The sequence below is a fragment of the Aristolochia californica genome, unplaced genomic scaffold (assembly GCF_029961685.1).
Source record: "Aristolochia californica isolate CCGP_79_NKW_82.1479 unplaced genomic scaffold, dmAriCali1.0.hap1 SCAF_2, whole genome shotgun sequence".
Lineage (NCBI taxonomy): Eukaryota > Viridiplantae > Streptophyta > Magnoliopsida > Piperales > Aristolochiaceae > Aristolochia > Aristolochia californica.
Genome location: NW_027181881.1, coordinates 44,889,520 through 45,006,733, shown reverse-complemented (window position 1 = coordinate 45,006,733; position 117,214 = coordinate 44,889,520). Strand labels below are relative to the sequence as shown.

Below are 117,214 nucleotides of genomic sequence, written 5' to 3'. Positions count from 1 at the left end.
TTAGAACTATGTTGAGTATTGTTGCCACTAAAAATCTCTATCTAGAGCAGTTGGATGTGAAAACTACATTTCTTCTCGGAGTCTTGGATGAGGAATTATATATGCATCAACCAGAAGGTTTCTCAGAAAAGGAGAAAGAAAATATGGTGTGCAAACTCAAAAAGAGCTTGTATGGTTTGAAACAAGCCCCAAGACAGTGGTACAGAAAGTTTTACAGTTTCATGCATAATGAAGGTTTCCAAAAATGCAATGCCGATCACTGTTGCTACTTTAAAAGGTACAAGTTTAGTTATATAATTTTGCTACTTTATGTCGATGATATGTTAGTAGCTGACTCAGATATGGATGAGATCATAAGCTTGAAGCGATAATTGTCAAAAGAATTTGACATGAAAGACTTGGGTACAACAAAGAAGATTCTCGAAATGCAAATCACAAGAGATAAGCAAAGAGGAGATTACCAGTTATCTCAAATAGAATACATCAATCGTGTCTTGCAGAGATTCAACATGAGCAATGCCAAGCTACTTGGCACACCCTTGGACAAACACTTATGCCTATCCAAGGATCAGTCCCCTCAGCCATTGGTAGTTTGATGTATGCAATGGTCTGTACGAGACCAGATATTGGCCATGCAGTGGGAGCTGTTAGTAGGTTTTTGTCAAACCCAGGAGAGACCCAATGGAAAACAATAAAGTGGATCTTGAGATATCTATGAGACACCATAAATAAGTGTTTTGTACTTTGGTAAAGGTGAATTGAAAGTACAAGGGTATGTAAATACAGATTTTGTAGGAGAAGTTGATCACCGGATAAGCACCACTGGTTATGTGTTTACCGTGGACACAACGGCTGTTAGTTGGATGTCGCAGATACAGAAGATTGTTGCTTTATCCACCACTGAGGCTGAATATATAGCAATAACAGAAGCCAGTAAAGAGATCATATGGCTTCAAAAGATTGTTAACCGAGTTGGAATTCAAACAAAAGAAGAATGCTTTGCAAAGTGAAAGTCAGAGTGCGATACATTTGGCAAAGAATTATGCATTTCATTCTAGAACCAAGCATATTGGACTATGTTATAATTTCACAGATCTCTGTTAGAGGATGAGGTGCTAATATTGAAGAAGATTCAAGGTAATAGGAATCATGTGGATATGCTAACAAAAACAGTGACTATTGATAAACTGAAGCTATATTCAGCTTCAGTTGGCCTGCAAGAATAACGAGACCAAGCAAAAGTTGTTGCATTGATATGTGTGAAGACAAATTGATATCAGTCTTTAAGTGGAATATTGTCAGAGAAGGCATGGGTGATGGTACACGGGTGACGTTTTTCTTTGGCGAGCACTGTACTCAAGTATATGTCTTCTTCCTCGGTGATTTTTTTTTTTTTTGCATAGCATAAGAGAAAGAAAGCGGCTGAAAAAGGGGGTCGGGATCATTCTTTGCAGTTCACCTTCCGGTTGGGATGACAAGTGGAGAGGGAGAAGGAAGAATAGCAGCTCACAGGGCTCAGTACCGTCGCTGACAGCAGCAGTGACAGTATTACAGCTGTAAGGTGAAGTTGTTCTTTGGCCATCTTTATTATTGGATCGAGTTATGGGTTATGATTTGAGAGTGTTTTAAACAACTTGTGTATTTTTCTCCCTATGATAAAATATTTGCAGCAGTCTGTGGATGTAGCCAAAGTTGAGCGAACCATGTTAAAATTGGTATCTTGTCATATTTGTTTCCTAGTAAATCTGGTTAGAATTTTTCTTAACACATTACTACATTCTTTTGGTGCTTTTCTTTGTCTCTCACTAATTCTGGTCCTGCTATTTTTGGAAAGGACTGGATGGAATTTTGGGCTCGTGATGTGAGAGAGTAGGACCCTTGGGTGGAATTCTTCTTCTTCTAGTCATGATTCTTGCTTTTTGTCACTTTTGTTCGGCTATGTATGTTTGAAACACAAAGAAAGGAAATATAGGTTTGATGGTGGTAAACACTATTGGGCGAGTGGGTCACTTGTGAAGAAGGGATGCCATCGTGGAATAAAGCCGACCTAAGAGAATGGATTCAGTGTGCAGAGAATCAGGTGCTAAATGTTTCAGAAGTTTTGGGAGTTGGAATTGACCGTAACGAGTTCCATGGATGCAAAAATATACCAAATAGATTAGCCCATGGGGATAACAAATGAGAGCACCAAGGTAATCTCTTTATTAAAAAGAAAAAAAAATCAAGTTAGAGCCTTCCAGGGGCTCAGTCAATTAATTGAGTTCTTTAGTTGTTTCATCAGGTATAGGGGAGAGATCATGGTTTCCCTAATAAATAAATTCATCTCTTCTTTAAAGTTAGTTTCTATGTATTACATTGTTAGATATCATATTTCTAAAATAAGGCCATACCCATTCAAATTAATTGACTAAATATGACCTCAATGTAAGTTTAATTTAATGAAAAACTTAAAAATAATATTATGCATGTTGTTTTAAAATTTTGAGCGATTTCTTCAAGGTATTCGAACCTTTCTCTTCTCTTTCTCCCTTCCTTCGTAAGAAGGGACCATGGACTTCCCTTCTATCGTTTCACATAAAGACAAATAAGGGAAGGTAAACCCCAAAGTCATAACGCTTGTGTCCCTCCCTTACGAAAAAAATGAATAAAAGGGTAATCTTTAAGTATAATTTTTCATGTTTTCAAATTAAGGTTATACAATTAAAATATTTATTACCTAATTATGATATTTTTATTAACAATAATTTAATATTTTTATCATGCCCCTTATTTTTAAAATTTGAGACTTTTTAAAATAAAAATAAAACTAGTTTTGGTGGGGGTGGGGGTGGGGATTGGTTATATTTGTCCCGTTCTCTTTTTTCCTCCTTTATTAAGTGGAGCCCATGGACTCCATCCATAAAAGAGATACTAATTAAGGATTATTTTATATATAACTTTCTTGGTGTTGGAACATGGGCTCAATCCCACACGACCAAGGAAGGGCCACACATCCAAGTGCGTGGAAGATGAACTCAAACCCACAAGACTAAAGAAGACCCATACATCCAAGAGAGGTGGAAGATGGGTTTAAGTTCATAGACTAAGGAGAAGGCCCATAGGCCCACACAGTGATGACATGATGGTAAAAAAAAAGTCATTTCATAAAGATGATATTTATATAATTAGTTTAAGTTTCATGAGTATTATTGTAATATTCTAATTTTATTCGTCTATAAATTGAACCTCAGGGGATGGTTAAGACACAAGTCCATAACTCTTTTCTTCCTTATGTTTTTTCTCCAATATGTCGTCTCTCTTTTTCTCCATGAGCTCAATCCATAGAGTCCTAAAAATCAATAATAATATTTCAAATAAAGTCATATAGTTAACATTTATTGGTTAAGTGTGATCTTAATTAACTTGACAAAAAAATACTATTACGCCATCAATTAAAGATTTGAGATTATAATAAAAAAAATATTTGAGGGGGATTTGAATAAAGTCCTATTTTTTCTATTTTTTTTAATACGACAATCCTCAACAAAAAAAAAAAAAAATTAAGAGGAAAGAAAGGAGGGAACATGAACTCACTCCCAAATTTCAACACTTCATGGCCCTTCTACAAAAGTGTAAGTCTATGTTAAAATTTATTAGATGTAATATTTCTAAATAAGATTATCTAATTGAAATTTATTTTTAAATATTATTATGATGTTAATTTAATTATTTAATTAAATAATAAAAATTATTATTAACCCAATAGCATAAAATTTTAGTTTTAGTCCAGTGGCTTGAAAGCATTGCAAACAAGGGTGAGGGGTCTAATGAAGGAAAGTTCTCATTGCATGTTCTTCCCAAGTGAGGCCACTGGGTGGTCCATGTGGACAATCCAAAGGGATTATTTGAGATCATGGCTCCTAAGATGGCCTGCTTTTGAGTGTCTTTCTGATGCAGCTACTATGACTTTTTTCCATCCAAGGGTTTATTACTTGATTGAAGAGGGTTATGTATGGATCCGACTATGCTGAATGTCAGACAATTAATGGAATGAAGAAAATTGTTCTATACGAGTAATTGTCTTATGGTAACAGATCCATTCAAAGACTGGCTACTTTTATATTCTTTCGTTTCAAAGTGTGAAGGAGGACCCTTCTGTTGTTAGGAATTTTTCTCGTCTTTCTCAAGGGTCGGACCAGGTCACACCGATGGAGAAGACTTTCAGTTCACACCAATGCCCAGACTACGTAGGCTGCATTCATGGAAAGATCAGGATGCATAAATTGACTATGGTACCAGAGTCAGCCTTGGCGCCTGCGGAGGTTAGTTGCGAAATCAATATTTAAATCCTCTCGCTTAGTCCCTTTTTTACTTTAAACTCAGCCGCCGCAAACTGCATCCATATTTAAATCCTCTCGCTTAGTCCAAGAGATCCAATGACCTCAGAGATTAATCAGCTTATCTATTTTAACTTTGCAGTTCTGACTGATTCTTTGCGGCCGGCAGTCCAGTCCTGGGGAGACCGGTGGAACAATTTCAAGTAGTTTGGAAATATCGTACGTAACTGCCCTCGGTTTCGTGAAGAAGACCAATGCCACATCTGCGTTGGAAATTTTGTGGCAGCAGCAGATTCTCCAGAGGCCTTGGACCCGGTTTTTACATAATACGAACAACTCGAATGTACACTGGAATTCTCTTTAAGTTTCTCCTTTGTCGTCGTTTCGTGCAACTATAAACCCGGTAGTCAGCATTTGTCGAGTACGTAAAGTGGGTTGCTGAGAATGGACAGAAGAGATGTTCACGAAGATAGCTACGACGCGGTGGTCGTTGGGTCGGGTTATGGGGGCTCCGTCGCAGCATGCAGGTTATCGATGGCGGGCATTAAGGTCTGTTTGATCGAGAAAGGCCGAAGATGGGAAGCCGAAGACTTCCCCACTAACAGTGTTCAGATGTTGTCCGCGGTTAGGATGGATATGAGAAATTGGGGACTGGATTTTGGCCGGAAAGACGCTCTGTTTCAGGTTGGGACTTCCTGCATTTCTTCTCCACTAAGTCCAGCCACTTCTGCTAGCGATGCAATATAAATCTAGCTGATTCAATGAATTCAATGATCCTGCAGGTACACATACAGGGTGATTCGTTAACAGGAGTGGTTTGTGGGCTCGGCGGAGGTTCTCTAGTGAATGCTGGAGTAATGGTATCAACTCCTGCTCGTACAAGGAAGAATCCAAAGTGGCCTAGGGAATGGGAGAAAGACTGGGAAGCCTGTGAATTATCTGCGCTGGAAATTTTGAAGCCCCAAAGTCTTCCTGTAGAATTCCCTAGTGCCGCTGTGATGAGAGAAATAGCTGAAGAGATCGAAGACATTAGGCCTGATTCGATCAAATTGACAGTGAATTTTGGTGGAAAAGATGACCAATCTTCAACAGGGCCTCAGTCCTTTGGGAGCTGCTTAGCATGTGGGAATTGTATGTCTGGCTGTCCATATAATGCTAAGAACTCCATTGATAAGAATTATTTGGCTCGGGCAATTCAGGTATCATTATTGTAGACATTCTTCCAATATTTGTCTTCGTATTTGTGTTTCAGTTCTTCGTATCTTTTGACATACTGAATTTGTGTTTCGATCGTAAGGATGGATGCATAGTGAAGACAGGATGTTCAGTTCGGTTTGTAGTGAAGAACCAAGATGCAGATTATGAAGAACTAGAGAAAATATATGAAAGAAAGAGAAGAAGGTGGCGGGTCTACTTCGATGAATTTGAATATGTTTGTGCAGATTTTGTGGTTCTTTCAGGTATGTTCTTACTGAAAGATCTATGCTCAACCATGATGAGTTTAATTCTTAGTGATTAAAGCGGCATGGAGTTGCAGCTGGTGTCTTGGGCACAACAGACATATTGTTTCAATCGCAAAGGAGAGGATTAAGGCTTTCAGAGAGACTTGGTTTTGGACTTAGCTGCAACGGCAACAATGTCTCTTATGTTGTTGGAAGTAGAGCACCATTGCATGCCTCTGGACTGAGCAAGGAGCAATTATCTCGTGTTCCTTTTCAAGATAGGCCTGGGCCAGCTATTTCTTCATCCTATACTTCTTCTCTGGGATTCACAATTCAGGTATTCACCTTCATAATCCTGGATCTCCAGTTTTTGAACCCATTTCAGCTTCTTTTCTACTGTCACATGCAGTTTTTTAGATATTTTGAAATGGCTATTCTTCTGCAGAATGGAGTGCTTCCAATTGCATATCCATCCTTAGTATTTAAGGGGATTTCCACCTACCCATCTGGTTACTGGTTCTTGCATGGGTTAATTGATAAGGTCAAACACATGATGGGCCTAAAAGCTACTCAATCCATGGTGCTCAATATGATGGGATATGATGAAGCCGATGGGCGAGTTACATTAGATGAAAACACCGAAAAGATCTGTTTCACTCCTCCAACAGACCCACTACTACCTCATAAGGTCCAAGTACTCCAAAGGCTTACAAAGAGATTGGGAGGGATTCTGTTCATGTCAAGGTTCAGGAGTTCTTCTGTTCATCTGTTAGGAAGCTGCAATGCAGCATCAAATCCTTCAAATGGAGTCTGCAACCCAGATGGTCAAGTTTTCGACGCAGAGGGTCCACCAGTCTCGGTGAACCATGGTCTATACGTTTGCGATGCGTCTCTCATTCCTTGCCCAGTGGGCATAAATCCATGTCTTACGATTGCAGCAGCAGCTGAGCATGTCAGCCGACACTTGGTACAAGAGGTCCACAGGTATAAGAACTTAATGACACCAAAGCTCCCTTTAGCACAACCTATGCCCTTTACAGGTCAACAGAATTCTGAAAGAATTGCCAGAGTAGTTAACATTAGCCCAAACAGTGGATTGAACGAGAAACTGGATTCTTTTGCTGACCCTGCCAACATTAGTACTAAAATGGTGACTATAAGAGAGACCCTTATGGGCTATGTGGGAGGCATGCCCTGTGCAGCTTATCTTACAATGAGAATGAATTGCAAAACCCTGGAGCATCATGAAGAAAGAGATTGGATCAAGGACTCGATTCTTAAAGGAGAGGTTAGAGGATATGTTGTCATACAAGGTGTGGAGAAAGATAAACTCTATATTATAGATGGGAAGGTATCTATGTGCAGTAGCAGCAGACGAACACCGTATACACAGTACATGTCCTACCATCTTCTCTTGGTTTCATCATCAGGTTCAAGGTAATGTATGAAATTAACTGAGACTTTGAAATGGGTGCACTTACTCTTCACTGTATGTGTTTGTAGATTCAGAATCTTACTGATAGTGTAGAAGTTCTTTGCAGATATTATCTTGAAGGGAAGAAGATTATGAATCCTTATCTTCTAGCTGCTTATGCTTGGAGAGAATCCACCACATTAAACATAAGGCTAAAGAAACTTGGTAGAAGAGATGATAATGAGATGAGAGAGTCCCTCCACCTAATGGAGACACTGACTGATCTTCAGGGAGAGCTTTGTTTGTCACCATTTCAGCTACTGAGGAGCTTGATAACTATGACAGGGACCAATAAATGGATGTTTATATTTGCTTTACTGAAAAGCCTATGCAGGACTTACGTTCTACAGATACCTTGATCACACCATGCAGACTTTTGTCTGAAGGATATGACCAACACAGATTACCCATTTAGTATCAGTCATGAGGTGAAATCAGGTATTATGAAAGATAAGACATCTAAGATATTCTCTGTTAAAGATAGAACTACTAAATTTCTCAGTTATTTGTTTTTCGGGTAGGTGATGGAGTTACCATTAGTTGTAGACAATGGAAATGTAATCAAAATCCATGGAAGTTTGAAGGGAAGATGAAACCATATCCTGTTCTTCTTATCAATGGGCATTCCCAAGAGAGTTTTTGTTTGCCAACTGAACCGACTGATCTTGTTAGAAGACTAATTGAAGAAGGTTATGAGACATGGCTCCTGCAACCAAGACTGCATCCGCTCCACCCGTCAAAGAACTTTACAATTGAAGATATTGGAAAGTTTGACATACCTGCAGGTACATATCACAATGCTGTATTACTCATTTCTAATTCTAGGTTTCATTTCGTTCTATTAATAAATGAATTGACAGTGGTTTTTCTATTTCTGAATACTGTCAATATAGTGGTTGGAAAGATTCTAGAGCTGCATGGGTCATCAGTGAAACTTCATGTGGTAGCACATTGTGTTGGTGGGCTGGCAATTCATATAGCTCTTATGGGGGGGCATATATCCTCAACTCAAATTGCTTCTTTGTCATGCACCAACTCTTCAATGTTCTTCAAGTTAACTACTTCTTCACTTTTAAAGATGAGGCTTCCTCTCATTCCTGTGAGTTCCTACGTTCTGCCATCTGCTCAAACAAGTAGAATAGGCCATGCATCATGGTGACCAGAGATTTGGAGCTAACAAGCTCAAATCAGTCGCAAAGATTTGTTAACTTCATATTTCTGTCTTAACCAATTTGCAGCTCTCCATGGCTATACTTGGAAAGGATACAATCTTGACCATGTTCCAAAATTCAGAGGATAGCTTTCGGCATCGAATTATCAAATACATAGCTCGACTGATCCCTCGCTATGAGAGATGCACTTGTGATGAATGCGAGATCTTCTCAGGCATCTTTGGTAACCCGTTTTGGCATAACAATATTAGTGACAAAATGCATTACTGGTTAAACAAACAGATCCTGCCAAGACTTCCCCTGTCAGCTTTCCCCCACATCAGAAGTATCTGCCTCTCGGGATTCATTGTTGACTCCAAAGGAAGAGACACATATCTGATGCACCCAGAAAGAATGGCAGTTCCCACGCTTTATATCTCAGGTGGAAGACCTCTCTTGGTCACTCCACAAACATCTTTACTGGCTCATCAGTACATGCGTCTTCACCAACCTGGATTTCATCATAAGAGACTGGTTTTGGAGGGTTTTGGGCATTCGGATCTTTTGATTGGAGAAGAGTCTCCTAAGAAAGTCTTCCCGCACATTTTATCTCACATTGAAATGGCGCAGCAAGGAAAGGGTGAATGCAATGATATGAAACAAAGAAATTGCAGGGAGGAATCCTTGTCTTGGTCGAACTCAAGAGAAGAATATGATGGACTTGAAGTCCTCTGTTGTTTGTTCCCTCTCTTTGTTCTCTTGCTTATGGGGTATCTATATATCCTCTTATCAATTTAAAGTTAATACTTGGTTTTGGGTTATGCTGATTGTATGGATGGTCTAGACCAAGAGAAGAATATGGACTAGGAGTCCTCTGTTGTTTGTTCCCTCTCTTTGCTCTCTTGCTTATGGGGTATCTATCTATATATCCTCTTATCATTTTAAAGTTGATACTTTGTTTTGGGTTATGTTGATTCTATGGATAGTATTTATGTTCATATTCTTTTAATAAATTTTAGTCATAAAAGTAACAAACAGGCTACTTCAAAATTAATTCAATTCCAGTTAAATAAGAAGTCTATAATACATGGGTGACATTTAAATAATAAAAACACTAGGAATATGACTTTCTGAAATGGCTGTATGCAGTCATACACCCTCGGTGGCTTTTCTTGTGTAAGTGTATCAATCACCTTTGGTAATGTAAGCAGCAGAACAAAGTATTAAAATAGTAACTCTTTGAAGGTCAATAAATTAAGCAATTCCAAACTCTAAAATAGTCAAAAAAATGATGAACTATAGCTATGAAAATGGTAATAATTTTCCATACATGCCAAACTGGATTAAGAGATGGATCTTCAATTCCTCTGAGAGTAATTTGCACAAAAGGATAATGCCGTCAAGTTGGTCTATTCAATTAGCATAAAATAACCATCTCATAGAGACACTTCACAGGGTAAGAGTTGAGCTTCGAAGACAAAAATAAAATAAAAAAATCCTTGACTGGAACATAATATTTTTAAGATTTACCAAAGGCTTTCGACAGTCTTCTTCTCTTTCAATGTTCGTGTCCCTATTCCCTGAACTCCGCTGGTGTATAAACACTTTTTCCCCAAACTTTTGAAGTAGGATCACTCGCAGGGAATGTTTGTCTTTTCATTTCAGGCCAAGTTTTACATGTCAAAACTCTGTGTTCTACTCATCAAATTCTTGCAATTTCAACAGATTTTCTCAACGCTGGAAGAAGGCTTCTCATGATCCTCTCTTCCCCTGGAGGCGCCTGCCCTTTTGAGGTTCCATTCCTGACCGCCCGGAACAAGGGGCCTGAATCCGCTGTAGCTGGAAAAACCAAACAGTCAATATATACGAGCACTTCACTCTTCCCATCTCCCACTGTCGAGAATCCCAACCTGACTCCTCCCTTCACTTTGTCTACCTGTCAGTTTTGATGTTACGAAAAATATGTTAAACATAAGCCAAGTTCTTTAAGAAGAAGCCTCTCGTATCCAAGATGAAGAACATAGATTTGTGAACGCTTAACACAAACCTTTAAGGGTACAGGAAGGGGTATGTTAGCTCCTTGGCATAAGCTGTTAGCCCACTGTCATACAACCGAAGGAAGCCGTAACGAACTTTCAAAAAAAAAGAAAAAAACAGAAAACAAAAAAGCTCAGGACCCCTAACAAGGTAGACGAGAGGAAGGTACCTGGAACAGTAATGTTTCGAATCGCCCAATGTCAATGTCGGTGGGCAATTTCATGGTTCCTAGAGAAATTCCGTCTTGTTCGTCAGCCAATCCGGCATTGCCATCACTATCCGGTGACGCCTTAGGTGTGGCAGTCAGAATCCGGCCACCAGAGAGTTCCCTCGGTCTATGCAACTGAACTTTGCTACAAACGAATACAATTGCAGGGGAAATGCAGTTATTGGGAAAGGAGCTGCAAGGCAGGTAGAGGGAGGGACGAAACCGATGGAAGCTATGCCTTGGAAGAATAGCAGCCGAAGGAGCTGCCATGATTCGTTTTGAGGCAATGAGAAAGAAGACGAAGAAAGAGAATTGTGGGAAGTCAGTGGGGGTAAACCTTTACAAGAATGATGCTGGGGATAGGATATTTATCATCAAATTTGAACCATACAATCTGAGGCAGAGGCTCTTTTGTTTATTTATTTAGGGGATTGGATTTGCTTTTGAAAGAGAATCATTCTTATATCTTAACTTCAATTTTCATTCTAAATCAATTACCGTACGAACGCAAGCAGTTCATTCCTCTCTGTGGATCACGATTTACGCTGCATAGACAAGCAATTTGGCAAGGTTATTTTGTGTAAATTCTCTACTGGCAAGATATCTGGCTTCGGGCATCGTGTCTCTGATCCAGTAACATTTTGTGCACAAGCTGGAAAAAGAACCAAGTCATAGTTATGACTCTGATTAACTCTGAACATGGAGGTAACTTCACCGAAGGATCAAATAAATGAAATTGTCTTTTGCAAGGGGATTTACGAATCTAAGAGACTTGTCTCCCATGTTAATCCATGTGATTTAAAGAGACTAGGCCTGATTTGAATAGATCCCAACTCATTTAAAGGAGCATCCCCACTTCCCTACTAGTCTATTCACCATCAGAACCAGAGGACAAGGCAATCTACCGTTACATTCAGAATGGTTACTGAAAATTTAGTTACATAGTGAAGATGATTTTTGGTACAAAAGCAGGGAGAGGCCCTGTGGCACCGCAAACCTGTCGACTAGTTGTATAACGTATTTTGCTTGAATTATGTGCGAGAGTAGTGGCAGGCTTCAAGCTTTGGGAGAATGCTTCGCCAAGCATTCGCGATGTCATTCGCGAGTTTTGCCTGTCCCTTTGCAAATAAATGGAAAGCAAGGCCCATGTCGGCAGTCTTTTGTTCTTGGAACCGAACTATTTCTTCACTCATTAAACGGGCAATGGTCTCAAATCTTATGGTGGCCTCCTCACTTGCAGCCTTCAACTGCATTGGATCAAGGAGATCAGTGAATAAATAGCAACTGATCATATCGGTACAGCAACTGGCCAATTCTTTCAGTACTGACCTCTTTGTATTCAATTTCAGCCTCTCCTACTTTCTCAGATCGCATCAACATCAACTTGTCCCTACCAACAAAAGAAAATCGTGAGAAGCACAACTATAGAGCAAGTATGAGAAAAAAACACCGAGTAAAATGAGAGCATACAGAACAGAAGACAAATAATGTGCATAGTACTGCTTCGAAACTCTCAAGAATAACAGAATTTCCACCGGACACCAAAACAACTCCACTTCAGGAATATAAAATTATAACAGATATACAAAAATAACCTAATACGTACAAGTTAATCTCCTTCAGCTTTGTTGTTTCAGCCAACTCACATTGCTGTTTGAAAGCATTGGCTCTATCAGTCATTGTAACCTGCTAATAATCAAGAATATTGCGAGCATCGATCAAGGGATTGCTTGGACCATTCAAAAATTGGAATTACTAATATCTATTCGCACTTTTGCATTAGTAATTGAAAGAAATTGACAAATTTCAGAATACATACATAGCTCTTGCACCATCCAAAATTTTGAGTTAGTGAATAGTAACACACTTGGGTTATCTATATAAGTTATGCTCCAGCTAAACAACCTAAAGGAAGATAAGTGAAGCTCTTTTTGCAAGATTAAGGTTCCATCAGTGATCATATAACAATTTTAAGATGGAGAAAGAAAAACCAACCTTTATAGATTGCACTACTCGGACATAATCCTTCAAAGATTCTTCAAAATTCATTAGCAGATTATGGGCCTGTGAAACACACACAGAAGATCAGAGGGTTTCACTACTGTTGCAAAGTAAAACATCAATAAGCACTACCTCCTCCTGTAGCTTCAATGATAACACTTCTGATTTTGACCCAAGCTCAGAAAATGCTTTCCCAAGAGAATCTTCTTCACAAGCACCCAAGAGCTTGACTGCCTTCCCAAAGTCCAATAGAGATTGTCCCATCTCTGAGAAAGTTTTCAAATAAGTCAGCCAAAAGAGACCATGCTTATCAAGTCCTTTTCTATTCAATTGAATACAACAAATAAGAGAATAATACATCTGTAAAATGCAAATTGAATGACAGAGCTATCACATGAAGGATTCACTACCTCTGTGTCTCTTTACCAGTCGAAAGGCTTGTTTTTGTGCCTCAGCTAAATGATCCTCAAGCTCAAATATATAGTGTTTCAGTTTTTCATATTCAGGATTGGACTCTTCAACAGGTTTTTCTTTTCCAAGAACTACGTCACTAACCTTAGATTGAACATCCTGTATAAAATTCACACAGTACTTATGTCACTAATTTGTAGTTTCACATTACTTCCAATATGCAACTTTCTTAGTGCGGCAATCAAGTAACAAAAAGTTCAACGAAATATGTATACAAGTTGGTGAATACACCATACAGCTTAGAAACAGGATGAGGCACCATACAACTTAAAATTGTGGTGTGTGTGGAGAGAGAGAGAGAGAGAGAGAGAGAGAGAGAGAGAGAGCAAAGTGTACCTTGAAAATCTGCATTAAATCAGATGGCTTCTTCTTAAAAATACCCAACTCTACAGATCTCGCTCTCTCCATTGTCTACAACAACCAACCAGCATAATTATTTAATGAGAACAGCATATAAGTAGGGATGAAGCATACAATTTAAAAATATAAAAGTTCACATATTAAACATGGTTCAGCTTCTTCCTTATGAAGGTCTTCACCTCCATGAATTGACACTAAAATTGAAAAGATCCCTTGATAAACAATATTAATGAGCAAAACAAATGGCTTCAATAAAATGACAAAAATGTCACTGTTCAACAGTCAAGTGCATCCAAATATTTGAACTTAACAAGTACTATATTCTAAGCAGGTGATCTTGTAAAATGCTTTATACACAGTTTACCTCTTCGTCTTCTTGTAAAAATATTCTCAAATCTTCACTCCGTTGGAGTTCAGGATGAGAAGCTATACGGTTTATAAATACATCCAAAGCTTGACACCTCATTTCAATGAACTCAGCACTGAAGCGAAATTTTTCTGGGTTGCAGAGAGAGGATAACACAGAGAATAACTTAAGATCCAGATAAAAGCACTAACTACATTTGATAAATCAACAGGAAAGACAAGATATTGTTGTTCTTCGTGACACAACAATTTCTCAGTTTTGGTGCTTGGTGTGAAAAAAAGTTGAAACTTCACCTACAGCACTCTTCTCTGGAAGTGGAGGAATAAATATCCCCTTGTACTTCTCACAAATACGATCACGTAACCACACAAAATCATTGTAGCGGCGAATGACGATCTTCTCTGGCCCTTGATACTGTGGTAAATTGGTCTGTCCATAACATGAATTTTTAGACTATTAAGAAGGTTGAAAGGTTATTTGCAATAGATAATTAATAATCTTCATTCATAATTCTTCATCAGTTAAACAGAAGATATGATTCTGAATAGAAAATAAGACAGACAAGGATGCTCCACATCAAAATTTGAATGATTATATTAGAGTTTTTTCTATGAAAATGTGGGGCTCAAGATAGCATGGACTGTGAGTGCTATATTGCCCTCAGCAATGTGTTTAATTTTTGTGAATATACAGTCTACCTCTGGGGCAGCCATAGGTTAAGGTTGTTCAGCAATATTCTATTATGCTATAGTTGATCAGCACCTGGTTGCAGCTCATTAATGTTATCGGTTGTCTTCAAAGAAAAGCCTGACACCATGTCAAACATCATAATTTCATTCTTTGTTTACCAGTGGAGAAATTCTTTAAGCTTAGTGATATCCACTTTTATTCAATATTTCATAGTCTACCAACTATACATTGTTTATTTTATCTAGAATCTCATTTCTGGTTTTATCCGGTGTTCCTTGCCTGCTGCCTCGGTTGTGAGGGTTGCAGTTTGTTTTCTTCTCTCTTTTAATAAAATTTCCATCTTATCCTTGCTAAGACAAAAAAATAAAAAACAAAAAAAAATAAAAAAAGAATTGTCAGTTTTCTATTCCCATTTACAAACCAAGCTGACATATTAGCATCTACCTCCAGGATATTAATCTATTTGCTCATAACAATGTCATGCTCCAATAACCTGGTCATTTTATAACATGGCAACCATCTATGGGCATACTAAAGTCGTATTGGTCCTTTCACACTATTTGCTACTTTAAGCTCCGATTCCACAGGGAATAAAAAACACCAAGTGGATGTGGCATGACAGCTGCACCTAAGGTTCTCTTAAACAATCATTTTTTTTTCAGACGAATTTCTCTTAAACTATCTTATCCATTCGAAAAATAACTGAAGGACAAGAATGCCTGTTGTAGACTTTACTCCTAACTTTAGGAATAGGCGCCATTTTTCAGTTCTTCCGTAACTTTTTTGAAAGGTTTTTAAACCAAATTACATGAAAATCCAGAAATTACTCATCCAGCCTTCTCATCCATCTCAATAGAAGATTACGTGATAGAATAAGCATCTATCAGAACATCAATTTCAACAGAAATGCAAAAAAATCGAGTAAAATGGAGTACCTTGATCATTAAAAGCAATAAAACAATAATTTCATATGAAATTAAAACAACTGAGGAAAATTAATTTTTTTCTTTCTCAAAAAAAAAAAAAAAAATCAACTGCGAGAAGGTAGACAGTTCAATCCAGTAAACTAAATGATCACACTCACAATTTAAACTGCTTCCCCAAAAACTGAACTGAAAATGTAATCATACTATAAGATCAATCATAAAAGCATCAAAGGGACAAATTTTCCAGAGGTACCTTAGTGATAACCCGGTAGGAGATGTAAGCCTGCACCCCATTTCCCAATTTGACAGGGTCAGTTACGGTGACAGATAAAAACGGCTGAGCTGAAGGCGATCTAGGGCTCTGAGAAGACCCTGAAAGGGTTCTCTGCTGCAAAAAAAATCGCAAACAAGCAAAGGGTCAAACCAGATTTCCATCTACAAAATCGCCGTGCGAGAACGAAATTAGCTCATAAATTCGTCCTTACCGAGGTAATCATGACTCCTGGCTTTTGAGCTCTGAGGAGCAGATGTCCGACTTCGATCCACGGAGAACGACCTCCCCGACATGCGAAAACGCGATGATTTTTAATACAGTTCCTTCCACTTATACTTGTTATGCCAAAATACGACGTAACAAGTATATGGGCCATATACTCTTTCGGGCCCACTTGTCGCTGACAGCGGATACAACTTACGTTTCTCGCACGAGGCAAGAATCACCACCATTGGAAGGGCTGTAGAAAGATTTAAGGGAGGTTTTAGTCTGAGAGTTCCCACCGCAAACTCCCGTTGGCCTCGAAGTGTCGATGTTTCGAAATCGAGCTTCTGCGCGGCGTGGGGCTCCTTGCTGGTGATATTTCACCGGCGGCAGGGAGCAGTTACAATTGTTGAAGATATGCCGTCTTTGAAGTTTTGAATTTGCTTTTGCGTGCATCCTCTTGCTACTGCCTGTAAGTTCTGTCACTTTGATGCCCTCTTCTACGATTATCATCGCAGTTTTCCAAATATAAGGTTCTAGGACCTATCTTTGAGAAACGCTTGTATGTGCGTGTAGAAAAACCCTTTTTTGCTTTATTTATTTTAAAGTTTCTTCTTTTGATTAACCCAAAAAGACTTTGATTAGTCTTGGATCAATTTAGATGCGTATTGCTAGTTAGGGTGCCGTTTTCTGTGCTATAAACATTGCTATTGCTATTCTATCTCTCTTGTTAAATAAATTTTAGTACCTGGTAAAATTATGCACGTGCTCGCCTAACGTATTGCTATCGCCGTTTGGCTGAAAATAGAAGTTGAAGAGGTTTTCCTGTGTAGGATGATGCCCGTGTTTGGGATCCCTCGGACCTGCGTATGGGTGGTATTGGCCAAAATGTGAGTGTCTTGTGCTTTACTTCTTCCTAACTTTTTTCTGTTTACCTGTCTTTTAAACATGTTGCTGTTTGGGCCATAATTTTCCATGTTTTGGATATTTTTCAAGCTAACTGAAAGAACTGTACGTCAATGAGCTAACGCTCCTTTACCAGGTTGCAGATCTACTAGCTGGTCCTGTAGCTCGTAAGATCTGCTTGTAGATTTACATTTGCCAATTTTTTGAATATGTAAACCAAATGCAGAAGGCCATAGCTGTCTGGGTGACTATAGATTTTTTTATTGCCTTAACTAGTTTTTTTTTTTTTTGATAAAGGCCTTAACTAGTTCTCACTCATTTATTGGGTGGAACCTTGTTTCTCTTTATTGTTTCATACATTTATGGTGCTTAACAAATCTACTTCACAGGACTCTAATTCAAATGCGGGCTTAAATTACCACTAAGCTGTAACTACTGATCCCTAGTGAGTAACCAAATAATTAAAATTGATATGGACGGTTCGTTTAATCTCTACGGTAGTTGTCATGTCACTTTTATGAGCCCATGTTTTCTTTGTTTTCTGCAATATGCTGTACTCACTCATGCAGAGATAAGCTAGGATTTACAAAAGGGGAATAAATTGTGGTTTATATGAAGGTTACACCAGTGGATTACATTGTTCCTTTATTTAGCAGTTCAGGTATCAGTATTTAAACTTAAAAGGGTAAAGCTCTTTTCTAAGAGTGGCAAATATACTTGCTTGAGGGAGGGGGAGGAGAAGACTTCCTACTTGAGGAGAGAGAGAGTAATAAGTGGTAGTATTTTTATTACTTTAACAAGTAAGACTATGAAACTTCAAACATTAGTCCACTTTTTGGTGAAACTGAATGCCTTCATTTGGATACTTTGAACTCAAAGCTTCTATTTGGTGGGGGTGGGGGGCGAGACCTTTTAATAGTACATAATAAAATAATCCTATCATGAATTCTTCATTTGGTCAAGCAAAAGATAGTTAAGTGGATAATTCTGCCTTTTGGAAAATCTAACTTGCATTATTTACTTCATAAGTTTTCTCTCCTCAAGACCATTACAATGATGGAATTATATGTCACACATATTTGGACTATAAACCTAATTTTTCTTTTTTTCTGAGAATTACAATGCACATCCTTTTCTAGAATGAATTCAAATTGGAGATCTGATATTTCAATAGAAAAAAGTACCAATTTTTATGTTATGATATACCCATATATACCTTCAATGACAAAACCTGTTCTGGAGCAGGTAAAACGGTTGCTTTCCTACCATGTTTTGTCACAAGACTTCTTCATATGAAATTTCAGAAATGGCATTTACTTTCCTCTCGCATATTCAGCGACACCTCTGTCTTGGCACACGTTATACAATCTTTTGGACAGGTGAGAGAGCTCCAAAAAGGGAAACAACTCCATGTGCAGTTAATCTGCACTGGGTACCTTCCATCCACATTCATCACCAATCATCTCCTCAACATGTATGCTAGATGTGGACAACTGGACTATTCCATTCATCTGTTCAATGAAGTGCCTCAGAGAAACCTCATCACTTGGACTGCTATGATCTCTGCCTTCTCTCAAAATAAGAAGTTTTTAAAAGCCTTGGAAGTATTCCTGCAAATGCGAGTTTGTGGGGAAAACCCAACCCAGTTTGCATTTTCAAGTGCTATCCAAGCTACCACCTCACTTGGGTGGCTTGAGTTTGGGAAGCAATTGCATTCATTGAGTGTAAAATCCGGTTTTGATTTCGAATTATACGTTGGTAGTAACTTGGGTGACATGTATTTTAAATGTGGAAATCTGGATGATGCTTGTCGAGTTTTCAAAGAACTGCAAAATAAAGATGAGGTGTCTTGGACTGCAATGATTGATGGTTATACCAAAAGTGGCAATCTGGTTGAAGCCTTGGAAGCATTTCAAAAGATGTGCAGAGAAGGAATGGGTGTTGATCAGTATGTTGTTTGCAGTGTTTTGGGTGCATACGCTGGATTAAAGGTTGTACAACATGGAAAGAGTTTTCATTCATGTATTGTAAAGATGGGTTTTGACTCAGATACTGTTGTGAGAAATGCACTCATTGATATGTACTCTAAAAGTGGTGACATGGAGAGTGCTTCAAATGTGTTTAGGATTGAATTGGGTTGTTTTAATGTCATTTCATGTAGTTCTTTGATTAATGGATATGTTGAAGCCAATAAACTGGAGGAGGCTTTGGAAACATTTTTGGAGTCTCGCAGACAAGGAATTGAACCTAATGAATTCACTTTTTCTAGTTTGATCAAAGGTTGTGCCAGCGAAGGGATGCTGGAACAAGGAGTTCAGTTTCATGCCCAAGTGATTAAAACTGGGTTTGATAAGGACCCATTCGTTTGCTCAGTCCTAATTGACATGTATGGCAAATCTGGGTTGGTTGATTCTTCAAATCACATATTTAAAGAGATATACCATCCAACTGATATCTTGTGGAATTCAATGGTAGGTGTCTACGCTCTGCATGGTTTTGGCAAGGAGGCCATGAAAATTTTCCATCAAATGGTTGAAAGAGGAGTAAAGCCTAATGAGATCATGTTTATTAATCTCTTGACAGCTTGTAGCCATGCAGGGTTGGTAGAGGAAGGTCTGGATTATTTTGCTTCCATGGAGAAAATTTATGGCATAGAACCAAGAGATGAGCATTATTCTTGTGTTATTGACTTGCTGGGCCGAGCTGGGAGACTGAAAGAAGCGGAGGAGTTCATAAATGAAATGCCAATCAAGCCAAATGCTTTTGGGTGGTGTTCTTTTCTAGGGGCTTGCAAGAACTATGGGGATAAGGACAGAGGTGAGAAAGCAGCAAAGAAGCTGATTGAACTGGAGCCTGGGAACAGTGGGGCTCATGTACTACTTTCTACCATCTATGCCTCAGCAGGCGCATGGGAAGGGGTGAAGAGCATGAGGAAATTGATGAGAGATAATAAGGTGAAGAAACTGCCTGGATATAGCTGGGTTGATGTTGGCAATAAGGCTCATGTGTTTGGTGCTGAGGATTGGTGTCATCCTGACAAGGTAAAAATCTATGAGAAGCTAGCGAGTCTGAGCAAGCAAATAAGGGAAGCAGGGTATGTTCCCAACACGAATTCTGTTGCATGCGACATGGAAGAAAGTTTGAAAGAGAAACACCTTCAGCACCACAGTGAGCGGATTGCATTAGCATTTGCCTTGATCAGTCTTCCGGTTGGGAAGCCCATAATTATTAAGAAAAACCTGAGAATTTGTGCTGATTGCCATTCTGCCTTCAAGGTAAGCTCAAAGGTTGTTGAGAGGAAGATAATAGTAAGAGATAATAGCCGATTTCATCATTTCTCGGATGGCCAGTGTTCTTGCAGGGATTACTGGTGATTAAAGACATTATTTCCCATTGTTTTCCGGTTTCAGCTGTATCTTACCAAAATAAAAATCTCCTTTGAGAAGTTTTGAACTGTTTCTTGGAAAGGCCCTAGGGTGCTATGTCCTACAATACTGGAGAGCAAAACAACATTTCTTCGGGGTCAGACATTTATCAAAACTTGACAACACTCCTATAAAGCTTAGACCAAACCAGTCGATTGAACAAGTTTCAATGAAGCCAATCCCTATTTTATTAGGAATTATAACATCTGAAATCATGACAAGATTTAATTGATCAAGTAGGATTACTGATTCAAGTAATGAACAGGATCAGTAGTTACCTCCCTTTTGTCTTACTCAGCAATATTAGAGGGAGGAGAGGAGCAGTAATGCCGCTCCCTCCTTAAAACTATGAGGGAGGGGTTCTCTTATCCACCCTGCCATTGTTGTGAGGATGGAGAGAGCAAATGATCTTTTGTCATGTAAAACTTCTATATGGTGGGAGATACATTGTGAGAGATCTTTTCTATTGGCGAAAGGAAGGAGAGTGAGGGCAGGCTCTTTTTCCTTGTAGATGAGGAGATAACTGATAAGATAAATAAATGTTAAATATAATGATACTATTATTTTAAGTTAATTAAGCGTTAAATTCAATTAACCTTAGATTCAACGGAATCTGGTCGACTTACTGATTGGATCAGTTTTTATAAGAGTGTTCGACACGAAGACAGGTTCAGGAACGGATTTAATGATAGAAGAGACGAAAGAGAAAAGAGGCAAAGAAGGTCGTTGCGCCCTATGGGCTCCTTGAACTCTCCTCCTGTCCTCCTCACTCTATTTCAGTGGGGACCACAAGAATGAATTTTACCGCCGCATCACGTCGACGCGTCAGCACTGGGAGTCCTGCTTCGGCCGGGACCGCCCTCTTCAGCTCCGCCTCGGGAATATAAAAATGTGAAAAAATGCCACCACTGAGCGCGCACACAGTCGCATCCTTTCGTTCTTCGGTGGCGCCCCTCCGTCTATATGAAATGTCCCTCGACCCTCCCTCTCGGCAGTAATCGAAAGGTTGTAATGGAGACCAACGCCGTTGCTGAATTCGTTCGGCACCGGAAATCCCCCTCCTCGGAGCGCTTTCTCGGCCTCTTCTCGCAATCTCCGCCCGAAGGTGTCCTCGATGGTGGTGACTTGGAGGAGCACGACATCTTCTGGGGCGGTCGGGATTTCTCTCAACCGGCCCGCCGTGATCCTCGTAGTTTGGCGGGTTCTAAGGGCTTTTCCCTGTCCAGTGGATTCCGTCGGACGGAGACGTTCGGGATCCTTGCGGCTCTGGCTGAGGATGGCAAGGAGCGAGGTCTAGGGCGTCGTGATACTCCTGTGTTGAGTAGGAAGGCCTCGATTCCGGCGATTCCGAAGCCTCTGGCCCCTGTCGAGTACTCTCAGTCAGTTCCAGTTGGAAAGTTTCACCAGTCGACGCCTCTGGATGTTCCGGCCGGTCAGAGAAGAAATGCAGCTGCTATCGATGGGGCCGATGATGGGGACAGCGACGAAGAGATGCTTCCGCCTCACGAGATTGTGGCGAGGGGGTCTGCGCGGTCTCCATGGACTACTTTCTCGGTTTTGGAAGGGAAAGGAAGGACTCTCAAGGGGAGAGATCTGCGTCAAGTCAGGAATGCTGTGTGGCGGAGGACAGGTTTCCTTGATTGAATAAGTAGATATCTACATTATATCATTTTACTGTCTTCTGAATGAGCTTACTTTTGGGTGCAAGGCTACACGCTTTCCGATTTTGCTCTAAGTTTATAGATCAATTTTAGGATCTTGGAAAGCTACCGTCTGTATAAACAAAATGATAACAATGACGTAGCACATTAAAAGGTTAATACTTGTGGATTCTCATTTTATTCATCCAAGTTTGATGAATTGATTGAGCTTCAGTGATATGGTTGGTTGGTATTTCTAGTTGACTCGATCATGGTTTTGAATTACTTTGTTGCTGTGTTGGACTTCATTTCGATTTTGACTCTAGAGTGGGTTTATAGCTCTTCACTGTAAATAACTTAGCATTTTGGGAATGTGATAGGATGCAGAGTTTGCGCCGATGATTCATTTGATAATGAACTTGGAGTTTGAGAATGTTTTGGCAGGATTAGTTACAATTTCTTTTGATGAAATGGGAGAAACTACAATTTTCAAAACCTGACATTCTCTGGAAGTATACTGAAAGTATTGAGATCCATTTTAAAATAGTATTCAACAAATAATTTATGAAAGTTAAAGAATCCAATAAACATGGTTAAATTATGTCCATTTGCAAAGGAGCTGTTGATGGATGCTTTTCTTTGTCATGAGGTACTTTGGATGGATACAGTGTGAATGTGGGAAAGGGGCTGCCAACTTTCTGGTGGACAAAAGCAGAGAGTAGCTATAGGTAGATTCTGCTATAATAGTGGTACAGTTAATGCATACTTTGCAGGAGATGTAGATTAGATCCACGGAAAGCTTGTCTCTTTTCACTATTTTCCTTTAGTTCGGTTGTATTTTATGATCGAGAGTCTTGAGGAGTTGAGGCTGATTTTGGAAAATATGTACGGTAATTCTCTGGAAGCTAAAATATCAAAAGTCAATTCAGTATGCAAATCTTATGTTAATGAGTAGCAGCAGAACTTTGTAAGTTTCGGCTGTGTTTAAAACTCTGACAAATGCTAACATGTCATTGAATTCTGCTTCACAGTTGAGATAGAACAGTCAGAGGTAAGGTTAGAGTGGAGCTATCAAAGTCAGAATTAAGATGTGACCTCTCCCATATAGTATTTCAGTAGCGATTTAGGACAGCCATATACTGCACAGGTCATATCAATGCTCCAAAATGTTGAAGTTATTATCATCATTTGGAACTTTCAACTCTCTATAAGCCTCTGTTCTCTACTGCGAAGAATGGAATGTGTGCTCAAGCTTGCAAATTTGCTAACTATGAACTCAAGAACTTGCCAATTTCCAAACTTGAGTTTGACATACAAGTTGGTGCACATTGCCTCTCCATTTTGGTGAGATTATGGAGCAACAGTGAAACTCAGTAGGTAAGTATTTTGTGTGAAAAAGAATACTGATACTACCAAATCATCTAGTTAAAAAACTACCTTGATGAAATTGTACCTTTCAAACTTGCCTGGTGGTCATGAAGCAGAGGGCAACTCATAGGCAAGTAGTTTCACTGTGAAAAAGAATGCTTATGCTACCAATTCATCTAATTAATAAACTACAGAGAAGAAATATTACCTTTAAAGCTTAAATCTTAACTGAACTATCTAAGAGGGGTAGCATGCATAGGGATCATTTGCATTTTTAGTCTATTTAGCCGTGTCACTGTCTTGGGGACTACATGTCTGATTCTTATAGTTAGGTTATTGACTTAAACATCCTACAAGGGAAACCAAGATAAATGTACATTTGGGCCATAAAATAATTTGGCACTGGCTAAGTTATGTCACTTTGAGGAGATTCCATCTGATAACTCCCCTCTATATCTAGAACCTCATATATATGCACACACATACGACACACATACATGCATGCATGTATCAAATTATGTTACCATGGAAGACCACTGGATGCCAAATCTAAAGACTGCAGAAATGTGATGTCTTAGAACTTCTTAAAATTTCTTAGATAGCTACAGGCTTTCTGCTTTTCTTTGAGACAGGAAAAGGACAAACAATCTTGGTTCTTTTGTAATGGTCCTTCCCACTCTTTTTTCTTCGGGTGCTCCTTTCAGCTGAAGATGCTTCCTCTGGTTGTACGACACTATTTTTATCTAATCTTGATGTTTTCATCAATTGCTTTTTTTCTCGAAGCAAGAAGAATTGCAGGTGGCTGTAACTTAAATTTTTTACTTACTGCTATAGATATTAAATTTTCGTTGTACTTACTGCTGAAGATATCAAATTTGAAGGGGTGGGGGTAGGAGGACAACTATGCTAGCTAAAGGATATATGGTTCATTTTCTTCATTGAAGGACCATAGAATACGTCATTAAATAGAAAGTCTTTAATTTTCTTTTCTGCAAAAGTTAAAGTTTCTGTTTAAATCATCTTTGACATCCTCCACAGATTATTATCATCAATAAATATCAATGGCACTGTAGTGAGTAGACTGTTACTATATGAATTCCTTGAAGACTCGGTTTTCTTCATTGCCACTGGAACTGTGGTGCTACAAATTTTGACCAAAAGTGCCGTTTGCCTGGTCAGAGCTTTTACTTCAACCGATGAACATACGGAATTTGCTAGTTTTCCATTATTGCTTCTGGGTCTTTGGTACCGATAAATATTTGGCAACAATCCACAATTAATTGCTGTTTACTGAGCCCATAAAACTAGAACCTGATGAAACTCCTTATTGTTGTCCTCCGGTTTATACGAGTAAAACAACATCATCTTAAGCTGGGTGATGAAGAAAAACAGTAATTAACAGCTGTCTGAAACTAATGGGAACTTTAGGTTAAACTTTGCAAGAAAGATACAGTGATGAACAGGGTGATACTGTTTCAAGGATAGCACAAGAATTTTGACAGCAAAACTTGACCTGATTTACTGTTGGTTTTAGGGTTACCTTTGGTCCTTTAGACCTGATCTTTCATGTGAATCTTGCCTTGACCATGTTGCTATAAACTTCGGTAAACACTAAATTGTTTCTGTTTGTTCAGTTACTGATTAACCCAGATCAGTCAAGTTGAATTTTTATATAGTTTTGGACATTTCTTGTTTGCCCCCTGTTTCATATTTCTTTTGCAGAATGTAATTCAAGAGCCACTAAGATTCTCTACTCTTTATCATAGAAGTGGACATTGCAATTTGCTGGTTGTTCTTCCTTCTAGTGATCCGTTACTAGTTGAAGATTGCAGGTAACAAAAATATGCAAACATACACAACGAGATATACATTATGCATATTAAAACTCTACAAAGCGACACAGCACATACAAGGAACATACATGTTCATTTACACATCTTACTCAAATGTCCTACATTCAAGAAGACTCACATGAAAATAAACCCACCATTATGCCTAAGATACCCCCTTCCAGCCACATGATTATACACCAGAGTCATAGCTTTCTTTTAAGTAAGACGACATATGTAGTAGTATCCACGTACACGATCACTTAGTTCTATTTCCTTTTCAAGCCAATATATACCGTCTGAATTTCCGTCATCAAGGTATGCCTATGATGGGTATGAAAGGGTTGATGTAGTAACTGGTGGGAGCAAGGCCCCATTCTGGTGGCACAGGGAGATCAACGGTCTTGGAGGATTTCAACCCTGGTGATGACACTTTGGAGGGAGAAGGACATGTAGAAAGGAAAGTGAGAGGGGTGGAGACTGTGTAGGAGTCTGAGTTTTTGGCCCTGACAATCTTGGAGACTAAGGATTTTTTATGTGCACATAGCTGCTTGGTCCCACCACGGAGCATAGCAAGACAGTTGAGGGGGGCAGAGGTGGGGGATGAGCTTAGGGGAAGTTTTGCTTGGAATAAGCCTTCCTCATCTGTGGTTGCATATGCCACCTTGTCCACTTTGCTGCATTTCACTGCAACTCGAACTCCTGAAAATGGAAAATGAGAGAGGCAAACTAATTAGTAGATGCAGAGATAAAGCTCAAGTCAATAACAATCTGTAAAACCTATGTGAAATCCTAAAGCTGCATTTCATGATTTTCGGGGAAACCGTGGAGTAAGTTCCGAGATCACTACAGAGTACCACTGCACTACACGAGAAAAGGAAAGACTGACCAGAGAGCAGCTGGGGAGAGCAGTCATGGCAAGACACTGAACCGCTTACAGTCTGGCACCAGGAAAGATGAAGGTGTGTGAGGGTCAATGTTAGGAGAAGGGCTGCAATCGCTGAATTGAGAGCCATGCTGCTGCGGTGGAAGAGGAAGATGTTTGGGAATTGTGAGATGCTAAAGTCACCAATTGAGGTCTATAAATATACGTGTTGAAGGGCATTCTGGCTCCACAATTGAGCAAATGCCAATGTAAGTCCTCAAGTTTGGCTGTGTCCTCTGAACCTCAAAATCCAAAGTAAAAGGAAACTGAATACACCGGGTAAGTTTAACTGAGGATTGACTTTAAAAATCTAATTTTTATCCAACTTATAACTTTTTACTTTTGAAAGCAAAAATTGTAATTTATCTACTTTTGAACTTTTTCTGCTTCTGAGTTAGTTGCTGTCAGAAAGCAACAAAGAGAGAGAATTCTGCCGGTCCAAGATTACAGGAGTTTGAGAGTAAGGTTGAAGAAAATGTTTACTTTGTTAAGTTATTAATGAATTCAGTGAGGGGTAGAGGATGCCAATAAATTTGTCGTACTGGAAGAGGAGAAAAAACAGAAAAAGTCTGGTGAACTGAGGTAATGCTACTACCTTGTTGCAGGCTTTTCTTCTTCTTCATGAATGATTTCAGTAGGGAGATTCAATGATCTGAATGAATTGCCTCCTTGTATGGACATTAGACATCAGTGTTTTAAGGATCCTTATCAGCAGCACATGTGAGATATTTAATATTTCACAAGAACTCGACAATGGAGGTTGGGGAGCATACCCATTTGGGAGGGATTTGTGTACTACAACGGAGAGGAAAAGTTGCACACATTGATTGAAGGACAGTTGATAATGACAGCATGAAAAAATGGGACATAGAGGTTAGCTTTTAAAGAAAGTGGCATAATGTGGTTGAGTGCTGCCCTTTCTGTTATTTATGTAGCTAAGTCATATTAAATTACAGTGAGCCTCAAACTGCAATGTTTACGACACAGCTCTAGTTAATGGGATGTTGGTTTCTGACTGGAAACTGTCTTGGCTTGTAGTCATATTAAATTACTGAATTTCTCATGAGTTTATGAGCAGCAGCCTCCGTTTGAGAGTCTGTAATCAGAGATGTTTCTCTCTAGATACTTTGGATGTTGAGTCATTCAAGCCAGTGGAACAGATCCAGTCTAAAGTTTGAAAGTGATACTATTTTGGAATACAAACAGCATAAACCCTGAAAAGGTGGTTGGGTATGGTTCAACTAGGGGTGGGCACTGGTTGGGTTGGGGTCGGGTTTTTTTAAACTCGAACCCCTATTCCAAAACCTAAACCTGAAAAAATCCGAAATGTTAAATCCTACCCTGACCTGATCACTGTCATTGCAGCCCTGTCTCCCTAAACCTGATTTAAAACCTATTGATTTTCAAGAGTCCATAGATTAACTCATGGATAAAGAAGAAGAATGACGCTTTGGGAGAAAACAGGAGGAAGGATGAGGTTATGGACGTGTGTCTAAACTCTCTCCTTGAAACTTAATTTATAGATGAATAAATTATAATATCTTATACTAATTATATCAATGTTATCTTTATGAGATTGATTTTTTATTTGCCATCATGCCACCACTTATGGGCATTCTCTTTGGTCTATGGACTTGAATCTATCTTTCACCTCTCTTGGATGTGTAGACATTCTTTGGTCGTGTGGATTTGAATTCATCTTCTAACATACTTGGACGTGTGAGTTTTACTTAGTTATATGAGTTTGAGCTCATCTTTCAACAAAACCTGACCATCTCCACGAGGTTTCTGTAAACCTGACCCATCTTCTCCGTGGGTTAGGTTAGACAAAACCCATCCTCGACCTGAAACATGATGAGTTTCATGTTGGCTGAAATTTGAAATCGGAACTTGGGGTTTTTGGGTCAGGTTCTCTACGAATCCCAACATGATGTCCACCCCTTGATTCAACCAATCTGGCCCTCATCGATGTGAAATCAGAGGATCAGTTATGTATTGTGTAATATTTGTCATATCATGGATTGGGAAGACAGGTTGAAATTATATGGTTAACCTTGGTTTTTTCTTGCCTTGGTTTATGATATACCTACCCTTGACCAATCAGTTTAGACAGAAAAGACATCCCTAACCACCGTGGGACATTTTTTCTTCTTTTTATATTTTAAAAAAAAATTCATGCATTGATATTTTCATAGTTTCAGAGAAATAAAACACCATATCAGTAATCACGGCTACTTTGCTTTCCTGCATTCCCATGTGGAACACGACCTCGAAGCTCACATATGAACACAAGATTTCACATTAGAGACCAGAGTGTCAGCCATTGCACGCAGCGTTCTTTCCCTATTCCCGTCCCGGCACTGTTGTAACGATTACGTGGAAAACACTCGAAACTTCATAGCAACCGGCGTCAATCATCTGGTCTAGTTCTTAGTATTTTACTACTTTTTTGTGACCGAAATTGTCTGCTCATGTATCGATGGAGTCACAGAAAGTGCGATAGGTGCAGATGGGTCCAAAACGAGAAACTTTTACATCGTTCTTCACGACTTCACTCGGATTTGGATTCGGCGGCTGCAGCATCTGAATCCGAACTCGCAAGAGAAAGCAGCAGCAAGCAGAAACTCCAAATTCAGAAACCACCCCCCCTGCAAATTTTGGTGGGACACGTGGTCAAAAGGTAACATGACCGAAAGCTTACCATGCACCACAATTTCGACCGCCAAGACGCACAGTCCGCCATGAATCATGATGTCACTCATGAAACAGATCGATGAAAAGAGGCTACAAGGGGTGACTGAATTCTTTCGAAATATCTCCAGCAGAGATTCAATTTAGCCACGCCAGGATTCCCAGCCTCTTCTGTGTGTAAACTGAGCTGAAGAGGATGATGACCTCCAATAAATATATAACTACGATATTGAAATAAATACCCATATACCTTATAATATATGCTCGAAACCCTATATCTTAAACCCTAAACTTTGAAACAAGTGAAACCCTAAAAACTAAATTCTGAAGCGACCTAAAGAAGAAAAAAAAAAAGGGCAATCAAATTGTCTTCCTATTTCCTTGTTTAAAAAATTTAAACCATTTTAATATTTGGTGATGATCCAATATGAAAAGTCATTTGGTGCAAAAGATATGAAATATTATCTCACTCATCCGATCATGATCAACGACTATCTCAGTCGTCTAATAATGATCATTTGAATAACTTGTACCTGAATTGGAATGGGGTTACTAGATCGGGTCAAGAACAGATTTATGAAGCAGGATTACAAGGGTGGATTGGGTTTAAAAGTTTACCCTCAAATTTTTTATATGCAATCCGTTTTTATCTAATCGACTGTATTTAGAATGATCACATATAGAAATCCAGTATTCTAAATTTATAAGACAAAAATTTTATTTACCAAGGTTGTTATTTGATGAAATTCGTAAGATACATGAGAGAGAAAATGGGAGAGACGATTGGCTTCACGAGACGTGGTACCCGGGAGCAATTCCCGGGCGGAGAGCGGAGTGAGCGGCGGAGAGGAGAAGACAGGGAGAAGAGTTTGACGGAGTCTCATGTAGAGTCCACGCCTTCCGTTTGCTCTTCAGCTTTCCCGCTTCCCCAAAAATCCGGGAACGGAAATCCTGCTATTTCCAGTTATGGTTGCACGGCCGAGACACTCCGATTCATCTCTCTCCAAATCTTTCCATCGCCATTTTCCACCGCCATCTCTCGCTCCTTCTTCTTCTTCTCTTCATTTCTTTCTTTCTTTTCTTTCTGGGGAGGAAGCTTTCCCGTTTGATTCTCTCTCTTCCTTCCTCTCTCCTGCTTCAGGAAAAGGAGGAAAAGGAGAAAGAGATAGTGCGCAAAAAAGTAGAACTAGCCAACCCATTCCCTATTCTTTATTAAATCGAAACGACGTGCGAAGTATTGTAGCTTCAGAGGTACTCGTATCTCTTCTTCCTCGTGCATGTCTTTTTTTTTTTTTTTTTTTGCATTATGGACATTGTGTTGCTTTGAGAGATACCATTTTGGCTGGTTTGGTTTCCTTCCTGCTTTCTTAAAGCTCATGCAATATTTCAATTTTCAAAAGGTTCTGATTTTCAAGAATGAAGATATAACGCTCTTTTACGTTTTCGATTTTTTACGTGGAGCATTTTTATAAATCTTAAACAGAGGAAGTGGTGATCTCGCATTGCACAGATTCGCGGACTTGATCAGGAAAATTCTTAAGTTTTGGACGGGGCGTTATTTGGTGAGAAAGAACGATCAATTGTTTCTTGCGCAGATTTTTCATCAATGTCTTGTCTTAATCTTCTTCAGTTGCTTCTCCCTTGTCAAAACTCAAACTTCATGTTTAGTTTCAAAATGGGATGCTGTCTTACCATGTTTGCTCATGCCCTTCGCTCCTCTGACCTGCAGCATGTTGAACGCTCCATGATTTTATGGACTTTAGAGCGCTCCAATTTTATTGGATAAATTAACAGTCATGGAACCCATTCATGGCGCTGGAAGCGACCCCAGAAAGTCATTTTCTTCGTCATCCTCATCTTCTTCCGAAGATTTCTTCCAAATCGATCCAAAGGAGCTTGCAAAAGCACATGCTAGTCACGGCGACACTACCCCGCGAACCCCTACTCACTTCGGCGACGACGTGCCTTTTCCTTCGACTCCCGGATCACCAGAAGTTGAAAAAGTTGTCCACCATGGCTTGCCGCCCAAGTATGGAGGAGGTCCTCCAAGTGGAGAATTCATCAGGTCCTCCGGCACACAGTCTGATTTACCACCAATAGCCAATCCATTCCCAACAGATTCGTACGGCATTAATACTCAATCTCCTCCGGTACAAGTCATGGGGAAGAACGATATCCCTGATCCTTACAGGATCCCTTCTACAGTATTCGCCAGGACCAAGTCGAACACCCCCATGGAGTGGAGCGTTGCTTCAAATGAATCGTTGTTTAGCATCCATGTGGGGAACAACAGTTTTTCCAGGGATCATGCACTGTTGAATGGCCGTTCCGGTGAACTGAGCAACTTCCTCAGCCCGAATGAACCCTTCCCTCCCCCACCAACTGGACCGGAAACGACTACTAGCAATTGGGATCCTAGGAGCGGCGACGGCCTCGAGAAGCCAGGCATGACCGAGGCCGCAAATGCTCAGGCCATGAAAGATGTTTTGAGGGCCGCAGCTGATGAACATGTTACTGAAGCGGTGTCACCCGTTGTTGGAGGTGGTAATAACTCGCCCACCATTTCTCGTCGTTCGGATGGGAGTGGCGCCAGCATCCACTCATTTGCATTTCCCATGTATCCTTTCTCTTCTCTTTCTTGGCATGCTCTAGTGAATGTCCAATTTTTTTAAGCTAATGAGTGGCAGTTTCGTTTCCAGATTGATAGGGGAGGGGGGAAGAGCTGTCTCTGTGAAAGTTGTAGACAGTGAACCGCCGCATCATCAACACCAATCACAACCGCCGCTGCTGGCACAGAAACAACAGCCAGAATTGGCACAGTCGTCGGACGCCGCTCCGTCAGTGGCCCCAAACACTGGACAGGCAAGGTGGTTTCCATGCTTCTCTTGTTGCCCCTACTGTTGTTGAAAGAGCGAGTAACCCAGACGCCTTGACATCTTTCCTCCTCTTCTGCTCCCCTTCGTGTGTGGTGTTTTAGTGATCTGGTAAAAGTTCGCGAATACTGGAACTGCACACTGGCTCAAAGATTGAGCAGCAACCTTATAGATGGGCCAGGACTTTTATTAGTTAGCTTTTCTCTTTCACTCTCTCATCAACCATTTTTTCACATCTTGGACGAGCTAAGAGTTCAGACGATGCTGTGCATGGCTCTCCCTGCTAGATACTTCGTTAGCATGCGTCTGTTGGTCGTTTAGATCGATTTCTGTTTCACTTTGAGAAGTAGTGGAAAGAGCTAAGAAAGAGATTAATAGTTTCAGAAGATTTATACAAAGACAAGAGGCAGCGTTTGTAACTTGTATGTACTTCGATCTGATTTCTTAGTTGATAAATACATCTTTCTTGTATCTTGTACTTCCACTCTTTCAAGTTTCAAGATAATTCTTTCCCCCTTTTTTTCTTTTCTTTTTCTTTCGGGTCAATCAACAGACTCAATCCGCGATAATGAAAAATGTCGAGTGAGGCCACTGGCTCTCTGTCATCAACTCAGTTGGGTCACCGCGATGGTGAGGCTCGTATTAGTTCCAAAATGCAAAATAACCAAACAAACTGAAACTTCACGGTTGACTCTCAAAACCAACCGAGGAATTCGACTGCCTGTAGTTGATAAAAGCAGAGAGCGAGAGGAGCTAAAAGAAGGGGAAGGGATGACCCAGTATGGACTAGTTCAAGTTTGAAGCGATCCCCCTCCAGTCCTTTTTCCATGTGAACGCGGATTTCATCTTTGAAGTTTCATATCAATTGCGAGGAAGATGTAAAGTGTCGATTTCCAGGGAACAATGCAGGGGCCATGGATGCACACTACCGAGCCTCGTCTTTAGTCTTCTCGCGGGAGAAAGGGTCCAGGTTTAAGATATGGTTTATTTACAGCTTTAGTATTCCTATTGTCATCTCCGTCTACCTCTATCTCTCTCTAATAATAATCATAAACAGTATAATTGCTCTATTTTTTCTTTTAAACGAACTTTATATTAAAAAATATCAATTCAGTAATTTAATCCTAAACGTTCTAGCCCCTGCAAGATTATAGTCCATTCAATTTTCCTTCAAATATTCCTGGAATTTTGACTTAAATATGTGTTGTAAGAGGGTTAAAACTCGCATCCAGGCGTAGCGGAGTTCATCGCAAGGCACTTTTGAGTTCAGTTCTATTGACACCGATCCAAGGATTTCCAGAATTAAATAGCCGGGAGGAATCGATCCTACTTGAGATTAATTGAGTTAAAAGGAGGGAAAAAAAGGGAAAGAGATGCGAGTGGATTTCAGTGGAAAGAAACGTGTCTGCTTGACGCAGGAAGCAAGGAGGGGGGCCCGGGAGCCATGAAAGAAAAACTGCGACGGCTTCTCTAGTGGCCTCTTACTTCCGGGCAGTAAGATTTTGGCCGCGTTGGGGAGACCGTGTGTACCATCAGAGAGATGCAATTATGCTAAAAAACACGAAAACTTCTCGAGTCACATCGTGTACGGCCATGGCCATGGCCATAGGCCCATCGTATAATATCTCTCCGTAAGAAAAAGTTTTCAAATAAAATTTCTAGTCGTGATCTTTGTTTTAAGAGGAAAGACTTTCCTCAGAGCCGTGTGGAACTTCCCGGGCACTTTCTTCGACCTTACTCGGTTTACTCTTCTTTATAACATCAGACTTTTGGATATCGACCAATACCTGGAAGAAGACGAACGCAACCGGAAGAAGAAAAGCAATGAGTGGTTATCTGCAGCCACCGGGATTCCGATTCTACCCGACAGAGGAAGAGCTGGTTGGGTTCTATCTGAAACATAAACTTGAGAAGGCGAGGGAAGAGGATTTGGTTCGCGTTATCCCTGTTGTCGACATTTTTAATGGATTAGATCCGTCGCAGCTACCAAGTTAGACTCCCTTTCTTCGTCTTCTTCTTCTTTTTCTTCTATAATTTCCCGGCGTTTGGATGAGAAGATTGGTTTTACAACTTAGTTTTAGTAGTGATAAATATGGTTCGAATTTACGTCAATGTTGAAGTTGATAAACTGCTTGCCATTTTTAACATCTGAAATTTTTTCCTCCTGTGCTTTCTTGTTTCTTAAAGTCATGTTCTTTGTTCTTTATCGTGGTGTTTCTTAAGCATTTTTGCTTTCCGAATATTTGAATTCCGAGGAACTGACAAGAAAGCGTACTTTCTCTTCTTCCCTGTCAATGTTTCCCATACTTCGTGAGATCAAAAGTCTTTTGTCTGTAGCAAGAGAACGATACGATGCAAATGATCAACGGATCAAGACCTAATTTGTTACTTACTTGCAGGCCTTTCGGGACAAGTCTGTCAAGGTGATCAGGATCAATGGTTTTTCTTCTGCCCAAGACAAGAGAGGGAAGCCCAAGGAGGACGACCAAACCGAATCACTCCTTCTGGATACTGGAAAGCCACCGGTTCTCCTTCTTCTGTTTACTCTTCCGACAACAGAGCCATTGGCGAGAAGAAAACCATGGTTTTCTACGAAGGAAGAGCTCCTACTGGAACGAAGACCAAATGGAAAGTGAATGAATACAGATCGGTCGAAGAACCAACAAGAGCCGACGCAAAACCTAGGGTATGATGCGGTCATTAATTCCTCAGTTCTCATCTTCTTTCTTGTGTAGTCTCCAATTCTAGCTTTCTGATCGCTTTGCTAGTCAAAAACCCTAAGATGTGATCATGTAGTTTTAAAATGTATAGGTGCACTGTTGCAAGCAACCGCATGGATCTTATACAAAATACAAACAAATATTTCAACATGCACTTTTAGGTGGATTAGAGTTTCAATAAACCATAATTGACAATGTTTCTACTTGATTAATTTGCAGGTGCGAAATGAATTCAGCTTGTGCCGGGTATACATCAAATCAGGATCCTTGCGTTCGTTTGATCGGCGTCCGCTTCCAAAATCAGAGGACAGGACAGCCAATTCAAGGAGGAGAGAAAGATCGGAAACAGTTTCAGGTGGTAGCAACGTTGGAGAATCCTCTCGAGCTACTCCCGCTGGGATGGAAAAAAGCAGCTCATACGATAGTTCTTCATCAAGCGATCACGCTCAGCCTTACTCGGCTGCAGAAGAATATGCTAAGCATGACTTGGACATGATCATCGTGGAGGATATACTAGATTCGCTGAACTGGGACTGAGAAATCTCTTCTCTAGTTCTACAAGAAATCCGACCTTCTTCATCTCGTGTCTTTCGTCCAGTTGTGTTTTCTTTTTTCTCAGGGTTTGTGTCTGAAGGTTTAGTTGTCTACAAATCAAGAAGATTCAACCACAAATCTGCTACAAGTATTGAAATGACAAAGATTGGAACTCTTCTTATTTTTTCATGATTCTCTGAACTGGGCGACGACTGGGAATCTCTGCTCTCGTCTATGAAGACTCTACCTCCATCTTTTCTCTTTCGTTCATGTGTTTCCTTTTCTCGGGTTTAATTTGTTTCTGAAGGTTGTGTTCTACAAAATGGATTCAGCGAAATCTGCAACAATTGACATGACAAGGATTAATAGAAATTCTTTTCATTTTCCTATCCTTCTTCAATATGCATCATCCCATTTTACAATTAGAAGACGTCCAGTGTTTCCATCAACAAACTTAAAAAAAACTACTATCTTAAGTATGCTTGAGGAATTCATAGATTCTTAAGATAAACTTAGCCGGCCTGTTCAAGAGCTGTTTCCATTATCACAACTCTCGATATTTCTGTAGAATGCACGAGGGTCACCGGGTTTTTGCAGCGCAATCTTTGTATCGGCTTATCGTTTCAGGGCGGAGAAGACAATCGAAACGGGAGCTGCTGCTTCCATTTTAGCAGCAGGCACCCAACTCTCACCAATCACGGGAAGCATAATAGAGCTGGACAGAACAAATACCGAAGCATATGCAGTGAACGCTATCGTCTCCAATAAATTACGAAACTCTCTTGCACTCTTCTCCTTTTTGAGCGAAGTACAGCAACCAGATGGATATGTATTTCTCCCCCACTGTTTATTTTTTTCTGTACTTAGCGCCATAAAAGCGCTTTCCAGAGCATAACATCCACTCAAGAACAGTAGAAGTTGCTCCTGGCCTTTTCTTGCAATAGATGAATTCAGTATGTCAGATTCGAAGGATCTGGACAGGGAATAGGATGCTTTAGTCGTATGATTTGATCATAGGCGTTCTAATTCTTGGGCGAAAATGGCAAGTCGGATTTGGCCCAGTACTTAAAAGCTTTCGATAGTTATATCTGAGTGTTCATAATGAGCTTTCACTAACTATGTTGTACTATATTCCTTTTCGCACCAACAAATTTATAAAACATGATGGAAGTCATTAATCGAATGGATCTTTCAATTCGAGATAATCAATTCGATGCTTTAGAACACTATGTTTTGCAAGTATAATGGATCTTTCTATTTGAGATAATTTATTTGATGCTTTACAACCCCTCTCTGGAGTGCAAACAAAAGGGAGAGTGCACGGTACAATACAGCCTCCCCACTGCAAAGTCGAAGAGGAGCTCTGCTGAGCACCCTCCATGAACATGATGGATGGAAGGCGGGATGGTTCTTGGACGACCCTAGCTAGCTGATGATCCATCATGATATCTACTGACTCCTTAAATTGTTTTACTTTACTAATTAATCTAAAATTTGAAAAAAATGAGAAATTTCTCGTGGTTATGGTTGTTCATGGTGAATGGATTATGTTACAGGGTTTTCTACTTCTGCTTTCTCCGACATGAACTGTGGTGGTTTTTTCCTTTCAGGATTTTCTGCAGAATAAAATTTCTAATTTCACAAACACGGCCTTAGACTCTGTCAACTTTTGAATGAGCGGCCTATGCCTCGTCATTTCCTTTACTTCTTTCAATATCTGGGGGAGAATATGCAGAAGATCACTTTTTCAATTAATCTACTACCTTACATGTTTGTTGGAGGAAAGTGAAACGGTTATCAACAGAAGACATTGCGATGATTCGTTGTATTTCCATATCTGATACTTTCGATTTTACCGAGTAAAAACCCACCAAGGATAAAACAATAGGCATGAAGGAGACAGATCTTGGTTCTTCCCGTTTTTTCTACGCTTGCTTCTTCTTAGTCATGCTGGCCACATAAATAGGCGATTGAGTCAAGACCAGTATCGTCGTCCTTATGAGGCAAGGCAAGTGGGACCCATTTGTCCACGCGTTGTTCAACAGGACTCTTTTCTAGGGCTACTTCGTGGGTTCCACCATGAAGATGGAAGCAAGCCGGTGGAACTTGGAAGGTATTCAGAGCTTAGAAGGACGGATGAACGAGGACCAAGTCTAGAATTTCATGTTCCAGATACGGTGGAACTTGGAACCCGTCATGGGTCTTGCTTTTATAATTACCATCCCCATTTTCTTTCTGCATTTGTTTTTTTTGCTGTATTGCTTGTAGTGTTTGTTATCAAGAAGGAGAAGGATTTGATGCTTTCGGATTAGTCAAATCTCGTTTACTTGGGCGTTTGACGACGCTCTCAGGGTGCATTCCATCATCCTCAGCAAGAAATAGGTTATGGGACTGGTCCAGGAACCGTTGCTTTCGTGGTGAGAGAGAAACTGTCGACGAATTCTTTCGTTTTTTTCCATTTTTTTTCTGAAAACTGGACTAGGTTTTGAAGGTAAAGGGTCCTATTCAAATTTTGATTCCAAGACTACTAACCACTTACCAGTCCTTTTTTCTATTTGCCTTTGACTATTTCTTGTTCTTTTATCATTCCTCTTTTTTTTTTTTTTTTTTTTTTGTTAAATTCATTAACAATTTAACAACGGAAATGAGGAACAAAATGGGAAACGAGATGAGAGAAAAATGAAAAACTCATACAACATAAAATTTAAGAACAGATTGCAAACGTTTCAGAAACTAGAAATATTTAAAGTGTATGTTTCTCATGAAAATCTATCCCAGACTTCTTTTTCAAATTCCAATATCAGTTTGAGGAAACAAATTTCCACTGCCACAAAAGGCCTTTTCACCTGGGTTACAAAACCATGCAGTCCTCCCAAGAAAGAAAATTCAGATCGAGGAAGAGCGTTTTTTCGGTGCCGACGGGTAAAGCCACAAGTTGGTGCCTTTTCCCCTACGCAACAAGTTACTCAATTGACTGACTGGTAAGCTAAACCTTATTCACCAATTAAAGTTAGCAAACTCGATTAGTTTGCTTAACCAAGTCTTGGCTCATTATGATACTACGCTTTACTCAAACATGGGATCAAGTCCTGTTAAACCGAATTCCAGCTATCATAGTCCAATTGATTTTGGAATGCGAACCTAAAGTCTGATAATTGAGCCAGTTTTTGTTTTACAATTACCTAATATTTGTTTTTTGATTGCCTAACATGACAAACATTAGGTTGAGCCTTGGACACAAGGTTGCGATTGCATTCTTGTCTATAACTTATTCACCCATGTTAATAGATCCTGTTTCAGCCTCCCATATCACACCTTTTACCTTCTATAATTGAATGAACCAAAAAAATAATCCGGTAGCCCAATCCACACAGCTGAATGTTTAATTAGATCACACAGATTGTCCATTTAATCTCCCTTGAAATATTAATCAATAAGCAATTCTGGCTCATAAATGTACAAAAGGAGAACATCAGTTATTTTGCTGAAAAAATTGACACCCATTTTTACTAATCATGTCCTCAATATTCCTCCATTTCCAAGGTTGAAGGTATATACAGGTAAGCTTTTACGGGTAAATATGTGCTTCAATTTACATGAGACAGAAAGAGACCTTCACCAATAATCCTCGAGGGTAACACGATGGAAACACAAGACAGTGCAAACAAGAATAAAGAAAGATGTAAATTCAATGACCATAGCTCCTGTTTGAATCAAATGCGCATGTCTCAATATTGCAGGAATGGCCAAACTTCCAACAGCTGATGCACCGGTCAAAAACTTTGCAGCATTTATCCAGCTGCCACAAGAAATAATGGGATTACAACTAGAATACGATTCATCTCTCAGGATACTTTTTTCATTAACCAAACTTGGTGGCAGAAATGTTTGTCCTTTATCCTAGCTGTCTTTGACAACATTCAAAAGGTCCCCCAGTATATTAATTTGTAAATAATGATTAAACTCCAAAAACTGAAAATAAAAACAACTCACCTTCCACCATCCCTACTAGTTAGAAATTGAGTGGAACCACCTCCAAAAAACAGGCAGGGCATTGGAACCAGAACATACATGAGGGCTGAGGAAGTAACAAAAATTGTTTGCCATATTAGAACAGCAACTCTATAGCATAAAATGTCAACCTGAAAATGATTCTATTATTAACTGACCGGTTAACATTGGCCACCAGTTGTTGTATAAAGCACAAGCCTGCAATAGAAAAGGATTTATCTGTAAAGTGAAATACTAATGACAAGTTTCCATATCATTTTTTTTAAATATAAAACATTTAATCCTTCAACAAAAGCCTAAAACAAAACGCCTCCATGATAATGTAATAGACATGCATCTCCAACTTGTCGACAGATTGTAAAATGTTTGTAAATAGGAAAATAGTGGAGAGCGAGGAAGAAAGTTGTTATTTATTACAAAGTGGAACGAGACAAAACCACATGTTGAACACAGCTCTTGAGAATCCATAACAGTGGTCTCTTCAAAAATTAAGAGTGGCTTCCACCACACGACTCTTATTGAGAAGCATATTGCAAATTGTTACTTTTCTCATTTCTTTGACTTCTACAAGGTCATTCTCCACACCTATATTGCAAATGGCAACAGATCAAGTTGGGTCAGGTTTTAGGTAATGGGGTGACCCGATCCCCACCCCACCCTATGACAGGGTTGCCTGGATTGATGCTTCACCCCATCCCCAACCTGCCCCTTGACAGGTTTGACTCCATCAAACCTGTCCCTGCCCAGTGTTGCCCCATTGGAGCCCTGTATCTGCCTTACTACTGGTGAAAGGAGAATGGATGTCATGGAGTAGTTGGAGGGGAGGCAACCTCCACTATTTGTCTCCTCACTGTCCCCTCCCTCTTTTATGTGGCACTCATCCCCACAGGGCAGGATTGCCCAACCCTGTCTCCACCCCGAAATCTGGCAGGGCTTTTTGGTCAAAACCATCTGTCCCATAGTATAAAGTCATCCTTGCCCCTACTTTGAGTGTGGAAAGTCGGGGATGGTCAGAACGGGATACCTGTTTAACCCACCTCACTATCCCTAATTTATATGCAAACATCACCATATAGCTAAGTAAACACAGAAAATACATAGTCATGCATGACATGGAATAAATAAGAATAGAATACTGTATCGACAGTCGAGAATCTCAAGAGATTTTATCTTTTCTGGTTCTCAACAGGTGATACTCTGGCCCTCAAACCAATCTTGCTCATGTTCACCTATCTCTCTATTTTTTAGCAACACCTCCCTCTTCGTTTTATTCTATTCTCCCTTCAATGCTTAATATCCAATTTTCCTACACAAATGAGGTAATATTCCACTCGTCACTCTGTCACCTAACCATCAGTTTCAACATCCTGGTACGCACCCTCTGTTGTAGAATGAATGGAGATGTTGTATCACCATTTCTTAGACCACAAAATAGATCCTTGTAATCAATGCTAAGGATCTTTGATGCAGGAGAAGCCGAGTCGGATGATGCTGAGTTGTCAGATAACACGTTGTTGGCATTAAAATACCTCAAGTTGACATATCAAAGCAAAAAGGACAGGTAATCGGATCTTTTCCTTGAACCCAGGTTGGGCCAGAATTTTGAGGGTTTGGGGTCTGCCTTCTTTCTTTGAGCTATGCAGCCCGGGCTTGTCGGGGGCGTGAATTTTTTTTTGTTTAAGGCTCTGTTCTGTGAACAAGGCAGATGATTATTGATTAGAGTATTTTGAATCGAACACCAGAGAGGGTCTTCTCTGTGTTTTAGGGCAAACCTCTTGCGTTCCTCTCTTGAATCATCAGCTGGGCTCGCCTGCAAGATAATTGCTATCTTGTCCGGCGTCAGTTGGTATCAGAGCATCAGCCTGGGGGAGAAGCTTGGGTCTCGCCAAAGATGCTGCGGTGAAAAGCAGCTAGGGCTAAGTCGACGCCATCGCTGTCGCCGTCGCCGTCGCCGTCGCCGAGAAACGATGCTGCTGCCGACAGAACTCGGCACTCGAACGAACAGATCTGTTGTTCGTGACTATTGCTGGAAGATAGGGACTCAGAAGGGAGAGGGCTCGAGAAGGGCATCGTCGTTGCTGGAACTGTCGTTCGACGGTGCTGTTGCCGTCGCCATTGCCGGAACTACTGTTCAACGGTGCTGGCCGAACGAAAAGGGTTCGGGACTTACAGAAAACAAGGGTTTCATCCGAGAAGGGGGAACCTCGTGCGAGACGCCAGAGCCGGGAGAGAGGTAGCGTCGCGGGAGGCGATGGACTGCCGGAGAGGGCCGATGGAGACGTTTCGATTTCAGGAGAAGTTTCGTCAGTTTCTAAAAAAAATTGATTTGGGGGAAATCTCGTTTCCAGGAGAAACGAGATTGACGTGCGACACATCTGCTATACCAAAGCCTCAACGTTTTCTTGTGGTGAAATTTCGCCAGTTTCCATGGCTGGTGGTCGTGGTTGTCGCGGGCCGGGTCCGAACGAGGAAGTCCCACACCGTGGCCGTAATGTTCAAGATGTGATGATCAAAGATTTACAGAGGCAAGTTGCGGAGTTAACCCAATGTCTAACAACGCAGAATTTCAGTGATCGTGAGATGGAAGATCATGATTCCGATGCTAGTTTCGAAAACCCATATCGCAATCATGCTCGATTCTGGGAGCACCGCGATCGGGGGGATCGATCTGGAGACCTCGGTTTCAGAGTGACTCTACCCGAATTTTCTGGTACGTTTCAGGCTGAAGGATTTGTCGATTGGTTGAATGAAATAGAGCGTATTTTCGAGTATAAGTCCCAGATCGTGTCAAAGTGAAACTGGTTGCCATCAAACTCAAGGGCAGAGCATCTACGTGGTGGGAGTAGTTGAGGTGATCACGAGACCGGCAGAGCAAGGCCAAGATCACTGATTGGGATAAGATGAAGAAGAAGATGAAGGGTCACTTCCTTCCTTTCGGCTACACTCAAACCTTATTTCAGCGACTTCATTTATGAGGCAAGGCCCGCGATCAGTTGATGATTACACAGAGGAGTTCTATCAATTGATCGCCCGGAATGATTTATCTGAGACGGAAGAGCAAATGGTGGCACGGTATTTGGGGGATTACACCAGCCCTGCAGGAAGTCCTCAGTCTTCACTCGCTATGGACCATTTCTGAAGCATACCAGCGTTCATTAGCTGTGAAAAAAACAGCAAAACAAAAGGCCAATGATCAGAAGCAATCAAATCAGTCGATCAGTTCACCCTCAAGAATCCCGTCCTGCCCAGCAGCCTCCACAAGGTACTTCTAAATCAAATATTAGATGTTTCCGATGTGGTGAGCAGGGACATAAGGCCATTGAGTGTAGGAAGCCTGCTAGTCAAAAGGGCAAAAGTTTCCTGATTGAGGAAGATGTGGCAGACGAAAAATGAGAAGATTGGTGAGCCTGTGTATGACGATGACGAGGATGGAGATGGCCATGAGACTCTGGTTGTTCGTAAGAGTCTGTTGACTCCCAAGGGGGATTCAGGGGATGATTGGTTGAGAACCAATATTTTCCACACGACCTGCATAGTCGCAGATAAAGTCTGCAAGATGATCATTGACAGTGGTAGTTGTGAGAATGTAGTGTCTGAAGAAACTGTCTAGAAATTGCAGTTGAAGACAAATCGTCATACCAAACCGTACAAATTGTCGTGGCTGACTAAAGGCAATGAGGTAACAATAGATAGGCGATGCCTCATATCTTTTTCCATCGGCATAAAATATTTTGATAATGCTTGGTGTGATGTTGTGTCTATGGATTGTTTGTCATGTATTGTTAGGCCGACCTTGGCAGTATGATCGTAGTGTTATTCATGATAGGCGGAAGAATACATATTCCCTAGCATCAAAGGGAAAAAGATTGTGTTGGCCCCTCGTCAGGAAGGACCCACTCCTACCCCGATAGCCGGTACTACTAACCTGCTTTCAATGTCCAGGTTTTTAGTAGAGATAGAGCGTGAAGATGTAGTCTATGCTCTACTGCTTTGCGGGAACAGTGTCACATACGTGAATCCAGATCTACCAGCAGAGGTGAAGCAGCTCCTAGCAGAGTTTTCTGATCTGATGCCAGAGGATCTTCCTCCTGGACTGCCGCCTATGAGGGATATTCAACATCAGATTGACCTTGTTCCGGGGTCCAGTTTGCCAAATCAGCCAGCGTATCGCCTTAGCCCCAAGAGTCCGAAGAGTTGCAACGACAGGTGGTAGAGTTGTTGGAGAGGGGCTACATCCGTGAGAGTATGAGCCCATGTGTAGTTCCTGCACTACTGGTGCCGAAGAAAGATGGCTCTTGGCGTATGTGTCATGATAGCAGAACAATCAACAGGATTACAGTGAAATACAAATTTCCCATTCCTCGCTTGGATGATATGTTAGACCAGTTGTCCGGTTCTAAGGTCTTCTCCAAAATTGACCTTAAAGCCGGATACCACCAGATCAGAATAAGGCTTGGAGATGAGTGGAAGACAATGTTTAAGACGCAACATGGGCTATATGAGTGGATGGTCATGCCTTTTGGACTGTCCAATGCGCCCAACACATTTATGAGATTTATGCATCAGGTTTTATGGCCTTTCATGGGGAAATTCGTTGTCGTTTATTTCGACAATATCCTCATTTATAGTTCGACGTGGGCATCACATTTTGATCACCTCCATGCTATTTTTGATATGTTGCTGACGAAGCGCCTGTTCGTGACTCGGATGAAGTGTTCTTTCTTCACTACTTCTGTAACTTTTCTTGGTTTTGTTGTGTCTACTGATGGTGTTCATGCAGATCAGTTGAAGACAGATGCGGTCTTGGAGTGGCCACCCCAAAGACCTTGCACGATGTCAGAAGTTTCCATGGCTTGGCATCCTTCTACCATCGGTTCATTAGACACTTCAACACTCTGATTGCTCTTATCACAGAGTGCCTCAAAGGACGTGATTTCCAGTGGTCCGAGGAGGCGGAGGGCAGTTTTCAACTGGTCAAGCAAAAGATGATAGAAGCACCAATTTTGGCACTTCCTGATTTTGATAAGGTGTTTGAGGTAAATTGTGACGCATTTGGGGTTGGCATTGGTGGTGTTCTAAGCCAGGAGGGGCGGCCCATAGCTTTTTTTAGTGAGAAGCTATCAGGATTCAAGAAGAATTATTCCACCTATGATCTGGAGTTTTATGCCATAATTCAATCCCTGAAGCATTGGCGTCACTACCTAGTACAGTAGGAGTTCATCCTATACACTGATCATGAGGTCCTGAAGTACATCAATGGCCAACACATGCTGAGTAGACAGCATGCCAAGTGGGTGGCGTACTTGCAGGAGTTCACGTTTGCACTGAGACACCAAGCAGGAAATCTGAATCGTGTCGCAGATGCCTTGAGCTGTCGTACATTACTCCTCACCACCATGAGCGCCAGAGTTGCAGGATTTGAGGTTTTCTCTGATATGTATGCTGCAGATCCTTCATTCGGGAGGATACTTCGGGAGGTAACTGATGGTCAACGCCATGATTTATTTTGCATAATGGTTATCTGTTTCGTGGATTATAGTTGTGCATTCCAGAGCGTTCACTACGGCAGTTGATTATTAGTGAACTTCATAACGAGGGTCACTTTGGGCGAGATAAGACGTTGGCTTTGATCTTTTCTCACTATTATTGGCCCAAACTGACCAGTGATGTGGCTCATTATGTGAAGCGTTGTTATGTGTGCCAGCGGTCCAAGGGAGTTCTCACTAATGTTGTACACACCGTTACCGGTACCTGAAGCCCCTTGGGTTGATGTCAGTATGGACTTTGTGTGGGACTTACCCCGTACCTAGAGGGCCTTGGATTCTATTTTGGTTGTGGTTGACAGGTTTTCCAAAATGGCCCATTTTGTAGTTTGCAGGAAAACAATGAATGCTACACGGATCGCCCATCTTTACTTCAGGGAGATTGTGCGTTTACATGGTGTTCCCCGATCCATTACTTTAGATCGTGACACCAAGTTCACGAGTTTTCTGGAGGAGTTTATGGGAAAAACTGGGGATGAAGTTGAATTTTAACAGCGTCTACCACCCCCAAACGGATGGTCAGACCGAATTGGTGAACCGGAGTTTGGGGAACCTTTTGAGAAGTTTGGTAACTAAACCGAAGCAGTGGGATTTGGCATTACCTCAAGCAGAATTTGCTTATAACAGGTCGAAACACAGAACCACAGGTATGAGCCCATTTGAGATCGTCTATGGACAGAATCCATCCAGGGTACTTGACTTAGCCCCTATTCCACGTGTGGGTCACCTGAGTCACAAGGCAAATGAGATGGCAGAACATCTTTGAGGTATCCATGAGCAGGTGAAGCTGTCCATTCACGAGAGTAACGCCAAGTACAAGGTTAAGGCCGACAGTCGCCGTCGTCAGGTACTTTTTGATGTTGGTGATTTTGTTTGGGCAGTCTTAACTCGTGATCGTTCTCCTGTTGGAGAGTATACTAAGCTTAGGGCGCGGAAAATTGGCTCCTGTGAGGTCCTGCAGAGGATCAATGATAGCGCCTACAGATTGCGCCTCCCTAGTCATTTGAGGACTTTTGATGTCTTTAATGTCAAACACCTGAGTCCTTGTTTTGTGGATTCCGATGAAGCTATTGTGAACTCGAGGGCGAGTTCTTTCCAACCCGAGGCGATTGATGCAGAAGAAGCCGAGTCGGATGATACTGAGTTGTCAGATAGCACATTGTTGGCATTGAAATACCTCAAGTTGATAGATCAGTGCGAAGAGGGCAGGTAATCGGATCTTTTCCCTGAACCCGGGTTGGGCCAAAATTTTGAAGGTTTGGGGTTTGCCTTCTGTCTTTGAGCTATGCAGCCCGGGCTTGTTGGGGGCATGAATTTTTTTGTTTAAGGCTCTGTTCTGTAAATAGGGCAGATGATTATTGATTAGAGTATTTTGAATCGAACACCAGAGAGGGTCTTCTCTGTGTTTTAGGGCAAACCTCTTGTGTTCCTCCCGTGAATCATTAGCTGGGCTCGTCTACAGGATAATCGCTATCCTGTCCGGGGTCAATCTTGGAGTTACATCGGCAATTTCAAGATCCTTGTAGCAAGTGTTGCAAGCCTACAAGATGTCCTGTGAAATTTCTGTGGGAAGACAAGGCTCCAGAAACACATGCACAAGCTGAAAAATCTGAAACTTTGAATGCCATTATTGACGCCCTATAAGCTAAGACAAGAGCAGGCTTTTTTTGGCTAAAAGACACCATAATCGAGTTGGCAAAAAAGAGGGACCAACTACTAGAGCAACAGGGTGCCAATGCCCGTAATAGAGGTGAGATGGGGCAGCAAGCTGAATGGGTAGAGGAGACAATCCAAGCAGTAAGAACTGGAACCTGGTCAAAACAAACACAGGCATCCAGCCCAGTTCTGACGGCTTGACTTCCCAAAATTTAAGCTAAAGGAAAACCCATTGCAGTGAGTAAATCAAAAGGTCTTGGTGGCCTTTTATTTTCCTTGAAAATGATCCCGTGCCTCAATAACATTGGTTTACTGAAATTCAGCCTTTGATGTATCAGCACACTATCATAATAGCTATTTGCATCCATCTTGGGTCAATGCTGCTTTGTCAATCTTGTAATGAACTCAAGCAACCAAAATAAACAGTTCTTAGCAACTCAAGCAAGTAACTGGAAGGGTTGACAAGAAAAGCATTAGTTGGGTGTTTTATTAGCAACTTAAAGAATGATATTGCAGCCGAAGTAAAGGTGTTTGGACCTATAACACTATTAGAAGCTGTCAAGCAAGCACGCTTGGCAGAAGAAAAGCAGCAGCTTCCAAAGAGAAGATGAAAGAGAGCAGCAGGCAAGTTGTTAAACACTTCAGAAATGCTGGTAATCTCTGCCACAAAAGAGCATATGAGAGCCAGAAATACCAGCTAAAACTGCCTTAAAAAAACTGCCCCTCGAAGAAATGGAAGAAAGACAAGCAAAAGCATTGTTTTATAACTACAGCCAAAAATATATTTGCCACAATATAAGTGCAAAATGTTCCATATTTTTTTACTAACAAGCCAAGGCAAGACATCAATAGAAGCTGAAAATGGAGAAGAGCTCAAGTGGCAGTACTTAGGAGCTGGAGGATGAATTTAGTGGTATCCAAGCTTGAATTTTAATGACAATCATTTGTAAATCGGGTGGTAGAATGTTAAGATACTAAACAATTGTGGTGTCTGTGTACTTTTAATTACAAATAGTGTGGGTTAAATTATAAGAAGAAAGGAGTTCAGAAGTCATGGGCCCCCTGCATGGGCTCGGGGGTGAGTAGTTAGGTGAGATCAGTTTGTTAAGAAAGACATTAATCTAGAGGAGTGTTTTGCATTAACTAGGTAAGTACTAGAATAGAGTGAGTTGTGTCAGTCCAGATAAGTGTTGTGGACCCCACACCAAAGTGGTATGAGTATTTAAAGAAGAAAACCACAACATAGAGGCAAAAAATAATCATTCTCTTCCCCTGGATTAGCCACTAAGCCTGATACAGAACCATATTAGGGAGCCCTAAATCTGATAGTATTAGCTGATGCCTTTGAGAAAGCACGATTCCTATAATACAAACCAAAGATGAACAGAACATAACAAAACTAAAAAGGTCAGCACAGAGAGTATCTAACTCAGATTTGTCAAGGAAAAGCCTCCCTGCACAGTGGCTACTGAACTAATCAAACATTAATCTTTCAAAAAAAAAAAAAAATCAGAGAAAACTATGGCTGCATGTTCCTTTCAATATGCTAGTGTTCAAACAAACACCGCCCTCATCCTACATTTACCTTGAAAGTGTGATGTCATGAAGAAGGACAAAAGGCCAAGAATAGATAACAAGCAAGATTAGCCAGGTTAATCAAATTCGAGACAGGAGGCTAATTCTATCCTCAGCTAATTGTCAGCCATATAATTAGCAGAGATATGAACATAAGGCCAATTACCGCCCCCCTCCTGTGTGAATCTTAAATTGCTAAAGATAGGAAAGAATACCAATATCTGAAGTAGGATGCTAGAAGAACACATGAAAGCAAGTCCAGCAAGCCTGCAGATAAAGAAAACTAGAGTAAGAACTTTCACTCCTAGAAATGGCAGAAATCCACACAACATGCACAAATACTTCAACTTACACTGCACAACATGCACGGAGATCCCCAAAGCATGATGCCCGAAAACCAAGTAGTGAACCATGAAGAAGGAACAACAAGTTAGAATAACAGTAAGAGAGTACATTTATAACATTGAAACAGCTAAAGAGAGTGTGTCGTTTCGTATACACAGAGAATACTAACATCGATCACAAAGTGATCAAAATAAAACTTGTTTTATTTCAAAGTTTGGCTCCCAATTTTTAATATCCTTCTCTACGATACAGTGCCAAAATTACCGCAGTCAAAATAATAATGCTGAAGCAAAAAAAGAGAAAGCAAGCAAAAGCACTGCAATTTTAAGGCAGCAAAAAGCAATTCCTCTCCAAGCGTTCCTTTCCGTCGATGAAGCAGATACCAAGGTCATCAGAAAGGTATCAAATTCCAAAGAGACTTAGAAGAGAATAAGATAAGAAGAAAAACACGCAAAGAATAATGAACTATAGCACAGAGAAACCAAGAGAGGAAACTCTAGGTCAAATCACCCCAAGTAATAAGCAGAATTTGACAACACGGGAGAAGGTTCACGTTTAATTGTATTTAACAGGAGAACAACAATTTCCAGGAGAATGAACAAACCAGGCATTCCAAAGTAGAAAACCCGAATTTAAAAGAACAAAGTTTAATGAATTAAAAGATATGAAGATCGATTCACGGAGGAAGATAACGCTGAAAGATACGCCTCGAATCATACATACACTTAGCCGCAATAGAATATTAAACCTATCGAAAATTCCGAAAAGAGCAATCAGTTAATAAACATACTCGTACCTTCGACGGTCATCGCCATTTTCTACCAAAGGCGCTACTGGTGATGGAAGCAGAAATCGAGAATTGCGGACACTGCCACTGAGGAGGAAGTTATGCTGGTCCAAACGGACAGGATCCGAATTCCTACCGAACTGCAAAAGGCAGGTTTCAAACACTTAACATACCCACGAAAATGGGCCTCTATGCGTAGCCCAGTCAAAATCCAAAAGGTGCCTAATTCTGCTTGGAAATTTGAATCATATTAATATCCATGATTTCATATATCTTATTTTATCAATTGAGAAAAAATTAGTTCAAATTATGCCTTTCATTCTACGTTTTCTTTTACCTGTATTTTCACAATTTTTGTCTATTTTTTTATTTATTTTTGCTTAAAATCAAAATAAAAAATGGTTCTATATTAATAATTTCATATATTTTATTTTATTAATGAAAAAAAAAATGAGTTCAATTATATGCCTTTGTGATCTACATTTTCTTCTACCGATACCGATACTGTCAAAACATTATCACTACCAGAACTGTCCTTCGATTCTACTTGGCACCTCTTCTGGCGAAGCCATCCCATATTTCCACTTTCGACATTAACCTCGGGTATTTCTGAGTCTCCATTCTCCAAACCCGGCCACAGGAATGGCAAAACCACAAAAATCAACCTTTTCAATCCTCGCAGTCTCAGCCAGAACTCCGTCAGTCCCCAGCCTCCAGAGCTATATTAGGTCCCAGGTAATCAATCCTTCGGCAGGTCCGAGTTTCATAACGAGCCCGTCAATGCATGAGGTCTCTATTCTAACTGAAAGTGCGGCTTATCCGGATAGAAAACCTAGACAGAGATGCCAAAACCCAGCAACTATTCTGAGGTAGTTAGCCCCTAATCTGTTAGAGGAAAGGTCTCAATGGAAACCAATAACATCCAGTCTTGTCCCACATTCCCTACGTCCCCACGACGGGTCCCTTTTGTTAGGATATTTTCACTGGTGGCCTGTTGGAGAAGCAAATATCGACCGGTGACCGGTGAGATCCTCACTTCATCCTCTACAACATCACTTCACAGTTCGCCCGGTTGTTGAAGACTCGAGAACATATAAAAATAGCGTAATGATATTTGTGGATCACTTAAGATAGTAAGACTAAGACTAATCCAATGTATAAATTTCATTTAAGATTCATCAATGACAGGGCTGAAGATAAAAAGTCTACTTACGTTCGCTGGGTCCTACTCCGGTAAGCATTTGGCAGGTTTAACAGCAGCTTCACTTCATCTAGACATAGTTGGGGGCCATGAATGTAAAAAAGGGCTGACAATAAGATAAGCACCGGGGAAGCTTCCCGAGGCCGAGGTGGCATTTATTTGCTCGATCGGGAGAACAAATAAATGCCCACGCGTCAACGTCACTTCCTCCAACCGCCGTTTGCCGACATCCGACGCCATCCTCTCTCCTCCTCATATGTACCCCACGCCGAACCTGTCGGCTCACCCAATCACCTAACTCGCCCTACCTCCTGCGAAATATTTTCTCCAACGCGAGTGTTAGAACCCTGATCCAGCGGGCCATTGAGTGGGGAGGATGTTTGGGAGCCGTACTCAACTTTGAGCCGAAAACAGATGGCGACCCAGAGCGTACACGTGTAACGCACTCCTGGGCTGCTTTATCCAAGAGCTCCTTACGAGAAACGTGTGGAATCAGTGCACAGTCAAAAGAAGAAACCAAGAAAAATAGGAAACGACAAAACACCCCGACGCCAACCTATAAGACTCGCGAAAACGACTCTTAAACCAAACCAAACAGCTCGAAGCGCCTCTTCCTCGATCGAGTGAAAATTTCACCTTGTCCACTCCGCGGAGACGACAGAAAAAGTAGCGAAACCGAGCCAGCGGGAAACGGAAAAAAAAACCTTGCACAGAGGAATCCGATCGTGATCGGTGAATTGGAAGTTGGGACATGCTTCGGGACGATTTGCTGCTGAATCCGGGAGCATCGCCGCCTGGGGCGTGGTGCCGGCTGCAGGATAAGCTGTTCGAGGAGGCGCTGGTTTTGTTCCCCGAGGAGACGCCGGATCGGTGGGGAAAGGTGGCGGGACAGGTGCCTGGCAAGAGCGTGTGGGAGGTGAGGGAGCACTACGCGGCTTTGGTCCACGACGTCTCTGTCATCGAGCAAGGGAAGATCGAGATCCCGCCCTACTCCGAGTGGTGCGGCTCGAATCAGATATCGTTCTCTACAGGCAGAAGCAGGGACGGAGAATCCGAGAGAAAGAAGGGCGTCCCTTGGACGGAAGAAGAGCACAGGTTTGCTTCTCTTTTCTCTGCACCTTTCGGCTTTAGCCTCCGTGACTACAATGCGTCCCGGCGCTGCTTCCGGGCATAACTGCGTACCTAGACTTTGAGGGCATTTTAGTAAACTAGTATTTATTGATGTTTTTCCTTGGGGGATCGCTTTCTTCTTCTTCACGGTTTAAACTCCAAACTCCGTTAGCTTGACATTTTCCCTGCTATACTTTTTGATTTTCACCGTCGCAGGCGCTTTCTTATTGGACTGCAGAAATACGGGAAGGGAGACTGGAGAAGCATTTCCAGGCACTCGGTGCTTACTAGAACTCCCACTCAGGTGGCCAGCCATGCTCAGAAATACTATCTTCGCGTAAATTCCACGAAGAAGGAGAAGAAGAGATCAAGTATTCACGACATAACCAATCCGGAAGGTGGTTCATCGGCCCCAGCCACTGATGCTGATTGGATAGACTGGCAGCCTGTGCCGCCATCAACATATGTTGGGCAGCGAGGAGGAACTTCTTCTGCCTATCCCCATTTTGGATAGGCAGAAAAGATATTTGAAACAGTCGAAGTATGTCTATATGAAAAAAACCAAACATCTTAGGTATGATCGGTGTGTCGATCTATACAATTTCATGCAATTGTATATACATACAATACCTTACTGTGCATAACGGATATACTAATTTTTATCTTCTGTGAATATGTTGCCGGTTTACATTTCTCAAGACTGATTTCTTCTGGCTTGATGGTGTCACCCATGACTTATACAGACGTAACACAGAGCATCCATTATACAGACGGTAATACTCCATTAAGTTTGAGGGTATAACGTAACGTTACCTTCCAAACCTAAAACGTGACTCATTACATCGGTAACGTTACCTCCCAAATCCAAAATGTGTCATATTACAGCGGTAATGTTACCTCCCAAATCCAAAACATGACACGTTACAGCGGTCACGTTACCTCCAAATTCCATAACGTGTCACGTTACAATGGTAACGTTAAGGTCAATTTTCCTGTCACTGTATTTTTTTTTTTTTAACAGTGTTTTTCCTTCCAACTTTTGTTATTTGACCAACTGATTTTTGTGAAATTCTTCAACGCAAGAGACAATAGCCCAAGCGAGCGAAGCCGCCAAAGCCCGGCGAAATATATGCAAGCCCAATGACGATTCTTACGAAAACGAAAGCCCCTATTCGTTGTAGTTAACGGACGGGCAAAGGGCGGGGGACATAACCAGGGAGTGTCGGAGGGAAGAAGAGGCTGAATACAACCCTTTAACCCCAACATCTTTCTCTTTCTCTCTCCCTCGCGCTTAAGCTCCTTTTTGTTGTTGTCTCTGCCTGCCCTTTTCTCTTCCCTACGCTTAACTCTCTTTTTACTGTTTCCACCCCATACTTTGCGTCTTACGTCTGCTACTCTTCGAAGGGTGTTACACTTTACTTTTGTTCACTGGCTGTATCTTAATCTGGAGATCCTAGCTAAGCGTTATTTCCTGCATTATAGAAAAGGCGTCACCATGTCTTGCCTTTGGATGCTTCTGTTATTCAAATGTAAGTAAGTTTTCACTCAAAAAAAATTGTTGCTAGCTTGCTGCATTTCTGCTAAATATGCTTGCTTCAATGGTCCGAGCAAGCTATCTATTAGGATGTAACTTACTTTTATATTATTGTGCTGACTTTTAGGTTCAGTTGTAGTCTTGTTTATATGCTGCCCGATCGATTGTGTGTTGTCGTATCGGTTGTAGCTGTCGAATCGATCAATCTAATAACTAACGAAGCTAGGTACTTCAATTTGTTAAATAAACTTACTGGATACCATTTTTACGGCTGTCTCGCGTAACGGTACTGGTCAGCTCATTCTGTTTATTTAGTTTTTTTTTTCCTATAGCTTCTTCTTACTTCAATAACGTTTTTTTTTTTTTTTTTTCGTTCCTTTCAAATAGCTCCGGTTTTAATTACTTGTTTGTTTTTATTGATCTATTGAGAACACTTTGAAAAGGATTGGTAGAATCCACTTTTTTAGGTGGAAGAGAGAAGACTATATGAGGTGATCGGTGATTTAAAGGTCACTTTCGGTCTGTTGAATTAAAAGAATTATATCTTCATGTAGTTCCGATTCCCTCAAAGAACATGTTTGCCAGAAAAAAGAATAAAGAGGCACAGAAAGATGTCTCAACTTCTTTATCTAGTGTATTCTAGCTAGTTGAGGTGCATTTATCTGCTAAGGTTGCTTCAACAGAAACTTTTTCTGGCAAAGTACTTGTCAAGGATCATAATAGAACTGTTGCATAGGTATGTGTTTCAGCTGATAGCATCTATCACATCCGTAGGTCTTAGCTTCTAACTGTTATTGTGTTACAAATAACTACCAGCAGGAAAAATAAAGTTAAATTTCTTTTAGTTAGGCAGCTCTTTATTTTTCAACTGCTATTTTGATGTTGGTGTAACTGCCCTCATGGAGGAATCAGTACTTTGTGATCTGTGGTGGATGTGAAGACATGAATTACTTGTGTGCATTTTTATGATACTTATTTTACGTTGAGTTTCTTGGATTGGACATGCATACAAATGAAACCCACATTGAGTGGAAATATGCCACAAAAATTATTATCAGTGCTCCAAAATGACTTTGTGATGATTAATTCCAGTTGTTTTCATTTCTTTGCAATTGGTTTGCTAGGAACCTATATTTGAAATTTCAAATATGGCTTGGACGGAGATGAATGGCAGAAATAGTAGGGAGGGTGATGCTTTTGAGGAGAATGATTGCTTAAAAGCACCTCAAACATCGGCTATTGGTGTGGGCTCCACCCCCCAGGTTTCTCCATTACTGAAGAGGTTTGAAGTGAAGGATGTCCTATCCTATGCGAATATTCTTCGGACTAGGAATAAGTTTGTGGATGCACTTGCAATGTATGATGATATCTTAGAAAAGGATAAGGCAAATATTGACGCTCTCATTGGTAAGGGTATCTGCCTCCAGATGCAGAATATGACTAGACAGGCCTTTGAGAGTTTCACAGAAGCCCTTAATTTGGACCCACAAAATGCTTGTGCTCTCACACACTGCGGGATACTCTACAAAGAAGAAGGGCATCTGCTAGAGGCCGCTGAGGTACACCAATCATGGGGTCCGTTTATTCATAGTATTATGTATGTATATAGTTGATATAATTTTTTTAAACCTATGATTATAGTTTTACTTGTGTTGTGCTATTTAATTTGCAATGCATTCAAATAATTTGCTTTCGTGTCTTGAATGGTAAAAGTTATAATCAAATAGTATCCCAAGCAAAAAGCAGACTGGTTCATGTTTATTTGTTGGGATATGTACTTCTTATTGCTCAAGTTGCAAAAGTTTGGGCAGCTGTTCAGAGGGTGGAATAAACTTTTTGGCTTGTCTCAGATGAGGTCTCCAAGATTTATGGTACTAAAAAAGGATACAAGTTTGGTTGTCATTAAATAGGACATGTTATATTTTTTTGGCTGTTAACCCAACCGATTGTGACACTTTGTTAGCTAGTAGCCAAGAATAGGGAGAAAATTTTCAGTTCCAATAAAGTAAACTCGATTTTTAAAGTAAGAAGTATATCTTCAGTTGAAAGTATAACTTCTTAAACTATGCAGAAGTTTTGAAGTAAAATAATGATGCTTTTCTAATTAAAATCCATAGACAGGTGTAAAATTGTTGTTTTTGACCCTTCTACGTCTTTCATGTACTATTTAGTTGGTTGAAGGAAGCCTTCTCTAGAACGTGAAATTTTAGTTCAAAGATTTGATATAAATGGTGATAATTTTTTCTTAATTGAACTTCTTAAAGTAGTACAACACACTATTAGTGCAAGCTTGAAGGAAACCCTCATTTGTCTGAAAAACTTCATATCCTAGTCCTCCTTTGTCAAACTGCCCAAGCTTCTATCTTCTTTTGGAATATTTTGATTTTGGAAATCCTCATTTGGGAAAAAATTCATGAGAATATTGTGTATTTGAGGTTTAATGATATCCCCATCACCTACCATATTTTCTGGGGAGGAAATCATATGCATGGGAAAATGGTCTGACCGTACAATTCATTCATTTGTTCCCTTTAAATGTTTTTTTTTTCTCTTGTTAATTATGATTCTGCTGCAAAGCTATTTATGCTCAAACTGTTTTCTTTCTGCAGTCATATCAAAAGGCTTTAAGGGCAGATCCTTCATACAAACCAGCTGCAGAATGCCTAGCAATTGTCCTGACAGATCTTGGCACCAGCTTAAAGCTGGCTGGGAACACTCAAGAAGGAATCCAAAAGTATTTTGAAGCTTTGAAGATAGATAGCCACTACGCAGTAATGGCCCTGTCCTTTACCTTCCATATTTGTTCTAATAGCTTGCATTATCTTAGTATCCATATCTTTTTATAATTTGTGAGCTGATTTGTTTTTGCCTGTGTATTGGCTTTCAAATGCAGCCCGCACACTATAACCTTGGGGTGGTTTATTCTGAGATGATGCAGTATGACACAGCTCTTACTTTCTATGAGAAGGCTGCACAACAGAGGCCCATGTATGCTGAAGCCTATTGCAACATGGGTGTTATTTATAAAAATCGTGGGGACCTGCACTCTGCTATTTCTTGCTATGAGAGGTAGGTATTTGCTGTCTATGCATTAAAGAATTTGTTTAATACCAAGGTACCTAAACTTGCTTTCACTATTTTTGATTACTTGGATCATTTCAATCTGTTTCAGGTGCTTGGCTGTGTCTCCCAACTTTGAGATAGCTAAGAATAACATGGCCATAGCCCTGACAGACTTGGGAACCAAGGTTGATTTAATTGATTATGTTGCTCTTTTTTTTTTTGAAAGGTGATTTGTTTCATTTATCTTATTGGTTCGAGTAGGCTTGGGGATACAATGTCTTGCTACCTATCGAATTAGATGTGCTGCAAAAAACTTGAATAGTTGGATACAATATCTTGCTACCTATCGAATTAGATGTGCTGCAAAAAACTTGAATAGTTGGTCAACCTTGCATATGCAGGGGAGGAGGCTGTGCTGTCCCCCTTTTATCTCTTCTACATGAGAGGGAGATAAAAATGGGGGAGGGCCGATCCTCCCCCATCCTCTTAAATCGGGAGGGAGCTCCTCTTGTTGGAATGTGAACATCTAAAGGTTATTTTGCTACCCATTCGGATGACCTGTGTTAAGGAATAGTCTCACATGGATTAGTGAGTACAAAGATCTTGAGTTTATTAGTTGGAAAAGAGGTTTTCTAAGTTGGCTAGTCATTTTGGGATGGGCCTTGGAACCAACTTAACAACCTGAATTCTATCGATCACTCGCTTTGTTCTGAAAGGGGTAAATTAATGGGCTGGCAGAGTCTTTTGCTAGAGATGATGCTTCTGGGCAACATCTTGTCATTGGCAGTACTTGTCCCATGATTTTGTTTTTGTTTGTGTTTTTCTATATTTTTCTTTAAGCTTGTTTTCTCTTCCTTTCATGGAGTATCTTAATTGAAATCTCTTTCTCATTGTCATTAAAAAAAGGAAAGAGAATAAACAAAAAGCAAAAAATACAATCATGAGCCAAAACATAAAAAAGCAAGAAGGAAGTTGTCCCCATAACAAGGAATTGTTGAAGGCCTTGATCCCTCACAAGATGAATCAGCAATTGAATTGGCCTCAGGCGGGATGTGTGACCATGTCATGGTAAGACAGCCAGGGATGTCCTTAATCTTGTCATAATGCCCAAGAAGGTGCCACAATGGAGTGGTTTGGTGAGAACCCAGTTGATAACAGTGTTGCTGATTGTTCTTTTTTCGTTGATAATGATGAGAAGATGAGATTTCATTGAGAAAGAAGAAAAGGCACAATTGGAGGAGCCATTGCCCTAGGGTAATGACAAAGGAAGAAACAAAATAAAAATAAAAATGGAGTACATCAATAAGAGGTGCAAAACAAGGATAACATAACCAGAAAGAGATCAATCCATGGGGGAAGTGTCCCCAACAACAAGGTGTTGTAGGGAGGCCACTTCCTGAGCTAAAGAGTCAGTATTATGATTCCCACTGTGGGGAAGGCGTCTTCATGACACACTGAGATGCCTACAGTGACCTATGATCTCATTTTAGATTGTAAGAAGGCGCCATTGGAGGCGGTTTTCCAGTGGACATCCAAGTGATGATAGCTGCCAATTATCCTCAATGATGACAGGATTAGAGAATATGCTGGTGTAGATATGATGCACAATAAGAAGTGCATGGAGCTCTGCCTCAATGGAATTGAGTGCCCAAATTGGCAAGAGTACGCATGATGGATGCAGACTTTCCCGTCATGGATCACACTGCCACGACAAGTCCCAGAATTGCCATGAGAGTTGCTGGTGCAGGTGTTTCTTGAAAGCTGGCGGCCATTGTTGGTGAAAATTTATCTTCATAGCAACTAGCAAGTTTCTAACTTTAATATAAGTAACTTTTGTAAATGCAAGTAAAAGATATATAATTTAAAGAAAATGTAAAAGATTGACTGCATGGGAGAAAGCGAATGTATGTCTAGTTGTAGAGTACAATAATCTTCTTTCCTTGTTTGATACTTCTGGTTTCTCTAAATATTTTTTTGTTTTTCACTCCTAACATATGGAATACAGAAGGAGAGAACAAGTTTTCATGAATAGCTATTGCATGCATGTTCTCTACCATAGGTAAAAAATAACAGGTAGAGCTGATCTGGAGGAAGGACAATTCAGCTAGTGCTGTACCAATGCTTTCCTTGTTCTCAAATTTTTAGAAGCAATTTTTTGGTTTCAGGGGTTCCCGGTGGTGCTTGAAAGCTGGCATTCATCATTGATGTAATTTTATGACGTAGAGAACAAAGCCGAAAGCTTACTAGGACACATTCCATAGATCCTAGTCCAATAAGAAGCTGAGAAGAAATGAAGCCCAAGCATAGCACTTATTTTTCTTTGATTTTCCTGTCATTTTCTAAGAAAGGGTGTAGGACACTTTTGCCCTTCATAAGTTATAACCAATAGGGTTCTTTTGGTTTTTTTGAAAACGTTTTATCTTAAGTATGGTTCTTTTGATCTTTTCGAACATGTTTTAGTATGGTTCTTTCGGTCTTTTTGGACATGTTTTATTTTAAGTATGGTTATTTTACTCTTTTTGGACATGTTTTATATTAAGTATCAATTTAGGGTCGTAAAAGGGGTATCAATTATGAAGAAATACAAATTCCAATAGCCATTGTGGCTCTTTCCTCAATATTTTTTGTGCCCTTTTGGGGTTTCAGCAAGAAACCCTCGATTTCTGGATTATTTGCTGCGTCAATTTACCTCCCTAGCAAATTTCTCATTTTTGTTGGTGAGTGTAAGGAAAAGACTATCATCTGCAAGGTAAGAGTGTGTACCTGCTAGTTGTAGAGTAGGATAATCTTCTTGTTTTGTTTGATCTTTCTGCTTTGTTTGTTCCTTACTTCTAAGCTTGGAAATGCTAAAAGAGAGAAACAAAACCATCATAGGTAGCTAATACTGGGATGTGCTCTACTGTCAGGCTCAAGTAACAGGTAGAACTGATTAAGTGGAAAAGTAATTCAGCAAACCTTGATCTTTGATGTGGTAAATAATTGTAACTAGGAAGATTCAGGTTGACTGATTGTTTGCAACTTTGTTCAAACAAGTATTGATTCTCTAGTTAACATCTTAGTTAGACAGTAAGGATATCCTAGATCTATATCCAGTTTCATCAAAAAGATCTATATCCAGTTAATCCTATGGTTTGTTTGATGGTGCTGTGTGTTGTGAAGTTTTTGCCATCGACATGTGCTTATTCACAAGTTGTAAGAACCTGTGTATGTGAAACACCTATTTGTCCCTGGGCAGATGCTTAAATTCTGTGTGCATCTTTTATGTCATTATAAATACAAGGTAGAATAATTATGTGTTGGTTAAAATTATGAAGCTTATTTATGTTGTCCAAAGTTGTTGACTTATAAGGTGGATACCTTATCTTACTTTGCTTATGTTTTAGCATTGCATTGTACATAAAATATTGACATATTTTGACTTTCTGATTGTGGCTTCAATGAATATCTGATATAGCATGTATCCAGGTAAAACTAGAGGGGGATATTAACCTAGGAGTGGCATACTACAAAAAGGCACTGTATTACAACTGGCATTATGCTGATGCTATGTACAATCTCGGTGTTGCATATGGTGAAATGTTGAAATTTGAGATGGTAAGCAACAGGATTTTATCCTTGGAACTATCTATTCTTCATTTAAGCCTCAAGAAATTCCATCAGTTACTTTTCTTCTGTAGAAAATATTAGTTCCATTGTATATTTTATTTTATTTTTCTTTTATTTATGGTTGAGTTTAGATTACTTTTTTCTTTGAATAATTGTAAGAAATTTTTGTTTTCCTGTTGTCATGATTATTTTGTTCTTGACTGTTTGGTATTTTTCTTTTTATCAGAGATTTATTTCATGAAGAGGCATGCCACTGACTTGATTCATCTCTTTGTGAAGGCAATTGTATTCTATGAGCTTGCCCTACATTTTAATCCCCACTGTGCAGAAGCATGCAACAATTTAGGAGTAATATACAAGGATAGAGACAATCTTGACAAAGCTGTTGAATGCTATCAGGCAAGTTTAATTGACATATCCTTTGCTTATTGAATATCAACTGTTATTTGTGGTTTTTTACTTCTATTTTGTTCTCATCTAAAACAAAAGGAATATCTCATGGTGGTTACCAGATACTTGTTGCCGTGTTCCTGATGTTCTTACATCATCATTTAATGCTATTTCAGATGGCTTTATCTATTAAACCAACCTTTTCTCAGTCACTAAATAATCTTGGTGTTGTCTACACTGTGCAGGTTTGCTAAATTCTTTGCACCAATCTCTGATTTACATTTTCGTTTTGTCAGGATGATTGTGAGCCATTTCTTGTATTTGCAGGGTAAAATGGATGCTGCAGCAGCTATGATTGAGAAAGCCATTGCTGCAAATCCAACATATGCCGAAGCATATAATAACTTAGGTAAGTTGCGTCAACATAAACATCATATTTGTTAAGGAATAGTCCTACATGGATTAGTGAGTACAAAGATCTTGAGTTTATTAGTTGGGAAAGAGGTTTCCTAAGTTGACTAGTCATTTTGGGATAGGGCCTTGGACCCAATTTAACAATATTAATTTGAAATTTATTAGTTCCAGTGTCTGCAAGGCAGATTCCAAGTTGAATACTTTTTGTGTATCCATTTATACCTGTGCCGGCTTTGTTCTGTAATAACTTCTTCATATGATTTAGTGTTGGCTATTAAAAAAAAACTGTACCCTTACAATTTTCAAAAAAAAAAAAGAAAAAAAAAATTGTTCCCTTATAGTGATTTTTTTTACTCCCCTTGTGATGATTTTTGAAAGAGTTGAACAGGATGTGTTATCGAAGATGAATACGAATGTTTGCTAAAAAAAAAGATGAATACGAATGATTTTTATACGATTTGCTTATGCAGTGTTTCTTTCCTCGCAAGCTTGTGATTTATCAATTTTATGTCTAAAAGCTGACAGTATTTGTTGGTTTCTTGTTGTTTATGTTTCTTATCTGTCAAAAGCAAGGTGTCTAAAGGTTTTCATTTAAAATCTTTTTGATGTGCTAGGGGTTCTCTACAGAGACGCAGGCAATATTTCTCGTGCTATAGAATCATATGAACAATGCGTACAGATAGATCCTGATTCTCGTAATGCTGGTCAGGTATGTTGTTGATGCAACTGCTACTTTTGTCATTTGTCTCTCATAGCTGAAGATCCATACTAAATGCTAACATAGAATTTCTTGGTTTGCTTGCTTGGCCATTATAGTGCAACTTGTATTATTGCTGCATTTAGTATCACATATTTGGTAGCATGCCTTTTTCTTGTGACTGCATCATATCCATTCTCATCTTGGATAGGATGTAAATGATAAAGAGTCTGTTTTGCATTTCTATAAACAAATAACCAGACCATATCCTAAGATTTTATTTTGTTTTCTTGATTTAGTGGCTGCTTAATAATCGAAAAAACTTCTTGTACATAGTGAAGCAAAGTTACTCATTATCCTTGACTCTTACTGTAAGAAGATAAAACAATGAATCCTCAATCTGCCAGAAGTATATGCCATCCATCTTCTTAAACCTTGACTCTCTTGTTTATTTTCAATACACTAAGTGTAACTTCCAAATATGGCTTTAGGTCTTGGCCTAATTCCAGACTCCGCCAATATTACTTTGGATTTCTGATGTTGATTGTATCCTCTAAAAAAATTAAGGATGATCACAGACTCCACTGATAATTCTGCTGTTTTTGTTCAAATTGTTTTATTTGAAAATGAACAAAATTGTGTTTTCTTTCCCTGAATGATTTTCTTTGCCAACTATCAGAGACAAGCACAATGACAGGGGCACTGGGGCTCTCTCCATCCTGCTCGCACTTTCCTCCCTACATCGGGACCGGAGAGGAAGCCCCCATTGGGCCCTCCACAGTCCACTCTCCCCTGCAAATCTATAAGCGGGCACATCTTTTTTATGTTAGTTTTCTCTCACTTCGGTCCAGAAACAAACAGAATTGGTGCAGCTTTGGGGACGAACTCTCTGTCTCTAAATGCTTCAAAGAGCTGACATTTGTGTACTATATTGATTTAATAGATTAAACTGAAGAAGATTAAAGACATTGCATGAGTAGTTCCCATGCCCTTTTGGTTGCACCAATTTGAAAATAAATCTATAATAAAAAACCTATCTACACCACTGTCAAAATGACATAAAAAAAGAAAATTTATTTGATAATGCTTCTTTCTTTGCGTTTAGAAGGATACGAGCTTGACCAACCAATCTCTTTTTCGGTAGCTTCATTCACACCCATCCCTCTCCAAATAAAGCATGACTTTAGTCTTGTCTAAATTAGATAAATGCAGCAAAATATCCTAGGAATTTTAGATAGGGTTAATTGGCAAGTGGAATCGTAATCTGGTTGTATTTGGAATTACATCATATTTAGTGGCTATATTTGTAATTAGGTCTAAATGTGGGGCTGTATTTGAAAATTGGGCAGCTAAGTTCTTCTTAGGGGTAAATTCTGTGTCTGCGCAACCCTCCCTGCCAACCACTGGTCCCTTTCTGTTTTCTCTCCAATAAAAGATTAAAGAAATGTAAAATCGAATTCTCTGTTCACCTTTTGTTTTGTGTATGCATTTATTTATTGTTATAAAACTACTTTTAAGTCCACAAGTTTAGCCAAAGAAAATTGTGCAAGTTGTGATTGTTATAGAGGGATGACTACCCACATCGAGGGGGATGTCCTCCTAGAATCCTCAAAGGATGTGTTCTTTTGGTTCTAAATTGATGGCCCTCACTAGGCACTGCTTTGTTATTTATGCTTCCTCAAAAAATTTAGCGTATATGCATCACCTAGGCCCACAAGTTGGTTCTCGTAAAAGTTCTAAGTGAATCTGGTTAAACTAACCAAATTAATCCAATTATTCCTTATTATATTAATCTACGACTAATGCCTACCCCCTTAAATAATGTACCTTATCTTCAGTGTTTGAAAATCTAGGTAAGCTGAGGGAATCATCTACTATTTGTGGTGGATCTTTTTTAGGTAGGTGAGCCATGATAGATGTCATATTCTGACATGAGAACTAGGTTAATTATAATAGAATAACCTTTATAATTGTGTTATAGGTGGTTATTTATCGGTTTTCAAATGAAATGAGCATTTATTGAATTTGGCATTAATCACTGTCGATATTGCATATTTTTCTCTCCTGAATTATATTTCATTGTTTTTAAGGTTTATTTCTTCCTGAAATGCTTTTTATAGATTTAATTATGGAAGTTCAGGAGAATTATGGTGGAAGGAGATATTTACCAAAATGCCCTTAGTAAAATGGAGATGATTTTTAGGTCAAATCGTTTTAAAATAAATAAAATGGTATTTAAAGCAAAAGGGGGGCGTCGAAAGAGGGGGTCAAAAGGGGGCCCGAGAGGAGAGACCCCGGAGGGAAAACCCGAGAGGGGGAAGCATGAAGAGAAAACAAAGTACTTTGACCGGAAACAGGGGAGGACCCGAGAGGAGTTCCCCACCGTCGTTCGCCGGGCCAATACCTTCCGCCGCACCACCGTCGTCCACCGCCGTTCACTGCCGTCCAGCAACCGAGAACAAACCCGAGGAGAGCTCGAGAGAGTCTCCGTCGAGGTGAGTTCGACAGTCGTCGCTCGCCAGGCCGAGAAGTGATCCGAGAGGGCTTCTTCGGTGCCAATCCCACTTTTTGACCATCCTCCGGCGTCTATCACATATTCCGACCAGTCCCGGAGCCATTCCGACTCCAACCGAGACTCGAGAGAGCCGGTTAGAGAACGTCAGCTTTGTTTCGCTCTTCGCCGGACATTACCTCCGTCCGTCAGCTTCTAACCGTCGTCGCCGGCGTCGTCTCTACCTCCGGCCACTCACTCTTGCCAACCCGAAGCCATTGATTTCGGGAAATTGCAGCACCCGTGAGAACGAGTTGCTGCCCAAGTGAGAGGAGGAAGAAGGGGAGTAATTCGTCATTATTGAATTTAGTTTTTATATGGTTCGAACTTAGGTTTTGAATGTTAATTTAATCTGATTTGATAATTAAGGTTTATTTAAGATTTTTTTTCTTGATATTTGATTAAATTAGCTAATTAGGGTAAGATTATAATTGAGGTTGGATTTTGGTATTTTAATCCGATTTCTGTCTTTAACTCTAGGCGCCCGAGAGGGGCTAGACGCAAGGATTGAGAATTCGGATTCGTGGTTACGTGGCGCTCGAGAGAGGCACGAATCACGATAAAATCCAGAGTTGATAATTTTAGCATCATCGCAATAGGAAATTGATTCTCTGCATTCTATTGTAATCCGCTCTTTGTCATTAACTCTAGGCGCCCGAGAGGGGCTAGACGCAAGGATTGAGAATCCGGATTCGTGGTTACGTGGCGCTCGAGAGAGGCACGAATCACGGTAAAATCCAGAGTTGATAATTTTAGCATCATCACAATAGGAAATTGATTCTCTGCATTCTATTGTAATCCGATCTTTGTCATTAACTCTAGGCGCCCGAGAGGGGCTAGACGCAAGGATTGAGAATCTGGATTCGTGGTTACGTGGCGCTCGAGAGAGGCACGAATCACGGTAAAATCCAAAGTTGACGTTTCCTGTTGTGCAAGTAGTTAATTAGATTATTGCTTGATAATTTAGGATATAATTAGTGTTTAGTTCAGATTAATTCATCATATTTGGTTAGGCTAGTTGACTGAAGAATACACAGAATTCAATCTTCCCTGTGGATATGACCCTCGCTTACTGCTAGATTACATGAACGATTCGTACACTTGCGAGGTATTAAAGCCGATGTAACTAAATTATACATCAAGACTACACTATATTTTAACGCATAGACTACCTCCATGTTGGACTTGTTGCTGCTGCAAAATGGCCTTAGGCATGACCTATATAAGCATCTTATGTGAAAGAAGGGAGAGTGTGTGGAGTCCGAGTAAGGAGGTGAAGTTTCACCTACCTTAATTGTGATGATGTCTAAGCTTCAAATGCCTCACCTTTTTTTCCAACATGTTTTATGAGCCATTTTTCACTCCAATAATCTGTCAAACACCTAGTGTGCTTGCACAACTTCAACCTTTTCTACAAATATACCCTTTTGCCTTGTTAAATTTCTAGAAAAGAAACATAATTCATGGTCTAATGTAGTTTGAGTATATTGGGTCTCTATTTATAATAGAGGGAATACATAGAATCATAATGAAATTAAACTATCTAAATCACAATTACACCCATAGTCCTAATTTTAGTTAAAATAAACAACAATTAAAGAGAATTGAAATAACTAAAATACCTTTGAACTGAGACATTGCCTTGAGGCTTCCTCCCATGAGACTCCTATTAGACTTCACTATATGAATTCTCCTTCTTTACGATTTCATCCTATGAGAGTCATGTAAGGCTTTTCCATAGTTGTTCTTTAATACTCCTGCTCAAGATAGAGTTTGTAACATTAGCTTGCAAAGAAAAAGATTATTGTTTTTCAGTTTTCTTTAGTTGAAAAAGTTTTTCATAGATGCAAACTCTTCATCTTTTGTACATATTTTATTTATTCCCTTCAATTTGGAGATAAAAAGGACATAGAGGCCTAGCTTGGATAAAACAAATATGAGAGAAGAAAATTGCTTCTAGTTATACGATAAAACTCCATGTACTAGTCATAGTCTAAGAAAAGCTCTGCTCAATTGCGAAGGTAGAAAAAGACTTAATTTTAGGCATGAAAAAGAGATTACTCACTTTTTAAGGGTAATTTAGAAGAAAAAAAATCACTATTCGGATGAACAAGAAGACTCGACTTGTGTTAGATGTTGGGTGAACTCTTGTACTTTGCAAGTAGTGGGTCTATAGGCATTGCTCCAAAGTGATGAAAAAGTAAAAGATGATAAATTGAAGAAATCCTAGATGAACACAAAGATAACAACACCTATACTTCAAATGGAAGGAGGCGATGATCCATTTATAAATATAGAAAATTCTCCTTGGAGGTGGTGAATTTTTAGATAATTCAACCTTGCCCCGCAATCCTGCCTCTCAAATCAACCCTGTCACCACTCGGTGACTCCACCCTGCAAGCCATTGGGTGAATATAGGAAGTTGCAATGAGAAGTGACATAATATTATATTCTCCAAATGTATATGAGAAATATAACCCTTTTAATAAAATAATATCTAAGATCAATTTGACCATTAAAAAATGGTAAATCCATCTGATTACCCATGTTATTAAGGAACATTTTCACACTTCTAAGCATTAAGAAAGGGTATATTGATAGAGGTATGCCCATGTAATATTACCCTACTGGGTGGGGATGGGTTTTCCTTGCACAGTGATTTGGGCTTCACCACATTCACGCCCCACGGGGCAAAAATATGACCCAGTCCTCTGCTGCCATCCCTAATAACTTGCCACACTAAATAAAAACATAACTCCTTTTTGCTCAAAGTGTGAAGCCACCTCGAAGGGGTAGCAACTTGCCTAACTGCTCTCCACTGTCTGCCCTTGTTTCTCTTTGGAGACCTAATCAGGTATTTTGTTTCCAACCTCTTCTGGCAACCAAACCATTCACCCACCATTTTCCTTTTGTCAAAGTTGCCGGAACTGTCCTCCTCTCAATCACAATGAACTGCAGCATTTTTTTTGTAAATTATTGTCAGAAACCCACAACTTAAAAATTAGTACTATAACATTTATTTATTTGTTTGGTTTGCATTCCTTTACTTTTTTTATTATTACTACAACTCTGAGAGAGACCTCATACTCTCCCAAATCCAAATCATAAAATGATGTGATAAATGCCCTTATTCCTCGTATCCTCAACCACACAGTAATGAGCCTAAATCATCGTTTGTCTAAACTCTAAAAATTAAAAGGTCATCTGTCAAAAAGGGAAATAATTGATGGTTGAGTATGTGAGATTCTTGTTTACATTAATTCTTGTGCCTTGGTGGGATTCTGAGGAGTGCTGAAGTTTTATTTGTTTCTTTTTCAGAACCGGCTGCTGGCAATGAACTATATAAATGAGGGCACTGATGATAAACTTTATGAGGCTCACAGGTACTGATAAATATATATTTCCCCTCACATTAGGGGTTACTTGTCTTTTCTTCTTAGATGTTTATTTAAAAAGTTAAACATAATTAATAATCTTTCTGCCTGTAGGTTAGTATCAGTTTTTTTTTTTTTTTTGAAACTGATGAGCTTAGGTCTCCTTAACATTAGAGAGATATTCCCGTTACAATAAGAGATTGTGAGGAAGTACATACCACTCTTAGCAATAGTGTCAGCTGAAGAGTTGGCTGACCTTGAGACTAAAAGCAATAAAATGGGGAAGAGATGTCTCTGATGCCACAAAGGTTATCTGTACAGGGAAGATCTTTTGTATGTGGTTTTTGTCGGAAATATGCATCATTGTGCTCAATGTGATGCCAGGTGTATTTATTATTTTTTTTATATGACTCATTCATTCCGGTATCCGTATTTCTTATGCAACTGCATATGTCGTGCATCTGCTGAGATATATGAGTTCACATGCTTGGAAGCAGGGCCAAGTAGAATTAAGATAGCTATATCATTTTTAAGTGGTGGAGCGGACATCATTTAATTCTAAATCTGATGAAAGAGAAAAGTGAAGTTTTGAGGAGAAGGTCACACACAGCGCAGTACTGGGTTTTTTGGAAGCTGTCCTCCATTATACTACTTTGATAGACATAAATTTACTTAAGGTGGATTAGAGATGAAAAGTGTTCTTTATTTTCTCTAACATTAAAAAAATGTTTAAGAGCTAAGGCTCTCTGAGGAGTGGAAACAACATAAGACACAATTACAGATGATAGAAGAAAGTAACTAACAAAAATAAAGATATAAAAAGTCTAAATCAATTGGAATATCATTCCTCATTACCAGGTGGTCTCAGTAGCTGCTACTTCAAGCCAAGGAATCATTAACACAATTGCACTTCCAGGGCACGAGTCTGTGACATATTCAGGAGCCACTGATGTCCTGAATCTCATATTTATCTGCTGAGTAGCACTTATGAAGAGATTTTATTTCATGTAGGCTAACTGATGTCAACTGTCAATTATCCCATCCCTTTGAACCAAGGGAGTTCATGGGATGCTGTCCTTGTAGATCAAAAGTGACAGTTGGGCCCTATCTTCCTCTGTAAAGTGACAATGACAGAAAGCGCAGAGGCAACTAGACAAATATTACCTGCCGAGTCCCAGACAGCACAAATTGAATACTTCTATTTGTTTTCTTGAATTTCAGATGTTGGAATGATGGGGTAGAATTTGAATTTTGTTGGAGTTGCATGTTTCCATGCATTATCCAGCATTAGTATGATGAAAATGGAATGACATCATTCTATTAGGATGACTATTTAATGCTCTGGTACATTGAATCAAAGTGAGAGGTGTCCAATAGAGCCCTCCAATTGTGGAGTTTTGTGAACAAGGTTGATTTGTTTTGAGAGTCGTGTGCTGTCTCATTTGATTGGGGATGCAATCATTTCAGTAAGCCATGTTGATGCATATGTTTGGTACTGTTGCTTGTGGATGCTAGAACGGCTCATTATTAATCTGAAAGAAGAACTTTTATAGAATCAGAAAGGCCGGTTTGGCATATGGCGAATCTTCTTTAATTTGTCATAGATAACTTCTCTAGAGTCAGAAGGGGTGGTTTGGTACATGGAGTATAATCTTCTTTCTTTTGTCAAAATTCTAGTTCTTTTGATCTCCCTTTCAAAAATAGAATGAATGGATAAGTATGTTAGGTGATCAACAATCTAATTGACAAGTCATTTGGTTAATTAAACTAGATAAGAGATTGGACTGCAACATTATGCAATAAGTATTATTTCACCTGTGACAACTTAGGGCTGGTCAGAACTCCACAAAATTTTACTGGATTGGTGAATCAAAGGGTACAAGGAAAGTTAACTTGTGCTGAAATTTGAAAACTCTGCATGGTCTTCTTGTTCACTGATTCATGCTAAATATTTAATTGTATTTTTGCCTGACCCATTGTCAGGGAGATGCAGCTATTCTACCTTTGACCTTCAATCTGAGTAAATTGTTTACCTGCAGGGAATGGGGAAGGCGTTTTATGAGGTTATATCCACAATACACTAATTGGGACAATCCAAAAGATATGGAACGGCCACTTGTTATTGGTTATGTTTCCCCAGATTACTTTACTCATTCTGTATCATATTTCATAGAAGCGCCATTGTTGTACCATGATTATGCAAATTACAAGGTGATCGTGTACTCAGCTGTTGTAAAGGTATTAACCTTCTAAATTTAGTACTTTAACTGTTTAGCAGATAGATGTATGCTCATTTGGAGCAGTTGTTATTTGAATAATGCAATTAATAATCTGATTTAAAAGTCATTGCTTAAAAATATATGTAAATATTTCCAATGTTTTAGGCTTCCTTGGTAGACTGTTTGACAGGCACACTTTCCAGTTTATGGACTGGGCTGGATATTGCAACTATGGTTGTTTTGCAGCAGCCAGTTATTCATTTTTCCAATTATATCATTTTAGCAAAAGCATTTTGCGTCATATTTCGTTAGAACTTTTACAGCTGTTAACTAATTTGTTGGTAACAGGAGGATGCAAAAACCCTGAAATTTAGAGATAGAGTCCTGAAAAAGGGTGGGGAATGGAGAGATATTTATGGGATTGAGGAGAAGAAAGTTGGTAACATGGTTAGAGAAGACAAGGTTGACATCTTGGTCGAGCTCACTGGTCACACAGCCAACAATAAATTAGGGACGATGGCTTGCAGGCCAGCTCCCATTCAGGTATTATTATTGTTTTCAGTATTTATTGATAATTATTTATTTGCTTTCCCTTGAAAGTGGGATGAAGTTCATTAGAAAGGAGAAAGATATAAAAGTAGAGGGTAACCCCCACCCAGCCCCACGAAAAAGGGTAATGAATTTGGAATAAAACCTCCCACAACAAGGTATTGAAGAGAGATTCTAGCCTTTGTAAGCCCTCTGATCAAGAATGCTTTTTTCCTCATAGATAAGTTATATCTTTTTGTGGGTATCTGTTTCTTCTTTGTGCCATAAAGCTTCTGGATTAGGATTGAAGGTAGTGTGGTAGGTTCCACAAGAGGAGAGGGTATCATATGAGTTCCAAAAAATATCAAATACACTTTGTTAGCCTTATGGATCAGTGGACTAGGGATTGGAGCTTGAGTGACTGATGCCCTTTTTTAACTCCCAGTTCTGTCTGGTGTAGTTTTACAGGGTTAAATGGGCCGGGCTGATCTCTTCTTTTTTGCTTTCTTTGTGCTTCTTTTCTTTCTCCTCCTTTATAAATTTGTATATTTTCTCTCTTAATGAAATTCTCATCCTTTAGAGAAAAAAAGAAATGGGAGCCTTGATCCTAGCCAGGTCAGAGTAGCATTAAAACTACGAAAAACCTTGAAATAAAGGGCTGGGTAAGTTTTTTTTTTTGTGTGGAATTGTGGAAGGCTTTGTTTGCTAAAAAAGCTTAGAACAAATGCCAAAGAAAGTAGCTGAAGCTACAATGCCAAATGGGGAATGAGCTTGCAACCAACCATGGTCTTGAAACGCTTTCCTTTGCAAGAGCATCCAAGATATTATTTGCAGCTCAGAGTTTATGCTGCCATGATACAACTAAACAGTACATAATTAATTTCATCACAGATGTAACAAAATCGCCATGGAGGCTGGGAGCTTTTCTTCATCCAAATAATGACCGTAGCTGAATCATATTCTACTAGGACTGGAGCTGAAAATTTTCGTTCATACATCTTTGAACCTTGGAGCAGTGCCTTTTTCTGCCTTGACAGAGTTCCTGAAGCCGATAGGACCTGAAAATGTTAAGAGAATGGAGCTGCCTTGATCCCTTTTGATTCTGCCAATGCCTATGGGGCTTGGATTTCCCAATGAGCTTCCATCCAAATTGATTTTGTGGGAACCAGGAGGAGTGGGGATCAAACTTATGATGGGAGGCTGTACGTGGGGGGAGAATGTGGTTGCATATCTCCAATGCCTTCAAATGATTGAAAGAGGTGATGGGTGATAAGCCCTTGTGAGTCTTTACCTAGATCAGAAGCGTTTGAAAAAGCTTTCAAGAAGACCTCCCTAAGATGAGTGGCTGCTAAAAGTGCTGATGTTCCATGCTTTCGAATAGTACAACAGCCACTGCTGCCTTCTATAAAATGCTCCTTGTTGCTGGTAGATTCCATGAATGATGCTGATTAACAAGATCAGGAAAGGAAGAGGACCAAGACCTGGATTTCAAATTTGCAGATTGCATTCCAAAATGAGGAGCTAAAGGGACGGTGGATCATTAGATGGCCTAGAGTTTCCTTTTGAGACTTGCAAAACTTACAAATTGAGTTGATAACAGAGCAGCTGTGCCTTTGGATACCATCACAGTTTAGAGCTTTCTTGTGAAGCTGCTTGCCAAACAAAATAGTGAGCCTCTGGGAAACCTATTAACTTCCAAGTTCTGGAGATTCTGCTCTGGCTGTCAGCTGAGTATGAGTTGCTATATAATGTTGCTGTTGAATATAGCTAGAGGAGTGAAAGGCTCATATGATTTCATCTCTACCTTCGACTTTGAGGAACTAGACCTCCAATTTTTGCTCTAAATCAGCAATGTCAGAGCCCCTGTGATCATTTTGAGCCTGCCTGAATTGAAAATTCCAATTGGAACCAGATGCCCTTTGGTTCTTTTATCTATTAATGAAAGCATTCTTGAATCTTGAAATGCCGTATAGTCTAGGGTATTGGTCTTTAATAGTGGAGTCCCCGAGCCCTGTGTCTGTCCAAAAAGTGGACTCGAGTGCCTTCTCTAGCATGATATCTGACATGTGATGCAAATTGAGTCTTGAGTTTAACAATTTCATGCCATAGGCCTCATGCTCTGTATTATAAGATGTCATGTTGAATCCAGCATTGAGCTAGGTACCCATACTTGCAGTTTATAACTCTCTTCCATAGGATAGATTTAGATACTGCATACTGGCACAGCCACTTTGATTTGTCAACCAGGTGACCCAACTTACCTGGTAGATTAACTGGGGATGTCAGAATTCTAGCCATCCAGAAAGAGTTTGGTATTGCAACCCTCAACTATAACAAAAATGATATTAGTAAGTAGTTTGCATTTTTTGTATTATTATTTTTAGTGATTCTTGATTGATCTCGTGCTAAAAATAAAAAGAATCTCTGTTGACTCTATAGCATCTGGTCAAGGTTGATGCTTCGGTTGGGTTTTAAATTTTTTTACAGAATTTTCTTTTCTAGATTTTGCTAATTTTGTTTCTTCAAATGGTAAGTTGATTTGAGTCAGTTTCTTGAACAAATATATAGATAAAACTTGAGAAAAGGTGAGTACATAAATAATTCAATACTACAAAAAGAGTCCTTGCTTTTTCTTTTCTTTAATAGAATGTTTCTTTTCCCTTTTCCCCACAATGAAAGGAATGAGGAAGAAATGTAAAAGTATCAATGGATTAAGACAATCGAGACAACTCCCTTTAGTTTTTGTAGCTTTTGTGTTGTTGTTAATAAAATCTCCTTTTCTAAAAAAAAAAAAAAAAAAAAAACAGACAATCGAGACTAGATAAAACTTTTAACCCTCGATCTGTTTGCTCACTATGTGCTCATGTGGCTTATAAATATCATGATTCAGAAGTCCTTCATTGATTATTATAGCTATAACTGTATTATAATTGAAATGTTAAAAATGATAGTGACCTAATTTTGCAGAAGAATTTGAGAATGTGATGCAAATTTAACTTGGATCCTACCCTAAGGGTGAGAATTCCTTTATTGCTACTGATTCTGCAAGTCGTCAACTTCTCAACTCTGTGCATATTGATAGGGTGGAAGGAGGCCTGTTAGAAGTTTGGGAGCTTCAAATTGTTCTGGTTGGTTACCAATTTCAACTAGATGCCAACAGATCTCTGCTCATCTATGTTCAACTTGGATTATAAGACCAATATAAGCATATTATTTCTAATAAATGAATCATATACAACATACCTCTTCATTTTTCTTGTCTGTCTTGTTGGTGAAAATATTTTGAGGGCTAGGTGAGCTCTCTGAAGTTTGTCCTTTAAGGACTTCTGGATGCCTGTTGTAACTAACTTGCACTGCTTTTCATCTTGTGCATGTCTTATTCCACTGTTTCTTCATTTTGTCTCAGGCAACATGGATTGGGTACCCAAATACAACTGGTTTGCCTACTATTGACTACAGAATCACAGATTCACTTGCTGATCCTCCAGACACAAGGCAAATGTAAGATATTTCTCATTTGACTTATTCGTTCATAATGACATACTTCTGATAATTTGTTATTTGGCAGGCATGTTGAAGAGTTGGTTCGACTGCCTAAGTGCTTCCTTTGTTACATTCCTTCTCCTGAAGCAGGGCCAGTTTCTCCAACTCCAGCCCTATCTAATGGGTTTATTACTTTTGGAAGCTTCAACAATCTTGCCAAGGTACTGATACATTTTTGCTAATCCTAGTTATACTTATTGTTTTTTTACTAGGCTTGCTTGAGGTTGTACTGGAGGCCTAATGTCAGTTGCATTGCTTCAATCCGTAGATTACACCGGAAGTATTGCAAGTATGGGCAAAAATATTGTGTGCAGTTCCAAATTCCAGACTCGTGGTGAAGTGTAAGCCTTTCTGTTGTGATAGTGTAAGACAAAGATTTCTTTCGACATTGGAGCAGTTGGGGTTAGAACCGCTGAGAGTTGATCTTCTGCCACTAATTCTCCTCAACCATGACCACCTGCAAGCATACTCCCTTATGGATATCAGGTAGACAGATAAATCATTAATTTCTTGTTTTGAGGTTAATTTTCCCTTGGATTCTTATTCTCTTAAGTTTAAACACCTACTTTTATTATTGCCTGCAGCTTGGACACATTTCCATATGCAGGGACCACTACAACATGTGAGTCTTTGTACATGGGCGTGCCATGTGTAACTATGGCAGGTCAAGTGCATGCACATAATGTTGGTGTCAGTCTTCTCAGCAATGTTGGTGAGTATCTTTCTTTATTATGGTAATCCAACTGGTTGCCTCTTCATCAAAATCCAGTCTCCAGCATTATTGTTTTCATTCTGGACATTATTGTCTTCAAGCAAATGTTTTACACTATAAAAGTGGATGTTGAGCTCATAAACGCTCAAGTATAAGATTCAGGAATATGAGATTCAGACTCAGTTTTGAACTGCATTAATTTCAGGGAGGCTTGTTGTTGATCTGTTGTTTATGAATTCATTTTCTGAGCTCTTGGGTAGCTAAATCTGACTTAGTTGCAAAACCATCAGAGTTACTTGCTACAGCTACTGTGGATAATTTGTTTTGGTGGAAGATGGCATTTAGATGATCATAATGTCTTGCTTCGAGCAATAATAAAATTATCTCAGTATTTGCTGATTGTGACGTGGTTTAAATGCAGGTTTAGGTAATCTAATTGCCAAAACAGAAGAAGAATATGTGAAGATTGCACTGGATTTGGCGTCTGATGTTACAGCACTTTCAAACCTAAGGTCGAGTCTCCGCGATTTAATGTTGGATTCTCCAGTCTGTGATGGTGCAAATTTCACTCTTGGATTGGAATCAACATACAGGAAGATATGGCACAGATACTGTAAAGGGGATGTGCCGTCACTGAAGCGCATGGAATTGCTGCAACAGCTGCCAGTTTCAGATAAACCAGCAGTTAAACTTGTGGAGCCTAGTAAAATTGCAACAGCTGCCAGTTTCAGATAAACCAGCAGTTAAACTTGTGGAGCCTAGTAAAATTGCAACACAGAATGAGGCAGTTTCCTCAATAATGATGAACGGTGTTAATACGATTGCTTCAACTGTTTATGATGGCAATGGTAGTCAGTTGAACCAAACTACAGAAAAGGTCGGTTGAAGAAGAGAAACCTAGACGGTGTCTGGTGGAATTGCCTGGAGAGATGCATAATGAGATTTGCCAAACTATTTGGCCTCTCTACGTGCTGCTGCGGTTTCCCTCTGTAATGAGATTTGCCTGGGTGAGATCCTATGGCTACAGCCTGGGGTTGGAGTTGCTGTCATGTTTTGCAGATGGATTGGAAGTTTTCTAGTTTCTTGTACAAGGAGAGGATACGAGAGATCAAATGTGGCGTCTTAAAGGTATAAACAAGGTCATGTTTTATGGCTTGTAAATTTTGATGATTATTTTATATTTTATATATAGAACAAAGTGAAGCAGGTGCTAATTCACTTAACGTTCTGGGTGACTAGAGGTTCCCTGGGAACGCATTTTCCAGCACACATTGGTTGTATGATGTACAGGATGAGACATTGCTCATTTCAGGTAGCTAATGATATGATGATGCTGAAATCACAGCTCAAGAGAATGTTGAATGATTTTTACGCACTATCTCCAATCCTGCCTTCGTTTTTGTTGCGCTTACAATTTCTTTATATTTTCTTTACTGTAACAAACAGGTCATCCAAGAAACGATGCAGCATCGGTTTTACACGAGAGTAAAATTTTTAGTTCAGAACAGAAATGTTGTGGATTATGTTCATCAATTGCTTCGTTACCTCACAAGCAAATCCATGCTTTGTCAAAAGTTGCAGCACACCACCCTTCTTGAGCTATGTTTCACCATCTTATCTCTCTACTAAGAACACGATGCTTCTGCACCACCTTAAGTTCATCGGTAGTTCATAAGATGGTAATGAATTGGAAGCTGATTTTTTTGTCACCCAATTTGTATGACCATAAAATCAAAGAGAGGTGTAAGACCACAAAACCTTGATAGAGAGTCGGTGTCCGCTTGAAGGTCAAGATTTTATCAATTGATCAACAATCAATTTTAAAAACCAAAGTCAAAGATACAAGTCCCAACCGATCATGATTAAGATTAAAAGGCCTTGTATCATTCTCTTGGGCTTTCAAAATAAAACCATGGGTTTTTTTTCTATTAATAACAGAATGATTTTTTGGTATTAATTTTATCTCTATCAAGCTTTAAGTAATATATCATGTATTCCAACATTCAGTGCTATCACTAACCCTGCATTATATTTTATTGTAAAAGGCTTCTTTGTCCTTACAAGGAAAAAAAAAAAAAAAAACTAACCAAGTTAGTTACCCAGTCCGAGTAAAGTGAACTGCGAGATCTAACCATCAGTGAATCAATCACTCGAAGTGGTGTGAAAAGTGAACGAGAGAATGAGTTTCACATGGAAACCAGTTCCCAGTTCTGTTCATTGGACTGATCCGAATACAGTATGAATTATGTGATTGAAACGTGAAAGTCAGAAAACTGGTGCCCATCCATGAAAAAGTTACAGAAACAAAAAAAAATTATGAATGTACCTACGGTACCTATGGCCACGATTTCCTCTAGTAGCAGTGGCACAATTGTTAGTTACCACGACCCAAGACAGATGATGCAGCAAATCCATGCTTCAAGACTGATGGTGTTCATCCCATTTGTCTCTGTGAGATCCATGCTTCAAGACTGATGTGTTCATCCGATTTGTCTCTGGAGATCTCACAGAAACTCTTTATTCTTCAGACAGCGCCTGCAGGCTCTTCTCAAAATTGGCATAAAATTGAACAGCCTCCACACCTGTATTGTAAGTCTTGAATTGTCGTTGCCAACATAAAATTGTTAGCTAATTCAAACAAAACAAACATTTCACATGCATAAGAATAATGCTGGACGAACATGTTGTCAGAACAAGTTCATAGTGCCAACATTTGACAGTATTGATGCCTTGGTATAAGCTATAATAGCAGGTGCATTTACAGGGTCATGCAAAATTACAAGGATAAGTCAGTTGCCAGAATATAAATCAGTTCGTACCATATTTTTGAATAATCAACAGGGAATGAGATACTCAAAAGCATAAACACAATACATGCTTCTGTTGCTGACCTTACTGCTGAGCCAACCACTCCAAAAATTTCTTCCTTTCCTCTGGGACCTTCTTGCAGAAGGCTACCTTCTTATCAACAGTGTCAAGGAGAAGAACTGCTCGGTTACTGAGATCACTGTCCAAGTCCGGAACCTCCATTAGAGCCTCATACCAACTGTCAACCTCTCTTCGATTGCCCACCAGATCCCTAATAGCATTAGAGATTTCTGAAATAGCAGATAAAATTGCTGCATCTCTGTCTCCATGAGACCTGGTTCGGTGCCTCCGTTGAGGAGCTGGTGCCTGACCCCGCTGTTTGCTCTCACTGCTAGTTCCATCATGAGCACTTGCCTCTGGCCCTGTATCATGGCCTGAAGTCTCCATAAAACAAGCCAGCTCAAGCCGTTCATCACCAGGCTCAGGGAAATCCTGTGCCTCTGTATCAAGTATTTCTTTAGCTTCATCTAGTACTCTTGATCCAGCTGTAATGCTGGAGCTTCTTGAACTGATGTTCTTTCCAACTACGATTTGGAGAAGTTCATAGTTACGACATCCATGGTGCCTAAAAGTGTAGGCATCCTTGTGTCTCTACAAGAACCAATTAGAAGTACTTGGTGAACATAATTTGTTAAACAGAAGAATATACATGATTATCCCAACCAAACAGAGTACGTACTGTTATGTAATCTTTCCAAGCATTTTCTTCCACCTCCAGCTTCTTTGATGAAGGATCCCAAGAAAATCCATCAGTAGCCAGCAATGCATTGACCCTCTGGTAAACCTTCCTCCATGTTTTTTGTCGGTTGACGACATTTTCTTTTGTTTTGACAGTGCCTGTTCTCTCTGTAAATTCTTTTAGAACTCTGGTCCATATTCCCCTCCTCCACTGCCCATCAGCCATCTTATTGCCCTTCTGGGCCTCCTCAGCCAGTAGTTCAAGAATGACATCATCTTCATAGCTAGACCAGGTTTCATAGGGACCCTTGGCCCTCTTGCTACTAGGATCATCTTCTTCTATCACTTTCCTTTTTCCTTTCTCGACCTTTGGTACTACAGCCAGCATACCAGAATCCCTGAACAAATCAAGAACAGGGAAAAAAGAATCGCACAATTATCAACCGCTAAGAATAGAGTATTGATTACCTTATATATCCAGTTAGTGAACAGTAATAATCCTATCATATAGTCATGCTTATCAACCTTTTTCTGTTCATAGCTACAGGGAACATCATATTGTTTTAAACTGTATGAGATTAAGCTAGCCAGCATGGATGTACAATTCTCATAAATTTCAATCCAGTGCAGACAATTACAAATTTGACAGTGCCTCATGTAAGAAACAGTGATGTTACGTATATCATTTGGAATGCCTATTAAATTGATCTAGCTCTTCAATATTGAATCACTTATAAAAACAAATAACGAAAGACTCTGAATGAACTGAAAGTATGGTGTTTTCAAGTATTCCTAACTAATTAGGTTTACCAACTAGGAGAGCTTATCAATAAAATCAAGAAACAGGGTAGGAAAATTTTTACAAGTTCATTAAAAACAATAACAATAACAACAACATTATTATCCTGTACCAGCAAGGCCCTTAACAATGCAGGTTTAAGGCCAATGAAAAAAATAAAGGCCTGAGCTAATATTAGGTCATTTAAAATGCTGAGATGTTAGAAAACCTTTAATTGGTAAGCGTTATCAGTGAGTTCATAATGCATTTAAAATTCTATGAATTCAAGAATGGAGCAACTCCAATGGGATAATTTGTGTTAACTGCAAGAAACAAAATTCTTCTGTGCTTGGTTTTTACACTTGAGGAATTCAGAATTCTCATCTTATGCAATTATGTTAAAATATTTTTATTTTTTAAAACGTGAAGCTTATATTAACCAAAAAAAATTGAAATAGAAAAAAAGATAATTTGATAATATAAACAGTACGCATCAACAAATAACACAACATCTTATGAACCATTACAATGTTTTATGGATTATGTGAGCCATTACAGTATTTTACATAAAATCCTTATGTTCTGGTACAATCTATGAAACTATAATAACTTTAGATTTGAAACTTATGTTATCTAATCTGATCTACTAAAAAGAATTATTATTGTAATCACTAATAACAATCTACCTCACAAAGTATATAATGTTTTTTGAAAGGCAACTTTTTTAGTAGTGATTATGATAATGAGTGCTTTTGATCTCTCTTTAACGCAATAAAATTGACAGTGATGATAATATCTATGACAACATATAATACATTGTACATGACAATTGATCATCTATGTTGTAGACACTCAGATGATATTGGAGCATAATAAAAGTGTACTAATTAATACTAGAACTCATAAAAACTCATGAAATAACATTAGAGCCCCTAAGAATTATAATTTGTCATTTTCACTAACTCACACTGCTTTTTTTTTTTGTGAGAACAATAAGAAAGAGATTTAAAAGCCCAAACAAGAGCATAAAGAAAATGATCAGGTACAAACATTGAGGGTACAAAGCCTAAGAGTACAAGAAAAGCAACTATGAAAAGGGACAAATCATAAGGATTCAATATAGGAACAAGATGAAACTAAGCTAAAATCCAACCATAAAGGGAGAGAGCTGCTAATAGTGAGATGCTGGAGAGAAGCTCCTTCCCTCACAAGTGATTCTACTACACTGTTCGCACATCTAGGTATGTACTACCACGTAATAGTTAAGGATCGACCAATATTCTCGATCTCATCAAAATACACCAAAAATCCTCCGGGGGCAGCTTTCCTCACTGAGACCCTAGAGATGACAACAGCTGAGTCCTCCACTAGAGGAGAACCTCTCAGAGAAGTTGTGGAAGAGAGCCTACAACTCCACCACAAAGGACTCACATGATCTAAAATTGTGGAAGAGAGCCGACAACTCCACCACAAAGGACTCACATGATCTAAAAGGAGCAAAGAAGACTACAAGAATTCTCCCAGACGAGTCCCGAATAACACCCCTGCCACCCCCTGGTCCTGGGGTACCTCTGGAGCTACTATCAAAGTTTAAGTTTCAACCATCCTTCATGAGGGGGAAGCCAAGTAACAAGGTCTTCAATCTTGTGAGAAGTGGAATTGATGATTATCTTTTAGTTCCTTTGAATAACAGTACCAGGGAGGTGGGAGGTTTTGTGATGCTTGCTTAACCAAAACAAAATACAATGGACTATTTTTTCAATGATTTCTCCTAATGCCCGCAGCTTGTATTCACAGATACTGCACTATTTCCAGATGTTCCAAGTGATTGCATCAGTTGTTATTTTCAAGAAAGTTTTTCCAGTCTTCTGAGAAAGAAAGCAGTGAAAATTAGTGTGAAGAAGTGCTATGAAATTGCTAGAAGAAGGATTACCAAGCAAATGAAGATAATGTTATGAGCTAACTAATAGGATATAGCAAAGTGAAAACAAGAAGATACAAACTCATCAAAGAAGACCATGTCATTGGACAGGTATATAATTCTCATTAGTAGAATTTAAATATATCAATATGCCTTTAGGTATAAGTAAAAGTACTGCATCCTCTGCAGACTGACATGAAGGAAATGAACATATAACATTTCCTCAAATCATCTTAGGTACCCATGGAAAATGTGAGGCTCACATTCTCAATGCAGATACCCTCTAAACGAGTTTTTTTCAAGTTATAGTTTAAGGATGTTCCAGGCATATAAAAGACAGTTCAGAAGTCAGAGGAAGGGAAAAAGAAGAAGTTACAGACACATTTAACATAAAAAGAGCATTTATAGATTTTATTAACCTGAAGTGAAGAAAATGTCACACAATGTATTATTACCTTTAATTGATGAAATCTCAGCGTCGGTTTAAGCCTCTTCTTGTTTGTTCCCCCTTTTCTAGGGAAATGGGAGCCTTGCGGACACTTGAACAGATGAATGATTCTCAAGAGCTGCTGCCGCTGCAAATGTATTGTAATCTATTTATGCAACAAAGAAATGCTGTTTTATTCGCTACAACCGTCAGCGGCCATACGAGTACATAGGCAAAATTGGCAACTACATACGTCCACTTCTTCTGTTGGTTTATGTCTTGGCATGATAAGCATTATCATAATGCAATGTTTTGAAGTACATGCCTATGGATGATCAGATATCTTGAAGAACGGAAGTACGCCAGCGTACAGAGCACGCACTCGTACAAAAGAAACAAAATATCGAAGGAAAAACCTGGAAACACATCAGAACATTACCTAATTATTGACTTCCAGCGAAGGCACCGAGACGTATCCAAAGCAAATTCAGCGTAATCCTTCAATATTGACAGTCAAGCACCAAACAACCAGATTGCTGAGTGACAAAAAGTTTTGTTTGTGGGCAACATGGCTACCACGGAGCAGAGACTGCGACCGGGAACGGATGAGATGAAAATCAAAATGCAAGCGGACGAGAAAGAAGTCTGCTCGACATAACGGAAATCTGACCAGCAGAAACCGTACCGACCACCGGAAGCAACGGCAGCAGTTTCCGGTGAGAAGGGTGCGAAGGCCTCCGTCCCCAAGAGATTTCCCAGCTTTCCGCCCTAATCCGGGAATTAGTTTCCGCCTAGACAACTTGGGAAAGCTGTTCCGCTGGACTTCTCTGTCCCCAGAATTGAACTGCAAAATCAGATTTCTTTCTCAGAAGTGGTTTCTCGTTTCTCTGTTTCCGGTATTTTCCTCGCAAAATTCTGATTTCTCAGGAATTAGCCAGTACTAGGGTTTCAACCTCAGGACTCTTAACCCGATCAGTCTGCACCGTCACTTGGGAGAGCTTGGTCTGCGCTTGATAAATTTGCTAGAAAACGTATATCTGCATGGCACTAACAAGGTTGGGATCAGTACAAACTCATAGGAATCGGGATCTGCTGAAACCAAATTCAAGAGAAACGTTGAAACCAAATTCAAGTGGACCTGTCCTCGTCAATGGGACATTCTCTCACGTGAAAGTCTTGTTTACGTAAAAGGTTGAGACCGGTTGGGAATTGGTCCCATGCTTCTTTACTTGTTAAACTCTATTTGGTAGTCATCGTATTCAAACGACTCCCGCGTATCTTCTCCCGAGCACTTCTGATTGTTAATCCCAGCATTTCCAATTTTTATGTGACATCGATGAAAGTGCAGGAACGGGGTTCAATGGTGCAAGATGGACAAACCAAGGACTATAGGCTAACACGTTTTTGAGTTACTACTACACCCTTTGAACCCAACACGTAAGGGACATGCAATTCTTGGTGAGCGTTGGTTCAATTTGTCAGCTTTGCTCGCTAAACAACTATTTGTACGAGTCCTTCCAAGTGCTTGCCCAGTCGTGATCTACAAAAAAGTAAAAAAAAAACAGACGAGAACTTGATGCGGATTCTAGGAAGTGAAAGAAACGATCCTTCTCTGTACAGGAGCACAAAAATTTGTCGACTTGCAGCAAAAATATGTTATGTTTCCAGCATTGTAAAATCAGTAACAACACAGATTGACAAGATATACCATACTAAGAACAAAGTTTTTTCTTGAACAGGATAGCGGCGAGTGTTCACAATTCAAGGTTGAAACTTAAATCATACTGCTGAGCCCACTTGGTAGGAAAAGCACAAAACTCAGGCACAGACTACTTTGTAGCTTGGGCGATTATAGTGCTGATTGAACTAGCCTGCTCTTTTGCAGCCTCCACCAATGAATCCTGCAGGAACCGTTTGCGCTCCAGTGGTCAAAATAAGATATAAAGGTAAATACTCAACCATGTGAGCAACTCTGTGACTCAATGTTTTATTTGTTGGTCCACTATTACCCTATAGATTGGAAATTGTCACTGGTTTTTATATGCGGTTAGCAATAGATTCACAGGGACGGAAGATAAAGAATTTGGTACCAGCCTAATACAGTTGAGAGAAAGGTTTAGAGGAGAAGAAAACAATATATAATTCAACAAACACACCTGGGCAGCTATTAGTCGTGCAACCGTTTTCTTGCTCGACTCTTGAAGTTCACCAGCAATAAGAAGCTCATCAAGTACATAGTAGGCCTAGTAATGAAGCAAATCATCTGCATTAAGAAAATTTGGAAAAGAATATGGAAATGAACTGCTCTGGGGAGAAATTGATATGAAAGCAGAGTTACCTTGTGAAAATTGAAAATTAGGTCCAACTCACAAACCTGAAAAGAAACTAGAAGAATAAGATAGTCATCTCTGAAAGTAAAATGATTACATATTTTATTCAATAAGAATCCAACATATGATTGGCCGTCAGTTGACTCACACTCCCAAAATAGCGGTCTAGTATCTCAACAAAATGGTGAATTATTTCAAGGATTTCCAGTTCATTATCATCTGGATCAACGCACATGCAGAAGTAGAGGCTGGCATACCTGCATTCAAGTGTCAGAGCAGAATGTCAGTTCCTTATCTGTAAGGAATCTGTATATAATTTCTTTCAAATGAACTTTTCTCTCATTCTCCATAACTCAGTCTCTCATGCACAATAGCCTTTACTTTTCTCAACAATATGGATGAATAGTGATGAAAACTTATAACCAAAAAAATCTTCAAATTAAATTTCACTAATGATAAGTATTAGAACCTTTTATATACAACTTTGTATCCTCTCCATTCAACAAAATTGCACAACTTTGGACCACGGGTGAGAATAACACCACTCAACTCCCGGATTACCTACACAAAGTCCATAAAGGAAATAAAAAAGTAGAAATATAGTAAGTAGCTAATCTTTATATAATCATGCACTCGTTGTTCACAACCAACCATTACAAACCAACAGAAGACAAACTTGCAAAACAGAATAAAAGCTTATGAAATCTGTATCATTCGATCTCTAGTACTTTGCAATGATGACAAGTCACACATAAGATTGAAGTTTAAATAGAGAAAGGAAATCTAGAGGTCTATCAAAAGTAATCGTTACTGCATGAGAACCAGAAGAAATCGTCTTAGTTATCCAAAAGCAGCTCAGGTTGTAATTCTGAGCCATCATTCTAATAGTTGCACTCTTAATGATCACTTCTCATCTACTCTTGGAGTTAGCATAATCGTAAATAAACATAGAAATGTTTCAGGCAAATACCTTAACATCTATAAAAAAAAGTTCAATTTTGTGCTAACCATAATTTGTTTATATCAATAATTTAGAAAAAGTACTTACATCATTTGAGTAACCATAGAGAATTCAATTTTTAGACAAATTAAGACATTACAATTGCAGGGATAGAACAAACACCAAAAGAAAGACATGAGAACTTGAGTTGGAGCTATCACCTTGGTTCTTTCCTTCTGTGCGTAGGGAGAATACCATTTTGTTAGCCGCACCTTTCCTTGGCGACTAATAAGAAGTACAAAATGAATCTAGAGAAAGAAGACAAACGTCGCAAGTCATCACATGTTGTCTTAAAGTGGCAATATCAAACTGAAGTTTTACTAAAAACACAGACAGATGGAAAGTTAATTCTAAAGAACTCTTAAAGAGTTTTGAAGATGTTCCTTAAAATACTAGATCATGGGCATTTTGGTCACTTCATCATCTCACATGGGTCCCATCTTGTTACAGCAAGCTAGAATACCTGTCATGATTCTATGTTTCAAGTTACACTATTTTGATATGCATTCATAGAGTTATGAGACTTTTTGTACTAGGGGTAAAATTGTCTTTTGTGTAAAAAACAACTTAAGTGAAATATTTAAGGGGAAAGCTCTAACCCCAGCACAGCCTTCAAGCTGCTTCCCTCTAATTCTCTCTCTTCTCTTCTATTCTTCCCAATTTTACAGTTCTACATGATATCAAAGCGATAAAATATGTTTCTGGGAGGTTCTTCTATAGATTTCTTGGATTCTCTTCATCGTTTCTCATCCCTAAGGGCTTCAACCAAATTTTTTTTTTAACCAATTTCTTTACTGGCAGGGTAAAAAACAGTTTTTTCTCTTCTTTTTCCTGCCATAGCCAATTTGACTGATGATCTCTACTACCAATTGAGTATTATCATGCTTTACTGTGCACATAAGGGTTCTAAATTGGAATTTCCTCCCATTGATACCTGAGTCATCATTATTGTGCCTACATCATCCTTGCAAGTTTGCGTCAGCACTGTAATTGGTGTTTTTGGTTGATGTTTATGAAGTTTGATAGCTATTCTGCTTGCTGAAATTGGAGTTTGTTTATTGTGGTGTGACTGTGACCTAGTTTTTTGGACTGTAGGGCCCACTTGACTGGCATTTAGGGAATTTGTGGATATTGAAGTTTCAAGTTTACAGAATCCTCTTGAATATATTGAAGTATACCTACAAGTACTCATTGGCTGAATCTGTTAAGCATATTGCTGTAATTAAGCCCTATGAGAACTCAGAGAGTAAAGATTATCACTCTATTCAGATCACTTCCATTAAATTGAATGGTTCCAATGATGTGAATTGGTCTCGTTTTGTTCTCATGTTTCTAAAGGCAAAAAGGAAGGCCAAATATATTAGGGATGATCCTCTTAATCCCACAACTGAAGATTGGAAGGCTGAAGACAATCAAGATATGACTTTGTTGGTCAACAACATGGAGTCCTGTTTTAGTGATCAGATATTGAGTTGGGGACTGCAAAGGAGATGTGGAATACATTGGCATCAATTCTCTTAGAAAAGCAATTTGTCAAGGATAGATGAGTTGTATGTCAGATACTTTAATATGAAGAGGAGTGATAGATTAGTCATTGATTATTTCACAAAAATAAGGGGACTCTTACAGAAAATCAGCATTACATCCCTTTACTACGAATACATATGATATTCTTAAGAAGAAAAATCAGATTCAAGTAGCAAGATTTTTAAATAGTCTTGGATCTGAATATAATGCTATACGGGCGTAGCTACTAATAAATGATGATTTAACTACTTTAGAACAAGCCTTTAACCGAGTTATTAGGGCAGAAGGGGCAGTAGCAAGTAAAAGTGAAAGAGATACAAGATCTTCTGATGCAACTGTTTTCAATCTCAATTCATCATGTTGATTTATGGAAAAGAGAAATACTTCATTGACTTATTATAATCAAAGTACATGAACCTCTATTTACAATTAAACTACCCTAAATCCTAATTACACCCAAACTCTAACACTTAAAGATAAGTCCTAGAATAATAAAATAACTCAATATAAATAGAAGATTACCATGACTAAAATAACTTTAAACTGAAACTCTTATGTGGGTCCATATCTTATGGGCTTCGGCCCATCTTCCAACATTCTTAGATATGTAGGTCTTCCTTGGTCGTGTGGGTTTAGGCCCATCTTCTATGGATCCATATCTTATAGACTTGGGCCCATCTTCTAACAATCTTAGATATATGGGCCTTCCTTGGTCGTGTGGGTTTGAGCCCATCTTCCAACACTCCCCCTCAAGCTGGGGATGAGAGAACATCATGAACTCCTAGCTTGCTGCAAATGATGTATAGGATCTTCTTGTATAAAATGGCAATCCTCCATATCTTCCATCACTCCCCCTCACGCTGGTGGCTCTTCCATGAGGCCCAGTTGGCATAAGATAAGTGAGACTAAAATCACTCCAAGCCGTATGACATTGCTCCATACTCCAGTAGGGCACACTCATATCTTCTGTAGATAGTGGGTCTATACACAATGCTCAAAAGTGTAATAAAACTCTTCCATCAGTGTGTCCCTCCACAGGACAACGACTCTCAAGTCGTAGGAGTAATAAATGCCAATTAAGGGGGGTATAACATAGATGTGGTAATAAGCTCTTCCATCACGGTGTCCCAACCCGGGCACCGACTCTCACAAGTAGAAATTAACGGGTAACATAGATGCAGTAATAAGCTCCTCTGTCACGGTGCCCCAACCCGGGCACCGACTCTCACAAGTAGAAATGCATGAGAAGTGGGTAATGCCTGTCATTCACAAGACGGCGATAAAAGACCCACAAGTATATATATAAAAAAATCTCAATGGACTTAAAACACCCATATGTATACGTGATGGACTTAAATTCCCAACCGAAGCAACACTCAAAAGGTTACAATAAAGGTTGGCCCAAAGACATGTGTGAGAGTCAAATAAAGGATGGTATGAGAAAGGATATTGAGGCCACCACTTCTTCAATACTAATGTCTCATCCAAAGAGACACAATAGCAGCAGCTGAAATAGGTCTGGGCCCATATAACATGAACCAAAATAATAAACCTTGTAAAATGACCCATGAAATAATCCGATGCAATATGTTGACTAAGGAATGTGTTGCGTATACCTCAGAATAATAATCTAGTAGGAGAAATAGAACCAAATCGCGCCGAGTCAAATAGTAGACCAATATAGCCAAGTTGTGGCAGAAATATGTATAAAACTTGGGTCTTGGACACATATATCGAGGCAAAAAATAAGTGGACCATGTCTGAGTTGACCCGGATCAGGTTGACTTGGTCCGAGTTGGTCCAAACTGTTGGATTAACCTGAGCGGACAGAATGAGTTTGGTGGGTCATTGGTTTGCTGGGTTGACCCGACAAGGCCTGGTATGGGATGGCAAAACCAATGCTGGATTAAATAAGTTTCCTAAGTTAGCGTTGGAAGATGGGCCCAAGCCCACATGACCAAGGAAGGCCCACATATCTAAGAGTGTTGGAAGATGGGCCCAATCCCATAAGATATGGACCCACAAAAAATGACTTCCTTCTTCTTCTTGTAGAAACATGAAGTAGTGACTAAGACTAGACAAGGATCACATCCACCCAAATGACAAACCTGCTCACAATGGTGTCGACCACATTCAAGAACCTTATTGCAAGGGAGACCACAAGATGGCACACTAGTTCTATCAAAGCACCTTTGTGTGATGGTCTTTTTTTCCCACAGGGGCATGACCTAGGTTGAGCAAAGACCTTACAAGGTGAGCACGGCCCCAGGTGACACTGCAAGACGCACATATGAGAACATCGATAGTCATCAACGGTATCCCCACCTAGTGAAGCCTGCTCGAGAGGCTTCCCACAAGGTTCACCGCAAGAGTGGGGGGTCAGGTACAAATTTGAAGGTGGGTCTGACCGTTTTCCACAGAAACAAGTGTATTTTATATCTCTGGAAGCCACAAGTTGTACAGATTGACAACCAGGGCATCGCCAATTCAGTCCCTAATCCTTCTCAACAGAGAGATCAATTGATGTCGGCGCCTGTGCCCACTTCTTGATGCAATGGAGATGGAAGATCGAGAAACAGTTGAAACACAACCAGATTGCCGCAGACCGGCGGACCATATCCTAACAAATCATGCACTCGACCGTGCCTTTCGCCAGTTTCTCCTGAATTTCTTGAGCGAGTAAGGGGACGCTTGATCCCACCGACTCGGAATTCTCAGCCACGTCTTTATTAACTGAACGAACCACATAAGTATGATGGGCTGAATTTGATCGATGACGATTGGTATTAGGAATCGGTTCTCTTCTGTTCCTGCTTACACCTGTATTAACCAACGTTGCCACCACCATTGAGCCTCTAGGCACCCACGTTCTAGTTTGCCTAGCAACTCTATTGGTAGATTGAGGTCCTTCCCTCCATTCATGTCGAACTTGGGAGCTCTCGGAGGTTGGTCTCATGTTCAAAGCTTCTTACCCAAAAAGCAGTGAAGGAAAGAAAGAATTTTTTTTTTCAAATACTGGCCTTTGATTCCTTTAAACAGGAAAACCAATTCAGGGCTGAAGCCCAAGGCTGTGAAAGCAGTTGTAGAAGTCATGGTAAAGATTCCTCTACTCGAGGTTGTGATCATAATGATAAAGGTAATAGGAAGTGTATCCACTATGGCCGAACAAACCACTTCTCTGATAAATGTTGGGAGAAGTTCGGTTACCACCTTGGGCAAATTCCACTCTGACAGGTAGGGACATGACTTCTTATTCTGGCCTTTAGAAGGAGATTCCTTCTCAATACTATCGTCAAAATACTTTGGCTGATGGGTCTACCTCCTCAATTCAGAGGGAGGTTATTGTATATACTACACCTTAGATATTTTTTAGTTCAGTTCTCTTTGTTCCAAACTTTCCTATCAATCTGTTATTTGTGAGTCATATAACTACGTTTTTAAATCATTTGTAACTTTTTCTCCCATTTCTTGTGTTTTTTCAGGACTTGTAGACGAAGAAGACGATTCGTTCCGAACATGAGAAGGGTCGGCTCTATTTGTTAGAAGATGTATCTACTCCGAAGGTTGTGGCACTTACAACTAAAGACTCTCCATTTCTCTGGCACTTGCGTTTGGGACATCCATCACCAACTAAACTCCTTCAATCATTTCCATCTTTGCCAACTGATATTTCCTTTGATTGTGAGTCATATCAATTGGAAAAGCATAATCAGACTAGCTTTCCCATTAGTTCTAGTCGTAGTTCTCAAATCTTTGAACTAATACATTCAAACATATAGAATTCATGTAGAGTTCCTAGTCTATTTGGTTTTAAATACTTTGCTACCTTTATAGATGATTTCAGCAGAGTCACTTGGGTGTATCTCCTACAAGATAAATCCGAAATCTTTTAATGTATTTGGGATTTTTTTCAATGAAATAAAGAATCAATTTGGCACTTGTACTCATATTTTTTGTACTAATAATGGAGTTGAGTTTCTTAATCACAAATTTGCATCATTCTAGTTTTACATGGTATTACTCATCAAACTTCATGCATCTATTTTCCCCAACAAAATGGAGTTATCAAACACAAAAACAGACATCTTTTTGAAGTTACCCGTACTTTACTGTGTCACGTGAATGTTCCTAAATCTTTTGGGGGAATACAATGTTAACATTGTGCTTCTTGATCAATCGTTTGCCATCTTCTGTTTTGTGTGGACAAGTTCCTATGCAAGTTTTAAAACTGCAATGTTAATTGTTTGATAATTGTTCCTTGTGTCTTCAGGTCTACGTGTTTTATTCATTTATTTAGTAACTTTGTAGATAAATTGTCCCCTCACGCATTTAAGTGTTTTTTTTTTTGGGTATCTTTTTTTGACTGAATATTTTTTTAGGTATTCACATCATCATAAGGGTATAAGTGTTATAATTCTATTAAATGAAAGACGTATGTATCCTCTGATGTTACATTGTGAAATAAGGTAATAATGAGGGAAGAGAGAGTGAGGAAGAAAAGGATAAGAGAGAAAAGAAGAGGGAGACTACTGCACGAGAGCACAAAGAGCTTTTGTTAGGGTTCTAAATCGACCCCTAACTCACTTATATGGCATAAGTGAGAACAGTACAAAGACAAATATACCCTCATACACCTAATCCCTTATTACTCCTACAATACACCTCCAAATTACATGAAACTCGAACTACATAAACACTCAAGCATGTTGAACAAGATAAGACTATATTTAGATGTATACTATATTTAACATACAGTTTTTGAAAATACTCCTACTCTACACCTTCTACTGAGTCTCAGACATCATCTGGTACTCCTATGGATAATCCAACGTTGATTGTTGCTATAAATGCACCAGCTATAGGTCCCTCACCACCACTTCAGGTGTACACTCAGTTGCTTTGGTGCCTACTAACGTTCCAACTCATGAGTCCCGCAACTCAGGACCAGTTGTCTTCCTCTTTGCATACAGGTCCAGTTCCTTCTGATATGTACTTACCTATTAGTCTTCAAAAAGGTAAAAAACCTTGTACTCATCCCATATAACAATATATTTCTCTTGATTTTATGGCCCCATCTTATAGATCCTTTACTATGTCATTATCTATGTCCACCATACCTTGTTCAGTATAGGATGCTATGGCTTCACCTGAGTGGCAACAAGCAATGGATGAGGAAATGGGTGCCTTGGTGTCTAAGGGGACGTGGAGTCTTTGTGATCTACCTATAGGGACAACTATTGTAGGATGTCTGGGTATACACAATTAAGTACAAAGTTGAAGGGACTATTGATTAGTAAAAGGCCAGATTAATGGCCAAGGGCCATACATAGATATTTGGCATTGATGTTTTTGAAACTTTTTCAATAGTTGTTAGATTCACCTCGGTTTGTATTTTGGTTTCTGTAGCACTTAACAAAGGATGACCACTATTTCAATTGGATGTAAAAAACATGTTTCTATATATTGACTTAAAGGAAGAGGTATATATGGAGCAATCTCCTGGTATGTTGCTCAAGAGAAGACAAGAAAAATGTGTCGATTAAAAAGAAAGTTATTTATGGACTTAAACAAAGTCCTAGAGTGTAGTTTGAAAGTTCAGTACTATAGTGATAAAAATTGGTTTCTAAAGAAGTCATCGTGATCATTTTATATTCTTGCTGAAGAGGAAAATTGATATTATTATTTTGGTGGTATATGGGAATGATATTGTTTTACTTTAGAAGTGATCTTGAAGGAATCGAGCAGGTAAAAATGTATTTGACTTTACACTTTCAAACAAAGGATTTGGGACCATTGATATTTTATTGGCATTGAAGTGACTTGAAGTAAAAAAGGGGTTGTTCTCTCTCAGAGAAAATACATTATAGATATGCTGCAAGAATATGATTTCTTAGATGCAAATCCAATGGACTCTCCCATGGAAGTTAACACTAGTCTTAATGACTTTCATAGTCCTGTACTCAAAGACAGGACAGAATAGACACCTCGTGAGAAATTGATTTATGCTATAATCGCTAGGCCCGATATATCATTTGCAATGATACACAATAGAAGTTGCTCAAAGGTATTTGAAGGGTGCTCCTGGAAAAGGTTTACTATATAGTCGAAATGAGAAAATGGATGTGTTGGGTTATTCTAATACAGATTATGGTTGATATAAGATGGATAGGAGGTCCACCACTAGTTACTATTATTTTGTTGGGGGAATCTCGGTGAGTTTGGAAGAGTAAGCAACAAATTGTAGTGGTTAGATCAAGCGCCCAGGCTGAGTATAGGGCGATGACTCACACAGTTAGTGAGCTTATGTGGGTGAAGTTGGTCCTTGTTGAGTTTGGATTTTTTCTTCTAGATCCCATGGTTATGAAATATGACAATCAGGCTGTCATGTTTATAGCAAGTAACTTAGTATTCCACGAGAGGACAAAATACATAGAGATTGACTATCATTTCATTAGAGATGTTGTCATTCAAGGGAAGGTGGAGTGTTGAAATACTAGTTTAGGGGTATTTTGGTCATTTCATCATCTCGCATGGGTCCTATCTTGTTAAACAAGCTAGAATAGGTGTCATGGTTCTATGTTTCAAGTTACACTCGTTTCTGATATGTATCATAGAGTTATGAGACTTTTTATACTAAGGGTTTGTGTAAAAAACAACTTAAACTGAAATACTAAAGGGGAGAGCTCGAATTTTTTGAGCTCTAACCCCAACGCAGCCTTCAAGCTGCTCTCTCATCTCTCCTCCCCTCTATTTCTCTCCCTTCTCCTCTTCTTTCCTTCCCAATTTTACAGTTGTACAATATTCATGACTTCATCCGGATATAGCATCAGCAGATACAGAAAATGCAAGGGAGTTCTTATGGCTTAAATATAGAACAACTTGGTAGAGTATCTGCTGCAAGAAGAAAAGAAATCAAAACAAATGAGCACTAAAGAGACGTGACCCAACTTTAGGAGGGTATCAAACAAGTTTTTGGGAAAAAGAGAAAAAATAAAAGAAAAGTTATCTCTTTTCTTTTTTTCATAGTCCTCAGAATTAGTGAGAAATCTATGGAAGTCATGAAGATGGCTACAGAGTCAGAAATTGAACTTCAAAATTTGCAGCAGCTTTATATAGTATAAAATTTCAAAGCACATAGGAATTTGAGTGCAGACTAGTAGTTGGGTTTTCATTTCTTCAAGAATCACATTTGTCCCAACCGACTAAATAAATAACAAATAGATGTAAAAAAATTCCACTGTATAGATAGACGGCTTATCATTGAGCACTTCATTTTCTTCTTTTTAAACGCAGAACGCAAATAGAGCATTGAGAACTTAAAACTATGAAATAAAAAAACAAACAAACATTTCTCAAAGATAAGAACAGTAACCAAAACGGTATATCGTTCTGATAAGCGGAACATTTTTTCAGAACATCGACTGAATAAACGTATAAGCACTTTCATGAAATTACCAGCTAAGAATGAAGAATAAGATCTGATTGAAAGTTCTCATCAAATCAAATCGAGAGGAACTATTTCACACCATCAAACGTCAAGAAAGACGGATAGAAAAACGGATCGCAACAAGACTCCAAATCGAACACTTAGCCGCAATTGTCAGATAGAAGGAACATAGGCTCCAAATCGAACACTAATTTGCTGCACATGTCAGATGTAAGGAACACAGGGTTCAAATCGAACACAACGATGCTACAATCGTCTCATATAAGGAACATTTACGATTCAAAAATATTCGGAATTTGTGATCCAGTCCAAATCTGAAATTTTCGGTTCCGACAAATGTAACCCAGACTCTACGATTAGCCTGTAACTCCTAATGACATAGATGAACAGATCTCCTCTCAGAATATGAAATAACAGAAAAACCAAAAAAAAGCTTACCATGGTTATCTTGGCGAGATGGAAGAACTCAACAAGCCACAAAAATGCCTCTCTATCCTATGATCCTGCTGTCAGCTCTGGACTTCATAGCTCGTGTCGTTGGAAGCTTCGTATTTCTTCATAAATGTCCGCGGGTTTTTCCGCGTGGCTTTTCCTTTTGGACATGACATGAAGTCTCTAATTTGAAAATGTCAAAAATACCCCTAAAAGTAACAGCGGTTGCTGCCTCTGGAAATCAAAATCTCAGAAATTCTATTTTCCCTCCTTTTAGTCTGTCAAATACTATTCTAGGAAATGAGTATTCCAGAAATTGATTTCCATGTAGTAACGCAAGTCCAGACGCACTACCGAACCTCGGCAGGTTCACACTTGATGAAAACCGGTTTGAGTTGCCATGCATCACCGTGTGGGCCGGTTGTGGTCGATGATGGGAGCCTTAATTGGGATTGGGTTGAATGAACAGATTTGGGGCATCGATTTACGGAGGAGGTGTGGGACCAAACAACCAAGAACTGATCAGTCAGCATTTTAATGTGCCTAGTTGCTCGTGAACCGTCCATTTGCGCGGCGAGTTTCCCTACAACAACCCAGATTCACTTCTCGTGACATCTTAATCGAAGCAGAGTACGCTTCCTTGCTGCAGCTCCAATGACGATCCTCTACGCGGCTGTAACGAGAGGAACGGTGATCTTGGCTGAATTTAGCGCTGTCACTGGTAACACAGGCGCTGTTGCTCGCCGGATCCTTGACAAAATCCCCACTGATTCTGACTCAAGGGTCTGTTTCTCGCAAGATCAGTATATATTTTATATTCTTCTATCCGATGGATTAACCTTCCTCTGCATGGCAAATGATACCTTTGGGAGTGAGTGTCAGGTGTCTTTTATCCAATTCGTGGAGTTACTTTTTTATGAATTTGGTTCTTCATTTTTACAATTTTTTTTATGAGCGAGGCGTTTTACTTCGGTGATGTATGCACAGACGGTGTAAATTTTCCTAATGTTTGATTCAGTTGTTGAAATTATAGCTGTATTTAAAAGAAAATAAATAGACGAATTTACCTCCTGGTTTTGCTATCACTTATCAAAATCGGTGCTTTTAAAACCAGAGAAATGAATAGATAGGCATAAAAGAAACAAAAAGTTGAACAACTGGTTGGAAGTAAAGTAACGACACACTAGAGCGACCGCCTTGAAGATGTATTCTCTGTTTCCTATTGTTAGGTGTTTGTCTCTTGGGATTTTTTACTCAAAATCTTTGCTGAGGACGTTCTTGGTCTTTACATGTCGCCTTTTAACCGTTGAGCTTATGAGGCGAGATATATGGCTGACTGGTTTCGGTTGTCAAGTCCATCTTAGTACAGATTTGGATCTTATTATGGTTATATCCATGGTTTTCTAATTCATCTTTTTGAGAAAAGAAAGGTCTGATGATATGTGTTTAACTGCTACCTCTCTCTTCAGTAAGGATTGTTTGAAAAGGTGAATTAAGTGATAGCTTGATTATCATAGAAAGTAAAGTTAAACTTCAGCAGCCCTTCTTAGCATCCAGAGGAGGAGCCTTTTTGCTTGAGTCGGTTGGTCTTGCTATCTTTTCACGTTTTATGCTAAACATATTATTTTGTCTTAATCTTAAGCAAACAGAGAAAAGGCCAATGCTTGCTTCTTTTTGGGTTTATCGAATCTTTAAGGATATTTTTGTTTTTATGTATCATCTATACAGGTATTGGTTTATGGAGTCTTTTAGTAAATAATTTGGTCTCAAACCTGTATGCTGAGACATTGTATGTTGGTTTAAAGTGAGACATATGTCAATGAATGAGCTACCTTATGCTGATAGCTATGAATTTATTTCTACCATCATTTTGATTATATAAGTTAAAATTCAATTGACTATATATAGGTACACGTTTGATTTTGTCTTTGTTTACTACAAACTATTGGATGCTTAAATGTTCTTTTTGCTTTTCATGCTCCCTGATGCCCTTTGGGTGCATGTGCATGCATTTTTCCATATTTTGCTTTGGCATAGGTTGCCATCTATTGATAACTTGACCATGTGAGAATCTTGATAACTAAACGTATATTAGATCTCTTTCATTGACCCTCATATATATATTTTTTATAATTAATGTCAAACTTTGAAACTGGGAACCAACTTCTCCTTTCTTTGATCCTAACTGTGTATATCTAGGGTTTTCATGTATTCCTTTTGGTTGCAGGAATATCTTTTGCTTATTTGGAGGACATTCACATGAGATTCATGAAGAATTATGGGAGAATTGCTCATTCAGCTCCAGCATATGCAATGAATGATGAGTTCTGTAGAGTTCTGCACCAGCAGATGGAGTACTTCTCCAGCAACCCAAGCGCAGATACTCTCAACCGTGTGCAGGGTGAAGTTGGTGAGGCAAGTTTCAAGTGACTCCTGCATTTATTTCTTGAAGAGAATACCATGAATATGCTGGGATTTCAATTGGAATTATTTTATCATTCTTTTTGCTTGTATTGGCTCGTTTTTTCTTGTCTCTATTCGGCACATGGATATCCAACTTTGAATGCTAAAATCAACTGATACCCACCAACAGCCCCAGGGCATACAGATTGTCCTTTTTCTTAATCGTAACTGGTAGTGTTTATGTTTTTTTAATTTTCTCAGGTAGGACTGACAGTTTTTACTCAATTACCTGTTCAACTGTTGTTATCCGTCAGTTTTTTATTGCATATGGAACTGAAGTCCTTATCTGCATAAGAATTTGGGGTAAGAATACATGTTTACCTGCATACTTCTTACTAACGTACTGATATGGCTAGAGGTCATTCCGTATCGAATTACTCAATTGTAGAAAAGGGTAGTTTTCTAAGTTCCAATCCCTCCCATGTAAGTGGAAAACAAGAACCTCTGACTATATTTTAAATAAGTTAATTCTAAAGAATGTTTAGGTAAATTTAATTTAAGTATCTTAATTAAGTCTTAATACTATATGTAACATGTTTTGCGATGTAATATGTTTATCTCTGAAGCCTTTAACTTACCCATTTTACTCATTTATGCACAGGTAACCATGCCCTACATGAGCTCTTGTTTTATTGCCTGCTAAATAACATTGAACTTCTTTTCTAATTTTTACCTCTTTTCACAGTAAGATTTCTGATAGGGGCTTTGCTCTATTTAATCTCTGCACACCTCAAACAACGCATTTTCAAGGCTCTGAATGTGGCTGGGATCCTTGTATTCTTGTGAAACATAGTGCTCCATTGAAAAGATGATGATAATTCTACTATCCTGAGCTGCAATTCAAGCATTGCTATCATTTCTTCATTGAGATGATAGGAATGATAGGCCTACCTATTAGTCAAGTTTACCTGTGAGAGATGAACCACCTCATTAATACCTCAATCATCTGAGTGGTACACTGTACAATTTGTGGATGCAATGAATTTGGAAACAAACAGAGAATCAGAGACTTGCTTGCATTTTTATGAATATATTTTGTTGTTATTAGTTGAATTTTCAGATGGAGCAACCCTTGCTTACATGTCATCTCCTCTGAGGAGCATAAGCTATACAAATCGTTGGATACTTCTGTAGCAGTTACATCGTCATCATTGTTGGAGCCATTCAACTATTTTAAGCTATCTGAATTTCCATGTGCTTTATCATTTTGCAAGTTCAACTGCTAGGTTGGACTTAATCAAGGCTTTCCTTGCCCTTCCATTCAGTTGATTTGGCCTACTTTGTCATTTTGAAAATATCTTGTGTCATTTACCGAAGCATATTATTATAAAGTAGGAGCACGATCACCCCTCCAGAAAATACCCCAAACGTCTGTCCAGATCCCGACCATAAACTTGCCCCCCAACATCTTCGAAAATGGGAAACAAAAGCTCAGCGCCGGATTAATCGTGGAATCCTCCTCTGAAAGATGGAATAGCACTAGCCTCAAGCTTTGGTTCGGCGAGTCCTTCATGCTTCAGCCCATGGTAGCGTGGATGGAACCTCGGAAATGGCTGGTTCTCCCCACAACGAGGGAGGAGACAGAAGAAATCCTGGAGAATAGGAAATGGCTACAAGAAGAGGAATTATTTGTTTCGAAGTGGGAAGAAACTCTGGTATGCCAGCCTCTCGGCCAATGGGTTTCGATCCGAGGTCTCCCGATTGAGTTATGGTCGAACGAGGTGCTCAACAAAGTCTTTAACACATTCGGAAGGATCATTCAGTGGTAGGACACCACATTGGAGGGTTCAAAGCTCGACGTTGCGATGGCATTTGTCAACCCAAACTTCCGTTAGAGAGAGCCTTGTTTTCAAAAATTAATGTTCGGTGGTGATTTCGTGTGGATAGAGGTGACCTTCAAGGAACTCTGTATACTGCGACCACCAGAATATCGTCGGACGCCAAAGAGAAGCAACAAGCCGGAGGTCACAACTTATGTGAGTCCCGGACGAGTTAACTCAGGGGACACCAGACAGGATCCCTCCCGCTCAGGTGAGTCCACGTCACTACCGAGTTTTGACTCAGACTCAAACTCGAAGGTAAACTCAGAGAATAGTTTTTCGAGAAATATTTCTATCCCGAGAATCGAGGCGTGCATGTCAGAGGATTTTAAATTAATCCCGGATTCCCAATCTGGAAAAACGGGCTCTGCGTCAGTAATTTTAAAGCCAATCCCAAATTCCCAAAAAGGAAAAGATGGTAGCATGTCAGGCCTCCCATCCAACCTGTCCCTCACGGTCTCCAATGTGAAATCCACTCAATCCCCTTTCAAAATATCTCAAAAATCAAATCTGATGAGTCATGAGTGTATCCCGAGGTCTGATCTCGTCTCGAAAATCGAGTCTACCCCAAATTCAAATTTAAATACTCAATCCCTATTCAAAATATTTCAAATCTCAAATCTGAAGAGTCAAATGTGTATCCCGAGGTCTGATCTAGTCTCGGAAATCGAGTCCACCCCTATTTCAAATTTAAATTATGGCATCCAGAATGAGAGTGAGTCAGAGCCCACCTCTATTTTGCAGAACTCTAATACTGACTCCTCTCGTACTACGGACAATCCCTTGTCTGGAAAGTCTGCTCACACAAACCCCCTGTCTAAACCTCTCTTCCAGAAAGGCCCTCCCAATGTTTCTGTCTCGTATCAAGAGACAAATGCGCAGGTTCTGAATATATCCGGTGGCTACAAGCATGCTAATGATCTCAGAAACAAAAAAAGGCAAAAGGAGAGGTTTAATCTGAACCTCGAACCAAGTACCTCGTATGGTCGTTAGCTCGAGGGCCCAACAGTCCTCTTGGGGTCTGATACCTCGAGCACCGAGATCACAGGAAGTCATCATGAAAATGGATCTAACTCTATCTCTTTTGGGGAATGGACTGAGCATATGTTCGGAGCCGCTCTCACAGATTTAAGCCTTCGCCCTACTCCTGTGGAGCAAGACTTCGTGCCTTCGAGAATAGAAAGGCCAACGGACTCCACCCCACCCCAGCGCACTCACATGGAACCTGATCAACCAGACCTTCTAGACCCAGAAAAATCCCCCCCTCATCCACTCCCAGTCTCTCCACCTATCTTGGCTATATATCGAAGAAGAAGAAGGCATTACCGAGGTAGCAAATGATCTTGCAATCTTGGAATGTCAGAGGAATTGGTGCTGTCCGGAAGCGTAGCATGATATCAAACTTACTTTCTCAATTCAAGCCTTCTATAGTTATCTTCCAAGAAACAAAGTGCCAAGAGATGACAAATGCCATTGCCAAGGAGTTTTGGTCGTGCCCCTCAATTAAGTGGGCAGTTATGAATGCTATTGGCCACTCTTGTGGTATATTGGTAGCCTAGGACTCGGCTAATTATGACTCTATTAATATCATTGAGGGCCGCTTTTCGTTGGGTATTCAATTTAGAGATCTCTCCTCCGGCAGAAGTTGGTGTGTGGGCGGAGTGTATGGTCCGACCAGATACAGGGATCAGAGCCTATTCTAGGAAGAGCCCAATTCGCTTCAGCAGAATTGGAATCTCTCGTGGATCTTTGCAGGGGATTGCAATGCTCTTAGATATTGCCATGAGAAGAAGCCTCCATCAGTCCGAATTTCAGCCTCTATGCGAGGCTTCTCAGATTTCATTGGCGGGTGTGGGCTGGATGAGATTCCCTTATCCGAGAAGAACTACACATGGACTAATGGGCAGCAGTAGCCCATACTATCAAAATTGGACCGTTTCTTGGCTTGCCATGACTGGCTGCAGATGTTTGGGAATGTCACAGGGAGAGTTCTAAATAAGGTAGGTTCTGACCATTGGCCTATCCTGTTGACTACCGTTTTCGAAAAATGGGGGCCCTCACCTTTTCGTTTTGAAAAATCATGGTTAATGGAGGAAAATTTTGAAGCTCTTATTGATGGTTGGTGGGATGCAGGTCCAAGCTTCAGTAGAAGGGAGTGAGCATTCCCTCTAAAGTTGCGATTCTTAAAATGAAAAATTAAGGAGTGGACCACTAGTCGCCATGCCTCTATGGTTGCCGAGAAGGTTTCTCTTCTCTCTCAGATCGCGACTTTGGACCTGGTGGAGGAACAAAGGTATTTAAATTTTGATGAGTTTTCGCTCCGAAATTCTCTAAATTATAAGCTCAATATTATCCTGCATCAAGAGAAGGTTCGATGGAAGCAAATAGCCAGATTTAAATGGCTAAAGGAGAGAGATGTGAATACAAAGTTTTTCCATGTCATCGCCTCGGCAAAAAGGAGATCCAATTGAATTACCTCATTATGCATTAATAATGAGGTAACGTCGTGTCGGACCTCAATTACTAATGAGTTAAGTTTTTTACAGATTTATATTCGGAGGAGTGTACCAACAGGCCGAGGTTTCCGCACATTAGCTTCTCTCGTATCTCCACAGTAGTTGCCTCAATTATAGAATCTCCTTTCTCTTCAGACGAAATTGAGCGGGCTGTCTTGGGCGTGGAAAGTGACAGGGCCCCGGGCCCTGATGGTTTTAATGGAGACTTTTTGAAAAAGTTTTGGGCCCGTCTTAAGGAAGATATCAATGCTATGATCGATAACTTTTTTAGAAATGGCATAACATTCCGTAGCATCAGTGCATCATTTATCACTTTGGTTCCAAAAAAAGCAAGATTGGAGAAACCAGAGGATTTTCGCCCTATCAGTATGGTTACGAATGCATACAAAATTATTGCGAGAATCCTAGCCCACCGTTTAAAGGTATTGTTCCTCATCGTCATCCACAAAGGGCAAGGTGTTTTCCTCAAGGGGAGAGAAATTTTAGACTCCAGAATGGCCGCGCATGAACTTATGGATCACTTCAGACGTAACCAGGACTTGAGAATCGCCCTTAAGCTAGATCTTGAAAAAGCTTTTGACAGAGTTAATTGGATCTTGCTTGATGAAACAATGAAAAAAATGGGATTTGGAGAAAAATGGCGATTTTGGATAAGAAGCTGTGTGGGCTCAGCATCCTACTCCCTGATCCTCAACAGTTTTGGTATGTGGATATTTTAAAGGAACTAGGGGAGGCAAGGTGACCCTCTCTCTCCTCTCCTATTCAACATAGTAGCAGAATTCCTCTCTGCTATGTTCTATTCGGCGATTGACCTTGGATGGCTCTCCCCAACAAGCCCCCACTAGGCATTTAATATACCGATTTTGCAATATGCGGATGATACTATTATTTTTGGAATCGGTGATATGGATAGTGCAAGGAGGATAAAAGCAGTATTGGGGCTTTTTGAAACAACATCTGGGCAGAAAATTAATTGGGGGAAGACCTCTCTCATAGGATTTAATGTGGGCCCGGAGAATCTTGCAGAGATGGCAAATTTATTTGGTTGCTCTACGACTACTCTTCCAACAAAATACCTTGGCCTCCCACTCTTTCATGGGCGTATTTCCCAAAGTTTATGGAACCCAGTGGTCGAAAAGATTGAGTCTCAGATTAATCCTCCTTAAGTCATGTATTGTTGGCATCCCAAACTATGCTTTATCCTTTATGCCTTGCCCATTTTCTGTATGCAAAGCCATGGATAAAATGAAAAGAGGATTCCTTTGGAGGGAATCAAGTTATTCTTTCAAATATCACTTGGTTAGATGGGATGAAGTTTGTCTGCCTAAGAGATTGGGTGGATTAGGGATTCGGAAATCAAAAGAAATGAGCAAAGCATTACTTCTTAAATGGATATGGAAGTTCAACACAAATTCTTCTAATCTTTGGAAGGATATGGTTCGTGCCAAGCTGGGTTGGAATTCGTCTTGGTGGATGTCCGAAGGAAATCAGAGAGGGCTATCTCAATATGGAGATCTCTTTACTTGCTTCTTCAGAATTTCTCCTCAGCCTGTAGATTCTTTGTTGGCAGTGGCAGATCTCTTAAATTCTGGGATGATTGGTGGATAGAGCAGGAACCTTTGAGGAACTCTTTCAGGAATCTTTTCCTTCTCTCCACACAAAGGGAAATTTCAGTTGTCGAAGCCTTTGAGGGGGGTGGTATGAACCTACATCCCCGAAGGTGTCTTTCTGATACAGAGGTTTTGGAAGCAAGCAATTTATTGGATTCTTTGAATCATGTCAGAATAAGGCCTTCCAATGCAGACAAGCTCATTTGGTGGCTTGACAAAAGCGAAAAATTCTCAGTTTCATCGGCATACAAATACATTAATGGTTGGGATTCGACGCAAAGTGAGCACGACATTTACTTCGTTTGGCGTCTCTGTACCCCTTCAAAGATAAAATTCTTCATGTGGGGTGCTTGCCAAAGTAAAATTCTTACAGCAAATGTGCTCCGAAGAAGAGGTCATCCATCTATAAACCCACTATGTCCTTTTTGCAACAATGAGGCCGAATCCGCCAGCCATACTCCGCTCCTATGTCAATTCTCATGGAATGTGTGGACCTCTGTTTTATGCAAGTTGGGGTTGCAATTCTATATATTTGCTGATCTGATCGGTTTTTTAAAGTCAATCATTGGCTATCCCCTTCCTGGTCTCGGTAAAATGATGATCTCAGCCTGCGCCAGTTTCGTTCCATGGGGGCTTTGGAATGAACGGAATAGAAGGTAGTTCGATGCTAAAAGTGAAGTTGAGGCAAAAGTGACGGGCAAATCTCCACCTGACTTCTAAGAAGTTTTTTTGCTCTTTCAAGGGCACCTCCATTCGAGATAATTGGAGCAATCTGGCAAGGATGCACATTGGGACCAAGGTTCAAGTAATGAAGGAGTGGACTACCCCGGAGGTTGGTTACTTAAAATTGAATTTTGGTGGTTCTTCTCTTGGCAATCCGGGGATCGCTGGTTTTGGGGGAGTGATTTCAGATCCATTTGGAAATCAGTGCTTCTCTTATGTTGGTCCATTAGGCATCGCTGATTCTACGTCGACAGAGTTATATGGCCTTCTTAATGGGCTCCGTGTGTTCAGAGACAACTGCAGTGGTCTTATTCACATTGAAGGGGACTCCAAGGTAGTGATTGGTTGGTGCCATTGTGATTCCCTTCCGCCATGGAGGCATTGGGACATATTTCAGGAGATTTTAGATATTGCATCATCATTTTCTTGTATTTGGTCTCACATTCTGAGATCTGCAAATTTGACAGTAGATGTGTTTGCCAAGCAGGGAGCTTCCCTGCAATCTCTTGTTGTAAGGGATCTGCTCCCTCTTTATTTCTCTTGTTAATATAAATACATCTTTATTAAAAAAATAAAAATAAAAATAAAGTAGGAGCACAATTCCAAAGACTATCCTGATCACTCTTTAAGAATCTTTTTGAAGGCTTACGGTTTGAGAAGAATTTTACACGGAGTTTCTCAGTTGCAATTGGGTATTGTGAAATATTCTGCCAAAAGTTATGGTGGAGATGAATACACTTGTTGTAGCTCTGTTAAGTCCAGAAGAAACGTGTTTGTCTTTTTCATGTTTTGTTTGTTTAGGTATTTAATTAGGAATTACCAATCGTGCCACGCCCCTCTCAAAAAAAAAAAAAAAAATTTAGGAATTGCCTATTTTTCTTTCATTCAAGTTGTGTGCTGTCTCCATTGGTATATATGACCTGCCCCTCAAGTGTTGCCTGACACCGTATTATTGTGCTATAATTGTTTGATTCTGGTTGTACCTGATATCCTAATTTATGGATATCTGATTATTCTTCTATAATGGAGAGAAATATTGTTATTCACATTTGCTGAGATGTATATTGTTTTTTCTCTTGCGATCATGTGGTCTGAGTGGTTTGCTGATTCTTAAATTATACCTCTGGTTTACAGATATGCACCATCATGATGGACAATATTGAAAAAAACCTACAAAAGGGTGACCATATTGAGCTTCTTGTTGACAAGACTGCAACAATGCAACATAGTGCTTTTGACTTCAAAAGGCAATCAAGGCGACTTTCACAAGCTCTATGGATGAAAAATGTTAAGCTACTGTGAGTATAAATCTATCACACCATTTTGTTGTTGGAGGAAGATTGTGAGAAACGATGTCACCATCTCTTCTTTATTGAATATCTTATTATTGCTTTAAAACATAAACTTTTATTATGTTTTGATACTCTTACCTCACTAAAATATTTCTAACACTCCTGAGGAATCTCTCTTTGGTCTTTGTCTGTGAATGACCACGTTTCTAGATCCCAAGCTCTAACTTGCACATTAACTTGCTGCAGGGCTTGCTTGATTTGCCTCATTGTCGTGTTGCTGTACATAATAATTGCTACCTGTTGTGGGGGCCTCTCTCTCCCATCTTGCCGATCTTGAGCTCTAACATGCACATTAACTTGCTGCAGGGCTTGCTTGACTTGCCTCATTGTTGTGTTGCTGTACATAATAATTGGTACATGTTGTGGAGGCCTCTCTCTCCCATCTTGCCGTTCTTGAGTTGCTTTTGTGAGTCCTGCTAGCTTCTGCTAAATGGGTACATGGTTGGAATGTGCTTTCACCTCTGGCTCAAGACCCTGCTGCCTCCAGCATTCGTTTTAGTTAGATGTCCCATTTACCAATGAATATTCAGCAGAAGTCAATACGCGCAGGCTAAAAACTAGTATGGCTGAATATTTTACCTGAGTGGTTGAGTTTAATGTATTTTTTTTATAACAACACGAGTGCAATGCAGATTTTTCGGGTTATTTGGGTCTGAGATAATTCCATCTTCTGTAAATGCCTGGTTCTGTATTGAAATGATCACCAGTTGTAAGTATTTGGCTGGAATCCAGTTTGCTATTATTGTTCTAGATTGTTTGGGACTGAATTCTCACTCCAAGCGAGGTTATTATTGCGCTAGAGGATGATAATGTATGGTAACAAAAGAAAGGATCCACCTATGAGCGATCACTGCTGCAGAGACCCACTTCCCAGGATTCCATGAGCTGTTTTGTAGAGCTCAACCTTGAAGGAGTCTCAGCCGTTTTAGTGGTGGGAGTCTCATACGAGCTGATTGAGAAAATCATCGACAGAGATATGTATTTGACGTTGGTAATCTGTCTGGCCTCCACTCCGAGGGACGCAAGGAGTACTGAGACGAGGAAGCGTTTGAAGCTGTGGATGAGATTGGCCTGTGCTGGGTGCATGGCTGTGGTTTATCTAACGAGAACAAAAGTGGAATCACCGGACCTAGCCCTCGAAAATTAATGGCCCCCCACTAGTGCAGGAGGAAATTTTGTTCATTTAAATTCAAGTTGAAGATGGTCAATGTGGTAGAAACTAGAACGGAAGATTCGGTAAATCATCTAAATATCGCTGAGAGAAAATGGCGCAACAGGATATGAAGCAATTGTCGTCACTTCAAACGTCATATGCCTGCTCCGAGCCTTGACTCGTTAAAAGTATCCATTGGGCCACTGACGGCACCACTTTATCTCCTTCTATCCCAGATGAACCCTTGCCTCTACCTTGTCTGTCCACCGATTAACAAAAGAAAGAGAATGACAGGATGTATATTATTCTGTAGCTCTGCTCCTCTCGTCTTACTCGAGAAGGGAGGAGTTTTTCGTGTTTTTTACACTCAACTTTCAAGGCATGCTTCGAAAATGGCATCCAGCCATTACTTCTGGGGAGTTCTGGATCATCTTCTTAGAGTGAGAAGTAAGACATTCTTACCGGGTACTCAGAAATTGAGATTTTAATTCCTCGTATGGAACTGTTTAAAGAGCTATGAGAATTAATGTTCTGCTCTCGCAAATGGAAATCTCATTGCCAGTTTGTAAATCCATAAACTGTATTAAGCAAAGAAAATCCATATTAAAAAAGGGGAAAAAAAGGATTGATGTTCTCTACTATTTCTTATTATAGAGCTCTACTCCAATTTCTCTCTCTTTGAGATCCCTGTAAGGCCCGGGCTCTAATCCTTCTTCACTCAACAGGCCGTTCGACCTTCTTTGCCTTCGCCACCTCCAGACGCCGTATGCCACCAACCCCGCCACCCCGCTCAACACCGCCGCCCCACAAATGAATCCCCAAACGCCCGCGACCCCGACCCTTACTTCCTTCTCTCTCCTCCTCACTTTGAAGAACGCCACCTTCCCCACCTCTACCGATGCCACCACCGTTCTGACTGGAAAATCCACCCGGTAGCACATCTCCGACGAGTTACTGTAGAGTGCAGCCCAGCACCTGCAGTTCTGTATGCACCTCCGCGAGCACTCCTCCGCCGACACCGCCTTCTCCGAAGCAACCAGCGTCTTGTATTTCACATCCACGTCTGTTCTTTGCACCACCTGGAACTGGTTTTTCTTTTTGTCTTTCTGGCAAAAATCGTCAAACTCTGGACAGCACCCTCCGGGACCGTACTTCACCCGGTCGTCGAGACAGGTGCAGCCTGCGTCGGGGTGGCAGAGTCCATAGGGTCCACACTCGCTCGGCAGCCCGCATGGTGCCTGGATGGCCGAGAAGTCCAGCACCCACTTGCCGGAGTTCCAATAGTAAGCTCGAAGATTACCGTCCGACTCCATCTGAAGCCTTCTTGTGCCATTCACGGCGCGGTAGTAGGTTGAAAAGGCCAGAACATCGACGAGCGCCTTCTCCGTCTGGTATAAGCCCAAAAATCCGTTGGGATCAACTCGGGCGTAGATCGGTCCTAGTCCGTCCACAATTTGGGCTTTCGTCTGCATGGCTGTCCGCTTCCAGTAGAGCTGGCTCGTCCCTCGCTCGAACTCCGCGAACAGACTCAGGTAATCGTGTTCGACCATCATGGAGTAGAGCCCATTGGGCGATCGAAGAGTCATATTTGCTGTAAAGTTCTGGTTCACGAGGAGCGTATCAGTGGGAAAATCGAAGCTCTGCCAAAGGACTGAAGAGCTCGGCCCCAGGACCTGAAGATTGCCGCTGCGGAGGCGGAGACGCTCGCCATCGGTTTTCGAGGACCAAAACACTCCAGAGGGGGCGTCGGAGAGAACAAGATCGCCGTTAAAGGAGAGGGTGGTCTGAGAGGACCACCGAGCGGTGCGCTCGGGGTTCGCGAGCCAGACGGGTTCGCCGGAGGGCGAGTGCACAACGGCGAGTGCGAGATGAGAACTGCCGAGTCGAAGGAAAGAGAGGGAAAAGTCGGAGCTGGAATCGGCGAGGAGGATTTGGGAGCCAGAGATGGAAGGATCAGGGACGACGGAGAAGCCTCTGTGGATTTCTGTCGGGGTGGTGAAGACCTGAGATGCTGTTGAAAGGAAAAGAAACGAGAGAAGAATGCAGGACAGCTTCTCTTTCTTCATGATGAGAGGTGAATGAGATGGAGCATAAATGGAGATAAAAAAGCAGGGGAGATAGATAAGATAACATAAGAATTTATGTTATATGGATATTGGATTGTATCCTCCTCTCTTCTATCGGAAATCAATGTGCAGCTACCGTTAGTTCGGTAGTGTTAAACTTCAATGACTCCCATCCACGAAGAAACAACCTCGACCTGCTTCATTCGTCTTCAGAAGCAGTGATCATGAAGACTCTTGTTCACCCCATCTAATGCTCACTAAGCTATCTAGCTGAGCAAAGCAGGAGTAGTAGAAGTCTCATCTTTGGCTAATTAGTTCAGGTTTGGTCATCTTCCATATCTGTTTGTTAAAAAACTGAAAGACTCCTCCCTTTCCCCCAGTTAAGAAGCCAATAGAGGGTTAGGCACAAACAGTGCAGCTTCTCAAGCTCCAATAAGCCTAAAAAAAACATTATCTGAGTGATGGATGCTTCCCAACTACATCTGGTATTTATGAAAAGCAGGAGTGAGTAGGGAGAGGAAGTTGACTTTTGCAATGGAATAAGAATGAAAGTCAAGTGGGCAAATGAATGGATTTTATGACCGAGTGAAAAGGATCGAAAGTGAACAAATTCATCTCTTCCAATTCAAATTCATTTTCTCTTCGTAGCCCGTGTCTTCTTGCCTTGTGTTCGTCTCTCCTCTCCTTCTACCTACTTTTACTACAATTTTTTACTGTATTTTTTGTTATATATGTAACTCTGTTTATGAACCATCACTTAAGTAACCAATCCAACGTCGGTTTTTCATTGAAAGTGGTCGATTACAACCTTACGGTTTCCCATCGATTTGGTAGTCTCCTTTGACGAAGAGGAGGCCATAAGAAGGAGTTTGGTCTAACAGAGGCATGTTTGACGTTGACATCGATGAGGAATTGTCACCACACTCCAGAAATTGATGCCATGTTCATGAGATTTATTTATGTTTTTATTGAGAAATTCATGATATACACTCACACAAAAAAAAAAAATCTCTCAAAAAAACAAATCAGTGTATAATTCAGATCTACTTGTTAAGTTAAACCCCCTAAGTTATTTAGTATGTGAACAAGAACCGTCTTATTTAGGTTTTATTACTGTCAGCTTATTTATGTATACGGTGTGGATGTTACATGAAAGAGTCCCATCCACACAAGAGAAGCAACTAGTGGAGAAGCAGGACGTTTTCCCATTTGCGATCGGGTCACGTCAGGAGACGAGAGCAGGCACTCTCCGGTGTGCCACAATATCGAATAAAATACTATTCAAATTATCTCTTCTCTCTTAAAGTAGTTCGTTTCCTCCACCCGCACTCATTTCTCCACCACAAAGATGAATTCTCTCTACTCCCCCCACCTCGCCCTCCATCCGTTAATTCCCCATTCAAAATATGATGGACATTTCTATCTATGCAGGATTCGAAGACCCAATTTCTTTCACGTAAGATCGTCGAGCATATCGAAAGAGAGAGAAAAATCTCCCTCCGTCGAGAAATTTGACTTTGAGACACAGAGCTACTCAACAGCTCCATTTCCCTCCATAAGAATCGCTAAGCGAGTTGTCCTAGTTCGACACGGTCAAAGTACTTGGAACGAAGAAGGAAGGATTCAGGGGAGCTCGGATTTCTCTGTTCTTACGCCCAAAGGAGAAGCGCAGGCTGAAACCTCGAAGCAGATGCTTCTTACTGATTCGTTTGACGTCTGCTTCAGCAGGTTTGCACATGTTTTTGAATCAATAGCTTCCCTTCTCGCTCTAACAGGGAGCATCTGTTTCCGCTTTGCTGTGTTAGACTGCCGGCTCCCTATTTTGCATGTCTCCTTGAAGTTCTGTTTTTCCTTTACCTAGTTCTCAAGTTTACTCTAAGGTCTTCGTCTAGGTATTTTTTTACCCGTTTCATTGAAATTGGCGCCATATGTAAAATATAAGTGACATACGGACATGGAATTTGACTGTGAGAATAGGTTAGGAGCTCTGGCCTTTTAAAAGTTTGGTATAAGGGACGTCGTTACCAATTAAGATGAACGCAAAAGTCTGTCGCCTATTAATTCTCGGATTCGAATAGAAAATTTAAATTTATCATTTCTGAGTCATTGCTCGTAATCTTTCCCAACCTATTCGTTTACACTATGAGCCTATTTACAGCTACTCAGTGAACCAGAACTCGCATGGTCAAAAGCCCTGCTTACGATATCCTGCATTTACCTTTGCACAATATCCACTGTACCATTGTTGCGATCTTACTCCGAATGCTGAAAGGTTGGTATCATGTCACCTGCCAGCTTATACCATGATACCAAAACCATTATCAAATAAAGAAAAACCTCTCCTGCATGAACTACATAAAAACATACGGATTAACTGAGATAATTTCACTAGGTAAAAACTAGTGAGTTCGTCCTTTGTGAAGTACCAATTTGGTTTTGCTTTGTCCTGTGCCCTGATTGCTTAGTGATTCATTTTTAATGTTAAAAAAATTCATGAGGGATGCTTGTTATCGTCCTGACCTGTTATGATTGTTCGTTCAGTGATATTTCATGGGGTGTCAGGAAATCTGCTGATCTATTTGGAAGATTTTGAGGTGGTTAAGAATTTCATTCTTTATGTATCAGTCATGAACATCACCTCTATATCACATAGCATGTGATTCCTCATGGAATTCCTATTCTCTTGTAGCATGTTAACTTGTCAACTCTGGTATATTTCGTCATTGAGAAACTGAATATGGCGCATGGAGGCATGGGCCTACTGCTCATGGACTATCACATGCTCTTTTTTTGTTGTTAGGTGTCAATTCGACTTCTTCTTTGTTATGAACTTAACTATCCTTTTCAGCGACTACTTGAAATCTTACACAATGCTCATTTTATGTCATCCTGGGTTGTCATTTGTTCCAGTCCCCTGAGTCGATCAAAGAGAACTGCTGAGATTATATGGGCTGTCCGCAGTGAAGAGATGATATCAGAATATGACCTGAGGGAAATTGACCTTTATTCTTTTCAAGTTAGTCTTGATCACCTACCTTCTTCCTGCTGCAAACATAGCTTATGTGAAACTACCTCAAAGATGAGTACATCAGCTTTTTGACATCCAAGATGCATCTTATGCTTACTGGTTACATTGGACTTCAGGGTCTCTTGAAACACGAGGGAAAGGCAAAATTTGGAAATGCATACAGCCAATGGCAGAAAGATCCAGCAAATTTCAACATTGATGGCCATTATCCTGTGAGAGAGTTGTGGGCTCGTGCTAGAAACTGCTGGAATAAAATCTTAAACCACAAAGGAAAATCAGTGCTTGTGGTTGCTCATAATGCTGTCAACCAAGCTCTTGTTGCCACTGCATTAGGTACTGTTGCTACATTCTAAAAGTTGTTTGGCTACAAAAATACCACATTGTATAAGACCTAGCAAAAACTGGGGATGACAAGCCCCTTGTTTTTTAAAATGCATATGCCAAGCAGTTACTGAAGGAGCATTGTCACTAGAAACAGCTGATCAGCCCATGAGTTGGCTGTTTTTTAGGGTAAATTCGGCAGTCATTGGGACACATTTTTATGTAGTTCATCCAATAGACCAGTAGTAGTCTAGGAATTACTTGTGTAGTGAAATAGCTAAATATTGTAACCACGAAGCTCTCCTACATTTACAGTGTTTATTTCATACTGTAAGTCTATTGAGCCACACACTATTGGAGCAAGTGTTACACACTGTATGTCTGCTTCCATTGTGATTACTTATTGCTGCAACATAATAAGTACAAACGTATTATCACATTTACGTGTGTTGGTAGGAAATGAAGTATGGCATCACCTGTCCTAATCTTCAATCATTGTGAACTTTTCTTTGTGCCATGAGATGTGACCAAGTTGTGTCACGTCTTAATGCAGCCATATTGTGGGATCTAAATGAGGTTCATTGTCCATATTTGTACTTATTTAAAGCAGGGTTGGGCACCAACTACTTCAGGATTTTACTACAAAGCAACTGTGGAGTAAGTGTGTTGGATTTCACCCCACGACCTGAAGGTGGCTCCCCGTACATCTGCCTCAATCGCTTAAATCAGGTGAAAAAGTGTTCCATCTTTTTCTTGGGTGACTGTAGATTCATATTACTTTTTGAGTTATTAATTCAGTTGAGGACTGGCTGCAATAATGGCTAACTAACCTTTTATGTTGATGCTTCAGTATGATGTAAAATTCCCTTGGAATTCACACAAGCCTAACTTATGCTATTGCAGACTCCAAACTCTCCAATAGCTGGGGGAAGCTCTGGGGGTAGGAAAACCAGTAAGCGAATTATACTGGTCTGTCATGGTGCCACAGAAAGTAACGGTCAGGTGCATAGTGTTGATTATTGTTTGAAAATCCAAATTTCTATTTCTAAAATAAACTTAAAACATGTTCAACTCAACGTGTTTATTCTCTTTCCATTTGCTTGTCTGTTCAATATCTAAATAAAATTAGTGTGATGTCAAATTGGCAGGTTGGTTTGTCCAATTCAGGTGACCAAGCCATGAGCATGCTCGGTGTTATACAAGTAACACAACTTCAGAATTAATTTCATTTAAATTGGTTGGAGCTACATAGGCATCTAGTGTGATTGGTTTACTTGCAACCTTAACAGTCACAAAAAACAGCAGAGCTACTTCTAGACTTGAAAGTTAGCTCGATCATCTTCAGCCCTCAAAGAGCCTCAACAGATACAGCAACCACCATTTCCAAGGTATACTAAACTGGTTACCAGAATTGCAGCCCAAATATTATGTAATACCACCTATGTAAGCTCAAATAATTACTTCTACTATCTTGAAGATAAAACTTCTGGTGATTGCTTGGATTCAGGTACAGGAAGCTGCTGATTGTTTGGGAGCTGACTGTATACCTCGTTATGTAGAGATGAAGCAGATAAAAGAGCTTCAAGCTGATCACCTTCTTCAGCAATTATGCAAGGTACCATTTAAGTCTGTCTCATGGTTAGAAGTGATGAGCTTACTAAGGGCAATTTAGTCTTTTTTCCCCATAGGTTACTGTTTAGATAGAGGGTCTTTATATAACTGTATCTGTATAATAAAGTGTTGGCTTAATTAAAGGATGGTTGGTGACACTGAAATAAATTGAACCTTAAGAGCCACTCTCCTCTGTTTTGTTTTTTCTTCTTTCTTCTTCCTCTTCTTCTCTTATTACCTCATTTATCAACCTTTTCTCTAAACCGAGGGCAATTTTACTTCCCCTTAGGTTACTGTTTAGACAGAGGGTATTTACATAGCTGCATCTGTATAATAAATTTCTTCCTTAATTAAAGGATGGGTGGACAATCAAATAAATTGAGCCCTAACAGCCACTCTCCTCTCCCTCGTTCTTTCTTCTTCCTCTTCTTCTCTTGTTTCGTCATTTATCAACCTTTTCTACAAACTTATCGAACTGTCTACCTTTAATTTGTTAGTCCCAATACTCGTATTTAAGTATACTTTTGGGGTTTGACAAAGACTCCTTTATCTGGACATGTGCACCAAATCATGGAAGGAATTTTTTGGTAAAATCTTGACACCGTTAGCTCTTAGTGCAGTTGGTTGGATTCCTTAATCCTTGCCTTTAAACTCTGTATGTTTCAGGACTCTGCGGATGCGTCACTTCTTCAGCCAGGTTGGGTCAACAACTTAGGTGAAAAAGTTCTAGCAGAACGATGGGATGAAGTTGAGAAAGGTTGGAATTCACTTCTTGCTGAATTGTCTGATGAATTAGAGGCAGAGAAGAATGTGGTTGTTGTTGGACATCCTGTAGTTCACGTTGCACTGATCGGGCACTGCTTGAATCTGTCCAAAGAATGTATGGAATCCTTTCAACTTGATGCTGGTAGCATATCAGTTATTGATTTTCCAGAAGGACCCACGGGAAGAGGAGTTATTAGATGTATAAATTACACAGCACATTTGGGGAGGTGGTCTATACCCGTAACGAGACCTTCAGTGGATGATGAAAGCTTTTAGATGTTTTCACCTGCCATTGATATATATTGGAGAAGGGGGCCATTTACTATAGAATGGGAAGGTCTAATGCACCATCAAAGTGGATGAAAAATGTACTTCGTAACAATTACCAGATCTCCTCTATATAAATTGTGGCCAGCTGATAGAACCTTGTAAATGTTCTATTTAAAGCCTTTGTTTAAAGGACCAATTTATGAATTTTCTACTTTTACACAAAGTTTTCCATTAGGTGACCAATATCAGTTTTCCTTCAAATGACCAATACAGGTATTGAGTTCTGTAATTAAGAAAATAAAACACGACAATGCAATTCACTTAGTACTCTGCGACAAGTGTGTAAATAAGCATTTGCAGCAAATCGTAAAATGAAAGCTTTTAAAGCCTTTGCCTAACGAATCTTCATTTTACAAGAAAGATATCCACCCTACAATAGGGTACCATTCATTTCACTATAAGTAACATAATGCAAGTCAAAAGCTTACAAGATACACAGTAGACTGGAAGATAGAACTCAAAAGAAAGTAAAACTGTTAGCCTCTAAAACAGTAAGTAGATTAGCACATGTGGAGCTCCCATAAGGAAGACTGTACACCGCCTGGGGCCAAACTCACTTGGGATTCCGGAGAACAATAATGACAGAGTCCCCCCGGAGAAACATTTTGCTGATGAATCTATCCTTGTTGACAGGAAGAGCTTTCTTCTTGCCTTTACCTGTCTTAGGTACCTTCAAAGAAAAGGGTATAAAAATTTAGAGTACAATTACATTCAAAAAAAAAAAAAAAACAAAGATCTAGAGTATAATCAATGGAAACAGATCACAAGTTTTGCTTGTGAAACTGACCTCAGTCCACATTTCTCTGACATTTTCAAGAACCATATTGCAGTGCCTATCGAAGGCTCTCACATGTCCAAGAAGCTTCTTGTTGTTCCGACAGTTTATGAGCACCTGATTGGTGCAAAATTTAGTACATCCTACTACTAAATTAGTAAGAGAAGAACTACCACATAGACAAATCAGATGGAAGCATAAGTCTTACCTGAGTGTTATTTTTTACACTCATCATCAAGACAGAAAATGGACCTGTGCTGAATTGCTCCTCTTCAGTCTTACCACCCTGCTGCAGAAAAATACAATGGTAACAGATGGCCCATGGAACACAAACTTAGAACACCTTTAATCAGGCATAGTAATGTGCAAACTGAAAACATTATGACTCTGAGATAAAATCCCATATTGTGAAGATAACTAATTCAGGGAATTAGCTCAGTGGAATAGAGAAAGAATTTCATAGTTTTTTATTTTATTTTTTAATATAAAGCGAGAAGTTCATAGTTTTCAGTGGATTTCACTTCACTGAAAACTGATTTGGCTCCCAGTAGCAAGTGCCTGAACATGAACCTTCAAAATAGTAAATATTTATTTACAACAACATAGTGATAGTCCATCCAGACAGCTTCAGGCAATGCTTAATGTAAGCAAACTACATTGCCAATTCACCAATATGGTGAATAATCAGAATAATGCAGCCAACTGTTGTACAGAGGTGAAATTGTGAACATATAATTGTTTAGAAAACAATGTTGCCTTCAGTTCTGCCTTTTTTCCTACTTAATATTTAGCATTGGGAAATGCATACAGCTTCTATCATTTGTTCCAAAATCAGAGTTCTTCAAATGAAATTTATGCTTCGTTTTTTTTTTTTTTAACTTTTTTTTTCAAGTTAAATCTTTCCTAAAAACTATAGTGTTGAAATTAAACAGTACTGAATGATTTTACATAAAAATATTTATTCAAATAATACAAAATATCCATGCTACAGCAAAACTAAACTCGTAGTTGGACGACACAATAATAATCAATTAATATAAAAAACATTCAGAGCTCTGACTGCTAAGAAATCTTACATTGGCATCCACGTCCATCCCTGTAGAAGATGAGGTAGACAAGTTAGTCAATAAGCCCAAACTTGATAGAATAAACTCTCCCACTGAAATAAAGAATTTTTTAAAGTAAATTACATAAAAAGGTCCAACAACCATACCACTGCAGATTTAAACGCAAGTCTAATGAAAATCGACACCAACAGCATCAGTGAAAGTAATAAAGATAACAGTTCAGAAACAGCTTGTCAAGAGATCATTTGGAGGAAGAAAGTGATAGCAGAATAAATGAATTAAAGTGCAAATTGAGATCAAGTTCTGGCACTAAAACTTATGGCAGTTGATGTCAGCTTCCCCTTTTCCTAGTTTTTTTCTTCCTGATTTGAAAACCTTTACATTAGTTAAACAGCAAAAAGATATATTTGCAGTCATGATGGTATAGCCTCTTGCTATACACGAAGATATTGCTGCATCCCATTGGATGTATTCACACAAATTTGCAACTTTCAATTGGATCACATTGTTAGTGAATGACAGATGGAGAATGAAAAGATAAAACCATCCACAGCACTTTCATGGGCGTCTCTTGACCCACTCGACCTCCAAACTATACTTCTACCATGAGGCCAGCAAATTTGGCGAAGCAATCCAGTGTCACCTTACTTTACAAGGCACAAAGAAAAGGTGGTTCTCATGGCAAAAGCTAAGAGAAGCTAATCATCTTTCATCATATCCAGCTGGATCTATCCTCTTTCATGCAAACATTTTTCTGTGATCTTATAACTTGCAGCACGTTAGGCAATCACTAACACACTCGCGCAAACAAATTTACAAAGCTAAAAAAGGCAACTAGGGGCAAGCACTCTAACCCCATGGCATAATGTAAATGAGTCAGGTCTTAGCCATCGTTTGGGCAGGGGAGCATAACAAGGATGTCTCTGACCAGTCCCTAGTGAAATGATTCATCCTAAATATTTGGTTGGCAAAGCCATATCTTCAATTTTAGGTTCTTCTAAGTTCCTCAAAACTGCATGCTCCAGTTGCTTGTCAGCCACTGCACTCCGTAGGAATTCTGCACTACATCTTCAAAACCATAACAAGCTAAAAGTAGCTATGGTCAGGCATGCCACACTCAACCTATGCTAAATGAAAACTTGACCTCACCAAATGTCTCAATGTGGATTTAAATTTTTAAGCAGGGCCAAGTGCAGATTTAATATTTTGAATAATAGGCCTTTGATGTCATAGACAGTAGGAAAGACCAGAATTAGACTCAAGTATTCTCTTTCATAGAATCCCAGCTACAAAGTAGAGGTATCCAAATCCACGTCTTTGACTTAGTTTGGTTTATAAAGTCATAATTTCACCAAAATCTGATTTATATTCTTCTGTTTATACTCTTTCAAAAAGAAAAAATAAATCTTCAGTTTATACAAAACGTTTAATGCATAAAAACATGGTTATACCTCATAATCTTCATTGTTTCGATCGAGTAGAAAAAAAGGAAAAAAATAAATGAAGCTGTTGGAAAGGTAACGGTCCCACATCATCTCAATATATATTCTGAAGAGCACTAGACATCATGCAAAAAAAGGGCAAGAGATAATAAATTTTCCCCTACAGTCACAAAAAAGAAAGATCAGGAAAATCGAAACACAGGACCAATGCCTCATAATTGTTCTGTCTTCCGCTCGCAAAGTAGACAACAACAAAATTTTCAAAAAAAAAAAAAGGAACTTAAACAGCATAAATTGAATTCCTATAAAAAACAAAGTGTCAGCCCCGCCCTACACCAGTCCAAGCGGTTATTCCATCCAAAGGAAAAACACCACACAGAACAAAAATTGGACGTAAAGAATTACGAAGCACCGAGATGAATCAGAAAAAGAAGCTGTGTTACAGGAAATGAAAATGTGAAGAAAACCACTTACTCGAGGTTTAGGGTTTAGGGTTTTGATATTTTTCAAACACTTCCGACGGTGAAGATGATTTTACACTCGCGCGCTTGACCGGAGCTTTTACGTCGCTTTACTGTTCCACCGGTCCCCCCTAAGCTGGGACTCCCGAATGCTGAATCTGTTATAACTTCTATCCAGGGTGAAAGACAACATACATCTTCAAATTCAGTTATACAATAATCAATCACGTCACATGTGAGTCGTTACGACATCTCGAAAATATGTTGCTATTGTGGATTGTAATGGACACTCCCTTTTAATATTTGTTAGTTAATCACTTTCATGGCTATCTTGATCATCATTTAATTTACACTAAAAGCCTTATCATCTACTCTACCAAAAATAAATGGAAGAGGCATTTCAATATTTGAAATCAAGCTTTTAAAGACGAAAGGTACGCTCAATAGTAGTCCTCAAGGATGAATGCCTTCGGTTGAACAATTTTTTATCTTTTTAAAAAGATTATCTCCAAATTATTATAAATGATAACGAGTGCCTTAATATAGAGCTAAAAATCCTGAAAGATTTGTATAACTAGCATCGACTAAATAATATTTACTTACAATTAAAGA

At 39.6% G+C, this 117,214-nt stretch overlaps 15 protein-coding genes across 22 annotated transcripts; 8 read left to right on the top strand and 7 right to left on the bottom strand.

Moving 5' to 3' along the window:
* Positions 1-4,760: 4,760 nt before the first annotated feature.
* LOC137955149 (uncharacterized) lies at positions 4,761-9,181 on the top strand. The gene is made up of 10 exons (XM_068802020.1): positions 4,761-5,000; positions 5,099-5,515; positions 5,569-5,776; positions 5,854-6,095; positions 6,204-7,109; positions 7,262-7,472; positions 7,605-7,670; positions 7,754-8,017; positions 8,126-8,331; positions 8,471-9,181. The coding sequence occupies exons 1-10, from the start codon at positions 4,761-4,763 to the stop codon at positions 9,179-9,181; spliced, it is 3,471 nt and encodes a 1,156-aa protein (XP_068658121.1).
* A 541-nt stretch (positions 9,182-9,722) lies between these two features.
* Positions 9,723-10,972, bottom strand: LOC137956407 (uncharacterized). The gene is made up of 3 exons (XM_068803892.1): positions 10,590-10,972; positions 10,431-10,484; positions 9,723-10,319 (listed from the first exon to the last, which is right to left on the bottom strand). Exons 1-3 carry the CDS (start codon positions 10,896-10,898, stop codon positions 10,086-10,088), a joined length of 597 nt encoding a protein of 198 aa, XP_068659993.1. The 5' UTR covers positions 10,899-10,972; the 3' UTR covers positions 9,723-10,085.
* Positions 10,973-11,462: 490 nt separating this feature from the next.
* On the bottom strand, positions 11,463-16,012 carry LOC137956405 (sorting nexin 1-like). Its single transcript, XM_068803891.1, has 11 exons — positions 15,929-16,012; positions 15,697-15,831; positions 14,121-14,256; positions 13,825-13,958; positions 13,437-13,511; positions 13,040-13,199; positions 12,762-12,895; positions 12,624-12,692; positions 12,235-12,314; positions 11,958-12,018; positions 11,463-11,875 (listed from the first exon to the last, which is right to left on the bottom strand). Exons 1-11 carry the CDS (start codon positions 15,938-15,940, stop codon positions 11,660-11,662), a joined length of 1,212 nt encoding a protein of 403 aa, XP_068659992.1. The 5' UTR covers positions 15,941-16,012; the 3' UTR covers positions 11,463-11,659.
* Positions 16,013-16,251: 239 nt separating this feature from the next.
* On the top strand, positions 16,252-20,394 carry LOC137956403 (pentatricopeptide repeat-containing protein At3g24000, mitochondrial-like). Its single transcript, XM_068803888.1, has 3 exons — positions 16,252-16,393; positions 16,755-16,811; positions 18,073-20,394. Exon 3 carries the CDS (start codon positions 18,120-18,122, stop codon positions 20,199-20,201), a length of 2,082 nt encoding a protein of 693 aa, XP_068659989.1. The 5' UTR covers positions 16,252-16,393; positions 16,755-16,811; positions 18,073-18,119; the 3' UTR covers positions 20,202-20,394.
* Positions 20,395-21,094: 700 nt separating this feature from the next.
* LOC137956915 (protein S40-7-like) lies at positions 21,095-22,174 on the top strand. Its single transcript, XM_068804582.1, has one exon. It carries the CDS (start codon positions 21,216-21,218, stop codon positions 21,894-21,896), a length of 681 nt encoding a protein of 226 aa, XP_068660683.1. The 5' UTR covers positions 21,095-21,215; the 3' UTR covers positions 21,897-22,174.
* An 11,228-nt stretch (positions 22,175-33,402) lies between these two features.
* Positions 33,403-34,835, top strand: LOC137955148 (NAC domain-containing protein 90-like). The gene is made up of 3 exons (XM_068802019.1): positions 33,403-33,568; positions 33,978-34,264; positions 34,518-34,835. The coding sequence occupies exons 1-3, from the start codon at positions 33,403-33,405 to the stop codon at positions 34,833-34,835; spliced, it is 771 nt and encodes a 256-aa protein (XP_068658120.1).
* A 3,411-nt stretch (positions 34,836-38,246) lies between these two features.
* LOC137956891 (vacuolar protein sorting-associated protein 55 homolog) lies at positions 38,247-48,872 on the bottom strand. 2 transcript variants are annotated; one of them, XM_068804555.1, is made up of 4 exons: positions 48,759-48,872; positions 39,002-39,041; positions 38,826-38,910; positions 38,247-38,631 (listed from the first exon to the last, which is right to left on the bottom strand). In XM_068804555.1, exons 2-4 carry the CDS (start codon positions 39,009-39,011, stop codon positions 38,448-38,450), a joined length of 279 nt encoding a protein of 92 aa, XP_068660656.1. In that variant the 5' UTR covers positions 39,012-39,041; positions 48,759-48,872; the 3' UTR covers positions 38,247-38,447. The 2 variants fall into 2 exon arrangements, with proteins under 2 accessions (XP_068660656.1, XP_068660655.1); XM_068804554.1 differs by lacking the exon at positions 48,759-48,872 and adding an exon at positions 47,833-47,908.
* Positions 48,873-50,553: 1,681 nt separating this feature from the next.
* On the top strand, positions 50,554-51,714 carry LOC137956876 (transcription factor SRM1-like). The gene is made up of 2 exons (XM_068804531.1): positions 50,554-51,045; positions 51,277-51,714. Exons 1-2 carry the CDS (start codon positions 50,702-50,704, stop codon positions 51,572-51,574), a joined length of 642 nt encoding a protein of 213 aa, XP_068660632.1. The 5' UTR covers positions 50,554-50,701; the 3' UTR covers positions 51,575-51,714.
* Positions 51,715-52,293: 579 nt separating this feature from the next.
* LOC137955631 (probable UDP-N-acetylglucosamine--peptide N-acetylglucosaminyltransferase SPINDLY) lies at positions 52,294-75,038 on the top strand. Of its 3 annotated transcripts, XM_068802656.1 has the most exons (19): positions 52,294-52,589; positions 53,719-54,153; positions 55,204-55,365; positions 55,488-55,663; positions 55,767-55,842; positions 59,123-59,251; positions 59,543-59,662; positions 59,830-59,898; positions 59,981-60,062; positions 60,682-60,776; positions 66,634-66,698; positions 68,729-68,927; positions 69,257-69,451; positions 72,843-72,937; positions 73,005-73,140; positions 73,248-73,465; positions 73,564-73,691; positions 74,113-74,357; positions 74,410-75,038. In XM_068802656.1, the coding sequence occupies exons 2-19, from the start codon at positions 53,743-53,745 to the stop codon at positions 74,575-74,577; spliced, it is 2,769 nt and encodes a 922-aa protein (XP_068658757.1). In that variant the 5' UTR covers positions 52,294-52,589; positions 53,719-53,742; the 3' UTR covers positions 74,578-75,038. The 3 variants fall into 3 exon arrangements, with proteins under 3 accessions (XP_068658757.1, XP_068658755.1, XP_068658756.1); XM_068802654.1 differs by having other exon boundaries at positions 74,113-74,514; XM_068802655.1 differs by having other exon boundaries at positions 52,294-52,593; positions 74,113-74,514.
* An 810-nt stretch (positions 75,039-75,848) lies between these two features.
* Positions 75,849-81,423, bottom strand: LOC137956120 (uncharacterized protein At2g29880-like). 4 transcript variants are annotated; one of them, XM_068803466.1, is made up of 5 exons: positions 80,803-81,423; positions 80,392-80,627; positions 77,239-77,635; positions 76,583-77,150; positions 75,849-76,286 (listed from the first exon to the last, which is right to left on the bottom strand). In XM_068803466.1, exons 3-4 carry the CDS (start codon positions 77,623-77,625, stop codon positions 76,584-76,586), a joined length of 954 nt encoding a protein of 317 aa, XP_068659567.1. In that variant the 5' UTR covers positions 77,626-77,635; positions 80,392-80,627; positions 80,803-81,423; the 3' UTR covers positions 75,849-76,286; position 76,583. The 4 variants fall into 4 exon arrangements, with proteins under 4 accessions (XP_068659567.1, XP_068659566.1, XP_068659568.1 ...); XM_068803465.1 differs by having other exon boundaries at positions 80,392-80,529; XM_068803467.1 differs by having other exon boundaries at positions 80,392-80,511.
* A 580-nt stretch (positions 81,424-82,003) lies between these two features.
* Positions 82,004-93,242, bottom strand: LOC137956121 (AP-1 complex subunit sigma-2-like). The gene is made up of 7 exons (XM_068803469.1): positions 93,106-93,242; positions 83,855-83,941; positions 83,163-83,254; positions 82,842-82,950; positions 82,702-82,737; positions 82,520-82,606; positions 82,004-82,264 (listed from the first exon to the last, which is right to left on the bottom strand). Exons 1-7 carry the CDS (start codon positions 93,106-93,108, stop codon positions 82,193-82,195), a joined length of 486 nt encoding a protein of 161 aa, XP_068659570.1. The 5' UTR covers positions 93,109-93,242; the 3' UTR covers positions 82,004-82,192.
* Positions 93,243-93,695: 453 nt separating this feature from the next.
* Positions 93,696-104,340, top strand: LOC137956962 (vesicle-associated membrane protein 714-like). Of its 2 annotated transcripts, none has more exons than XM_068804639.1 (4): positions 93,696-93,970; positions 95,327-95,514; positions 103,366-103,529; positions 103,890-104,340. In XM_068804639.1, exons 1-4 carry the CDS (start codon positions 93,754-93,756, stop codon positions 103,978-103,980), a joined length of 660 nt encoding a protein of 219 aa, XP_068660740.1. In that variant the 5' UTR covers positions 93,696-93,753; the 3' UTR covers positions 103,981-104,340. The 2 variants fall into 2 exon arrangements, with proteins under 2 accessions (XP_068660740.1, XP_068660741.1); XM_068804640.1 differs by lacking the exon at positions 103,890-104,340 and adding an exon at positions 103,770-103,877.
* Positions 104,341-105,374: 1,034 nt separating this feature from the next.
* Positions 105,375-106,802, bottom strand: LOC137955147 (PAN domain-containing protein At5g03700-like). Its single transcript, XM_068802018.1, has one exon. It carries the CDS (start codon positions 106,800-106,802, stop codon positions 105,375-105,377), a length of 1,428 nt encoding a protein of 475 aa, XP_068658119.1.
* Positions 106,803-108,047: 1,245 nt separating this feature from the next.
* LOC137956346 (probable 2-carboxy-D-arabinitol-1-phosphatase) lies at positions 108,048-112,984 on the top strand. The gene is made up of 9 exons (XM_068803811.1): positions 108,048-108,530; positions 109,713-109,818; positions 109,947-110,163; positions 110,762-110,880; positions 111,055-111,153; positions 111,300-111,353; positions 111,441-111,539; positions 111,659-111,766; positions 112,429-112,984. Exons 1-9 carry the CDS (start codon positions 108,151-108,153, stop codon positions 112,801-112,803), a joined length of 1,557 nt encoding a protein of 518 aa, XP_068659912.1. The 5' UTR covers positions 108,048-108,150; the 3' UTR covers positions 112,804-112,984.
* A 180-nt stretch (positions 112,985-113,164) lies between these two features.
* Positions 113,165-116,764, bottom strand: LOC137956348 (uncharacterized). The gene is made up of 5 exons (XM_068803813.1): positions 116,616-116,764; positions 114,709-114,728; positions 113,841-113,921; positions 113,645-113,749; positions 113,165-113,527 (listed from the first exon to the last, which is right to left on the bottom strand). The coding sequence occupies exons 2-5, from the start codon at positions 114,724-114,726 to the stop codon at positions 113,411-113,413; spliced, it is 321 nt and encodes a 106-aa protein (XP_068659914.1). The 5' UTR covers positions 114,727-114,728; positions 116,616-116,764; the 3' UTR covers positions 113,165-113,410.
* Positions 116,765-117,214: the final 450 nt, after the last annotated feature.

Bases quoted from the DNA above. Each gene is read 5' to 3' on its own strand.
- LOC137956891 (XM_068804554.1), bottom strand. From the start codon at position 47,865: ATGTGTTCTTCTAGCATCCTACTTCAGATATTG. The intron at 39,042-47,832 runs GTATTCTTTCCT...TTTCTATTGCAG, and splicing joins GCATCCTACTTCAGATATTG to GCTTGTGCTTTATACAACAA. The intron at 38,632-38,825 runs GTGAGTTGTTTT...TTCTTGTGGCAG, and splicing joins ACTAGTAGGGATGGTGGAAG to CTGGATAAATGCTGCAAAGT.
- LOC137956346 (XM_068803811.1), top strand. From the start codon at position 108,151: ATGAATTCTCTCTACTCCCCCCACCTCGCCCTCCATCCGTTAATTCCC. The intron at 109,819-109,946 runs GTTAGTCTTGAT...ATTGGACTTCAG, and splicing joins TTGACCTTTATTCTTTTCAA to GGTCTCTTGAAACACGAGGG. The intron at 111,154-111,299 runs GTGCATAGTGTT...TCAAATTGGCAG, and splicing joins CCACAGAAAGTAACGGTCAG to GTTGGTTTGTCCAATTCAGG.
- LOC137956121 (XM_068803469.1), bottom strand. The intron at 83,255-83,854 runs GTGATAGCTCCA...GACTTTGTGTAG, and splicing joins CACAGAAGGAAAGAACCAAG to GTAATCCGGGAGTTGAGTGG. The intron at 82,951-83,162 runs GTTCTAATACTT...ACTTGAATGCAG, and splicing joins TACAAAGTTGTATATAAAAG to GTATGCCAGCCTCTACTTCT.
- LOC137956403 (XM_068803888.1), top strand. From the start codon at position 18,120: ATGAAATTTCAGAAATGGCATTTACTTTCCTCTCGCATATTCAGCGAC.
- LOC137955149 (XM_068802020.1), top strand. From the start codon at position 4,761: ATGGACAGAAGAGATGTTCACGAAGATAGCTACGACGCGGTGGTCGTT. The intron at 6,096-6,203 runs GTATTCACCTTC...ATTCTTCTGCAG, and splicing joins CTCTGGGATTCACAATTCAG to AATGGAGTGCTTCCAATTGC. The intron at 7,671-7,753 runs GTATTATGAAAG...TTTTTCGGGTAG, and splicing joins CAGTCATGAGGTGAAATCAG to GTGATGGAGTTACCATTAGT.
- LOC137955148 (XM_068802019.1), top strand. From the start codon at position 33,403: ATGAGTGGTTATCTGCAGCCACCGGGATTCCGATTCTACCCGACAGAG. The intron at 33,569-33,977 runs GTTAGACTCCCT...ACTTACTTGCAG, and splicing joins AGATCCGTCGCAGCTACCAA to GCCTTTCGGGACAAGTCTGT. The intron at 34,265-34,517 runs GTATGATGCGGT...ATTAATTTGCAG, and splicing joins GAGCCGACGCAAAACCTAGG to GTGCGAAATGAATTCAGCTT.
- LOC137956407 (XM_068803892.1), bottom strand. From the start codon at position 10,898: ATGGCAGCTCCTTCGGCTGCTATTCTTCCAAGGCATAGCTTCCATCGG. The intron at 10,485-10,589 runs GTACCTTCCTCT...GTTGTATGACAG, and splicing joins TCGAAACATTACTGTTCCAG to TGGGCTAACAGCTTATGCCA. The intron at 10,320-10,430 runs GTTTGTGTTAAG...CAAAACTGACAG, and splicing joins CCCTTCCTGTACCCTTAAAG to GTAGACAAAGTGAAGGGAGG.
- LOC137956405 (XM_068803891.1), bottom strand. The intron at 13,959-14,120 runs GTGAAGTTTCAA...TCTGCAACCCAG, and splicing joins TCCAGAGAAGAGTGCTGTAG to AAAAATTTCGCTTCAGTGCT. The intron at 12,315-12,623 runs GTTGGTTTTTCT...GATTATTAGCAG, and splicing joins GAGTAGTGCAATCTATAAAG to GTTACAATGACTGATAGAGC.
- LOC137956876 (XM_068804531.1), top strand. From the start codon at position 50,702: ATGCTTCGGGACGATTTGCTGCTGAATCCGGGAGCATCGCCGCCTGGG. The intron at 51,046-51,276 runs GTTTGCTTCTCT...TCACCGTCGCAG, and splicing joins TGGACGGAAGAAGAGCACAG to GCGCTTTCTTATTGGACTGC.
- LOC137955147 (XM_068802018.1), bottom strand. From the start codon at position 106,802: ATGAAGAAAGAGAAGCTGTCCTGCATTCTTCTCTCGTTTCTTTTCCTT.
- LOC137956962 (XM_068804639.1), top strand. From the start codon at position 93,754: ATGACGATCCTCTACGCGGCTGTAACGAGAGGAACGGTGATCTTGGCT. The intron at 95,515-103,365 runs GCAAGTTTCAAG...TCTGGTTTACAG, and splicing joins TGCAGGGTGAAGTTGGTGAG to ATATGCACCATCATGATGGA. The intron at 103,530-103,889 runs GTGAGTATAAAT...AACTTGCTGCAG, and splicing joins ATGAAAAATGTTAAGCTACT to GGCTTGCTTGACTTGCCTCA.
- LOC137956348 (XM_068803813.1), bottom strand. The intron at 113,750-113,840 runs GTAAGACTTATG...TGCACCAATCAG, and splicing joins GTGTAAAAAATAACACTCAG to GTGCTCATAAACTGTCGGAA. The intron at 113,528-113,644 runs GTCAGTTTCACA...TTTTCTTTGAAG, and splicing joins TCAGAGAAATGTGGACTGAG to GTACCTAAGACAGGTAAAGG.
- LOC137956120 (XM_068803468.1), bottom strand. From the start codon at position 77,625: ATGCTGGCTGTAGTACCAAAGGTCGAGAAAGGAAAAAGGAAAGTGATA. The intron at 77,151-77,238 runs GTACGTACTCTG...TGGTTCTTGTAG, and splicing joins CTTGGAAAGATTACATAACA to AGACACAAGGATGCCTACAC.
- LOC137955631 (XM_068802656.1), top strand. From the start codon at position 53,743: ATGGCTTGGACGGAGATGAATGGCAGAAATAGTAGGGAGGGTGATGCT. The intron at 54,154-55,203 runs GTACACCAATCA...TTCTTTCTGCAG, and splicing joins ATCTGCTAGAGGCCGCTGAG to TCATATCAAAAGGCTTTAAG. The intron at 59,663-59,829 runs GCAAGTTTAATT...ATGCTATTTCAG, and splicing joins AAGCTGTTGAATGCTATCAG to ATGGCTTTATCTATTAAACC.
- LOC137956915 (XM_068804582.1), top strand. From the start codon at position 21,216: ATGAAATGTCCCTCGACCCTCCCTCTCGGCAGTAATCGAAAGGTTGTA.